General features: G+C 44.7%; 2 long non-coding RNA genes across 5 annotated transcripts; both read right to left on the minus strand.

The window, feature by feature from the left end:
• Positions 1-2,650: 2,650 nt before the first annotated feature.
• On the minus strand, positions 2,651-77,677 carry LOC146180504 (uncharacterized). Of its 3 annotated transcripts, none has more exons than XR_014700370.1 (7): positions 77,535-77,677; positions 56,224-56,346; positions 53,026-53,134; positions 39,226-39,341; positions 37,528-37,572; positions 33,213-33,257; positions 2,651-2,764 (listed from the first exon to the last, which is right to left on the minus strand). It is a non-coding gene; the product is annotated as an uncharacterized LOC146180504 (long non-coding RNA). The 3 variants fall into 3 exon arrangements; XR_014700369.1 differs by lacking the exon at positions 77,535-77,677 and adding an exon at positions 76,806-77,510; XR_014700371.1 differs by lacking the exons at positions 37,528-37,572; positions 77,535-77,677 and adding an exon at positions 76,806-77,510.
• Positions 77,678-97,477: 19,800 nt separating this feature from the next.
• On the minus strand, positions 97,478-103,067 carry LOC146180505 (uncharacterized). Of its 2 annotated transcripts, none has more exons than XR_014700373.1 (3): positions 102,903-103,067; positions 99,860-99,965; positions 97,478-97,684 (listed from the first exon to the last, which is right to left on the minus strand). It is a non-coding gene; the product is annotated as an uncharacterized LOC146180505 (long non-coding RNA). The 2 variants fall into 2 exon arrangements; XR_014700372.1 differs by having other exon boundaries at positions 99,860-99,978.
• Positions 103,068-114,039: the final 10,972 nt, after the last annotated feature.

Consider the following 114,039-nt stretch of genomic DNA (forward strand, 5'->3'; position numbering starts at 1 on the left):
GACTGCCAGAGAGAAATTATACAATATGTTCGAAGCTCGATCCTCATGCTGATGTCTTGCAGGGGAAGAAATATTCTGCGGTGTTTTTATACATTAGCAAAAAGCAAGTAGTTTTACAGAGCAGCACTTAAATTTTTTCTTCCATTATTAGCTAGCAGTATGGAAAACGAAAAAAAAAATGAGTGCCTTCTCCATAAATGGAGACGTCTACATAAAATTGCCACGAGCACTGCTGCGGAAGGCAAGCGCAAGGTATCCTGCAGCTGCAGCTAGGTAGCTAGACGTCTTTGTGCAGTGACTACACGCCAGAGGTTTCCTTACATTTCGTGGTCCACACCAGACAAAATTTCAAACGATATGTTTTGTGCAGACACTAGCTACAGATGGTGTGTACTGAACCAGGTGATGGTTTCAGGCCTCAATACTGCAGGCACTGCTTTGACAAGCTAGCGTCGCTTCGTATTCCTTCATTTACCCACTTTCTTTGAATGAAAAAAAATCCTGTTCATTTCTACGCAGTGGTGTTTAGCTGCGTACATTAACTTTCCGTTTTAAATAAACATCCCTCTTATGTGATAAAACAGAATACATGATATATATTTTTTGTTATTGAAACGTAGTGTTTGAAATCCTCGTTTCTATAACGCATTTTTGCGACGTCTCGCAAGCATAACAAATTTCATATAAAGTTTCTTCGGCTGCGCCGTTCAAAAAGAATATTCATTTTGCCGCTGAGTGTTCCACTGTGGCAAATGATTCAGAGTAACCTCCTGCAGCCGATGATATTTTTAACCAAAATACCTTTAGGTCCATGCGTTTCAGCTAGTCGAGTGTCACTGAAACTAATTATTTCAAACAGAAAAAAGTTGAAACACTTATTCATGGAATAGTCATAGGTGTAAAGATTCATACATACTTCTTAAAATTGAACGCATTGTGGCTGAACACTAAGAAATGAGTATAAAAATAAAGCTGTATTTAAGTAAAATAACTCTTCCTATAGCGATTATGTCTGCAATACACCCTTAGCGAAATGACGCTCACTAAGAAAAAAAGAGCAATTTTTCGTTTTTTGGAGCGCTACCTCAAAAACACCCGAAGAATGGGTCAAGACAGTAGGTACCGAAATTCTGATTTCAGGGAATACAGTTGGAGGTATTTTGAGCACTTATCAGGCACTTCATCCACATCTCTGATAACTCATCATCACCCCTTCTTTCACGTAAACTTCCTCCTATTTTGTGAATCAGTATCATAATCGAACGCTTTGTGTGTTCGTTCCTCGACGCCATTTTTGGCTGTGCTATTAAAGCTCGGTCACCCAGACAGAATCAGGTCTTCGCTACATGAAGAAGCAGACATTTAAAAGTTTTGTCGAAGCGTTCCAGAGGTTGAAGGCGCCAGAATTCTCGTACTGCTCCACCCAATTCTCAGCGTCGTGGCTTGGGAGGCGAGGAAAAACGGGAGTGTCGTCGCGCTGACAGGTGCTAATAATGCCGGTTGGCTGACCTGACGGCGTAGCCTGGCACCCGTGAGTGTGAGAAGTGCAGCAGCTCGGGGAAACCACAACCGGAGGGGATGTTGATCGTGATGTTTTCTACTGGCAGAGTGGCCGATTCGACCGGAGCGTAGCTGCTGAAACGCCATTGAAGACGCCATTGTTTCGACAAACAATGGCGTCGAGGAACGACCACCCAGAGGGTTCAATCATAATGACGATTTACAAATGAAGATGATGTTCACGTGAAATGAAAGGAAATGATGAGTAATCACAGAAGTGAATGAAGTTCACGATAAGTGCTCGCAGTATATACCACGTTTCTAATTCCCCATACCTCCCTCTCATTTAAATAGCAGAAGCATGCTACATGGCAGTCTCAGTGGTATGGCACTAGCGAAGCGCTGTCTGAAGAATATACGCTTTAAATTTTGACACGGAGGGCGCTAAACCTATACGCCAAGTGGAAGGACGTTAGGGATGCCTAAAAGCATATAAGTAAGAGAGATAGTGCGAGTTGTTCCCTGGCACAGCGACATTTGTTGCGAATGCTGTCTTCCAACTCGCCGTCTTGATCGCTTTGGCAATAGCTGTAGTGAAGTCACCTTTGTTGATGGCATGTAGTCTTGATGACATCAAAAAGAGATATTTGCGCAATGGGCTAGTAAGGCTTATGCTCTAAACATTACCTTAAATCATAAAAAAGCGTGTAACAGGAACGACAGACGCAGCACAAGACCGGCGATGCATACGCGGTGTTATTTGTGTGCTCCCTCTGTATTATCCTGTGTCTGTGTTCACTGTTTCCAGCTTTGTAAGCGCCGACATCTGTCAGTTACAAGCAAAAACCTTCGAGGTGACAGAATATGTATCAACAGAAAACATGGTAAACGGGCTGCTTTTGCTTATTTCAGAACAATTTTCTTTTTGCCGTAAACTTAAGAAACCTGTGATATGATAGAAAAAAAACATAAAAACAGCAACAGAATAGAATGTTTCTTTTAGGAAAGCTGACATTAAATCTGTATCTTAAGAAAATTTTCCTGTAGTGTTTGGTTATAATATTTCTTAAACGCACTTTTACACACTGCCACGTTTCACATTTAATGAAAGGCAAATCGCAGTACTTTTGAGCACGTTTATAGGAGCTTACGTTTTGCAGGAGGGCACAGATACTCCTTGCAACATTCCGGAAATCTTGAGTTCTTTTCTCCTCGGCTGATTAAAGTGCATCCAGAGCCCACAAGACTTGCTAAAAGAGGGCACCTGCATTAAAACAGTTCCACAGAACAATTTACGTGCAGATTAGAGGCACATATATCTCACATATCAACATATTAGTCACAAAAACAAATTAACCTTTACACAAGCACTGCTAGGAACACGGGGTTGCGAAAGGCCTCAGTATGTTGCAAAATGTGTTTTGGGAATCGCAGAGCTCAATGTTCAATAAAAATGAAATTATCGACACTTGTGTGCATTGGCAACTTATACTGCAGTCTTTATACTGCGTCTTATGCTAATACTGCGCAACCCCTCTTTGAAGAAGAGGGGTTGCGGAAGGATACTTGAGCTGCAGAGGCATGATCTCGTAGGTCACGTTCGTGAGTTGCCGCAAGAAGGGATAAGGGTCAACGTAACGACGAAGTTCCTCGCACATGTCCACACGTCGGACTGGGAGACAGTGAGTGTGAGGGAGGCAGAAGGGTAGTGGGCATCACGTTGCTGAAGGTAGTAACAGTGCTTTCAGGAGCGCTGAGACTCGCCAAGCCAGACGCGAGCAATACGGTGGGCAGAATCAGCGAGGACGATGGCATCAGAGTGAAGAAAGAATCGGCAAGAGGCAGTAATGTGTGGAAAGGGAATGAACTGTCGCGGCAGAAAAAATGGAAGAGTATCCTGCGGTATCGTGTTGTGAGGAGTTATAGGCGATGGTTATGAAAAGCAACGGTCGCTAAGGGTAACAAATTGGATTACAAGGAAGGAAAGCGTAGTAGGGGGCGACAGAAAATAAGGTGGACGGATGAGATTAAAAAGTTCGCAGGGATGAAGTGAATGCAGCAAGCAGAGGCCCGGGGTATAATTGGAGGAATGTGGGAGAGGTCTTCGCCCTATAGTGCGTATAGATCGGCTGCGAATGATAAGGGATGATGACGTTCGAAAACTTAAGAGACGCCCAAGTCAAGATGTTGGTAGGATACAAGAATTCACATGTCGGTCAGAGCGATTAAAGGGGCAGTGACAACGTCGTTCGATTTGCTGCCGTTTTATACTTCTGTGAACCACGTTCAAGTCCGTGATTCTACTCACAAAGCTTTAGATCCTAGCGCGCGATGCTTATTTGGAAAAACTGGAAAGAAATCGGAATCGGGAAACTCCTCCCACCGAAAATGACTGCCATTTTGAAATGCTCGTATGACGTTCTGCAATGCAGGTGGCAATATAAAAGCACATGTCTCTCTTTCTTTTGCGAACGATTGACATAGGCATCGTCCCCATGCAGAAGTACTTGATGAAAATGTTAGTGTACAAAAGTGACACAGAGTACGGTTTGTTTTCTTAAACATAAGGCAAGGTCACACTCAGCGGGTCACACTCACGACCAACGGTCGCCTACAGCCCTAGTGTGAGGTTTCCGGCCCCGCGACGCCGACGAATCTGATCAGCGAACGGTCGCCCTATCTGAGGCTGAGCGAGAACTTGATAACCGATGACCTAACGGCCTGAGCAGCTGTGCTTGTCTCCAGCTTAACCGTCTTAAAAAAAGGAAAAGAAGCAGCTACACATTATATGTTCTCCTTCTTATTAGCAATGAACTTGGCCAGAAATATCTGTCGACGCCGAACTGCCGACACGTTCCGCGACGCGTAGGCCTAACGCGAGTACTCGGGGTTCGGGTGTAGAGTTTTTGCGATTACGGTGTATACGCATTCACAAACTTTAGTGGCTGCATGTGTGACCGTTGAGTGTAGTTCTAGTACTAGTACTATTCACCCCAAATCGACGACTGTTTAGATCACAATGGATGTGCACATTAAGCGGGAAGCGTCGATGTGACCATGTCTGGCGAGCTAAGCCGGCAGCTTTCGGCGTCGCTTGTAGATACCCGGCGCAGGCAGGGGACGCAACGTCCACGGCGCTTCTTGCAGCGTTTTTGCACTTTGTAAACAAACAAAGGTGCAGCTGATGTGAAAAGAAGAGAATAATTTTGGTATTACAAGCTCAGCTTGCGTTTTATGCCATGCGAACGAGCAGCATACATCCAGTCATATACAAAAGCTATGTAAACAAACACGCTGGGGGCGCAGGCGTCATTTGCGAGTCGGCGTATTCCAGTGGCAGTTTAGCTCTCACACAAAATATTAAACGGTGTATATTCACACTGAAGCACTCATGACTCATTTTCTGGGCAATTACTAAAAAAACTTAAGGTTAATTTCGGGAGTCGGTCGCAGTCGCGCGGCTGCGGGGGAGACGGAGACGGAGACGGCGGCGGATTGAAGGCCCTTGTTTTGGTGCGGTTAGTGAAGCCCATTCGAATTGCGTTGGGTTTTGCGATGACGGAGCTGAAGTGTAGGCGTCGGCGCATGCTTTCTGGCGCTGGCCGTGGCCGGAAACATATTTTTGCAAATATGCTTTACCAGCAGAAAATAACCAATTTTGACTAACACGTGCTTGTAACAGCAAGTCAAGAGGCACCACTTCGTTCAAAAGTTTTGTCTCCTCTTCTGATGTCTCGTCAACGTATGCTTGCTTAGGTCTTCCTCTCAGTTTTTCGACCGAAAGAGCGAAGGGCGATAGCTGAGCAATCAGCAACACAACGTTAATCACTCCCCCCTTTCACGGCGCACACAGCGGAAGGAATCGTTGGACATGTATCTTTTTATATGCGGGAGAGCTTGTTTTAAAACAAGCTCTCTGATGACGTACGGATAATACGAGGTATGACACAAAAGAAACGAGACTAAGTGTGTAGCTTCAAAACAAAAGTAGAATTTCGCAGTGGTGAGACTCTTAATCAACACTACTACATTCAAGTACTAAAAAAACATCGTGAAAAAATTTGGAAAAAAATGTCACAGTTGTGGAGTAATGGATGGCTGTTGCACCAGGATAATGCACCCACGCACACGCCTCGGTCAAGCAGTTTCTGGCCAGCAAAAACATTACTGTGATGACGCATCCTCCTTATTCACTTGATTTGGCTCCATGCTACTTTTTTTTATTTCCTCATTTGAAGAGGTTCTGTCACAAACGGAGACTCTCCTTAAGGGCCTTCCAAAACCCTCGTTCCAAAACTGTTACCGGCAGTGGCAGCACCAGATGCAGAAGTGTGTGAATGCTGAAACCGACTACTTAGAAGATGATATTGTTGCAGAGATATGGTTCTGTAAGTGCAGTAATTTACTTGACCAGTCTCGTCTTTTTTTGTGTCACACATCGTATGCTTCTCGTAGTATGCTTAAATATTACAGCATCAGCCCATCGATTTTGGCTTCCTTCAAATCATCTAGAAGCCCAAAACAAGTCCCAAGATTACTAAGGCCCCATATTAGAGTGAGTGCTTCTCAAAGAAAAAAGAAGAGAATATGCAAATAATTTTTTGTGAACAAAAAAGATCTCAGTGACCACAGTCCACGATGTGTATGCAAGAGGGCAGCCGAAAGAGCGAATGGAAGACGACAAAGGGATGATATGTCGTTGTGATGTCAGCGGCCACTAGTTGCCATTAACCAGAACGGTGCCTTTGAAATAAGAAAAAATTTAATTTCAATACTGGACCGAATGGGATCAAAATTGGAGGAAATATAATCTAAGGTGTGTGGGGTGCAATAAAATAGTCAGTTTTTGCTGAAATGTTATGCCTCCTTTAAGGCGCTCAGTAAGACCGTTCGTTTTTAGATAGGCCGTTGTGGACTTGTGGCGGGTATAGCATGAGCGGACAAGGTCATGAGCCACTTGAGACAAAAAAGCGACCGCGATCGGTGCGCAGCTGACAATTCGCAGTCGAAAAAAACTGCAGAACTGTGTCAAAAATACGACAAAATATCCTGTAGTTCTGTTGTAACCGTCAAATTTTTCTGTAGTTCTGTAATACTTTTCTGTAGTATATTTCTGTTGCTTGTAGTTCTGTAGCGCTTTTCTGTTGTAACTATAGAAATTTCTGATGTTACTATAGAATGTTCTGTTGTCACAACAGGTTTCCCGTCAAAAACCGCACAGAAATTCTGCCGTAACATCAGAAAATTTTCTGTAGTTTTTCCCGACTGGGAAGGAGCGCCACGAAGGAATATGCATGATGGCAATGCAGAAGAAAGTCTGCAACGTCGGAGGGACAGCTGATGAGGATAGCTCTGGTTATGGCATGCCAGGTGTCGTATACGGCCAGCACGGCAATATTTTGGTTCCCGGAAGTCGACGTAGGAAGTGGCTTAAGCGCCCCGAGACAAACGTAAGAAAACGGCTCAGTCGGTACTGCAAGTGGTTGTGGGGCCCATTAGGCTGAACTAATTGGCCCATGATTTTCATCTGGTGGCCGAAGAAGCTGCATTACTTGTCGTTCACTTGAAAACCGACGCAGCGGAAGACGGCCAGGGTCGTAGAAAATCGGTGAAGGTGGTTTGTGAGCTTGGAAGAGAAAAAATTATCTAATTAACATAAACACGCCGTCCACTTGGAGCCAGGGAAGAGCGAGTTCATCACGGGTTTGAAAGTCTCAAGATCGTTACAGAGGCCGAACAGCATGACCTTAATTGATATAGTTCCAGCCAGCCAGCCAGCCAGCCAGCCAGCAGCCAGCCGGCCGGCCACTCGGCCAGCCAGCCGGCCAGACGGCCAGCCAGCCAGGCAGCCGCAGGCAGGCAGGCATGCATGTGGCATTGTGGCGCCATCCTTGCTGAGTGAGCTCGTGAAACTCGTTGCTTATCTGGATGCTGACATTTCGGTGCAAGCATTAAAGATAATTGCTACCCGCAATATTTCTGCCTAAACTGTTTGTCAAGAACAAATAATTTCGTATTTGGCGCAATCTCATTTATTGCATACGACATCAATTACGTACCGAAAATTCTTCACAAGAATGCCTTTCTCCACAAAAAGGTGCTACGCTTGCACCATAATCATCCATTTATCCCTAGATCCTCCCTCGGGACGCATGTAAGATGATTTCAACAACTCTTGATTTCACGTTGATTTTATGCAAACTTGAGAACTTGCTTAAGACGCAGCACAATAATTTAAAGCAATACTTAGCTGTCATTGCGATGTAACAATATGTTCACAATAGTATCTCACAGGTACGTACAATTGTCTCACAAGTGTGACCAAACATTCAGCAATAGACCTTCTATGGCGGACTTAAATACGTTCTTGAAGTGCTGGGCAACGCTTGAGAGAAATATTTCGCTACTGAACAGAAAGGCAGCCTTTTCTCGTCAGCATTAAAAAGAGTCTCACAACACTGGACTGTTGCCACACAATTATTGTCTGATATTTACATCACTTCTTTTTTATGGCGGTCCTAATTACTTGTGCGAATGGAGAAAGATAAAAAGCAAAGCCCTGCAACACGCCTGATGATAAGACACGTTCCGTTGTATGTGATCACAATACAATTAAATTATTTCAAATTGCTTCACATAATTGTTAGACGCCAAAAAAATCAGGTTTTTGTTTTTTCCTTCTCTTTGCATATTTTTGTTGTAGCAAACGGCCGCTCGAAATAGAGTTTGATCATATTATGCTATGGTTCAGCCTGCTCTAGCTGCTGGTTCCTGATATGTGGTTCATATTGGTAGAAGAAGAATGGGGGTAGTACAGTTAGTATTAGAGCCAGGCGCTGAAGTGTTCATGCTTTAAATACTCCGTCATTTACTCTAAGTGCTCAACAAGCTTTTTAAGAAAACATAAAAAGCGGCCGGATATTATAAGATACTTCGTAAGACAAATATGGTTGCAACTCATCAGCTTTTTTTTTTTGTGATATGCAAGTTTAAAACAGAGACTTGTTTCAATATGCGTGCAGTTAGGTCCAACTTTATATTTTTGCCACATAAAAATCGCTCAACTCGCACTCACAGGTCGTACGCATTTCTCGATTGTTCTCAATAAGGCTCGAGGAAAACACAGGTCGGCGCCTCTGCCCTGTTATTTAATAGAGCCTCAAGAGGCACGTGGGTCTTGCCGCCCCTTTCTCTTGTGCGCAATAAAGGTTCGCCGCAGACAATTTTCATGATTGTGTCCCTTTAAGAGTATAACACAACCGCACCAATGGCTCCCGTAAGCGGTTCCCGTTTACGATTTCCGTTCGAGCTAATGCACTTTTCCAATGGCTAATATATACTTTCTTAATTTGTGCGTCTATTACGTCACATACATAATCTCAGGCATGATCTCCCACATGTATTGCTTACGTTCATAAGCTCCCAGATTATGCGAAAAACCATCCAACATAAGTACAATGCCCCACTTTAACCAAGTTATTAGGCGCTGCATGCCTTAGGAGTTCCAAGCCTGACCCAAGATCCAAAACCCCCGTGTTCAATACCCATTTCGCTTTTGCCTCCCATTAGCAGCTGCCAAATTTTGTACAAATCTATTTTATCTCTAACTCTCCATGTCTGTAGCGCACACGACCTTTCATTTTGCAAATTGCAGAGGCAGGCTTGTAATTCTTAGCCCATAATGCGCCGCATGCTCACCGCCGCATCCTCCTATGCCACTTTACAGCTTGCACTTTCAACTTCCCTTCTGCTCCTTTCCTTAACCGCGGAACTCATCCCCTTCGCCGCCTTTAATTTTTGCCTTGCTGTGGGTCGCAAACCCAAGGTCTACCCATAAAATTACCCCCTCTCATTGGCTATCTTTGGCTTCTTGCAATACCACCCCCATGCTGCGCAGTGATCATCCGTAGTCATCACTACCTTCTGCCATGACTGCCCCCCTGTTTGCCCATTGCGCCGATGCCACATTGAGGTGTGCATTCCTTCGATCTTGCCGCTCAGCCCAAGAGTCAGAAACGCCCGTTCCGTCTTACGCTATTCCCTTCTTTCTCCCATAAGTGCTGCGGGAGAGGGGGGGGAGGGGTCATTGAGGAAGGATTTCACCGCCCCATTCAGCGATTTGCCCACCGTTATGTGTGGCGTTTAGCCCTGCTGCCAATTATCACAGGTGGCAGATGGCCTGTTGCGCATGCAGAAAGCGCAGACAGCTCCAGCGAAAAGGGCGTGCCGGCCAGCAACAACCGTCTAGGAACTGCGGTCCCAATTATGCATAAAGCTGCGCTGTCCAACTGAACTCAATTCTTGACACTTTCATGATATGCTTAGGCTCCGAAGACAAATATTAGCCTGCCCGCTATTTTCCGGGCCGTGGTGTGAAGGGTTCTAAATGGTTTAGTAGAGACGTACCATGTCATTACTGCCGTTTTCTTCACCCGGTCGTACTCAATTTTGCAGCATGACGTAGCTTGGGAGTCTGTGGACCTGTTCTCCTCTTTAGAGATAGGGTTTATGCATGACAGTAATGCTGGAAATATGCAAAGACAAAAATTAATTTTTTGACCCTCTTCGTCAGTCTAAGGCTTTCTGTCTAGTGGCCCTGAAGGCTACAGCATGAACCATTATGCATGGACAACAAAGCCTACCAAGCACGAATATTGCTTTGATTAGTGAAGCCAGTTTGCAATAAAGTACGCCAGTGATCAGCTAGTACAAGAATCTATTTCGCAATGATTATGTGCATACTTTACTTGATCAAACTCGCGACTGTTTTTTATATTGTTTACAAAGATACTTTAATTGCTCTTTTAATGTTGAAATTATTTACATTTAGTTAAGACTAAATAAATGAGCGGCCTTCACATACTTGCGCATCCGAAGATGGACAAGGGAGACATGGACAACAGAAGGACTACCTTCCAACTGATAATTTAATGACACAAAGTGCAGATTATATACGCCTTATACCATGACTTCATACGATAAGGGTGCCTACAACACGTGTCCGCGGACAAAAACGTCAATTCTTTGGCCGTCACTGAAACGAGTTTTGTGCACCCGGTTTAAATGCGAAAGCCTTTATTGGCGAATGAGTAGCGTGATCACATTCTGTGCACTGAAAGTGTCCTGCGCACTGGCACTTAAATTTTTTCTCCGCTGGGAACGAACACCTATCATTCTGATCCCCAGCCGAGCGCGCAAACCACTACTACACAGTGGGTTTGTGAGAAACGCATTCTTGTTTTCCCTCTTTAGACTCCATCTTATCCAATGTCCCTGTCTATAGCAAGCCGGCCATCCACGTGGCAACGAAGGGGGAGCGACTGTGCCTCGGGGGAGGGTATAAAAGGGAGACGGACGTGGTAGCTAGTGGACGCGCGACGATGACGGGGGAGTGGAAATCCTGGCCAGCCAAGCCACAGCCGTGCCTAGAGCACTGCCGCACGCCAGGCTGCCGGTGGCTCCAAAGCCCAAGCGACGCAAGTAGTGCGCGCCATCGCGCCAAGCTCTCCTGCTCATTTCGGATTCGGCACCGAAGAAACCGGTCTCCTACCTCGTGTCCTCCGTGGGCGCGATTGGAGCGAACTGAGCTCCTCTTCCGAAGAGAGGAAAACACCCCCTGACAGCGTTTATCGCGAGTAGCGGCCATTGTTTGGGTAGGACCTTCGTACTGAATAAAATGCTTTCCCTCAACTGGGTGAGGAAGGGGGCTTTGCCAGGGGCGTCGGATGGATGATAGTAAGTTGATGTGGTATTTGTGACCTTGGGACGCAGCACTTTTGGGTAAAAATACCTCTTCCTGATAACACCAATAGAGGTAAAGAAATTGTCTCATAGTTTGTCTACAAAGCGTTGTTTCAAATAAACTCTACTGTAAAACTAGCACCGAAGGGGTCTGAAGGGGTCATTATTATAACTGTAATTGCCCGCATTCCTCCTGTTCACTAATAAACTTTTATTCACACATTGGCGAGTTAGACATATAAATGGAACCGCATGAGAGGGGAATATGATACAGTAACCCAGAAGAATTAGCTAAAAATAGACGCCGATGTTTCATCATAGATTTAACTTTTGAGTTAGTCCTTTTGACTATTTTCCCAACTTCTCGGGTACCGAGAGCACCATGCTAACGTTGCTGCGTTTTGAAAATTTTTAAGCTAATCGACGTGTTGCTGAAGTCAATTACCACTGCTCTATTTTCCCCTCCTCTTGATGTCAGCCACCTTCGTCTTCTTGTATAACCACCTTCAAGTTGCACTTCGTTCATCACTTGTAATCACCGTCTCCTTGCTCTGTAGCCAACCTTTCTGTTCTCTGTGCCGGCGCCCCATTCCGGTGTACATCCTATATGAAGAAGCATAGGTGCAAAGCGTTTATTAGAGCCGGCCGAGTTGATTAGCAAAGCGGGTGGATCCTGTGAACACATCACCCGTTTTAATAACGGCCAAGCAATTGAAGTTCTATCTGCTGGCCACGTGATGGTGACATTTCGTTCAGTGTATTTAATGCGCACTTTGTTTCACTGAACAATCAGCTGGAAGCTAGCACTGTTGTTGTCCTCGCGTTTCTTGCCCATGTTCGTGTGCGCTAGTACGTGATTGCAATGCACTGACTCGCCCAACAGTAGACTTCTTCTTTTAACCACATCTGGCAGCACGCGGGCTGCCAGAGGGTGGCTCGAACGTGAGCCAGCGGTTCGCTGTTTCTAGGGTCGCTTCGCCCACTTCCGGTTGCTGCTAGAATGTGTCCATATTTCTCTGGATGAGTGTTTTCGGGCGGCTCGCTGGCTCCCAGACTCGTCAGGACAATTTTGTGTTTACGGCGCTGGCTTCGCTCACGCAGTTAGCAGACGACGGAGAGGTGATATGGGGAACCATGTGCCGCCATTTTTACATGGGCTAGAAGAACCACGGTGCTTCATGCGAAGTTTATTTGACCAGGAAGGTAGCACAGCTCTTCTTTTCGACTTTTCCGCAATGCACTTTATCTCTGATGGTTTTACCAGTCACTGTTTACTTATTTCGCGCGCGTGTGGAAAGGTGCCTCGTCTCGCCATTTTCAACCATATATGTGTTTGTGCTCCATTGATTTCGGATTCGTAAAATATATTTCATCTGTCAAGTTCATAGCCTAGGCGTATTTTGCGACGCTTTTCGAAGACCGCCGAGGTTATGACCGCGTGTTCCACCTTTCAGTACGTGCTCAGACACGCTCAGTAATGCATGCATGCACATAGCTAACGTGTTGGACAAGCAAGAAGCGTCTGCTATTTCATTTCATGCGCAGTGAAATGCGGACGTGCCTTTCAAAATTCTCAGAAATATTTAAAATGTACAAAATGCATGCGCTACCATCTTCCTCTTGATTCATTAACGAAAAAATATTACCAGCGTCGCGCGACGCAAAGCCATATTCTCACGCCTTTCATGCGAGCGCTCGTTCTCCACTTTGAACACGTAGCAGACAGATAGCAGACGCTGTTTTTATACCTGCCTCTTTAGCGTAATGACATAAAATCAGCTGTATGCAGCTAAACTTTTATTGACGGTACAGATGCTTTCACGAGAAAAGTATTCAACTAGCTGGTCTGTTCGTACTGACGTTATTCATGCATTACGGCGGGCGGCAGACGTTTTAAACTTTGGCGTCGGCTCAACATCACACCTCACTTCCCAACTTCACACTTCAACTTCACGTTTCAAATAGAGCTGTCACACACATCAAAACGGTCTGCGTGCTTTCGCGGAGCAGGCAAAATATGTGGTTTAATAGATAACACTGGGAGGGGTTACAGCTGAGTCATAGATCTGCGATAATCCGAGAACACAGAACATCCATTAATTAAATATGTGAGTGAAATTTCTTATATACTTTGCCAAAAGAAATACGTTAAAGCGTGCGCGTATTTTCGAAGACGTCTCAGAGCTAACGTGTGTGCTCCGCAGCCTACCGAAATCCACGCTCTTGCGTCGTCCCGAAGTTCAGCGGTCTTTGGGCGACCATTATAACTTCGCGTTGTTTCATTCACAGCGAGGGAGTCTTTTTTATTTTATTTATTTATTTATTTATTTATTCAATCCTCAAAGGCCCCATTTAAGGGGTATTACATGAGGGGTGGGCTTGAAGTACGGCGGTTACAATAAAAAATGTCTTTCGATGGCAGTCTTGAAATGATGAATGTCGGTTAGTGAGGCAATGTGGTCGGAAGGTCGTTCCAATCCAGGGCGGTGCGGAGAAAAAATGGCTTTTGGAATGTTATCGTATGGGCGCGCTGGGGGTAGACGGCATTGGAGTGGAGATGACGAGATGACCAATGGGCTGGACGGATGAACACGTTGTTAGGTGGCAAGCTGTGATAAAACTTATGATAAAGAGAAAGGCGAGCTAGTTTCCTGCGTAAAGCTAGATTGTGAAGTTCAAGTTTGGATTTTAGTACGGTAACATTGGTGCGATAGGAGTAATCTGAAAGAATGAAACGTGAAGCTCGATTTTGAGTAGATTCCAGTAAATTGATCAGATTAGTTTGGTGAGGATCGAATATAGCTTGAGCGTACTCAGGTTTGGGTCTGACAAGCGAGGTGTAAGCAATTAGTTTGACAGAAGAGGGAGCTAATGAAATGTTGCGGCGTAAGTAGTCAAGAACGCGACAAGCGGAGTTGGTTATATGAGAAATATGACTGGACCAGGATAGGTCACTGGAGATATGAATGCCTAGATATTTGATAGTGTCAGTTTGAGTTATAGGAAAATCGTAAAGATGATAGGTAGAAGGTAAGTAGTTACGCCGACGGTGGAAAGAGACATGAAACGGTTTATTAACATTTAATTTCATAAGCCAGGTGTCGCACCATTCTTGCACGTTAAGCAGATCATTCTGTAGGATAGCGATGTCAGATTGGTTATTTATGGTGCGGTATATTACACAGTCATCAGCAAACAGCCGTATGTTAGATGTTATGCAATTTGGCAGGTCATTAATATAAATTAGAAAAAGTAAAGGGCCAAGTACAGTACCTTGAGGAACGCCTGACCGGACTTCGGAAAGGGTAGATGAATGGGAGTTGGCGACAACAAACTGGAGACGATTTGTTAGAAAATTATGGACCCAATTCAGTACACAAGGGTCTAAATTAAGGGTAGATAGTTTAAGCAGCAAATGGCGATGTGGGACTTTATCGAAGGCTTTTTCGAAATCTAAAAAAAAGGAGTCTGTGGGTATGTTAAGGTCGAGGTTCGTGTGAATATCGTGAAGGAAAAGAGCAAGCTGAGATTCACACGAATAGCCTTGACGGAAGCCGTGTTGATTAGGATGGAAATAGCCAACGGATGAAAGGGATGTTGCAACCTGGGAATAAATAACATGTTCCATAATTTTTGAGCAAACACAGGTGAGGGATATTGGTCTGTAGTTGCTGGGTGACGAGCGATTACCTTTCTTGAAGAGAGGAACGACCTTCCCGATCCTCCAGTCCATGGGAATGGTACCAGTGCTTAGCGACTGCTGAAAAATGAGCGATAAAACAAGGCTACTGACATGTTTAGTGTTCTTAAGCACCTTAGCATTAATGCCGTCGGTTCCCGCCGAGGATGAATTCTTTAGTTTATCAATGATATTAGAAATTCCGTTCGGGACAATAGTTAGAGGATACATTTGTGGATGAGCATGTTCTGGTGGCGAAGGGAGGTCGACAGAAGTCTCTTTAGTGAAAACAGCACAAAAAGTGTTATTCAGCATGTCAGCGACTTCGTGATCTTGTGCATTGCTGCCGTCACTACAAAGCAAAGAAATGTTGGTTGAGACGGAAGGACTGATTGCGTTCCAAAACCTTTTGGGGTCATTACGCAACATAGATGGCAGAGTGTTATCAAAAAAATTTTGTTTAGAGGAGTGTAATTGACTTTTATACTCTTTAGCTGCGCAGAAATACTTATCCCATGCAGAGGCATTGCCTGAACGCTTAGCAGATCGGAAAAGTCTTTTTTTCTTATTGTTTAAACGTTTTAGTGCCGAGTTAAACCATGGCGACTGCGCGCTCTCTATTATTGTGATAGTGGGGATGTACTTTGCGATTAGACGGAGCATTTCGTTTTTAAAAAGTTGCCAGTTAACGTCAACAGGCCTCTCTTGATAAGTGGCTGCAAAAGTGTCGCAAAAAGATTGTAGCTCAGAATTCATTCTTGTGTAGTCACCTTTATCATATAGTGTTAGGTTTTTCTTAGTTTTTTTGTTCCTGACCAAGCTGCAGTGGAGCGAGCCATTGATTACAGCGTGATCGCTAGGGGAGGGAAGAAAAGTAAGCGAAGAACAGATATCGGCATGTGTTGTTAAAATTAGGTCAAGAATATTAGACGAGTGCTGTGTAATACGAGTGGGCTCATTGACAAGCTGCGTTAGACCGAAAGCCATGCACGTGTTCACGAATTCACTTTCACTGTTGCACTTTGACATGGTAGAAACGGGATTGATCCAGTTTATGGAAGGATAATTAAAATCACCAAAAATAACGACGGGGGTATTATGATACATAGTCGTTAACGCTTGCAGTGAGTCATGAAATAAAGATATAAAGGAGTCGTCATTAGATGGAGGGCGGTAACAAACACCAATTAGCAGGCGCGGAAAGGTAGCATTACAACAAATCCAAACCATTTCTGGGGGGGTAGGAACACTGACCGGTGTGCAGCGCAATGATGGGCTAGCTGCGATAAGAACACCGCCGCCCCGTGTATTTCCAGATCTATCTTTGCGAAAAACGTCGAAATGAGGGAATGAAGGCAAAATCTCGAGGTCAGTTATTGATGAATTAAGCCATGTTTCTGTAAGAAGCAGCAAATCACAAGAAGAAGAAGATATGAGGCTGCAAATTTCATCACGTTTTGGTATAATACTGCGGATATTAGTGTACAAAAAATTTATCGGGGAATGACTAACATTGGGAAATTTGCATTGTACTTGCACTTCGCGCTATGATTTTTCAACCACTTTTTGTGCGATATGATCATAAATGAATGTCATGCTGTTCGCGATCAGTTTGTCGTGTCGTAGTTTAATTTTATAGTAGTGATCCTTTGCAAACTGATACAGCTTTTTCCGAGCAAGACGCGTTTCAGGCGAGAAGTCTTCACTGACACTGTAATTCGTTCCCTTAAAATTTTTGCACAAAGAAAATACTTATCTTTGTCCTTGTAATGGACAAACTTGACAATGATCGGCCTGCGTTTGCCATTTGAGTAAGTACCCAATCTGTGAGCACGTTCAATATCACGTGACTGCAAGTCAACGTCAAGAAACTGATGACAGTGGTCAATGATTAGCTTCTCGCTTTCTGAGCAAGATTCATTTGGGCTATCCATCAAACCGTAAAATACTAGATTGTTGCGGCGGGACCTATTTTCAGCATCTACAACGCGGGCGGACAGGGCAGATACCTGGGCCACGCACTCATTTGTTGCCGACTGCATATCGCTCAACTCTGAATTCAAGGACGGTAGAGGCATGAACTCTGTTTCAATTTTCTCTAGTCTGGTTTTCAGGTCTTCGAAGGTTTTATCATGGTCACATAGTTTTGCATTTATGGTTTTAAGCTCGCCAAGTATCTCTGACTGCCCGCTCTGCAGATCTTGTAATACTTTGACCAGTTCAGGGCCCGCTTGCACAAACGATCTTAAGACTGTCTTAGCTAAGTCCAGACTTAACTGGAGTCTTAAGGATAGGCCGCTAGCATGGCTGCTTAAGACTGGAGCCAAGACTGGGCTTCAGTCTTGACTTGAATAAGTCGCTTGCAAGATTACGACTCTAGTGCCGTCTTAGTTAAGACACAAGGACGGCAGGTACCTAAGTAGCGAAATAGGGGAAAGCAGGGATGTGCTGGCCCCGTCCCAGCTTTGAGATGTAAACATTGTCATTCTTGCGTTGTACTAGATCCGTGCCGTTGCTTTTTTGCGACTTAAGATTGTGCCATGAGGTAAATTGACCAACGTGGTTGCTGAGGGTGTTCGTGGAAGCTACTCTGGTGAACACGGGCCGAGCCGAAGTGAGCAACGAAGATTGCAGTCGGGTGTTTTGCTGTTTGGCCTGTGCGCTCACTAGTTCGTTTTTTCCTCTGTCAGCATTCGTTCTCCAGCAGTCTATTTCTTTGCAACTGTTGAAATCACTGGTTCTGCGTTTCGGCATCCGGCTGCAAGCGTACGAAGCATTTGGGCCCCTTTCGCGGCGCAGTAAGGCAGCCAAGCACATCGTGAATCAGTGAGCATTCAGTGAAAAGAAAAACAAAAAATAGAACGTGCGATGAAATCGTCCTTGTGACTAAGTGCGTCTCCGGTGCACGACCTCCTTAGAGGAGGTCGTGCTCCGGTAATGGCCGAAGAGCTTCCGCGTCCAACGCGCATGCTGTGATGTATAATTTTATTCGACGTATGTGTGTGTGCGCGTGTGTGTGTGTGGGCGCGCGCTGTGCACCGTGTGCATACGTCTCGTGGCGAAGTGACGAGTTGTGGGCGTGATAACGCCTGTGTCACGTCTGTGGTCGTCGGTGGCTGTGCTCTCTACATGCCTCCATTTTACTGACTCCGTACTGTAAACGACCCGTGATCAGCACAAACTTTCGTCCTTGGGTCGTGTTTGTGTTCACAAAGCATTTGGGCTGCGATTGGCGCGAATTGCAGTAACATTCGCGCTGCAATTAACGCACAAATGGCAAGAAAGGTTTTATGAAGTTGGATGTGAGGAAAAATCTGGAAGAGACACGCACAGACCACGTTTTCACTAGTTGCTGCTATTGCAGCATTTTATTTTATTACTTTATTTATGCAATGTGCGCCACAGATGTGCTACCATTCCCCCCCCCCCCCCCCCCGCTTTAGTACAGATATGTTCTTTGTATGAAGATTGGGAAATACTCAACCTTGCTATTATATTTGTTTTTTTCTGGCCGTATTTTTACCTTTTGACATAATAGGAATTGAGGTGTGGTGTGTTGCACTGCAGAAAACAGTCTAGTTTGATAGCTAACAAGGGGTATATTCATTACCTGTGTTGCTTGATGTTGATTAAATATAGTAAGCTTGACGGACAGGACTTTTAGTGTGGCACATGTCTTCAAAAAATGGAACAGCTGCCAGACGATTTGGTGATGCTCCACATTTGTGAACAGGGCATACACATGCGTACACATAAAACATCAAGTGCTTAAGCGACTCTTACTGAACGGTGTCAATGACAGGACTTGTTGCCTCTTGGCTGGAATACAAAGCACTCATGGATCAATTGTAGTCGTAACAAGTCATTGCTAGACATTTCGTCATTACAAGTCATTTTATTCATTTATAATCAATTGCAATTACAGGTCCTCGGTACACATGTGGGTCATCACAAGTCATAACCTCTAATAATCAATACCACTATCATTTTTCCTTTCACCTGTTCTCATATGACAGACACTTCCCGGTGACCGGTCCGCCGCTCACCTACTGAAAATTAACAAACCGACTATGTCTTCATTCAAGCACCCATTTAGTGCTGTCTGTACATCCTCTGCTCATACGTTTTGAGAACATGATTTTTTTGTTCACAGGATTTAGCATGTCAAGTTTTAAGCAATGTCACAGTCTGGATGTGCACAAGCTTACTGCGCCTTTTTTAACATACACTGAGATTGCCCAGTGCATGGCCAGCTTTGTGTTTAGTCACCATCTAAACGCAGACACCAAGGCAGAATCAAAGTAGAGTTCTCCAAATCTAACAGTCAAGTTCCATAAACTGGGCCACTGCGTTGTGCTCAGACAACATGAGTACCCATAGGCCGCCGAGCTGCAAGCTGTGATGTGAATGATGTAATTTAGGGCTTAGGAACAGCACAAAGGCTTGGTAATGAGAAATTATTGAGGCTGAAAACAAGGCAACTAAAGAAGGAAACAGTTTATTTTGCAAGAGGGAATTACTGAGAAAAATTATTCTTGAAAAAAAAAAACTCAACATAAGCAACAGGCATGCAAATTCTTGCTGGGCACTGGCCTTATTAGACAGTGACCAACTAGCATGAGCCTCTTGCTGCTGGCTGAAAACATTTTGCATGCACTTGCACAATGACATGGGCATGGCTGAAAAAAGGAATCATGCAGTAGACTGAAATCAGTGAACACAAAGAGCCTTAATAATAACCGTCAACATTTCCAAACAAGGACCACTGAATAGGAATGTTGCATGTTTATGTAATTTTATTTAATATTTAATGTATTTAATAAAATTGCATTGTAATATTCTAAATGTTACACAGGTACCTCTTGAAAGATTCAGTGCACTATGCTTCACATTGTGAAATACAAAACAGCAAGTTAATAATAATAATAATATAATATACTTTATTTTTCCTTTAATACAAGGAAAGGAGCAGCCGCTAAAAAGCTGCTTCGAAGAGCAGCTCGACGGGGCGGCTGCCCCTGTATGTGATGGCATTTAACAGCAGAGAAGTCACGCTTACGCAATGAATAAATAATGAATGGAGAAATAATTAGATTACAAAAAAGCACAAGGTAAATTAGGAAAAATACATGAAAATAATACAGAGACGCTGCAAGATAGAACACTTAATTTAAAAATATGTATTCATAGAAACATTTTGCGGATTAGTTTAATGGGAGGAAGAGAGAAATCTTGACCACTATAAGGAAATTATTGATTTAATATGGTAGGAAGACTGAAGCAAAGCATCTGCTTGACATAGTTCGTCTGGCATGCTGTAACGTGCCAATGCTCCGGGTTACGGGTGTCATATATGTTTATGCTGTCTTGAAGCGCTGCTATGAGTGCTAGTGTGTTGTCCTTTTTATTGATGTCTTGTTTATATAATCACAAAAGCCTGTAGGTATACAAAGATGTTACTTTACCCATTTTTAGCTGCTTAAATATTGGGCCTGTATGTTCAAGGTAAGAAGTTTTTGCAATATTTCTTGTTGCATGTTTTTCTGCTGTTGTTGTTGCCCATACTAGCAAGGAGTAGTTCAGAACTGACGAAAAGAGTGAATTATAAAGCATAATGTTAATGGTGTGTGGAAATACTGGGAAATGTCGGCATACAGAACCTATTGTGTGTAGTAGTTTGTTGACTAAATATTCTATGTGAACATCCCATGTCATGTGCCCTGAAAAGTACACACCTAACGTTTTCACAGAGTGAGCAATTTCTAATTTAGTGCCACTGAGTACTATTGATAAAGCTCGATTGCTTTATTTCTGGGATGGAAGAGAACTGCTTTTGTTTTATTGTCAGTGAGTTTTACACTGTTTTGACGCGCCCAGCATTCAGTTTTTTCGAAGGTTATGTTAGCCCGACTGGATAGCTCTATGCCTGAGTGACAGAGAAAAACAGACTTGTATCATCAGCGTAAATAATGTTTTGCAGATGAATCTATGGAAACAAGATCATTAATGTAGAGAGTAAAAAGAAGGGGGCCTAAAAGACTGCCTTACGGTATTTCTCTGTATACCATATTGGTGGGCATGTTCCCCCCCCCCCCCCCCTTTTTTTTCCTGAAGTTTCGTTTAAACCCAGCCAAACACCCCATTAAAATTGTAGCATCCCATCTACTTTCAATAGGTTAACCATTGTCAATATGAGCTGCTAGTGCACATGCAGTTAAAAAATCACAGTGTTCGGATATTAGCAAGGGCAAAGAACATACTTTCATTAGAAATTAGGTACGAAGGAGAGTGCATAAATACATCAACAACCAATTATTGGTGCTGGGCGTTGTGACCGTGACCTACTTTGTCTGCTGTAATCATTAAAGGTATTGAAAACCTCTGCCTGGAGGCTGGAAACCACTGAAAACCTCATGCCAGGAGGCTTTGTTGGAGGCTTTCACTTAACAGAAAAAGCAAAGATTAAGATGCTAGACAAGTGACGATACTGCACTTATAGAGCTGACGTGACGAACAGTATGCAATTTTGTTCTGCTGTACCACAATCGAGCCATTTCTCTGCCGAAATATTAAAATTTTTGTAAGCAGGAATGTGTTGGAACAAAATGCTTTCAAACTTGGCATATTGCAATCATTACATTCAATTGTTGGCATTTTGTGATTCACACAAATATTTCAATGCTGACCATTTGGAAGTTAAGTGCGGCATAGCACAACCACAAGGAAATGTGTACAAACAATTAATATATTATGATACATAATCTTAGCAAAATAGCCTGTTGTGCACACTGTTTCCATGCACTCAGCCTGCTCAATAACCTAAAGAAAAACTAAGCAATTTAAAAAGATCATGAGCCTTAAAGCATTGAATGTTGAAGGATTGTAGTTTGTCATGTAAAATATTGTGATGCTACTATCTGAAAAAGCCTGAGCCAACGGCAAATAAAGATGAGATGGTTTTCAGCGTTCTGTACATGGCGCAGGCCGAGCGGGAGTACATGAAGTCATGGGTAGTACCAGCACATTGCATAAAAACAATTGCTTTAATATAAAAACATGCAACCGAAAAGCAAAGCCCCCGATGCAATGTACGCTAGCGCCTTATGAAGCACCATTTTGTGAGGGCGATGATAGTGGAAATGAAATATGTTCCCTTATGTATTGTGATTGAAGAGCTTTTCTTCACTTCTGTGGTGTGAGCACAACTCATACTTTTGATCATCGATTCCTTCATCAGAATGAATACCCATGTAAAACTTGGTAACTTTTATGTCCAACCTGTATCGCAATGAATTGTTGTTTACTATGGAATTGTAAGAGTGATTTAGCTATCCTGCTATACAGGTTGTCTTGATGTTATCATAGAGGGGTTCTTGCACAGCTCCTACTCTCACACTGTGTTCACATTCCATTAGGCAATTGTCCTGTGTCTCCCCTATGAGGGAGAGTTCAGTTCAGTAGTTCAGTCGTGTGACTCTTCGGGACCCTATGGACCATATCACGCCACGCTTTCCGGTCTCTCACTATCTTTCTAACATCACGTTACTTCATCTGCAGCGCCTCGAGGATGCCATCTAACCATCGCGTTCGCTGCCTTCTTCGGTGACCCTCAACCTTTCTCAACATCAAATCTTTCTCCAGCGACTCCTCTCTTCTCATCAGATGACCAAAGTAGCTAAGCTTTAACTTTAGAATTTGACCCTCCAATGAGCAGTCAGGGTTTATGGTCGACAATATCAACTGATTTGATCTTCTGGCTGTGACTGGTCATAGGGTTTTCTTGGCAGGAAATACTGGAGTGGGTTGCCATTACCTTCTCCAGTGAATCACATTTTGTCAGAACTCTCTGCCGTGACCTGTCTATCTTGGGTGGCCCTACACAGCAGAGCTCACGACTGAGTTTCGCAAGCCCCTCCGCCACGACAAGGCAGTGATCCATGAAGGGGACGAGGGAGAGTACCACTTGCCAAAAGTGTCAAATACTGCCTGTGTTGTGCGACGTCAGTGCATGCTAAAGAACCCCAAGTGGTCGAAATTTCTGGAGGCCTTCACTACGTCTCTCATAGCTTGAGTCACTGTGGGACACTAAACCCCACGAAGCAAACGAATCATATGTGTGTCATTTACAAGCCCCTCATTTCGGTACACTTTCTTGGCCAACACTGACATTTATTTTTATTTATTTATTTAAAACACTGTAAGTCCTTACGGGCTGTTTCAGGGTAGGAAATAAAGAGAAAACACAGAAGAAAGGCATGAACATTATTACAAGAAATACAATTCTAGTTTTTACTCGAAAGCCTCAGCTGAGCTAGTGTTATAAAAAAAATGTTGGGGGTTCAGGTTGTTAAATTCAACAATGGTTTCCGGAAGGAACGAGTGCTTAAACTGGCCAATTCTAGGTGTGTACGGCATGATGGCAAATGAGTGATTAGTACGGGCTGATAATCTTCCTGGGGTTTGGATATACAAAGTAGAGTCTAAGTTAAACGTATTTTCATGGAGCATATCAAGAAACTTGAGGCGCGCTATTTTTTCTACATGTGGCTTGTTCAGGTAGTTAAGCTTGGATGCGTAGAGCAGTCACTGACTGTTTTTTTGGTAAGCTGAAATTATAGATCTTAAGACTAATCGTTGTACCCTCTCGAGTTTATTGATCTGATACTAGCAATGTGGGTCCCATATAATACTTGCATACTCTAACTTAGGTCAGACCATACTTTTCAATGCTTGAAGTTTAACATCAGGTGTTGAGTGTTTCAGTTTACGTTTTAAGAAGCCAAGGTTTCTTTGAGCTGAACCAAATATCTGATCAATGTGTATGCCCCAGTTTAAAGGTTCAGTAATTGTGATGCCTAAGTATGTTAATTTGTTGTTAATAGTATAGGTAAACAGCAGGGGAGATTTATTGTTGGTTATGGCAACAAATTTCATTGGGTTGATTTGCATATTCCATTTCATACACCAATCATAGACTTTTTTCAGACTAATTCAGCAACATTTGATCATCATCAGTTCTTACGTGGCAAAACAAGAGAAAATTGTGTGCGAACAGCCGCACTTCCACATGACAGTCTATATCTTCAGCAATGTCGTTATGTATATTAAAAATAACACCGGACCTAAAACAGAACCTTGTGATACACCGGATGATACATGAGAGGTGAATGAATGTTCGCTGGCTATTTCGACAAATTGTTTCCTGTCAGAATGGTAAGCGTGTACCCAGTTAATAATCTGCAAATCAATGCCATATGCATGCATTTCTTTAAGCAGTTTATCATGACACACTTTGTCAAATGCTTTACGTAGGTCTAATGTAATAACATCTATCTGTTTCTTTGCTGCAAAGGTACGAACAGATTCAATAAGTTGAGTTACTGTCGATAAGCGATGTCGAAAACCATGTTGCCTGGGGTAAAACAGATTGTTATTTTCGAGAAAGTCCATTAAATGTTTAGCTACAACATGATAGAGTAGTTTGCACAAGTAGATATAATAGATATAAAAGGATAACTTTACCCGATTTATGAACTGGAGTAACCCTCGCAAGCAACCAATCACTCGGAACAGAACATTCACGCAGGGATACAGTAAAAACCTTCACCAAGAACTCTGAGACCCATTCGCAATAATGCCTGAGGAATTCATTAGGTATCATGTCGGGACCTGACGGCTTCTTCGGGTCCATCTTTAGTAACAAAGACAACACTCCTTCTTTCGAGATAATGTTCTGATCCTTATTACAATCAGTGTTGGCCTTATACATTGCTACCGCTGTGCTATCGTCAAGCCTTGGGACAAAGACAGAGCTGAAGAAACTGTTAAACGCGTTAGCAATTATGGATGGAGTAATGCAGATATTTCCATTCACCTCAACACCATTCAAATCAGGTTTAGAGCCGGATTGGTAACGCCAGAACTTATGAGAACTTTGCAAATATGCTTGTAATGTGGTAGAAAAATACAATCTTTTAGCTTTCTGTAGCTCCTCTCGCCCCAGCATACTAAACTTAGCAATAAGAACTGGGTCTATTGGAATTTTTTGCCGTGCACACCCTAGTTTGTTTTCAATGAATTATGTTAAGCATTATCCATGGACTGGGTCTTTCTACTCGTCGGATTTTAGTGGGCGTAAATTGAACCATACAGTCATGAACAACAGTTTTAAAATATGTACAAAAGTGCCTACATCTTTAGTATTGGGGATTCGGTTGAGTGCAAACTCTAAATTGTCAAGTGTTGCGGTATCAACAGCCTGATTAAAGTTATAAGCGGTTACCCTTTTGTTGCGTGTAATGTTGTTATCCAACCAAATGTTTGCCACAACTGTGATCAGAAATTCCGTCCTCTATAGTTACGTCGTACTGGAAAATACCGTCTGGTAGAAGTAAGTCCAGTATTCCGTTGCTCTGACCTTGCATTCGAGTTGCTGGATTAGAACCACCTGATTAGACCATGCTTAGCCATTATTTCTAACATGTAATCGGCATGCAATTTTTCTACTGTTCCTGGGATTCAAAATTCCCTGTCTACACCTGGCAGGTTGAAGTCACCCAACAGTACTATTCTGGTACGCTTATTGGCAATATAATCATCCGTCCTCTGAAAAAGTTCAACAGAGCTACCAGGGGGCCTGTACAATACGCCAATTATCAATGCGGTATCCTTAAGAAATAATGTGCACCATACACTTTCATGGTCATCTATGGGATGAAGATGTTTGTAGGTTAAACTTTTCTTAATTAACAAGGTGACGCCACCACCTCTTGTTTTTGGGTCTTTCCTGAGGACATGATAGTAGGGTGGAAAAAATTCATCGTCCTGTACGTCGTTGTGCAACCAAGTTTCTGTGCCAGCAATTAAGTGCGGTTCGCGCAACACTGACAAAAATTCGAATAGTTCAGGCTTATTAACAATACTGCGGGCATTAACATTTAGCAGATTGAGTTCCTTATTGAATATTTGTCAATGGTCTTTATCGCCGCGAGTGCTGCTCAGCTTGACACGACTGTTAGTTTCCATGTTCCAGGTATAGGCTACACCATTTACTGTCAGTTTGTCACGGATAAGTTTAACTTTTGTGCCTGCGTCTTTAGCGTCTTTTGCTGATTGCCAGTAGCTTTCACAGTAACATAATACATAAATAAATAATACATAAAGGACAAGCCATGGTTCAGAGCTGGATTTTGCTAGAGCACATTTTTATCGTGGTAATGCAGCCTGAGAAAAAGGTCTTCAAGACAGGGGACAGAATATTCAAGGGAGTTGGAAACATCTCTCACATTCTTGGCAAACACATAACGTACCTGCTTGCAGCAACAGGTAGTATCAGTATTCAAAACACATCGCTCACATTGGATACAGGAGTATGAGTATGTGAACTCTGCGGGATAATGAAAGGGTTCCAAAAGTTGCAAATGCAGTGATACATTTTAAACAGTGTATTGACACTTTGCTATAAATGAATGCAATTGCCTTTTTAATTGCATAAACACTTTGCAAACATCTGCATTCTTGTGAATCACACTTTAAAAGCAGGCCGGTCAGGACTCCACCAATTGTCTCCAGAAAAGTGAGTGCTTAAATATGCTGGAGCCTGATACAGCAACCTTTAAGGTTTGCTAGATATGTTAGAAGTCCACCATTGGCAGCTGCAGCTTCACATGTGTTGACACTGAACGTTTCGGCACCACACAAAGCTGACAAGGCTGACACCAACAGCACAGGTGCAACGGGTCTCACTTCTCTAGTGGCACTGTGAACATCCAAGTTGCACACACTGAACACACAGTGCTGACACCAAGCACACATGAGCAATCAAAACAATCTGCAGCTGGTCTCACTTCTGGTGACGCTGTGAAGGGCTCCACACAATAAGCACACAGACACCAAAAGCAGCGGGGACGTATAAATATCCAACCATCAACGGGCTACTTGCGAGCTGCTGCCTGAGATGGCAGAACAAGCGCTGTTTGAACAGCGCTAAATCACTGAAGCACTAATGCGAAGACGATCAGTTGGTTTGTGCACGCTCTCAGATGCAGCCCAGCACTAGGATCTTGAAGAGAGTGCAATGGATGGCGCCCACGACGCGTTGGAAGCCTCCCAAAGCTTTGATGTATTCACGCCAGGCCCATCCTCCGGAGAATGACGGCTGGAAACAAGACGCACGTGCTTCACTTGTGACACATGTTTCAATTGCTCTTGATTTGGAACCTACATGTAGCGGTACGAACGCACGTTTGAGCTGCACGCCCCATTTTACACACTGAGCGGAAAGAAAGAAGCGATTAGCAAGCGAGACTCATGCGAGGTTTGAAACCGGCAGCTCGTGCCGCGTTTAGACGTAGTCACACCACTAAAGGCCCCCGTGGGATATACGGTGCCAGTACACACAACAGGGAAAACGGGAAAAAAAAGAAATATGTGCGTCGCAACAAGTACGACGACAAATACGGCAACCAAGAAATGGCTTTGGAAACACACCATCAATTATTCTGCATCGCCCGGTGTCATAGCACAAACAAAACGGTGATGAAGAGCATCACTACGTTCCGCGTACTATTATTGTTATTTTCTTTGCTGCATTCACCGTTTAATACATGAGAGATGTATCATAGCAAAGCACCCGCGCCAAAGAATAGCGAAAATGTGCAAGCTCACCTCAAGCCGACGAAGCCAGCGCGACTCGCATGGCAGTCCAAAGAGCAACGGAAGAACGTCGACACAAGTTCCCAGTCACTAAACAACTCCGAGAGGACGCCTTCCACTTCTGCATCAACACGAAGGGGTACAGAAAAACTTAGTTGCACGTTTTCCACGATCGAAGGGGTCTATCATGTGCATCCAGCCGTAGCAGCCGCACTGCAGCCATTTTGAATCTTAATAAAGTTTGCAGTTAAGACTGCCTGAACGCTGTCTTTCAGCTCCGTCTTAACCGCAGTCTTAAACGCGCACCGAACGTTTTGTGCAAGCGACTTAAGCCGTAGGGAAATCTAAGCTAAGAACGCTGACCATAGGGACATACAGAGTCAACCGAGATAGACTTGATGCCTTCCCAAAGCCTATGAACGAGCTGGACAGTCACGACGTTTGCCGCAATATTTCACCGAGAGGTGGAAACGCCATAGAAGTAGCGGCTTGGCTTGACGCTCATATACGCGTTTTTGTTTTTGTTTTAACCCCTTGCCTTTCTTGCGTTGTTTTGTCAAATAAGGATGTGCGCGCCGCTTCTCCGCGGCTTTACAAAATAACTGAAACTGCACTAAATCCCGTCGTCGTGTTTTGGGAGGCCGTAAAACTAAACAGATGGTCACTCATTGTGTGTTGATCGGCGTGGTGTGCGTTCGCTCACGTTTTCTCGTTCGTCGAATGCCTGCGGAGCGTCAGTATCGCGTGCTGCCCGTTGCAGATCTCCACTTGTGTCGTGAACGTGCTTTCAGGGACAGGAAATATCCCTGCGAGTTTGAGCTGCAGCTGCGATCTCGCTTCGGCAGGGTCAGCATCCGTTAACCGAGCCCGACTCATCGCAGTCATGCGTTAACTTCATACTGCCTGGTGCTTCTGGCGTTGAAGTTTTTGCTACCGGCGACTTTCTCATAAAGGCTAGTGAATTGTCTTGTATGGCATCCATGGCAGCAATGCTCGGAGGAGCCATGTGGCATAAAAATAAACTGCGAACTACCTGCTCAAAGTGTAACGAGTAATTTTGCCATCAACTTTCAGTGATCACACCTGTATTATTGGCAGTGCTTACATTGCAATTACAGTTGCGACAACTGAAGAGTATATATAGGGCCAGAGAAAACTGTCTTATTATTTGCAGGTACAATATTCAACAGCATTTTGGTTAACCTTGTATTGAATGTTTATAGCCTTTTGTAGCACTCCTCACCCACCGTGATTCAAATCATGTGCATGTTTCGTTGTGTCAAGTTTTTATGTCAACTAAGCTTTTCTGCATTATACTCTTGTAAGTGCTTCAAAATTATTAATTCCACCCTTTGAGACCAATACCTGTAACCCTTACAAACTTGTTTGTTATTTATTCTCTGCTGCTCACTATGTAGCATGACCTGCAGAACAAATATCAGCATGTCTGGTGTGTGTGTAAGGCATCTACAACTGTCATTTTGTACTTTTCTCAAGTATATGTTGTTTAGCTTGTATGCTAATATTTCTTGCCAATGTGGGCCACCATTTCCTCAATTGTATGCTGCGAGAACAGTATGTGCAAATGATTTTGCTCAATGTCGGGCTGGTGCTGGTCACATGCTTGCATTAAATCACCTCAAGGGCTACTGATTTTGCATATCTGTATATGGTTGCAATACCACTCGTAACCTGTGCACATCCAACACCCAGAACAGGCCAGAATTATATGACTGGAAGAAAAGTACCTGGTCGTTTTTGTTTATCTGCAGGAAAAAATGGTGAGAGCAAATGCTGTGGTTGCACAAGTATACCACATTACTGTCATGGTGGCAACTGCTGTAGTCATATGAACAGCTGTATTTGTCAACAATACTGTAACATATTTGTGTTCGTTTGTGTTTCAGAAATTGGGGTGTGGAGTACTGACATTTTGATATACAAATCGAGTACATTTGTGGGGAAGAATGCATTAGAATAAATATTCTACAAACTGGTTCAAAAATAATAAAAAATAATAAAAATACAATTTTGTCATTTCTGCCTAACATTTGCACATGACTGATATTGTGCATAAGCATACACCAGAACTAAAAGTACATTACAAATGTTACACAGCTTTGGACATAGAATTTTTTTTTTCAATAAGGCCCTGCATAAAACTAGTGGGAGCTGTCATATCGTGGCAGAATGCAGTAAACTTCAATATACCTATATCAGCCGTTAAGGATCCAGAAAAATCTGCGCTTTATAAGTAAGCATTATTTATTTAAGGGGCCTGAATAAATTGGCAGAAACCATTTGTACCTGACGTGCACTTGCGCGATTTTGTCTGCTTTTTAAATGAAAGTGTATTGAGAACGACGTTGTTATCGGTTTTCGTAAAGCGCTTTATGGGTACACCATCGCAAAGGCCCTCTTTACAAAACGGCCCCGTAGCGTTTTGAGAATACTTCACTGCATGGTCCACGCGATCACGGTGAAGTGTGGAAGCATTCAAAGTAAGGTGATTGAGAAATTAACGGTATATTTGGTATTTTTACACTATAGTCACAAATTCAAATCAGCTTTTCGGAAGACGGATAGATTAACAAGCATATTTCAATCGTATAGATTTTTTCGCGAAGCCCCTCTAAAACGAAAACCGCATATCTTGATCGTCAACACGTCCCCGTTTTCTATTCAGGGGTGTTGCAGGCATGTGTTCCAACCTGTGCCGCTGCTAAGTGCAAGTTATTCTTTTAGTGCTATTGCGGTCCGTTTTGTATACCGCTGGTAAATAGGTTTACAGGCAACGTTCCGAGCGACGAGCCTTTGCCAGCAGTGGGTAAGGAAACCGTGTCGAAAAAAGGATGTGGTGACGGCTCCAAAAATTGGAATGTGTGAGCGTGGCAGCAAGTGAGGTGTTTTCTAAAAACGAAATGATATTGAATATTGGAATGATATTGGTGAATGAGCGACCCGACAGTCTCGCGTCAAGATAAAATGCATGATTGGTGAATCTTGCGTCGAGATAAAACGCACGATCCGTGAATGAGCGACCTTTAGAGAAGAGGTCGAAATTCTGTGAGCCTTCCAATACGGCATCTTTTGTCACTTCCCGATTTTAGGTCACATTTGCGGCGCACATAACCTCAATTGTAGCTGCAGTGCGTAGAGTGCTCTAAAATTGTGGAATTGTGGGGGACAACTCTCAGCTTTTGATAGCTGTTAGGACAGCGTCTAAATGTAACTGGTCGATTCCTATAATATGCCTCAGTAGCGATTCAACCGGCACTGACGTCAGCACAACACTTGCTTTTGAAGACTGCAGTTATGCGGCCTGTCTGCCCCCCCCCCCCCCCCCACCTCACACAGCAGCACCAGTACGCGCACGTACTTACGCTGCTTACCCAAATGCATATAACCGCTGCCCTAGGAGGCTTTTCGAAGTCATCCCGAAAACGTGTTGTGGAAGGGCGTGGCGCGTTCCTGTAGGCATTTTATGAGAGGAAAAAAAATTATCCAAGCAAAGACGTGGTAATTAATTCAACAAAATGAGGCCAATGCTTGAGAAAAACTAGCGGCTTAACATTTTCATTGTCATTGCTAGAATGAACATTCTTATTGCCAATGAAGCACGCACGACGGCTACGGTTTCTGCTGCTTAAGACATGAACGTCGCGTCATATGCATGCGAAGTTGAGCTCTGTTTTAGGCAGCAATGACTGCAGCACGCGTTAAGGTGCACTCGCATCATGCCCCCTAAGAAATTAGAAATGCATGGAAATTCGACTTTGAAGGCGGCCTTGCTTAGCTGCTCATCGCTAGAGTCCCAACTGGCCCTGGCCAACGGGCAATGGTGATAGCTTTGTCCAGTGGCCGCCCATACTAGGCATTCCACTCATGCAAAGAACCCTTGACCTGCACTCTTCCTTTTTTTTTTCTTCAATAAAGTTTTTCTCCCTCACCACGCCGTGACAGAATGAAAGCACCGTCAGGTGCCACGGCGCGTTCCCTAAGCAGGGGCCAAGAGTTCCCATGTATAGGTACCCGCTGTCCTCAAACTAGGTATCCACTGTCTCTATGGGTATGTTAAGACAGCCCTGAATAACAGTCTTGAAAAAGTCTGGTCTTACTAAAGACACTGTTTAAATCTCGACTTATCTCGGACTTTATCGTGCAAGCGGGCCCAGGACAAAAAGAGTCGCTCGAGTGAAAAGGCCCTGGGTTCGTCTCGACGTCTCCCGCAAGCAAGAGCAAGTTCATAATCACTCGAGCACTGTCAGAAACAACTTTGCGCAAACAGCGTGGGCTCGGCAGCACAACAATACCTCTAAAACTTGTTTTTTTAGCAAAAAGGCAAAGCCGGTTAGATACCTGCATCAAGAAGACGAAAGGCGAGTTAGCTGGAGCCATCGATGTGCTGCCGAACCCACTAAAAGGCAGTTCCGGGTGAATTGGCTTTATATCCTGGTCAGCTGTGACGCCCGTCGCTTGATAACGTTGAGGTAATCGTATCTTCAGATACGGGAATGGGTGTTGGTCGGGTCGGGTAAATCTTGTCGAGAAGCCGTCCAGCAGTGCGCCGAATCCCGCCTTCGCACGCGTTGAAGCGACACACTGTCGCACGAAATGCATCGCGGACCAGAGAGCAGCTCGAGGCGGCCTCGCCGCATTGCACCTTGCCGTCATCGTTATATCGACGTCCACCATGAAAGTGGTTTCTGCCGGCAGGTGGCTTCCGACGACCGCCAACTCATGTCATCACGGCGCTGCTTCCTGTCACAAGTGAACTTCCTGGCAGCCGGTGGGCTGCCTGAGGTTGCATAATCGAAGAAGTCCTGTCTGTCTTTTACTGAACGTTCCCAGTATTTTTTCTTACTCTGAAACTCTCACCAAGAGACCTTAGATACAAAACACACGTGAAAGTGCACAACACAAACAAAAGGGTAATAACCTTGATTCTAAACCGTGGGGCACGCCACACAAAATCGAACGGACACTGAATACAGAGGTGTTTGCTTTATCCTGTCGATTTCTTCCAGAAAATTCCAGACAAACTCTGTAGCTAGATATCTGAGTCGCTATCGATAAAGTATTGATAGAAGTAAATTGTGGCTGACAGTGTAACATACCTTTTAATTTGGATCATACTCCGATTGCAAAGGTTTAAAGCTTTCTACAACCGATATTTTAACCCTGCACGCAAGCGAAACTCGGTGTTTTTGCGAAAGTACTGCTTATTGCATACTAAGACAATCTACTTACAAAGCAAGTAATTTTTTTATTCCTCCTTTCAGAGCACAACGAGCCGTTATTCGACGCTGCATTTGAATATGATCCTTGCAACACAAGTTATATATGGAGGTGATATGAGCCGCTGTGATAAAATCTGGATATGTGACTGTTAGAATGTTGCTTTAACATTTTGTAGCTCGTTCCTAGGATCTTGCAGAATTCATCAGCGATTCTGCATATCAATTTGCATCCCCTTGGTAATTTGGGACATCGTTTTAATCTTATATATTTCCACGCATTTAGCATATCCTTTCTGCAAAAATAGCTTTTTTTATTCTTACCGAATGTATTCGCCCTGTTGGAATGTTTATGTAAATTTCCGTGGGAATGTTTATGTAAATATTTTAGCACAGCGTACCTCTTGTAACACCGACGTAAAAACGCTTCAAAGTTGTTGTCTCACCTGAAAGAGAAAAATGTTACATATTTATTTCTGCAACACAACTGGTTCCATTAATTTACTCACGATAGCAAAAAGGTAGCGCATCCCGCAGAGCCATATGCTCTTTTTATAAAGCGTGTTTCACGTTGAAGGTGAAACAATGCAAAAATGTATCAAATATCTTGAGTAATTTACCCATACCTTTGTTTTCGCCTGCAGCGGCCATGAAGTAAATTTGTGATGTCTTTCAATGGCCGGCGTGTAAGTAAAAGCTCTATTTCAGCTTCTCTTTTGTTGATCCCAGAAAACCTGCCTATGAACCCAGAACAACCATAAAGAGCCCCTCGGCTGTTTGTGAAGACTGAACTGTCATACATATATTTAATTCGGCTGCCTTTTAGGCATATCTAACAGGACTAGGGAAGTAATTGTGGCTGAGGTCGACAAGCATTCCCGTAGACGCGATAAAACATATTTCACGGAGTCTCAATATGTAGACTCCTGCGATATTAGGAATAGGAGGAGCACAGCAGAAAGTGGTGGTGTTGGGGGTGGTAAAACTTTAACCTCCAACAGATACAGGATAGGCCTCAACCTATCCGCCTACACTGCGGTGCGGTGCACATGCAGACTCTGATTTCTGTTGAACTGTACGTACTGAAAACAGCTTCGACTAACTTGTTTAACACGAGGACGAATACTGATTTTATACAGGCGATAATTCCCTTTCGTCGTTCAAATACCTTATTGTTGTATAGAATGTGTTTGAAAAATCCATGGGCTTTTATTGAATGATCCGTTCAACACTAACGCGTGTCTATACTTCGTGGCCGCCGATTCTAGACAAGGGTTATAAGACGGGCCGGAGAGGAGCATGCCTGCGCCTTTGGCATGAGACTCCTTTTTCTTATTTCTTATTTTGCCATGCCCACACGTGAGGACGCGTCCAAGTGCCGGTTAGATGTGTTTCGTTCGCAAAGTAATTACATGAGAAACATTAATTTCCCCTTTTATGTATAAGGCTCCAGTCAGCAGCTTCCGAGCGGTTCTTTGTTCACGGATATGTAGTCTCTACTCCCTCAATTACTAACCCCATAATTTAATCGCGAAATATTTCACATGTTCCTATTACCATACAGCTTACATATGTCAAGTTATCCACCTATCAGTTGTAGATGTCCACTCGACATTAACCGCATTAGCCAAACATCCCGCCGGGGTGGCGCAGTGGTTACGGCACTCGACTGCTGTTCCCTTGGAAGCGGGATCGAATCCCGGCCTCGGCGGCCGCTTTTCGGTGGAGGCGAAAAGCAAAGCGCCGTGTTCTTTGCGATGTCAGTGCACGTTAAAGAATCCCAGGAGGTCGAAATTTCCGGATTCCTCCACTACGGTGTCTCTCATATCCTGAGTCGCTTTGGGACGTTAAACCCCACAAAGCAACAACAAACAAACAGGCATTAGCCAAGCTGTACCTGTTCTAACAGCATTAACGAAGAAGACCAAGCATTACAAAGTTGTACAAATGTGTCAGCATAGACTGGGATTAACGTGGCCGACTTGGCTTCCAAGAGCGTCGATAGATATATATACCTCATGCCAGAAAAATGGCTTGATTTCTCGCTCACGACACGGACTCAACGTCTAAATTTCTTCATATTCGAGCCTCAATAGGTTAAAGGCAGAAAACGACGGGAGGAGTGTGCGTTTGAAGAATGAGGAGGAAAGCGGCGAATGAACAAAATGAAGAGCTGTAAATTAGGAAGTGGTGAAGGAGGCTCCTGCGGTGGCGGTAGGCATTGTGAGCAAATATTCAAGTTGTGAAGAGGAAGAAGTGCACAAGGAACATGCCAGTCAGTGGCACCGTGATCGCTGCGCGTGCTGGATGTGACTGTGTTCGCTGCCGCTGTGTTAGCCGCTGATCTGCTGAATAAACCCCCCATTCTTACAATATATATATATATATATATATATATATTGTAAGAATAGGGGGTGTATTATATATATATATATATATATATATATATATATATATATATATATATATATATATATATATATATATATATATATATATATAGTAAGAATGGGGGGTTTATTCAACAGATCAACAGGACTTGATCAGCAGGACTGAGCAGATCAGCGGCGAACACAGCGGCAGCGAACACAGTCAGATCCAGCACGCGCAGCGATCACGATGCCACTGACTGGCATGTTCCTTGTGCACTTCTTCATCTTCACAAAGTATATGCTTCTGATATGTGGCAGCTTACGGGTCATATGAGTTCCTGGCATAAAGGTTTGATGCAAAAGGCTACTCGAGTTGGCAGCCGCCAAATTGTAAGATGAAAAGGGAGTCGAACAGATCCTTTAGATTAGAGTCTGGCATGGAAACTCTACACTCAAATGCATTGATTAGAGCGAAGCTTATCTATATCTATTGTTTTTTTTTAAACAAGTGGTAGCGGCGCCTTCATAACACGCATGTTTGAAGTTATGTGTCAGATACTTCGGTATGTTTCAAAGAGGCGAATACTAAGGGAACAGGAATTTAGGATTTACTGTCGATGCCGTCGAGCAATAGCCGGCACAATGCGACCGCAAGACTAATGCCACTTAACGTTCCAGCGATCTCCGCCTCAGCCATTCGCGAGTAGAGTTCTGCTTGAATGCCAATGTAAACTCAAAGGGGAATCCCAGAAGCTATTAGCGTGTCGCGTCACACAGTAATGGCGGACGTTATGAAATGCGGAAGTTCTCCATGATGATATATATTTGTGCAGAAGAGATTGCGCACAGTGTCCATGTACCTTTGGGGGAGAAGTCGTCGAAATATGGTGGCGCAGTCTCTTTTATAACAATCAAGAGCTGGGAAAATATTTAGAGGCAGTTAAAGGTGCGTACAGAGGGAAATATACTATAGGTTCTAAGTGCATATATATAGAAACGTGACCCCCAGATTTCTTAGCCCGACGTATCGCAGAAAACAAAACACTTGGCCTGCCTTTCTCAAACTTCGAATTATCAATACCCTGTAATAGCTGACCGGTTATGAAACCTATAATCTATATTGTTAAGCGCATGGTAGCCACCCCAAAATCCATTGGGGCTGAGCTGCCTGCCTTCTACCTTTTTTCTCTCTCTTTTCTATAGAACTTTTAAGAGTCCTTTGACTCAAGACTCCTTATTGCAAACAGCCTACCACTCTTATTCATTTTCTCTATTTTATGGTGGTTTTGGTTTCTCTAAACGCAGCCAGCAGTTTCCTATTTTTTACGTTTTTGTTTTCGTCCGCATTTGCACTGCATTAATCCAGCCCGACATATTTAAAAATAAATTATTCATAACATTTATACTTCTATCGCCTCCGCAGGCCTTAGGCGTTGCTTGAAAATTACGTGAGAGACGTCACGTGCCTTTAACAGTCTTTATATACTGATAATATGCACTACGATGGACAGAGGCACTCGATAGTCACAAGGCACCAGTTACTAAAAGTCACTGGTCAGCGTCTTCATAGCGGGCACGTTTTCTTCAGACGCATAAAAAAAGACACGGCATGCATCCTCACTCACACGGTGCTGCCTGGTAACTCGGCCCTCTTCTTAGCTGCTGTAAAAAGGCATTTGTTCATGCTCGTTGTCCTCCACTGATCTTCTTTCTTTTCTCTTAGGCATCAGGTTTTGCATTACGTGGCCCGTACGAGTTGCACATGGTGAAAATACCAGAGTTATTCGTATCGAGCCGCTGTTAGGCAAGCTTCTACCCTCCGGGATATCCCTCCCAGCAGCCACCTCTCTATGGTAAACCCTTAAGTAGCAAGCTGGGTTCCCCCACTCTACCATTTTCCATACAAATTACTTCTGATCTTTCAAACCCGTAAAGCCTCCTAAAGGGCTCTCTTGCTTCCCCCTCCCTAAAAGGTTTTGTCATGGGCTTGAAGGTTCTAATTAGAAGAAACGCCTTCGTTACAAACAAAATCATCTCAGTAACCCTTTAAGTTGAATCGAACTGCTATCAACGAAATGTCGTATAGGTTTCATTTTGGCTATTTCGCACTTCGTTAAGTTTTGGAGCAAAGCAATGAACTCGATTCTTGCTCGGTTCTTGAGAGACACACCTCGGAGCCTCGGGTATATGGCTACACCTCCACCTTTTAAAATTGTCTCAAAGTTATAACTTTTTATATAAGGAGAATTCATCAAGCCTAAAGTATTTTAAAAGTGGACCTGTCGCACTCAAAGCATATCACTTTACTTCTTGTCTAGGCGAAGAATAAGAATAATGTTCTTACCTCGTGCTTTACCAAAATGATAGGTGCGAGACAGGTACGAAAAAACTGGAAAGAAGCACACGACGAAACAACCTCTTCATTATCAGCGTAAAGACACTACTTCAGCGATAATGGAAACTTGTGAAGGTTCGTAGACAATATTGTGAGGCGAAGACGTAGTATGCCTTCGTAAAAGCACGACCCACGAATTTGCCGCATTCAGGAAAAAGAGTATTTGAAAGTCGGCATGAGGTCATCGGTACACTCACATGGTCGGAATGGTTTGTTTGTTAGTTAAAGTGTGTGTGCGATGTATAAGTGATTATTTCGCTCGTCTTAATCACCACTCTTACTCCGTTATACTTTAGCATTCACAGCGCAATCATTGTAAGTGCACAGCGGGACAGACCTTTATCCATGTTTAACTAGCTTAGATTTTCTTCTCTATTTGCTAAACCAGTGCGGCCAAAACATTGACCATTTGCGGAAATACTGATACGAAATTAGAAATAAATGCAGTTGCGAATTAAAAACTCTATATTATTCCTAGTAATGAGAACGTATAGTGTTAGAGCGCTAGACGCATGGTGACGCAGAAACGGAGGACGCTGATTATTCAGAATCATCATCATCAGCAGCCTGACCATACCCACTACATGGTGAAGGCCTTTCCCGTATTCCTCCAAGGAACCTGGTCCTGTGCTAGCTGCATCCACTTTATCCCTGCGAACTTCTTACCCTCATCCGCCCACCTAACTTTCTGCCGCTCCCTGTTACGCTTACTTTTGGAATCCAGTTTATTACCACAAGAGACCATCGGTTATCCTCTCCAGCTAATATTCCGAGAAACACAATTAATCCAATGGACTATTCAAAAAGCTTTATTCCTATCAAGCATAATTACAGAACCAATATTATTGCGAACAAGGCAAGTGGCAATTGAAGATGTCCTAGAAAGTTGTTTTTATGACGCTACTACCAAGCTTTGTTTACCTATGTATATAGCAGGACGCGTTCAAAAATGGATCCCAAATGCTATGTTAGTCTCATATAAAGCATGCAATAGCGTAAATGGCATTTAACGCTTGCAAAATTAAAACCATGTGAATCTATTCTCTTCATCGAAGGACCCATCTTAACTTAAAGATAGGCGCACTGCGCCGTGATATTAGTAACGTGTTTTATGCATAGGTGCACTTCATGCACCACTGTCACTGCAGCAGTAAGACTCCGATTCAATAATTATTTTAGCCCAATGCCTGGACCATTTTCATACAGTGTATTCGTAAGGCACATCATATCTATATGACGTCTGCCCTCTAAGACCCATTTTTGATAAACATATGAACAATTTTGAGGACACTATTCTTAAGCAGACGGGAAGAAGAGGCGGTAGTAGACGTTCGCTTTGGAGGGCTTCAATTTGAGTTCTTATTTTTCATTACTCTAATTTATTCTTACAAGGCAACCCTCAAATGGCTGCATGCCCTTCATAGTCGACTTTCGCACGTTTTGTGCCACTTCGCAATTTAGTTTCCGCACCATGATACATTGCGTGTATTGGAAACGTGCACAAGGAAAACATCTGTGCATTTAGTGCATATACCCGCTAATTGTGTACGCGATAAAGAGCTCACTTAAGCACAGAAGGCGTGCTCGTTAAATGAGATTATTTCAAAATGCGATGTTCATAAGAAAGACAATCTGCGCAACACTTACACGTGAGGTGCCCTTCTTGTGCGGCTTTACAGCAGTACGGAAACGTTTCGTGGCCAGTCGATGCCAAACTTTCTTCGCGTTCTGGCTGAACTGGGTTCACAGCGGCTTCTAAGCACCTACATATATTGAAACCTTAATTAAGTCTCGCTTCGTGTGTATCTCATAATTGCCTCAGATATTGGATAATATCTGAGTGGTTTCCATCTGCAGAAATACACTGCCCGCATTTTGGACCCATGTAGTTTAAAGAGTGATTTGAAGGAGGGTAAAAGCTGTTTTTTTTTATTTAGTAACTGCCGTAATAAACGCAACCTACAAAACGGATGAAATATACAAATAAATAAAGAAGCCATGAGTCCCCTACAAATGAGAGGGCCCACCCTGGTAGCTCTGCGCTCAAGACGCTCAACTACTAAGCTCAAGGATGCGGGGCAGAATCCCGTCCGGGGCGGCTGCCTTTTGATGAAGCCGGAAAGCAAAGCGCCCATGTGCAGTGACATATTAGCGCACGTTTAAGACTTCCAGGTGGCCGAAATATTTAGGAGCCCTTTCTTACGACGTCCGTCGTAGTCTGAGTCACTTTGGGACATTAAATCCCATAAGCTATAGACCATTAATACACAAGATGGAGCAAAAAAGCTTGTACTTTCAACAATCTTGTACAAAATTTAGGTACATAATAAAAATAAAATAAAAATAAATAATAATAAGTAGAAATAAAAAATACTTTTCGAATGTCTTCGTATATATGCTACCTGAGATGTCCGGGAATATTCATCCAACTGTAGTTCTTTTCTCCCGAATATTGCAAATACTGACAACTACGCGGCTTAGCCAAGCGATCCCGCCACCGAAGAAGGCGTAAATTTAGACGAGCTGAATAAATGCTGAAAAAGATGAAAATATCGCTCCTAAACAAACAGTGAAACCGAAAACGCATGCGGTACTAGGCGTGTACGAGGGCAGCGATGCTAGCAGTAGTTTGGTGCTCTGCGTAGCATTTGGCTGCCTAACAAGCTTAAACGCGCACTGATATCGCATACCACAAGACAGCTATTATGTTATACCAGCGTTAGAAACATGGACAGATAGAAATACAAACACACGTTGCACACATTGTTCGTGTTTCCAGCACTGTTTTAACGTTATATCCAACCAACTCGGCCAACAAGCCACTTTGCACTAGAATGCCTTTTTCGTTTCACATATGTCGACGCAGCCGCCACGCTTGAGAAAGAATGGTGTGAGCATGGGCCGCGCTGAGGAGCCTTGAAGAAATTATGCCAGCGCTTCGCAAGAACGGAGTGCTGCTAACATGCTAATGCATAACTTTTGCTATGTTGCTGTCCAAAACATGCTTAATTAATATACGTTTGCTTGGAAAACAATATCAGTTTCAGAGCCGCAAGGTGCATTGAAAACAGCTGCCACAGCGAAAGTGGTGATCATCATATTCAGAAATGCGTATAACCGTTACACCTGACAGCTCCCAGTCTAGATTTTTCTATACTTCCTCTAACAAAAGGCGATCAGTACTGAAGAGAATGTGTTACCTTTTTCCAGGTCCCTGCCTCTTAAAAATTTTATTACTTCATTTATTGAAAACTTTCGGTGCTGCACAGCCGTTATAGGTATCTTCCAGTATTTCTGGTAGAGCTCATCTACATCATCGTTTCTAAATGTCTGCGTGATGCTTAAGTTAAGACTGGGTTGCTGATATTCCGAGCATTTGTGCATCGACAAGATGAGAGTGTGTGTATATATGTGCTGCCATTTACTTTAGGGGTAGCTGTATGATCCTTATAGGTGATTAATTACAAAGTCCGTAATAGTACGTGCGAATACTTTAGTAAATATATTGTGCGTACAGACAGAAATTTGATCAATTTGTAGTTTTACAAGTCCTTTATCTGTCTTTTCTTAGAAATTAGGGACACACTACCGCTCTTACTTGCTTCCAACACTGTCGACATCATAGGCAATGTATACACTGGTTGGTGAATTCATATGATCCGATGACTTCATCATCATTCAACAAATGACTGGTCAGCCGATCCCCGCTAGAAGCGTTCCCCATTTACAATGCTTCCATAGCGTCCTTTATTCTGTTCTTATTTGCCGGTCGAACGTCCGACTGCTCTGACCTACTGCCACTCACATTATCGCACTAATCTCTCTCTCTCAGCGCATATTTATATTTAACTATGCATAGTTTCCTGTCAATCGCGTTCAGGCTACAACCGTTCTTCCAGGCGCAGCCAATTTTCTCCATAACATAGCCATAGCCCATAGGAAAAACTTTAAGTGCTGGCATCAATCTATATTCGAAAAACAGCGTTGATCGATTGATCGATTATTGCTTTGAGGTTGGTTCCTGACACGAAGGTGCTTCAGGCAGGTTTTCACACCTGCATTGTTCATGCAGCCCACACTACATATTTTACTGGATTGTGAACCTCGAGATTGCTTCCGAACTTTGTTCAGAAAACTCGACGTGAGACACTGATGAGGTAACGTCCAGCCAGAGTCCTTCAATACCTTTAGTGGCCATGAAGCTTCGCCGCCACTCTGTGGGAGAGCTTCGTGTGCAGCCAGCTGCGACCGCAGTACGGCGCTGCGTGTATAGTCTGGGGGTAGAGTTACTGATCCGGCGGTATCTAGGAGGCGAGAACGACTGCAGCCGCTGCTGTCTGTGTGAAGTAGCGTGGTGTGTGCGTTCGGAGAGTTCTGTTTCTGCTTGTGCTGTGTCTCGCAAAATGATCTTTGGGTGTGCCTGAAAGCCGGTAAGGATACCGCGTACTTGCTGCATAGATGGGTGTTGCTCCGGGTAAAGAGGAAATGAAGGTGTCGATCTTCCGCCTACCCAGTGATAGCGACCAGAGTAGAAGGTGGAAGCGCGCCATACCACGCCAAGAAATTTCTGGGTTCAGTTTTGAGTGCCCGCATGTGCGTGAGTGTGAAAAGCACTTCGATGGGAGCGACATTGTGCGTGCATATGAATGGTTGGTTGATGGTGTGGTTGTTACCTCACAGCGTGATGTCCAAAACACTCGCCGGATGCCATTTTTGAAGGAGTTCGTCGGGAGAATATTTTTGCGTGTCCTCAGTGCGAATTCACGTGACCCATAATGACGTAGCCTCTACGTCACGTACACGTACCGCGTGAGCTTTTCTTCCTGGAGAGTGGCGCGCTGCTCAGTCAAAAGGCGCGATGCGGGGAATGCAGAATGAGCACCGATTATGTGCGTTCGACATTAGTCTTTTGCTTTCGTTTTTTTTTTCTTCAAACGGTTTGGCGAAGTGGCTGTGATTCGAAGCGACGAAGGATTGTGGAATTACACAAGTTCCTTACCTTATGGACAGACAATTTTCTGTCACTATAGTTTCACATAAAGGGCCTAACTAAGGTACAAAGCATCATAATGAGCCCTGTACTTAAAGATTTAGTACAATCTATAGTGTTGCCTGCGCTACCGTTCAGGCCAAAGCAGCCCATACTTCACTGCAAGAAAAAAAAGAAAGAAAGCAAGCAACCATGTATACTGTGCGTGCTTTGCCGAGGGCAGCTCCAAGTCGTCGCTGGTTTGAAACTGCACTGTCTACGTTGGCCAGCCTATCCGCTCCTTCTTTCTTTCTTTCCGCACTGCTAGAGAAACAAAGAACAACGCGTGTGTGCAGCTGTGTGCTTTGCTCGGAAGACAACTTTACGCTTCCCCTCCTTCAACACGAAGCCGCGCTCCGATGGCTCCGTTTCCGACGGCCAAGCGCCGCCTTTCATCCTTCCCTCGCATTACACTTGAGAGACGTCTTGTTCCCTCTCGCTCCTTCCAGTAGAATGAAAACGAACAAAAAGCACCAATAGGACACGGAGAGTCTGTCGTAGGCCCTACGACGCTTTTGAGTGATGTGATTGCGCGCCTAGGACCTGCACAAATATCCTCCCGACTTCCTGCGTATTTAACGAATGTAAAAGCCTTTGAGCTCACTCGCATAGACATCCTAAGGGTACCAAGCGTCGCCGGAAATATCACCTGATCTGGAGTGCTCAGACGCTGTCCCGACTGTGAGCACTAGCCCGACGGCCGCAGATAGAGCGGGAAATAGTGCTATGAAGGTGGAAATGAAGGTAGACATGTGGGCCTTGTTGCTTGTGTGCTGATTGCATGTTCGGCCCACTAGAAGTTTGTGAGTGAAATTGTCGCTATTTTTGCGAGCCATCGTTGACAATTTTCAACGATGGCTTGCTGAAGTTGCATCCAAATGTTATATGTTCAACTCGGAAGCCTGGTAACTTGACATCTATAAGTTCGAAAGGCTATCTATAAGCGCATTCAAACCGTTTGCTTAGGGTCCTAAATATTGTAGAAGACCACGTGGAGAAGTTCACAGTAGAGAAAAATACATGCCCTTATCTCTGCATGAATATTATTGAAAGCAATTTTCATAACAATGGAATTTCGTGTGCCAGCCTGGGCCCTCGGTAACATTTTGTACAAATCACGGTAGAAGTGTTTTTTTTTTTTGAAAAGATGGCTGCAGTTCTTTACCAAAAGAAAAAAAGAAATCCAATGAATCTTCGCGGCAGTCTTCTTCGGCAAATGGAGGAAAAGTGTTTAGTTAAACGTCTGTACACGGCTGCGTGTAAAGTATCATTGTCACACCTCTGCAAAATAAAAAATATTTTCATGATTTTTTTTTTGTTCTAAAAATTGATGTCCGGCCGTCATGAACTAAACTTGACCACGCCTTTTCTCCCGCAAGGGCACCTTGTGTAAACTAGGTGTTGGTGCTTGGTGCCACCACGGACCCTGAGCCCCCATACCGAAGCTGTAATCTGTACCGTGGCGATAGGTTGAGAGGTGAAGGGAAGAAACCTTGAACGGTGGCGGTCGAGGCCGTGGTCAAGCCTCGGCCGATGGGCTCCTCGCCTGTCCACCAGGCGAGGGGCTCCGGGACCTTCCTCTGCGTATAAGGGTGAACCAGAGGCGACATATATTAGGACCCCTTAAAATAATCCATACTGCATGGAAAAACTACCTTTAAAAAAACCTGATCGACCCCCGAAAAGGAGTCGCACCGAAGTGACGCAAAAAATCAGTACACCAACTGAGAACTCTCCAAAGTTTCTTGTCTTGCACTCTGTAACCGAATCTCAACCAGTAAATGAACTGTCAGTCTTTCTGATTGCCAACTCTCTGAAGGCCATCATTGGGGCAAACTACAAAGCGAAAAAACTAGGATCTGGTGACCTGCTAATAGAGGTATCAGACAAAAGTCAATCTGACAACCTTCTCATAACAAAAACGTTTGCTCACCTTGACGTTCAGGTATCACCCCACCGCAGTCTTAACAGCTGCCAGGGAGTTGTCTCTGAGCGAGACCTCCTAAACGAAACAGAATCAGATCTCCTTGAGGGCCTACAGAACCAAGGTGTAACAGCAGTACGAAGAATAACAATCAGGCGAAAGAACGAAGAAATAAAAACGAAACATATTGTTCTCACCTTCAACCAGAGCACACTTCCTGAATTTGTCAATGTGGAATTTATCCGATGCAAAGTTAGCCCGTACATACCAAGCCCCCGCAGGTGCTTCAAGTGTCAGCGGTACGGGCATGGTAGCCAGACATGTCGAGGACGCCTTACCTGTGCAAAATGCAGCGCGCATGACCATGCAACCGATAAATGCAGTGCAACTGACTACAAATGTGTGAACTGTGAGGGCACCCACCCTGCATACTCACGGTCCTGTGCAGCCTTTCAGGCTGAAAAAGAAGTAATCAATATACAGATAACTGAGAAGATAACATACGGAGAGGCCCGAAAAAAGCACAGAATGCTTTCCTCAGCTCCCTATGCTAACGCAGCCCGCAGAGGGGCCAGGCCGCGTCTAGTAACGGTGGGCACGCAGTGCAATGCTGCTGACGTGCTCCCACCACGGCTCCTCACTAAGCAGCCACCGGCTGCACCAATCTTTGCAATCCCGGAGGTCACTTTCCCCCAGACGTCCGGGACACCAAAGACATCTGAGAGGGACTTTGTTCCTCTTGAAAAACCTCCTGCCTCCATGCCTTCACCAGAGTCGATGGAGGTGAGCACGGACTCCGCAGCGTCAGCGGCGCCTAGGGAGTCCGCCAATGAGAGGCGGGGCCTGCTGGACCGTCTCGAATCAAAAAAACATACACCAGTTAAGCCCCCTGATAAGGGCGGCGAGTCCTAACCCTACTCTATATTCCTTCCACACCTACCAAAATGGCTACCGAGAGTATCATTTATTGGAACTGTCGAGGACTCCTAAAAAATCTGGATGACGTATATGAAATCCTCACCGAACACCAACCAAACATAGTTTGTCTGCAAGAAACGCATCTGAAACCAACAGACACAAATTTTCTCAAGCAGTATCGTATTTTCAGGAAAGATAGGCTAGGCAGTACTCACCCCTCCGGTGGCGTTGCCATTATAACACAAAAGTCAATCGCTTGTTGAAACATCTCGATTAACACAGACTTAGAGGCAGTGGCAATACAAGCCTTAATATTCGGTAAAATAACAACGGTATGTTCGCTGTATATTCCGCCAGATCATAGGCTATGCAACAAAAATTTTGAAAAGCTGATTGACCAACTCCCAGAACCATGGCTGCTGGTCGGAGACTTTAATGCCCACCACCCATTATGGGGATGTACAAGAACGGACTTCCGAGGTGCACTAATTGAAAAGTTCTTGTTGTCCTCAGGATCATGTTTACTCAACTCTAAACAGCCAACATACTACAGCTCAGCCCATAGTACGTACACAGCCATTGACTTAGCCATTGGCTCTCCGATGCTCTTGGCAGCTACAGAGTGGGTTGTTATTGACAATCGATATGGAAGCGACCATTTTCCCATCTCTGTGAAGTACACAGGCAATAAAAATGTAAATGCATCTAGTCCCAGGAAATTTAAAGAATATGTGGCCAACTGGGAGATGTTCAGGGAGCACTCAGCTCTGCCCTGTTCATCAGTTACTGGCTTAGGCGTTGACGAATCTCAACTCTTGATCACGCTGCACAATATAGATGCTGCAGAAAAACACATTCCACAAACATCAAGTAAGCCACGAAACAAACGAAGGCCGTGGTGGAATGCAGAATGTAAAACTGCCCGTGAAACACAAAACAAGGCATGGTCGAAGTTACGCCGATACCCCACGGCTGAAAACATAATAGAATTTAAGCGCGCAAAGGCAAATGGCAAACGTGTTCGACGCATCTCCAAGCGAGAAAGCTGGTCATCATTCCTTTCTTCTGTGAACTCTTATTCTGATTCTCACAAAGTATACAACAGAATAAGAGCACTCAAAGGAAATAACACTCTCCCAACATCCCTTGTCAGCACTAGTGGTGACTCTCTTGGACACCAAGCAGACTAGGGCAACACTTCGAATATGTATTCAGCTCAGCGCACTATACAGATTCTTTTTTGCGGCACAAGGTAACTGAAGAGAGGAAGCCTATATGTGATAAAAGACCGTGCACAGGAGGGTACAATAGCCCTTTCACCATGCAGGAGCTTAAGATTGCACTTGGCACATGTGGGAACACAGCACCAGGTCCTGACAGGGTCACATATGGAATGCTCAAACACCTGCATACGGGCACGCTTGAAACCCTACTTTGCCTGTATAATAAAATATGGGCCACAGGACGTTTTCCTAAAGCATGGAAGGAAGCGATCATTATCCCGATATTAAAACCCGGAAAAGAACCCACTCTTGCTGCCAGTTATCGGCCTATTGCTCTAACCAGCTGCTTATGCAAGCTTTTTGAAAAAATGGTAAATCGCCGCCTCCTACATTTCCTTGAATACAATGGTCTTCTTCATTCAAACCAAGCTGGTTTTAGAGCTGGGCGGTCAACTGCTGATCAGCTCATTGCATTCGAGTCTTATGCAAGGGATGCTTTTGTACATAAACAGCATTGTTTATCTGTCTTTTTCGATCTCGAAAAAGCATATGATACCACTTGGCGCTATGGTATCATCCGCGACCTCTTCTCTCTTGGCATCACAGGGAACATGTTGAATACAATTCGAAGTTACTTGTCTGAGCGGGCCTTCAAAGTTCGTGTTGGCAATGCATACTCAAAGCAGTACATACAGGAAAATGGTGTCCCTCAAGGTGGTGTTCTCAGCTGCACACTTTTCATAGTCAAAATGAACTCTTTAAAAAGTGTGTTGCCAAAAACCATTTCTTGCTCTGTATATGTTGATGACATCCAGATAAGCTTCAAATCTTGCAACTTGGCCATCTGTGAAAGACAGATTCAGCTAGGTGTTAACAAACTGTCCAGGTGGGCTGATGACAATGGGTTTAAATTTAACTCTGAAAAAAGTGTTTGTGTACTTTTCTCTAAGCAGCGTGGCGTCAGACCTGACCCCAACATTACACTGAATGGTCAGAGCCTTGCCTTTAAAAAGGAACATAAATTTCTTGGCGTAGTTGTTGACGAAAAACTCTCCTTCATTGCTCACATAAAACAGTTGCGACTGAAGTGTCTCAAAGCAATGAATCTGCTAAAAATTCTCTCTCACCGGTCATGGGGTACAGATCGCGACTGCCTTCTGAGCCTTCTGAATAGTGTAGTTCTATCACGCATAGACTATGGCTCGATGGTCTATGGGTCAGCATCATCCTCTGCACTAAAATTACTCGACCCCGTGCACCACCTCGGCCTTCGCCTCGCTACGGGCGCTTTTCGAACTAGCCCAATTGCTAGCCTTTATGTCGAGGCGAACCGATGGTCACTGCAACGAAGGAGAGAATTTTCTTGTGTAACTTATGCTATGAAGGTACTATGCCAACTGAACCATCCATGTCACCGCCTCCTGCTCGACAAAACTAGCACAGCACTCTTCTCAAGAAAACCATCTCTAACACCGCCATATCCAGTCAGAGTTGCCCGCATATTGAACAACTGGACATTCCGATTAACAGCCTTCATACAACTTCACCAAAAGACTTAATTGCCCCTTGGGAAATGCATGCTGTTAATTGTGGCCTGTCGTTTCTTGCAGTGGGGAAGCACGCATCCTCTATTGCCATACAGCGGCACTTCATGTTACTTCAGGCGAAGTACACTTGTGATGAATATTACACCGATGCTTCGAAGTCTGCTCAAGTGTCCTGTGCAGCACATGGACCACACTTTTCACTTTCAAAAACACTGAACAGACATACAAGTATATTTACCGCTGAATGCCATGGAATCCTGCTAGCTGTGAGACACATTATAGAAAAGAAAATACAGATATCGATCATCTACACAGACTCCCTCAGTGTTTTAATGTCCCTATCCTTTCGAAAGTGGCACAATAAGAACCCAGACCTGAATTCCCTTTATAACTCCCTTATGTCTGCCCATAAACTAGAACTTAATATTACACTGTGTTGGGTGCCAGGCCACCGCTGTATACCAGGAAACGAGGCAGCAGATAGGCTTGCTGCATCAGCTGCCCTTCGAAACACTACAGACACTGACAACATATCATATCAGGATCTCAAGCCTCACATCAAAAACACGATCAGACAACAATGGCAAGAGGAGTGGGACATGGCAACGGAGAATAAACTACACACAATAAAACCAAGGATAGGCAGATACACTACAGAAAAACGAAACAGATTCAAAGAAGTAGCTCTGTGCAGGATGAGAATAGGTCACACATACATAACACATTCATATCTTTTAATGAACTCTCCTGCACCACGTTGTTCGAGATGTGGTTGCCGGCTCACAGTACTCCATATTTTAATAGAATGTCAAAGACTGGAACAGCAGAGGAGACGTCACTTCCCTGAATTATACACGAAACAAATACCGCCACATCCATCCATCTTTCTTGGCGACCATCCAATGTTTCCTTTAGAAAGACTTTTTAAATATTTATTAAAAGTAGGCTTTTTATACGGAGTCATTTATCAACATGGGCGTCAGCCCATTTCTTTTAATTAAATGTCTTTCTTTTAAAGAAATTGTTGCTGAGGCAACTTATTCTTTTAACACGTACATTTCACCCTTTCAGTTTTACTCAGACCACTAAACACCTTAACTCAATGTTTTTAGGCCCTATACACCACTGCTTTTAGACTACACACTCCGGAAAAACTTTTAGGCCCTATACACCATCGTATTTAAGTACTTCATTAAATACCTCACCTCGGACATTTTATTAAATTCAGTTGTGACTTCACCTTGTGTTTTGGCGCTCTTTGGCCAAAGATGCCCTTGCGCCATAAAAAATCAGTCCATCATCAACCACGCCTTTTCGCTCTTGACGTCGGAAAAGGTCTGTCATAAAAGTTTACGTTATTTAAGATGGTCTTGGGCATGCAGAACTGCTTTAATGTATGAAAAGTCTGTTCGCAATAAGTACAATAGAGTAATGTAACCGAACCAAGACGAAAAAATAAATTTAAATACAAGCTGCAGTAAAAACCGGAGTAAAGAACAAAGATAGAATGAAAAGTACAAAATATTGTTTGAACGACATGTGGCGCGACGCTGCTGGCAGTAAAAAAAGAAACTCGCAGAGGAAATTTATCTGAAATAGTACCCGGTCTTAATCCCCTATTCCTGAATTTGCGTCTCTGATTCACTCATGCTGATAGTTATTAGGAGGAAAACGTTAATAAACGGGTGAATAAATAATTATATAGTTCATATAGGAGAAGCAGGGGCATGTGTGATCGCGAGGTGTAACCAGTGCACTTACAGGAGGCATTAATGACGGCCCCATTATTTAGTCTGCAGAAATTAGTTCCAATGCTTTAGTGAAAAAAGATGTTCTATGAGCGGTGTATATCGCATAGCAGAAATAGCTTGCTATGGTTGTTATCGTACTTCTAACCCAGGAGCCAGATTTCGCACCAAATCCGCATATTTACTGATTCTCCGAATTCCCTCCAAACAGTGCAAGTAGTGCCCCCAGACCTACACCGTACTCCACGCGCGCAGGCAATGGCCAGCGGTGCCCGTATTCACAAGGCGCCTCGTAACTTAAACCACGAACGGCCGCGCCGAACCCGATCCGTCGAACCAACACCTCGTCATCTCTTCCTCAATACTAGCCAGCACGTACCTTTCAGAAGCCTGCTTGTTTCTTTTGCGTAATCGAGGTTCGTATTAGGCTAGCGAGGCCGGCTGGCGTGCTGCAACCAGCCGGATGCGTACGAGTCCGCTGAGTTTTAGCGAGCTCCCTGGATGCCAGTGCGCTGATAGACATTCTTATACTTTTTGCCCGTGCCTCGTTTTGCCCGTACCCATATCCTTCTCGCTATCAGTCTCAGATATTTATTTGTTTGATTGTTCAACTCCGTTGTGTGCCGTGGGGTGCCAGCGCCGGGATCGCTACGATGCCATCAGAAAGGCGAGGGCACCCCTATCGGCCAGTCTTGTACCTATCTCACATTTTCGGGGAGTTTTATGACCAGTAAAGTATTGCACTGGGATGCAGCTATACAAAAAGTTCTTTACAGGGAAACGTCTTGTCGTAGCCTTGTCCCCTTTTGCTATGTGCGTTTTCTCTATAGTGACGGGTGATTCCTCGAGCAGACTTTGATGGAGGCAAGTCCAAGAGCGTTCTTGTATCCGAAATGACGCTGGAGTGGACGCGAAGCTGTATTCCCCATTTGATGTGGAGAACGTAGAGCGTCAGGTGAAGGCGAATTTGATTTTTCACTCGCAGGTTTTGCCGCATACTTCCGCTTTATAAAGTTGACTGGAATCTGTATGACAGCAGTTCACGTTAAAGATAGTGGCCGGATTTTACTAAAGTGGTTTCGAAGGTTAACATTTTGTAAAGGGAGCGTATTTTTGTACAGTCGTATGCGGCAGTCGACGCCCTGTAACTTTCACTTATTACAGCCTAGGAGAAGCAACCATTAAAGTGAGGTATCTTGATAAACTTGTGCTGTAGCTTTGGCTCGTCGAACACTGCATCATGCTTTAAACTGCAAGGAGATTGGTGCTCCAATGTGACTGTTTAAACCCACCGACATCGACACCCTTCTGGTTTTAGTACACGGCAGTTCACTAGCGTCATCCGGAGTGACGCTTTTCTAGGTTGGCAGTGTACAAAGAATCGGCGGAAATGTGGCGACATAATTTGGCGACATAATTTGGCTAATGCTAACGAATGATAGTTTAGAGTACCAAAGCCCTGCTCTCCTTCAGACTACTCAGGCTTGTCAGGATGTGACGAGAGCTCGCACAATCTTCTTGGTGAGAGCCCGGACATATAATCTTGTTAATTTGGGGATCCGTCAGCCATGGTAGAATACACAGAATTGAACAGCCTCACTTTAGCTCAGTTAGGGGCACCATACGCTATTATCGGAGGTTGTTGGTTTCAATCCCAATAGCGCCATGTTGTTTCTTCATCTAGGTTGTGCTTTATCCTCAAATCACTACAGCGTTCACCTCTATTGACTATAGTGCACGTCACGAGCAGAAATTAAAGAAAAAAGTATGGTGAATAATATAGGCTATTAGGAAACAATAAGGGCAAACAACAAATGTGAACCCATTTCTTTCACTTTTCAATGCATCGAAATCCAGTAAACTATATTTCAAGAAGGCGTTGCTGACAGTCTTCATACTTTTCAGTTCCCGCACCTTGTCGGGAAATCTGTTAAACATTGCAGGCACACAATAAATTCATAATACCATTATAGGGCCCAGTAAATATAACAACTTCGGCCAGGATTCATATGCTGTCAATAAATTTTTAATACTAACAGTTATTATTCTTTGTTGTAAGAATATTGCAATGCCGGGTAACCGGATGGCGTTTGCCATGGGAAGAATATGAAATGTGGGAACAATACGAAAAGATATAGAGCTTATCTTTTTGAAGAGCTTTGTAGAGCAAGTTGAGTGTGCATTTGGTGACCTAGACGATGTATAGCGATGCAAATTTGCGATTGCGCTGACTATGGCGGTATTGAGTACTACCAGATCATATGCGGCATTTTTTGGTCTTTTCTTTAGCTCATTAAATTTTTTCTCCTTTGATAGACACATTCGCAGATACGATGCTTTTATGCACTAAGGTCAGCGCTACTTTAACTTTGTCCTCTTTTTAATCCGAGCATTCAACTGAGTAGGGAAACACGCTTTCGCTTTCCGCATTGCCAGGACAAAACCATTTGCCGTCACTTGTACTAGGCAATAATTTTATTTGGCATCACCTTTCCCGGCCATGCGAGGACAACCAAACAAGACGAAACTGCGGTGAGAGCAGCGCACAAATGATATCAGGAGAAAAATATCAAAAAACGGACCCTGCATGCAGCACGAGTTACAGAGTAGCAGTTCAGAGAGCAAAATTGTATTGGAGTTCAGTGTCGCCAGTTGTCACGAATTATTTACGCCAGTTCTTAGTAGATCACTATGGTCTTACCTGTTTTCTCTTTCAAAGCTTTTCATCTGGTCAGCGGCTTCTTACCGCACCCTTATGAAAGGTAGCAAACATAATTAGGCGCGTCAAACTATTTATGGCAGCGTACGTTAGACTTTTTGTAAAGCGCCAGACCCTGTGTTCTTTCAATGTGTTTGTGTATGTATATGAGGACCATCTTGCCAATAGCTAATTATGATTTCTGCGTTTGTGCTACTTCAGAGAAATGGACCTTTTTCTAGAAGAGTGGTGCGGGCCCAGCTATCGCTTGTTCTAGGCGCGTTGTGGGTGCTACTGGCTCTGTTCACCTTGAAGAGCTTCATGCTACCTAAAAAAAAAAAAAACTCGTAACCTACTCACTCTTCGTAGGTCACTTTCTTTCTTCTGGGATCACATTTTAGTCGATTACATGAACCTGTCATCCGCGTCTCTTTTTTGAAGAAATAGTCATTGTATTGGCAGGTTCCATCTGGAAATATATTTTCATGTTAGCTGAGCAAAAAATACTTTCAATAATGGTTTCATGTAATAAATGTTGTGTTCCTACTTTTAAAACCTTGAAAGCAATAGTGACTGACAGCCATGACTTTTCTTGAAAAATAAAAACTTTCTAATGGGTAATTGCTATTAAGCTTACCCCATCAGTTTGGCCCAAACTGCACATCGTACCTAGAACGCCAGACTTACGTTTTACATACGCATTCGGGAAGAATCGCTGTTGGATCGTATTTTAGTCACATGCGATGTAGACAGATTGCCACTTTTGTCAAAGAGCGAGAGTAAAAGAATGTGATAAGCGGTTACTGCTACCACTCAACATTCATTCTGTCATCTCAAGGCCTCTTGTGAGCAACGTCGGGTGGAAAATCAGTGCCAGCATGAAAACTTTCCTTTTGCATGAACATAGTCGGATAGAGATATCTAATAGGGGAGCAATTACTCATTGACATCCATCCAAACGCGACCATACGGCCACAAAGAAAAGCTATACAGTTCTCTCAGGAACTTCGTAGTTAAGGAAAAATTTGTCCTGGTCCGGGGATCAAACCCGGGACCACCGCCCAGATAAACTGGACGCGGTCTTTATGGGAAGACGATCCGAGTAATTGCACACTAGCGTGAGGGCGAAAAAGAAAGATCTACCCCATATATTTGGCTCTTTGTGCAAGAATGCCTATTCTACTTGATTTCGAACAGGATATTTTTAACAGGCATTTCTTGTCTCGTTTGTTTTGTTCTCTTGCTATGTCTTGAGGTTACATGTAACATTTTTATTTCTGCCGCTATCTGCGTCATAACCAATTTAAGCTCTATCTTTTTCGTCAGCTTTCATGGGCTGGCTACAGTAGTGCGTATGAATAATGTAATGCTAATATAGATTCATAACGCGAGAGCTTTGAACACCCCGCTTTTCTGAAAATCCATCTGTCGGTCGCGAGCTATGTCGGAGCCCGGAAGGGCGCCCGCATTCCGAGCTACAAATTACGGTCATGCCTCTGGCAGGCCAAAAATTTGTTTGTGAGTTTGTTGAGTAACTTCATGAGATCGCTTGATATGATAACATGGCAGGAGCTGCCATCCAGGACACCTTATTTAAAACGCGGGTAGAACATCCCATGTCTGCTGGAAGTTGGACCGTACACACCAATAAGCAACGCATGCAGGTTCGTACGATTTGGGTGTAGTGGGCCTTGGTGCGTATGTAGGTTGTCTCTAGCATAAATAACGTGGTAGCATATGTATGCATGCTAGTTGAGTTTACAGAGGTGGAAAGTGAAACTTGGTTATTATGCGGGTCTCAAAAACGCATACGCTAAACAGGAGAAGCAACAGTCCAGTGGAAGGGATTCCTTGAGGCTGTCTGGCCCTGCGTTCAAAAGGCAGAGCTCAAAAGACCAACAGCCGCTTTTTTGATCAATGCCGATAAACTTCTATCATCTTAAAAATCCTGCCAGATACACTGCGTCACTAAAACTAATGTTGTTAATTTCTAGATAATAAATCAAAAGACTTTTATTTCAGCACAAGGTGAACGAGTGTTCGGGATCAAGATTACTAGGCGCCGTGGGGAAGAATATTTTTACCTTCGTGTCATTAGCATTCGCAGCAATTGCACTTCTCATGATAAATTTTTTTTGCATGAACGAAATAGCATGACAAGTTAGCCTGATTCTAAAAATAAAAGGCTGGCTTGCAGATCTCAAGCGTACTATGCACAGTCAGGCATAGTAGGTGAAGTCTTTTTGCAGGGTTTGTGGTTCTCGTGTAAACATTTAGGGGAAAGTTGTGAGTGACCTATCTCAAACAGAGCGAGCAGGCAGCCTATTCTGGAACCATATGGCACTTACGTTTCCCCGGAGGTTACAAACGCCAGTATTTTTCGGTGCAGTGCAGACGTTTTTGGAATTGTTTGAAAAATGAAAGCAGTTTACACTTTTCACTTTAGAGCAGCGCCCGAATTTCGCAAGTAGATTCGGCTGAGCGCTGTATATTGTGTCCGAGATATTTTCAAGACTCGTTTCTCTTGTTTTTTCTTTGTTGGCGTATTTCCGCAACGGAAGCGCGGCAAACTATATGAGCGTTTTATGCTGCATTAAAAGTCATCTAATTTTTTATATGGTTGCTAGAATGCAACTGTCGCAAAAAATTGTTATTTATTCATTTCCTACCTATTTGAAAGTCACTGTGCGGATATAAACACGATCGCGAATTCCATGGTATCTCACTGCATCGTAAAATTCCATAGAAACGATTCCTTTTGCATCTTTCCCGCACCATCCGCACTTTATGCGTTATTTGTTCCCGCTTGAAACAACGTGGTCACAAATTAACTTGTTAAAGTTTAATTTCGAAATATCGCCACTCAGGCCTCATGCTTCGTGATATTTGAAATAGCTCCAAACGGAAACCGCATGCAATCAGGAAGGTGCAGAACTCGTGGGCGTGAAAAGAGCAGTTCAGTAGCAAGAAAACTTTTTTAAAATCATTGGCATTGACTCGCGCTGCCATATGGATTTCCTAAATACAACGGTTAATAAAACTGTTTTCTTTGCATCCCTCTTGAGCCAAAGAATAAAGCAGCCCTCCACATTCACTTCAAGAACTACACCTCAAAAATAACAGCTCGTTTCCTCTATATAGTTAGATAAAAACTCTACATAAAGAGTGGTAGATGTGAATAGCCTTGCTTTCTGCCTTTGGGGATCAGTTTGCTTCGCGTTTAAGGTGGCATGGTGAGTAAACTTTGTAGATGCTAGCAAAGCCGGCCTTTTTTTTGTAAACAAGTTGTTCTAAATCGGTTGACGCCATACTAAACATTTTTTCGTCAGCTCTGCAACTCGTAAAGGCCGTGTTTCAGTGAAATTGCCCAGTTTTTAGGACACGTTCACAAAAACGACATATTCCAGCTTGATATTCTACTCGTTGTTCCTATCGAATCGTGCCAAAAGATGGTATACTTGATTGTTGTGTTAATATAGGAGCTTTATATCTTACTGGCGTTTTTACTGCAGAGCACCACATTCTTAAGATTGTTTTCAAAAGCGCTGAAAGTATTACCTGGTAACAGTTTTACTGAAAAGTCGTTTGTTGCCGCCCAACAGAGTTGGAGAGCAAAACACCAGATAGGCACTTTCTTCAACACCGAACTCAAGTAGATTCTACGAAGACGCCGTCAAAGGTCTGAAATGAACAATAAATTTTAATAAGCGACGTTTTGGCACGCCTCCGTAGAGATTCACTCAGAAAGCCCGCTAATAGACGATTCTTATTGTCCCCAAATTTTATCAGTGAAAGTTTACGCGCGAACCTATACTTTTATGATTTTAGAGTATAGGCCGTATGGCGAAAGATGCAATGGCACGAAGCATTGAAATATCTACTCTAGGGAAACATGCACAAGGAAGCAAATGCATGGCAGCGTATTTAGCGGCTTTGAAAACACTTCAAATCCCAAAATGACCGCGCAGGGGTCAGACACATTGTATTAATTGATATGCGAAATCCACATTTGAACGCATATTCACTGAGGCAGCAAAGCCCGTTATGACCTGCATCAGGGCTTAGAAAGGCGTTTGTGCTAGGCTTCTGATTACAAAACCACAACTTAGCACATTCGCACAATTGAAGGATATGGAAGTAGGCGAATACAATGAATGAGCAGTAAAAAAACTGATCATCTCCGCCTTTGAGACCGGTCATGCTAAAGAATCAGCTTGCTATAGTCGCTAAAACGATGGCTTGAGGCCACAATTTCAACGCTCCCTTATTATTCATTTCTAGCAAGCAGAAAGCACTCAAGAAGCCGTCTAGACGCACTCTTTGCGTTCCATTTAAACAAAAAAAAAGCAGCGCAACAAATAAGACAACAGAGAAGACGGGACGAGCGCTGACTATCAACTGAAGATTTTATTGAAAAGAACACAGATATATACTCAATTTATAACCAAGAGCATGTATCAGCAGTACTAGCAGCACCGATACCTGATAACTTGAATCATACCGATCAAGATACCGCAGCTGACAGTCATGAACGAGAACTGATGGGGCGCTAACGCATGTGTCGCGGTTTTTGTGAATATGAAGTGCTTCGCTGATTTCGCTGGTTTGTTTACCGTGGTGCTTGTACAGAATCTTAGTATCTTTAAAGAACGGACTACGTGGTTCTGCATTAGAATAAAGAGGGTTACGGTGGCATTCTTCGTAGTGCAAGGCCAAGTTCGAGGAAGGGTGCCCCATGCAAAGAAGTATTGTGCAGCTTTCAAGAGTTGGAATATTTTGAAGAATAGTCTTTGACTGCCTTTGCAAGTGTCGTCCGAAAGAAAAGAGCCCAGGCCCTCGTTCGAACAAGACTTCAACTCCCTAACGAGCCTGTCCTGGTTTACGGTGAGGAGATGGAGCGCTTTTTTCGTCGCGCCGACCCTAACATGACCAAAGATGAGAACGTGAAATTTTTAATGCTAGGCGATAAAGAATCTCTTTGTGTAGAGCTGGTCAGAAATCTGCCAAAAACCGTGGCGGAATTTTAAACGGAAGCGTCTACCATCGAGAAGGCATTGCAAACCAGGATGCGCCACTACTAGCTACCACTTTGCGACTAATTCAATTTGAAATTGAATTTAGACCCTCAAAACGATGATGGACACCAGTATCGACAGCTCAAGCCGGTCTACACAAGCCCCTACAGCAGCGCATCTGCGAGCGGAGTGAGCCTTCGGGACCTCAACTGGCATATCGTGCAAGAATTCCGCCGGTTGGCGCCACCATCCCAACAACCCCACGTGGCGACGCTCGAAGATGTTGTTTATGAAGAAGTCAAGCAGGCACTGGGTGTTCCTCAAGCGACGGCTCCGACTGTTCCAGTGCAAGAAGCAGCAGCCATGAACTATGCTGCAGCTGCGTCGTCCTGCACCCCGACGTGACCTGCCTGGACCTCGTCGCTACCGTCCTGTTCCTAAAACCCGCCCCTTGGCCCCCGCTCGTCAAGCTTACCAATGACCTGCAAGCCCTAAGAAATGCGACGCCTGAAGGACGTCTAATAACCGACCACTATGCTTCCACTTCGGCGAGGCCGCGCACATCCTACGCCCCGGCCCTTAAAGACGCATACGCCTGCGCGGCTTCGCCATTGACGCACCACGACTCCGTCCTGGCGAGCGAGCACAAGAAATCGACGACTTCCTCCGGAGGGGAGAGGACGCGTCGCCAAGTCGTCTGTCACACTCACCCTCACCGTTCAGGGCCCGTTTTGCGTCTCCAGGCCAGAGCTACGTGCTAGGAAGGTCCCTTATCCCGCACAAGGGAAACTAATAGTGCAACCTTTAGAGGTAGGGTTGCTCAACGGCGAAAAGGCGACGATCCTCCGCCGCCAACGACGACTGCTGGAGTGCAAACCGATATCGTCGCCCAGCGAATTACCAAGGGTATGTATGCCCCGGCCGTGACCTTAAGAAACGACGGAGCCGAGATCGAACACGAAGGCCCACGTGCAATGTTAGGACGCGCACAAGCGACCTTGAAGTTGCTGTCGATGGCCGCAGAGTCATTGCCCTAGAAGACACCGGATCTGACTATTCAGTCATCAATGGACTGTTAGCCTCCCAGCTTAGCATTATTACGGCCGCTTGAGATGCACCGCAAGGGTAACCGTAAATGGGCGTACTTACCCCACCAGCGTTGGGGTCCTACAGCAATGTTCCCACGACGTGATTTTAAGCATGGACAGCATGAACATATTGTTACATATATGCCCTGCGTCGCTGAATGTTGATGAAGAGGACGATCAACAGTAGGACGCGAAAGGAAGACGAAGCTGAAGAAACCGTTGAGATTTGCCTGAGTTCGGTATTCAGTGCCTCGGTGTTTGGTGTTTAGTGTACCCACACCGCTTGCCCTCAACCACGATCGGCCAAGTATTGGGTTGCTGGTTCCGGTTTTGTCTTTCCCCTGTGCTTCTTTTGTTCTCTGTTGACTAACGCACGCGGTGACATTGTAAATTTAAGGTAATGTCGACGCAGTCCCCGGCCAAGGGCGCTCCCCTCGGTCGGCTTCCCTCCTGACCGATGATCTGCCCTTGGAAGGTTTTCAGAGCTGCGGTGTCCGCAACATCCCTGTGGCACTCGTACCTAAGGATGGGGGCACCATTAAAATGAACAACCCAGGAGCTGTTCGAGCTGCCCTTCAAGAAATCACTTCCTTCTACGAAGGAATAGCCGAGGTGCGCCAATTTGGTCGCGGCGGGATTCTTTGGCGTTGACCAGACCTGTCATGTTTTGACCTGCTAAAATTCTCTAATTTTGCCTCTCATCAGGTAAGCAGTTTTATCCCTTCACACTTGGCCTGCACAAAAGGTCTAGTCCGAGGTGTAGATTCCTTATTAAGTGCACAAGAAACCCTTGACCTTCATCCGCGGCCGGCGTTGTTGGGGTCTATCGCTGTACCCGGGAGGTCAATAATGTTCGTGTGCCGACAGAATCGGTTATTGCTACATTTGCAGGCGCAGTCTGTCCATCGGAGATTAAAGCGCGGCCTTTAATATTCAGAGTAGATCCCCTACCATCAAAGCCTCTGCAGTGCAACAACTGCTGGCGTTATGGACATACTACAGGCGGTTGCGAATCCACTTTGCGGTGCTGCAAATGCGGTGATGCCCATAAAGCACACTTATGCTCTGATCAAATTGTCAAATGTTGTCTTTGCGGCGGACTTCACTCAGCAAATTCTTTGGAATGTCCTTCTAGAGCGCATGAAATGAAAATTCTGGAGATTATTGACCGCAAACGTTGCTCGAGGTGTGAGGCAATTCAAGAAATTAAAGACAGATCTCATGGGTATGCAGGTGTGTCAGCCCGTTCAGGAGCATCATTAGATTCCACGATGTCTAAAACTATAATAACTGCTGTGGAAGCAACCATGACCAAAGTGGTGGATAGGATTGTGACAATAATCACAGAATGCATATCCAACGTTCTGGCACCTTACATTTCTCAGACTCTGCAAACTGCTATGGTTTCTCCTACGGCACCTGGGCATTCACTATCAGTGCAGACTCATTAGCTGCAATGTCTTGTTCGCAAAATGAGTCTCTTTCGGCATCACCTATGCAAAACTCCCACACGTCAGACGAGGCTCATGATGCAGATATGGGAGAGACAGATACGCGAATTCTAAAATGCAGTGGATCCCCGTTGTCAAACCCGTCATCACCTCGCCCACAAGCAAAATAGAAAAAGCAACAGTTAGGCTCTAAACCGAAGGAAAACATTTTGGGGCAGGCTGTTGCTGCTGCCCGGATTACATAACCATAGGAAAGTTAAAAGTTCTTCAGTGGAACTGTAGATCTCTTCTTTCAGCTACTACAGATTTAGTTTATCTTTCTTTAAAACATAATCCAGTAATAATCGTTTTGCAAGAAACTTGGCTTACAACTGAAAAACATTTTCACTTACAAAATTATCGATCATTCCGACAAGATCGGCAGTCAAGAGGTGGTGGGTTACTAATTCTAGTTTCTTCAAAATTTTGTCATAGGGCTAAGATTTCTTTTCAATATTCTACTTTAGATTCTGAATTATTGGCTTTAGAGTTTGAAATTCCAGGGTTCAATCCATTTACATTAGCGAATGTTTATTTCCCTCATGGTGTTCAGGACACCAGATCTCTAGACCACCTACTAGTTAATTGTCAAAATTCGGTTATTTTGGCTGGAGATTTTAATTCGCACCATGTTTCGTGGGGTTACAAGACGGATCCCTGCGGCAAGCGTCTGTGGGATTGGCTTTCAGACAATAACCTTAACTGCATGAATTCTGGCTTACCAACTTTTGTACGTGCTCACAGTCAATCTGTGATAGATTTAACTTTTTCCAGCACTAGTGTTTCTACAGTAAATTGGTCGACAATTTATGGTGGTACCTCTAGCGACCATATACCTATTGTTTTTGAGGTTAACTGCTGCTTAACTCCGCCGACATCTCAGTTGAGATCATACGTAAATTATAACCAGTTTCACTCATTTTTGATTTCGTCTCTTGAGTCAGTGGTTGAGGCTACGGAAGAGTTAAAATCGCAAACATTATGCCAGGCCATTGCATCCTGTCGTAAGAAGTGCGAATTCTTAGTACGTGCATCTAAAGGCAATACATCAACAAAATGGTGGAATGCCGATTATTCGCGCGATTATAGAAGAAGAAAGGCTGCATGGAAGAAGCTCCTTCACAATCAGTGCCCCAAAAATTGGCATGATTATAATTTTTTTGCAGCCACATTTAACCGCACAGTCGCACAAGCGAAAGATAATTATGATACTGAGTATTTCAACTACCTTTCACAATCTAATAACCGACGTGCACTTTTCAGGTTTTTAAAATCACGGAAAAAGATTCCTGTCTCAGAAAATTTACCCTTATGTGTTTCGACTCCTAAAGAAGCGCTTAAAACAGTGGAAAACATCACTAAAGGTTTAGAATAGCGTTCTTTGTCAACACTTCCCAAATCGCCTATGTTTGTAGGCCCAGTATATACGATTAAGGATGTCCCTAAAATTACATTCTCTCAGCTTTCTTCGATTGTAATGACATTGCCAACTGCTGCGCCTGGCCCTGATGGAGTAACGTCAAAAATGTTACAGATCCTCTTTGAGGTGTCTCCAAATTCCTTTTTAGAATTGGTAAATTACTCAATAATTCATTCTTGGATACCTGGTGACTGGAAACTAGCCAAAGTGATTCCTTTACGGAAACATATTGGTGGTGGCTATACTTTGGACAATATCAGACCAATATCTTTAACATTAAACTTGGTAAAATTAATTGAAAGGGTCGTACTCAAACGGGTTACCGAGTGTGTCGAACAAAAACATATTCTTAGTCCCTGTCAAATCGGATTTCGAGCAAAATTTTCAATATGGAATGCACATACCGATCTTGAGAGTCGAATTCTTCTTGCGCGGCGCAAAAAAATGCATGCTGCACTGGTGACTCTCGATATAGAGAAGGCTTATGATAGTGTAGAGCCCCAAGTTTTATTGCACAGATTAGAATCTCTACATTTTCCACAATACTTAATTGATTGGATATCTACATTCCTACAAAACACACAATTTTACTGTTCATTGAATGGAGTGCATTCTGGCAAATATCAACAAACCAGAGGTGTCCCTCAATGGGCAGTTCTCTCGCCCGTGCTCTTTAACATTTTAATGAGTTCAATTCCCACTCATCAGGAGGTTCGCACGTATGTCTATGCGGATGACATCGCATTCTTTACGGCTGCACCTGACATTCAATCCCTCAACAGGCGCCTGCAATCGTACCTAAGCTCCATTCAAAATTGGTTATGTGACTTAAGATTTACAATAAACGTTACAAAGTGCGCGTTCCTTGTTTCCCAAATTCAGGATCCGCTAAATCTTTCTCTAACATTTAAGCAGGAAATGATTCCTCAGGTTAAGTCTTTGAAATATCTAGGGGTGATTTACGATGACCATCTGGCATGGAGGGATCACATTGAGCATGTTGCAGCGAAGGGGGCACGTGCTGTGGGTATGTTGCGCAGGTTAAGCAATCCAAAATCTGGGATGCGGCGAGACGCACTTTTAATGATTTATGTTATGTATGTCCGCCCAATTATAGAATTTGGATCTGTGTTATTCTCTGGCTCACCTACTTACAAAATTTGTCCGCTTGTTCTTTTAGAGCGGAAAGCGCTTAGATTATGCCTTGGGCTCCCCAAATTTGTGGCTAACAATGTATTATACCTTGAAGCCCGAATACCACCGTTCTTAACTAGATTACAATTCTTGACTGTCCAGACGTATCTAAAAATATATGAATCACAATTCCACCGCTCCATATCAATTTTTTGTTGCGAGCCAGACTCCTTTTTTGGAGTCGGATGGCCTCGGTTTCATACCCCGCAGGTAATTCTAGTGCAAAATCTGTTACAACCTTTGCACGTAGTCCTTTCTAACATCCTTCCAACAAAAGTAAGTGCATTGTCGGTTCAAATTGTCTATGATGACATTTTCTCAAATAATGCAAAACACTTATCACCTCACATTTTAAATGGATGATTAGAAGATCATTTACAAAGTCTTCCCGTTAGCATAAGGATAGCAACGGATGCATCTCAATTTATTGAAAAAGCCGGCGTTGGAATATACTGTCCGCTTTTAGACTGGGCTTTTTCAGTCCGTCTTCCGGATTTTACTCCAATTTTCCAGGCGCAGTTGCTGGCGGTGGTGCTTGCTCTGCGCAAACTAGACCCAACATACTCAACAGTGGCTGTAATTACAGACTCTTATTCCTTGTGCTTGTCGCTTTCTTCGAATATGGATTCGCCAATTTTAAACACCTTTCTTTCATTGCTCCCCTTACATTTGAGCCTCATACATATAGTGTGGGTACCAGGACACAGCAATGTGACAGCCAATGAGGTTGCTGACAGACTAGCTACAAATTCTCTGAATGGCCCTGTATTGCCCATCCTCCCGGCAACAGCGTACATAAAAGCCGCACGATTTCGGCGGCGTGCCTTATTAAGCACGCAGTCTGGATCTGTTTTATCATCGGATGACTACCTGCATCTCAAGTATTCCTGGAATAGGAAATCATGTCAATCAAGACATACTGAGGTCTCTCTAACCAGGCTATGCTGTCGTATTCCGCCCCTAAATTTCTATATGCACAGGTCTGGTTTGGCGCTTTCTCCTGTCTGCGCATTCTGCGGGGAACCGGAAACAATAGATCATTTCTTGATATTTTGCCGCCGTTTTACCATGATGAGAAAACGGTATTCAGAGAAGCCGTTACAACAGCTGGGTCTTAATTTGAGCAGCCAAATTTTATTATCGTTCGGTGCCACCATGCTTGGGTACAGCCACAGACATGTTTTTAACGCCATTCAAAACTTCTTAATAGAAACAAAACGTCTACCTTGCTAATATGCTTTGAAGTTTTATTTTCTACATCTAAATCTTACTATTCTCCTACTAAGTGCGTTAGTATTTACTCTTTTATTTATGGTTTATCATATTTACGGTTCGTTCTCTATTCCCTAGCATTTATTTTTTTTTATTTTTGCGATGTAGTTATACATCTCAAAATCTAATATATCTGCACCCCAATTCTTGGCCGATCCCCCTGTGTGGGTATGTGCCATCACATTAGAGGAGAACAACGACAACAACTTGCTGTGTTCTGCTCTATTGTGGTGTGAACACTTGCCCATCACCTGCTGTGGTTTCCTGTTCTAGTCTTCTGCCCCGTATCATCTTGGTGGAGATGACTAAAGATCCTCGTGCGCACAGATTGCCCCTTGCGCTGCCAAAAGCTGGATTTGCGCAGTGGCCGTCATCTACCTGGACTTTCAGCGACGTCAACAACTACCACTATGACCTCCGAGGCAGCCCCTACCACCGCGGCAACTTCAGCTCAGCCAGTCGTGCTCACAAAAATCCGCCATCCTTCCATATTTAATGGCGAAGACAAGACAGACGTGGAAGATTGGCTGGATGAGTACGAGCACTGCAGCAAGAACAACCACTGGGACGTGAACATTATGCTGGCCAACATCATTTTCTATTTGGCGGGAACAGCTCGCACGTGGTTCCAAAATCACGAACAAGAGCTGGTGACGTGGGCAATCTGTAAGCAAAAGCTTCAGGATCTGTTCGGGAAGCCCATTGGTCGAGCTGTTCAGCAAAAACAGAACTTTAATCTCGCATCCAATCCTCCACGAAGTCCTACCTTGCGTATATTCAAGACGTGTTTGCGTTGTGTCGCAAGGTCAACTGCTCAATGACGGAAAATGACAATGTAGGCCACATCCTTGCAAGGGCTTTGCGGATGATACGTTCAACATCCTGTTCTGCGTGGATTGCTCCACCGTCGACTCATTGCTTCAAGTCTGTCGAAAATTCGAGCAGGCTAAACAATGACGCCTCGTACATCGCTTTGAGCGCCTTCCAAACACCGCAGCTACATCATCCTGCGATGATCTGGCGCCTCTGCAACCGCCTTCACATCCCACGAACATGACTCGTATCGTCCGGAGAGAACTCGAGGCCTTAGCTCTTACACCACTCATGTCTCCGCTACCCGACACCGTGGCCATAATACACGCCGTAGTTCGCCAAGAACTTGCAAACGTCGGCCTCCTCCAGCCCCATGTCGCCCACGCCACCATCCCACTCCGTTCCTGTAGTGGCTGCTGCTACTGCCAGCCCACCTTCCCAATGTCGCTACCTTAGTCGCAATCCTGGAGAGTGGCGCACCTCAGACAACAGGCCAATTTGCTTCATTTGCTGTCGCGCCGGTCACACATCGCGTTATTGCCGTAGCCGTACCTTCTTCGCCCCTCGCTCCTATTACAACGCCGACCGCCGATACTACAAATGACCTCGACGCTTCCCTGCCCAACCAGAGGAGCTCCGCCCCGCCTGCGATGGACCAGGACATTATCTTTCTCAACAAGACGAGACTCGAAACGAAACTGTCCCCCCTGCCCGTCGCACCAGCCGATCTCCATCCCCACTGGCTCGTCGATCCCGTTTACCGGTATCTCGCCGCAACCCCTCCCCATAATACGCCGGTATCTACTCGGGAAACTAGCCAGTGCAGCGCCCTGGAGTGACGCTGCATTCCCGACCCGGACTGTCAACTCGGAACTGACTCCCGCACCTAGACATAACCTCATTGATATCCCTGTGCACGGAGTCTCCGTTTCTGCCCTTATTGACACTGGAGCCCACATTTCTGATCTCAGTTCCTCGCTCCGTCGACGCTTCAACAAAGTCCTCAGACCTACTTCCTCGTCTACTGTTCGTGTTGCTGATGGCAACACAATTACTGTCATTGGTATGTGTACTGCGAGAGTCACCATTGCCGACCGCTACATCCCTGTGCTATTTACAGTCCTCACCAGTTGCCCTCATTAAGTTATATTAGGACTCGACTTTTTAACAGAACACTCCGCTCTCATTGACTGTTCTTCTGGACTGATTCATCTAGACCTGCAGCTCTGCCCTCACAACAAAGCTCCTGAAACTTCAACGCTCCGTCTCCGCTCCGCTACATTTAGTCGCCTACCACCAGAAGCCGCAGTGTATGTGCTGACGTCGCCTTTTTCCTCCGTTCTGGATGGCGACTACATTGTTTGCCCCATAACTGACGTGACACTTGAGCGTAGCAACGCTCTACCTCACAATATAGTGCATGTAGCGAATAGGAGTACTTGTATTCCAGTCCTCAACTTCAGCTCTTTTGTTCAAGTTCTTCCTGAGGGCATTTCTCTCGGCGAACTATTGTCGGTGTTTATTGTGGCTGCTCTTTTATGTGACCCTATTGCCGCAGTGCCGACACGACCTGCACCGTTTCCGTCCCTATATCCGGCATGGTTGCTCCTGACTTGCGCCCTGATCGTGCTAAAGCACTTACGGCCCTACAGACATCATACAGTGATATTTTTGATTTTGGTAACCAACCCTTGGGTCAAACATCCCTCGTTACACAACGCATTGATACCAGAAACACCAGCCCAATTCACAGACGACCTTACCGAGTCGCCATTTCTGACCGTCGCCTCATACAAGATGAAGTCGACAAGATGTTGGCAAGGAACATTATAGAGCCTTCCAGCAGTCCTTGGGCACCACCTGCCGTGCTTATTAAAAAGAAGGACAATACCTGGAGGTTCAGCGTTGATTACCGACATCTCTACAAAATTACAAAGAAGGACGTTTACCCGCTTCCCAGGATAGATGATGCCCTTGACTGCTTGTACAGTGCCAGCTATTTTTCTTCGATTGATCTTCGTTCCAGTTATTGGCAGATCGCTGTTGACGAACGGGACCGAGAGAAGACAGCTTTCGTCACGCCCGATGGCCTGTACCAATTCAAGCTGATGCCTTTTGGTCTGTGTAATGCGCCCGCAACATTCGAGCCCATGATGGATTCTCTTTTGCGCGGTTTCAAATGGACGACGTGTTTATGTTACCTCAATGACGTTATTGTCTTTTCCTCGACCTTCGAGAGGCATCTCCATCGCCTTGAGGCCATTCTTGGAGTCTTCCGAAGAGCTAGCCATCAGCTTAACTCGAAGAAATGTAACTTCGGCCGACGTGAACTCAAGGTGCTCGGTCACGTGGTCGACGCACGTGGCGCTCAACCCGACCCAGACAAAATACCTGCTGTAAGCGCATTTCCTACTCCCCGCTGTACCTGTGACGTGTGTAGTTGTAGGCCTTTGCTCCTATTTTCGGCGGTTTGTCCCCAACTTTGCGGAGACGGCTCGTCCACTCGCCAGTCTTCTAAAGAACGACGCTCCATTTTGCTGGGACCAAGAACAATCTCAAGCATTTTCTGCGCTCATTGCAGCCTTCACCAACCCGCCCGTCCTGGCACACTTCAATCCTTCGGCACCAACGGAGGTACGCACCGACGCCAATGGTCACGGCATTGGTGCCATACTCGCCCAGCAGCAGATGGGTCGCACTCGCGTCATTGCTTATGCCAGTCGCCTCCTTTCTGCGGCTGAGAGTAATTACTCTATCACAGAACGTGAGTGCTTAGCCCTCGTGTCGGCCATTACAAAGTTTCGCCCTTACTTGTTTGGCCGCCCGTTCTCCGTCATGACCGACCACCACGCCTTATGTTGGCTTTCTACCCTGAAGGACCCTACTGGTCGCCTGGGGCGTTGGGCCCTCCGCCTTCAGGAATACACTTTTTCTGTTGTCCACAAGTCCGGCCGGTTGCACGCTGACGCCGACTGCCTCTCCCGCAACCCGGTAGATCCACCACATACAAGCGAGTGTGACGATAACACGTGTGTTGGCCATCTCTTACCTTTTAAACATTTATCATGAACAGCGCTTAGATGCCAAGCATTGCAGCATTATCAATTGCCTCAACACTAATCACCTTGATGCTACCCTTGCTTTGTTCGTGCTCCACAACGGCACCTTATACCGGCGGAATATGCGACCAGATGGCACCGAGTTTCTGCTCGTAGTCCCCAAACACCTGCGTACCACCGTTCTTCAACAGCTGCACGACGCACCTACAGCGGGTCATCTTGGCGTATCGCGTACGTGCGACAGCATCCGCCGCCGCTTCTTTTGGCCAGGCCTCTATCGCTCTGTTCGCAGTTACGTGGCTTCTTGTGACAGGTGTCAGCGACGGAAGAAGCCATCGGTGGTGCCTGCTGGATACCTGCAGCCGATCGGCATTCCAGTAGGCCCGTTTTCCCGAGTTGGCCTTGATCTCCTCGGGCCTTTCCCACTCTCTTTCTTCGGGGAATAAATGGATTGCGGTGGCCACGGATTATACTACGCGCTACGCTATCAACCGAGCAATACCCACCAGCTGTGCAACTGACGTGGCTGCGTTTCTTCTCCAGGACGTCATCCTGCTATGGTGCTCCACGCCAGCTGCTTACTGACCGTGGCCGTTGCTTTCTTGCTCCAGTAGTCGACGAAATTCTCCGGTTCTGCTCCATTAAGCACTATTTCACCACCGCTTACCATCGACAAACGAACGGCCGCACCGAACGCCTCAACCGCATGCTCAAGGAGATGTTGACAATGTTTGTATCGGATGATCACAGTGACTGGGATGTTACTTTGCCGTTTGTAACGTTCGCATATAATTCCTCCCTTCACGACACAATGGGCTACTCACCTTTCTATCTTCTATACGACCGCGACCCTTCCCTTCCGTTTGACAGCGCACTGCCTCCCACCGTTAATGCCAGCTCTTATGTTCGTGACGCCATATCTCGAGCTGACGTCGCCCGGGTTATTGCTCGCCGCCGACTACATTCCTCCCAAAATTCCCAGAAACGCCGCCACGATTCTCGTCACCGCGACGTCCACTACTCTCCGGGCTCTCTCGTCTTGCTCTGGACTCCCGGTCGTAGAGTTTGGCTGTGTAAGAAGCTCTTGCCACGCTACGCAGGACCCTACCGTGTCTTACGGCCAGTCACTCCTGTGACATACGAGATCAACCCTGTTCATCCGCCGCAACAGTCCGCTATGCCACGTACCGAGATCGTTCAACTCGCCCGAATGAAGCCGTACTACACCTGCAGTAGTTCGACATAATGCGCACCGAGACTGTGCTTTTTGTGTGTGTGTAGCGGGGGGGGGGGGGTAATGTTACATATATGCGTCGCTGGATGTTGAAGAAGAGGACGATCAACAGTAGTGACGCGAAAGGAAGACGAAGCTGAAGAAACCGTTGAGGCTTGCCTGAACACTTGCTGTGTTCTGCTCTACTGTGGTGTGAACACTTGCCCATCACCTTCTGTGGATTCATGTGCTAACCTTTTGCCCCGTATCAATATATAGGACTATTATCAACCTGCGACCCAAACTTATCCAGCTCTCTTCAGACAAAGCCATACCTGCTACGACGACTTTGACGCAACAAGTCGATGTAACCGTCCTTGAGGGAGTAATAATTACCTTGCCTTCCCGATCAAGCATCGTAGACTGCGTGGGCAGCGCAGACATAGGAACCGCTGGAGGCATCGTCGAAGAAAATATCCAATTGCTCTCGGAACGAGGTGTTGGCATCGCAAGAGGCATCGCGAAATTCAGGTGTACAAGCTCAAGTGCTGGTAACAAACTTTGCCGAAGAATACCGGCATCTCAACAAGGGTACGACAATTGCATTTTTTGAGGAATTAGCGGACCTCTAACATATATTCGCCCTCCACGACCAACCCCTGGAAGACACACTTCTTCATCAGCCCACATTTGACATCAACCAGGCAATAATCCACAGCAGAAAAGACCAGATTCGCAGTCTTCTTCGAAGCTAAAGTGAGTGCTTCTTGTCATCATCGAAGGTACGACGAACATCACTAGCCAAGCACCGCATTATAACGGACGAATACGTCTGACCTCTGCGTCAAAGCCCCTACCCGTATCGCCGCGATAACGCCAAGCCATTCGCGAGCAAGTCGACAAAATGCTTCGTGGTGACGGTATCCAGCCATCAAAGAGCCCCTGGTCGGTACTAGCTCTTCTGGTGAAGAATAAAGACGGGACACTTCGTTTCTGCATTGATTACCGCCGCCTAAACAGCACAACGAAGAAGGAAGCTCACCCTCTTCCCCGCATTGACGACACACTCGATCGGCTCTGCAATGCGAAATAGTCCTCATCAATGGACCTGAAAAGCGGCTATTGGCAAATTTACGTCGACAGAAGACATCGCGAGAAGAGCGCATTTATCACACCGGACGACCTTTTCGAGTTGAACGTGATGCCATTTGGTCTCTGCACCGCACAAGCAACGTTTCAACGACTAATGGATACTGTGCTGGCGGGCTTGATGTGGCAGATCTGTCTGGGATACGTGGATGATGTCGCTTTCTTCTCTAACTTTGAAGACTACCTAAAAATGCTTTAGATAGTGCTAGAAGCTATCAATTCATCAGGGCTAGCTTTGAAAGTAGAGAATTGGCAGTTTGCCTATGGGGAACTGCAGTTACTGGGTCATATCGTTAGCAAGGATGGTGATCGCCCTGACCCTGGAGGCCATTTGGCTACGAAAAGTAGGAGCCCGATCAGCCGGAGGTGTCAGATCCGGAGCGGTCGGTGCCATCGGAGTAGTCGGAGCCGTCGGATCTTTCGGAGTGCTAGTTGCTGGTTCTCTCGTTCAGTGAACCCTTCCGTCATAGGTGACTGCGAATTCCGCGCCACTTATTAGCGATGCAAGAAAGCAACTTCCTGCCCTTTCTCGCAAGATTTGCAATAATGTCCTCGCCCTCGGCTGTCGTTTGAGTGGAGTGCGCCGTTAATTTGAAGGGCGAGTGAGGTGACTTTTGCTTTCGTTCTATGATGAAAATCTGCTGGATGGATGGAACGGCGGTTCTTTTGAAAAGCCGGTTCTCTCTTGTTCAGTGAGCCTTGCCTGTTGGAGCTGGGTGAGATTTTTCAAACGCCAAAGCGAAAAACCAACTATACCTGCCTTTCTTGTCAGTGTCACAACCAACCCATTGCTTTCGGATCTTCCCGAGGGTACCGCGGGCGCACTGCTGCTGGTGCCCGCACTTTTTTTGTCTTGCAGGTTTGTGGTGTTTATGGGTTGGTCCTATGCCGACTAGTGGAGGGACCGGTACTCGTACTCGTCCGCAGAGCGAAGTGGTTCCATTGTTCCGCGTTCTTTCGTAGCCCCTTCTTCAGTCGTCTCACCAGGCATAAACCGCAACTGCAATCCCAACCGGAAGCAGAAACGGATGCTAAATGCACGTGAGGGCCCAAAATTGAGTTTACTTTTTATGGCTAACAATATATATATATATATATATATATATATATATATATATATATATATATATATATATATATGGCCGATCTTATATATATATATATATATATATATATATATATATATATATATATATATAAGATCCGGCCATTTCTGCGCGACCCAATGTTGAGCGGAACCACCCCGTACCGCTCACTGAAGTAAGCCGTCTTGCCAATCTCTGTGTTGTGTGCTTATTATCGACGATTTGTCAGGATCGTTTCGCTCATTGCCGAGCCGTTGCCGCAACTTACGAAGAGAGTCGTAGCTTTTCGATGGAAAGCGCAGCAAGAACAAGCCTTCGTCGAACTTAAGCGCTGCCTACAGTCCCCTCCTGTCCTAGCCCATTTCGATTCCACCGACGCAAGCAGTTGGGGCCTAGGCGCTGTTCTCGTTCAGAAGAGTGCCGGACAGGAGAAAGCGACGGAGAAAGAATGTATTGCCGTCATTAACATTTCGCCCACATTTGTACGGACGACCATTCAGGGTTGTGAGCGATCATCATGCTCTCTGCTGGCTGGCCAACTTAAAAGATCTCTCTGGCCGCCTTACGCGATAGAACCTGCGTCTTCAAGAATTCGACATCACAGTAGTCTGCAAGTACAGCCGTAAGCACTCCGATGACGACAGCTTGTCACGAGCTCGCGTTTATGAGCCGCCGAAAGAAGACGACGAAGACGCCTTTTTGGGACTGGTAAGCGCCAGCAGTTTCTCAGAATATCAGCGATCAGACCGTGAGCTGAAAGCGATAGCCGATTACTTAGAAGGAAAGACCACTTTCTCTTCCGCTTTGTTCAAGCGTCAGCTGTCCTCCTCCATGTTGGGAAATTACGTCCTTATGCAGAACTTTGCATCCAACAGAACCGCACACATCCTTGTTGTGCTTATAAGCCTCAGAGACAAAATTCTACAAGCGTGTCATAATGAACCAACGGCAGGACATCTCGGCCTTGCACGCATATTGCACCAAATCCAGGAGAAGTATTATTGGCCACGATTAGCTGCCGATGTCGCCCAATACGTCAAAACTTGCAAGACCCCTCAGGCGAGCCCTGTTGGTCTATTGAACCCGATACCACCCTCAACTAAGCCTTTTCAACAAATAGGAAAGAACCTCCTCGAACCCTTTCCAACTTCTTCGACGGGGAACAAGTGGGTCATCGTGGCTACTGATTACATGACCCGTTACGCCGAAACAAAAGCCCTGCCTAACGGTTCCGCAGTGCAAGTCGCCAAGTTTTTCGTCGACCAAATTCTCCTCCGACACGGCGCCCCAGTAGTGCTCATCACGTTCAGGGGAACAGCATTTACGGCAGAACTCACTCCAGCCATCTTGAAGTACAGCCAGACAAGTCATCGGACGACGACCGCTTACCACCCACAGACAAACGGCCATAAAGAGCGTCTCAATAAAACTATTTCGGACATGCTTACTATGTACGTCGACGCCGAACACAAGGCCTGGGATGCAATCTTTCCACATGTAATCTTCGCGCATAACACAGCTATCCAGGAGACGACAAGGGTGACCCCGTTCCAGCTTGTGTATGATAGAAATCCAACGACCACGCTCGATGCAATGCTGCCACACGTAAGAGATGAGAAGAACCTGGACGTCGCCGCCTACCTTCAGCTTGCAGAGAAAGCTCGACGACTTGAACAGCTGCGCAATAAAGACCAAAAACGCACCGATGCCCGGCGATACAACACGCGACGCCGCCACGCCGATTACAAGCCCGGAGACCAAGTATGGGCATGGACACCAATTCACCGTCGTGACTAAGTGAAAAGTTGTTTCGATGCTTTGGGCCGTACAACATCATTCGCCGCGTCGGACAACTGGACTATGAAGTCATTCCCGACGGTACGACAGCATCACAATGGCGACGCGCACGCCCTGAAATCGTATTTGTTGTACGAAGGAAGCCATGTTACGCGCGTTAAAGAATCTGTAGTGTTTAAACTTTGCACTGTTTATGTTTACGTTGGTTTGTTTTGAAACATCGAGGCGATGTTTTTTTTAAGGGGGGAGCAATGCGGCGAAACCTTCAAAACTGTATTTGTTGTTTCTTAGCAGCCGACGGCGCGCGCTATTATTTGTTTATACTCGATGTCACGAGACGCGCCTTTATCAGCTTCTTTGTCGCGCAAGATGCGCCAAGATCAATCTCGAAGATTCCGGCCACTCGCCTATGTTTCTACAATGTCCGAGGTTGTGCTGGTAACAGTTTGCGACTTTATCTAGATGGTTCTTAGCCACCTTTAAATTTAGCTTTGACGTGTGTGACAGCCACACTTTTTTCGACGACCGGCGAGCACGATCGTTGCTATTGCCGCCGCCAAATCGCTTAGTCCTTTTGCGGGCGCAAGTCAGCCCAATAAAGAGTTTCTTCAGTGCACTTGATGACTTTTCATTTGGATCATCGACCTTGTCACCACCACCTGACAATAAAAGCTTCGTTGTTTTAACGCTTTACAAACCTATATTTTAAACCCTAAAACTGAGCTGTTTAAGCTGGTGCATCTTCCAGCAAGGCGGACCTTTTAGATTTTGGTAATAAGGCACATAAGGACGAAAATAACTGATCAACATTGTTTGCTTTTGAGTTTAGGAGGTAATATCTCTCGCATTGTCAGTATCGAAGGTCAGTCGATTCTAGAAAATGCTGCCTCGTGCTGAAAGGCGCTCCCCCAATGCACGGCTATTAAGTACGGCAAGGTAGATCGGGAAGAACGCTACTTTATAACTCGTGGCAATGCCGTGCGCAAGCATGGTATCATCAAACTTCATTAAAATGACTGGGCCTCTAGGACCCAGAGGCGTAGGTGATCCCATGAGCCACGCTTGCTATAGTGCAAATTACCTTGGACTCGGCAGGACAACTCGATAAAGGCAGTGAAAACTAGCTCGAAATATCTCGGTGCACACGAATGGTGAAGCGCCGAACGAGTCAGATGAAAGTAGAAGGAAGTGGTACCTTTCGGGAGGGGTTGAGAGTTTAGCTTGAGTTGCTTGCATGCGAGGAGCAACGATTCTTGTATCTCTCGGAGCCGTTTTGTGTGTTTCATCACTCTATTCGCGCCGTCATCTGTTTTGTGTTGCCGAGTTGAAGCGCTGACTCCCGTTCTGTTCCAATCTTAGCACTGCGTTGTCGCGAGCCTGAAGAGAATGCTTTTTTTTCACAACTGCATCTGATGACCATTGTCAAATGGCGCTTCTTGACGCGGAATAAACGGCTCCATGCATATAGTCGATATGTCATTTGTTAGGCGAGACATTGGCTGCTAGCACGTTCTTTAGGAGGCCGAGGCTCCAAGCAATAAAAGTTATCTTTATGTATGCACTCGTTAGAGCTGTTACGCCAGAGGGACAAGAAGCTATTCAGTTGGGCTGCTCGAAAATAATAAAATCTTATGGTCAGTTGCATTCCGGGCATATTTGTGGTGCCGCTGCGTTACCACGGGCGTGCGGAATGAAGACCGAAAGAGAAAGTAAAATAGTAACTGCGCGTTCGTAATTATCACTTATTATGCTGCCATATAGAAGTCTTTCAGAAAGTGAATAATTTTAATAGATGCAAGCGAAGGACCATACAGTTGAATCGAAAAAATCGCAATGGAGGTCTATAACTTCCTCCTTCAATAATTGGTTTGTTTCCTCCTTCTGCCGTACGATCGAAAACGCTTGGGCAAAAAGTGGAGTGGGACTGAATGCCAAACATTTGCGGATGCATTGTACGCAGCACCAGAGCACGTTACTCTAAATAGAACCCTCGCCCCGAACTGCCTTGCATTTTTGTACACAGTGCATAAGGTGCTGTTATCGACAGCCGAATCGAATAAGCCGGTCGAGGACTTTATCTTCATAAAGACATTCTCGTTGAAAGAAATATGCAAGAGGAACTAGTTGTATACAAGAAACATAGCCTAGTTTAACACCCTTTCAAGTGATTAAGGCATGCGAAATTTTTAAAAATATTTCTATAGTGGGCTGCGATGAAAATATCATCCGGCGTGAAGAAAGTAAAAGCAAGGGGGTTAGGCAAGGACGCACAATCTTCAGAATACTATCGACTGCTTACTCAGAGGAAGTATCAGGAAATATGCACGGGGAGCAGTTAGCTGTAAGGTTTAATAGAGAATACCTACGTATTCTGAGATATTCTGATGCAATTGCCTTGCTAAATAGCTCAGGTAAAGAGTAGCAATAGGTGATAATTGATATAGAGAAGAAAAAAGTACGATAGTTCTAAAATTACTATTCAGGCGACTGAACAAATTTTCGACAACCTCAGACGGCAAGAGATCTTTCTCGATAGGAGAGAATACAAACGGTTTGGCTTCATGGCACCCACTTATGCGGCCGATATGTTAGCTTTAACAAAAAGCTTAACTTAAATTGAGCACCACACGCAGAGCAATGGAACAAAAATAGTAGGCGTAGTATCAAGAGAGATGAAGGTTTTCGCTCGCATGGCCACCGACGAGACATCAAGAATTTTACATTAGTAAAAACGTCCTCCTCCCTAATTATTTGACGCAGAAGCCGTGACAAGGGTCTCGTGAAAATGCTGTATGGTGTGTACAAATTCCCGCAATTCATCCGGGGCTTCCTCCGGCATTTCTATTTGACCTCGCTTAGGACACCAATGTTTTTGTTGTCTGCCCCGGTCTTGTAATGCATCTTGCAACTATCAGCTCCTAGCAGCACAGATCAGCACTAGCAGCAGCCAGACGTGAGTGGAGAAGGACAGATTATGACAAGAGGCTTACTGTCTGTCGCCAAAACAAATCTTCTGTCAAGAAGGTAATCGCGGAATTCAGTAACTCCGATTACCAAGTTTAATGTTTCATGTTCCAATTGTGAATAGTTTTTCTTGGCTTTGGATTGTCGCCGCGAGCGAAATGCGATTCAAAGGTCGACATTTCCCATCTGATGTGAGAGAAGTGTCCCAATATTTGTGCGCGAAGTATCGCATTCTAAGCGCCAAGGTGTGTCGGGTTCTAAGACTGCCAGCACTTTCGCCTGCCGCAGCACTGTCTTAGACATTTAAATTGCCTCGTTCTGCTCCGCGCCCCATACCCATCGACAATCCTAACTTAAACGTCTTACAGTGAAGCGAGTAAAGTAATCATATTTGGCAACAACTTGCTAAGGTATGCCAAACGACTAAGTTAGGAAGAGAGGTCGCTCACATTTTTAAGGTTTCGAGACTGTATGGGCGCATCTATGTTTTTCTCTAGTGGTTGCAGTCATCACGGCAACCCAATTGGGCAAATTTTATGCCCAAACTAATAGACTACGGGGATATAGACACTGCACGTTACCTTCCTCAGCTTGACAGTGAGCTCGCGGAAACACTCTCAAATCGCTTCGAGGCGTTCGCCTTCCTCTTCTCTGTCACAAGGACGTCATCAGGTATGCTTGGTCAGCTAGTACGCCGCTTAGCAGCGTCTCCGTGGTACGCTGAAATATAGCTGGAGCCGTCGATTCTCTGCACGGTAGGCGGTTATAAGAAAACAGTCCTCGATGGTTGTTAACAACTGTCAGTGTCTTAGCCTCTTCTCCAAGAGGAATCTGTTTGATGAAGCGCAGCAAAATATTATTCAATAACAGGCCGCGGATACTGATCTGTTACACATGATGCGTTGATTGTTTGCTTGTAATCGCCGCATATTCAGGCTAATAAATCGTATTTCATGATTTGGACTATTGGTGCTGCCCAATCTGATAGCGCTACCGGTGTCGGCGGAGCAATTTTTCCATACATGCCCAGCTCATCCACCACGTTACCACTCATCAGGCACAAAAGCTGTCTGGTCTTGAAATATTTAGGGACAGATTCCTTCTTCATGTACAGGTGGACTGGACACACTTTCCTACACGGAGAGAACTGCACACAGCTTATGCTCCGCTGCCTGCTTCCCCGAAGCTGCCAAACTCAGAACTGGAGTTCTAGAAGGTCTCCCCGAGAAAGAAAGACTCCGTTCTGGTGAACTACAATCAGTGAAGCAAAATAGTCTTGCCGTCGTAGCATACTGTAAGCGTAAGCTTACCGGCGATGGGCAGGGTCGCAAGTCGTATACGTATGGCAGCTTTAAACTAAGCTCTCCGAGAGCTGCACGGGCTCCATGTTTGTCGTGCTATATTTCACAATGTATCACGCAAAACAGTAAGCCGGTGTCGATCTCCATTCTGATAATAACTCCTCTCCGACAGAAGTTGTCTCGAACGGGGGCAACCAACTTGTCTAGAGCGGCTGACATTTGCTTCAACATGTGCAACTCCGACGTTGTACATTCTTGTTTTTCGTTACCGTCGTTTGAAGAGCTCCCAGTTGACACGATCTTGTTTCGCATCTGTTTGCTCTTTGAGCGGCACACAGCTACTAGGCGCCCTTTTTCCACACTGGAAGGATTTAGCCTTTTTGAAGCTGCAGCTTGCTTGGCTGTGCACGCAGATTCCGGGTCGATAGCATGCTGCTGGCGGAACGCCAAAAAATTTTTGCTGACCACTCATTTTGTGCACGCCAGGCTCTGTCTTTGCCTCAGGAGACTTCACGGGCGCCACTCCTTGTCCTGCAGCTTCTGCCACCAAAACTACATCTTCCGCTTGCTTCCGCGTCACCTCCGGATGTGAGAGTAGTGCTTTGAACCCCAGTATTTCGTATTTCACGCATTTCCCCATATCATGCGGTCAAGCATGCCACTGAGGTTTCAAATATTTGCAACTTTTCGAAGCTCGATAATGCACTGCTGTGCAGGTTAATTTTTGCTTTGGCCTCTGGTGGACAATATGAAGCTTGGCGCTATTTCGTTAGACTTTGATGCATGGAAAATTTCTAACATTTCGAAATTCTTGGAGAGGTCAACTCATGACATTTTTTCGCCACGCAACGCCCAAAGCACACGTCGCTGTCTCTTGAGCCTAGTGCTGAATCAAGGACTGCTCTTTCTTCGCGTCATCTTCGATACTGTTCCCTTCAAGTAGGATTCGATCCAGGGATGTCCGAATATCACTTATAGTTTTCAGCGCCGAACTGTGGATCTTGATAATCCATTGCCGTTGCGATTGAAATCTTCTATAAGTTCATGCTACCATGGTCGCCATTACTATACCACCTACTAGCACCGGCAGAGGTACATATGCACGAAGAAGCAATTGCGAGAGCTGCCGGAAGCCTGAAAGAACTTTTTCTTGGTCAACGTACGCGGAGCACGTATAAAGGATGATATCATGCCTGAGAACGAGGCACTCACATGACTGTCGACGAAGGCGCGGGCGCTTGGCATGAACAAAGCACGGAGCACGCCGCCCACTCCCGAAGGATTGCATTACAGCACGCACAATGGACCAGACACTTCATGCGCTATTGCCAGCGCTCTCAGCTTACGCCGCAGCAGTTTTCGTCGCTTGAAAGATTCAAGTTTAAAGTAACGCAGAAGGTTGTCCGTGACTTATGGCAGTGTGGTGCCTGCAATTAGAGGTTTTTCTCCAGCTAGACAGTGAATGCTACTCCCAGCTCATCATTTGGTATGCATCCTTGAGAGCGAAGATCAACCGAAGTATCGGGATGATAACAATATTGTCAGAGCGGAACCCCTGAAGGGGCTTTGCTGTCCAAACGGGTCAGTATTACGTGGTGACCCATCATGAAGCGCTGTGGGACTTGCAGCAGCGTTTTGCGGTTTGAGTGGCCTGCTCACGTGATGTCTGCTTTCTTGGAGATGTCGTACCGCTTTCGGTAGCATTGTGCGGCCAACTTCAAAACCCTCAAATTCTCGATGGGCGCAGAATAGAAGTATCGGACGTAGAAGTATCGGACCAGGCTTGTGTGGCCGGGTCGTAACGACAATGTATCTCATCGAAAGCATGTTGCGCTGTTGATCGACTCCTACACGGCTGGGCGCCAGTGCAGCCTTAGGCCTAGCGTCGCCGCCACGGTATACGCAACAGAAGACCGGTCCTAGCAAGCTTGAAAATGTACCCACGTGGATGCCAGCGATGCCCAGATGTATCTGAAATTCATAAAAACTTTCGCAGCTGGTTTGACTGGGTTCCTGTCAAAATCCCGTGACCGTGCCAAAAGTTGTCGGAGCCGAAGCACAGAGAGCGCTCCCGAAATACGGCGATTTTTAACGCAATTCACACTGCACAGAACACGGACGCCTCTCCCTTTCGTCTCCGTGGAAACACAGCCGGCGGTGGTCATGTTCGAACCCGCGCACACCTATTCAGTATTCGACCGTCTTCATCACTGGTCCGCCGCTGCGGGCATGTGATGAAGATGACAAAAATGTGACAGAGTATACTCTGCCACATTTTTGTAGCGAAGCTCACTTTTTGCATGCAGAGCTGAAGTTTAATTCAGGCTTTGAAATCACCGCTAAATGGAGGGGCGGCTGCGCCACGACTGCTCGCTTCGCAGTCCCCTTGCCTTGCCAGATAGAAGGAAGGATGAACAAGATGCAGTGCTCCTGTGATTGTACAGACCTCAACCGGCGACCGTCATCATCCTACGGCATCCCAGGGAAAGGCCTCCTGCCCCACAGAAGTGGGGGGAGGGGAATGATCTTTGGGGAGCGGGATTAGTCCAGCCAAGGGCCCATACAATCTGGCTTATCCCGGTAGTGACAGTGTGCCGTGCGTCCGCGCCGCCCCGACGGATCAAATCGTAACTCAAGCAAATGTTCTATTATCCGACTTCGGTCTTTCCATTCGTCATATAAAGTTGTCATAGGGCGTCCCCATTCTTCGTAAAACTTTTTCTTGAAGAGGTGATGTTTTTCGCGCTCAAGGTGAAACCACAACCCCTTCCTGACCTTCACCTCGACGAGAAAGGTTTCTTTGCGCTCAAGGCGGCTTGGAATCTCGCGATCCAGATTTGGTCATTTATCTCGACGAGAGCCAGGACGAAAAACTTTCGCGCTTCGTGGCAGTGGGTTGAGACACCGCACGGTGCAGTATGGGATGGCTGTCAGCTCGAATACCTCTCAGGCGATCATGGAGCAAGGTAAGGAGGATGCCCTCAAAAACTCTATTACCCGGTCTCCCGCACTCCGGATAAAATGCAAGCCTGTGTTAGTCCGGAAGGCTCGGATACAAATCTTCGGCGGCGGATTGGTAAATTTGTGTAGATACGCTCATGTTAATTAAGTGACAAGGTAGATAAATATTTGATGCTATTACGCCTGCAGCAGGTACAATGTAGTGATATTTGGTGAATATTTCAGGCAGTGCGTGTACTGCACAGGTCGTTTCGGTAAAAGATATGTTCGCTCGAATTTTATGGTTGATTACAAGAAATGACCTTCTGTAGTCGCAAAAGCTCTTTTTCAGAAGCCATCCTCAAGGTGTTTTTCCTATTTATTATGAGCATCGGCAATATTGTAAAAAAGCGATGAAATTTTATATTGTGCTTACAATCAAAATATGAGGAACAAAAGCTGCTTACCAAACGAAGAATTCGCCGTCAGTCTGCTTCGATAGCAGTGTGCACCTATTTTGACGGTGCGTCTCTGACACTTTTGTTGATTTGCTATTCTTAACCAAAATGAGCGAATTGGAAACTGCAACTTATTTATTATTGGAAGATGAACGATTTATCACTTCTCCGTGCAGGTTGGCGCTGCGTGTAGGGTCAAAATTTCCATCTTGGAAACCGACATTTAATCTTTGAAGATACCGACAAATCTTCTTGAGCTCAAGCTGTTCATGACAACGCTCGAGAAATGACTCAAATCCAGATACTCGTATGATGCTCGCGTGAAGTTCAAAATGTATGCAGCAATGCGATGCAAGCCGGAGGGGACCGACGTTTGTTCCATAGTACAAAAAGACTTGCTAGCACAGATGTGAAAATGTAGACCTTTATCAACGCCGCGGAAAAAAGACCTGATTCATTTATTTCCCCAAAAACCTTTATTGGCCGCTTCAGAAACTGCATTAGGAGAATGCGATAGAATTCTGCCAATGCAGCTGATGCATTTCACTTCCGTTTTTGTTGAGTTTATTTGTATTTTGTAATATACTTTCTATTTGTTTATTTTTATATTTTATTAGCTTTTAAGGCCCGTTCACACTTGCGACTAGCAGCGGTCGCGCGACCGTTTTGGCCGAAAAGCGACAGTCGCAAATGGTCGCATCGGTCGAAAAGCGACTGCCGCGGGCCGATCGGGGACTGCTGGAATTTCTAGTCGCGCGACTACTAGTCGCAAACCATTTCACCAATCAGCGAGGTCCCGCAGTACTCGATCGAGCACCTTCTCAATGCAATTAAAGAATACCTTTTCAACAAACGGCACCCGGAATTCAAAGGCAGCGAGAAGGATATGGCCTGGGAAGATATTGGAAAGATATTCGGACTATCCGGTAAGTGCCATAAACTTTTGAGAAATAGGTTTTTCACGCAGGCGCAACATTTTATATTGACACCACGGTTATTGACACCGTCTATTCGTCGTCGGCGTTCTCGCCTGAAAAAGCTGAAGTGCCTGGCAAGCGGCTGCTTCGCTGTCATCGCCCTGCAGCTCTCCTACTCCAAATTCGTTTTTCTAGAAGGCGACAGTCGCAAGTGTGAACATCGGTAGTGGCGAGCTCCTCTCCTCTGGTCGCGGGACTACCAGTCGCGCGACCTCATCTAGTCGCAAGTGTGAGTAGACCTTTATTCTTTTTTCAGTCCTTATTTTTTTTAGTCTTTATATTTACCACTACCCTGAATCACCCCCTATTGTGAAAACAAGCCCCGCTCGGTCCGAGCGCCCCAGCGCCATATCTGATAATGGGACGAGTATGGCGCTGGTGGATTTGACATACTAGTGCGCTGCATTGATGGCACTAGTGGCACTGGTGGCACTGGTCTCCAGCTCCAGCATTATATTAAGGCCCCGTATAAAAAGCAAAAATTAAAATGCAATGTATCACTTCAAATACTATAAAAAAAGCTGAACAAAGTCAAAAGGTTCATGACGAGGAGAAAAAGAAGACAGTAAAGCTGGTGCGACTCGAGCTAGGTAACACGTGTTTGAAACCCTCGACACTAAGCACTAAGCCTCGCAGTGGACTGGGGATACGTTAATAGTTTAGCATGTTATGCCGATCTAGGCATTTCTAGCGTTGGGACTTTTGTTTTGAAGTGTACACCAATGCTGCCGTTCTAACGATTACAGCTTCTTCACCGTTGGAACCTGCTGCCTGCTCTCACGATATCCCACTAACATTCTAGAATACCCTGTGCAGTGTATGATTCACTAAAATTATTTTCATATGGGATGTTTCATAGCGCTGGCATTTACATCGCGGCTGTTTTCTTATGCTCTGCAACCACGGACGAAAGTTTCGCTGAAAACAGAGCTCTGCCGCAAAACGTCAAGGAAAAATGTGTAACGAAGCTGAAAAATCAGCAAGCGAAGCAGCAAGAACAATAGTTTATTGTTAACTAAATCACAGTTGTAGGGAAACACTTCAGGAAACGTTACGATGACCAAAGGCTCGGCTGGTTCATACATAGAGAAAGAAGGAGCACGAGAACGGAGAAACACGTAATATATAATACATTACAAGTGCTGACTGATGTTTGTTCAACAGGGTCCCATCGCTCGGTAGCCTACGTTTTTCCTCATTTTAATTATCTCCTTGTGCTGTTCACACTGGGCCACGGTTAGGGCTACCTTAGGTAATGCGTAGATCATTATTAATGCATACGATTCAGCCTGCAGTGATCATTTTCGCTGTAATCTCGTATTAGACGGCCGCCAAGAGTAACTGTGAAGTTCGTTATGCATGGTAGCCCACATTATTGAATTCATGTTTCAGTAGTACATTGATCGTCAGTATGGAATCACACGATTAGAGCTGCGCCGAAAGTTGTTAAGAAACACTCGCGTCCGAAACTCGAAACCGCGCCTTAAGGAAACGTCATTTTATTGCACCCCAATATGCCTCGCTTGCACTGAGGTGGCTTCACTTGTGCGTCCACATTTCTGCCTCACCGACATACAGCATATTAATGTTATAGCACAGAAACTCGAATCAACCGTCTTTCTCGCTCATAATAGGTTAATTTTTATATTAGGCTGGCAATGCTTGGCCCAGAATTGTGGAATAGACTAAGGTGAAAAGAGGAACGTTGATAGCTACTTCTTACTGCAGCGGTCTGCACTATTGAGTGTTTACCTTCACACTAAGTAATGCCCCTTAGTAACAATCCAATATTTCATTCAATGTTTACCTGTAAACATACTACGCGGTCCCTGTGCTTGAATTCGCCAATCACATCGAACCTGAATCCGCAGATTTTTGTGCTACTGTCAAATTTACTATTCTGAAAAATTACACTGCATTATTTCATGCAAAACGCAATTTTCTCGAATTAGTGGCGCTACATAATGTTCACCGCAATTGAACGTAACGGGACGTGTGTTTGCTATACTTTATTTTAGAGCTATCATGTAACCAATGATTTCGTATTTTGAATGAATCGGCACTGTCCGTCTAACGCCTATTGGAAAAACTCTAGAACTGTGAAATGTTTCAATTGGAAATGTGTTTTGAAGCACGAATCAAGAGCGCCATTCTTACTCTCTGTAAGGCATATAAATAATAGAATGTACTAGCATTTCAAATGAAGCGCTAGCTGGAAAGGGTAAGGACACTAAGAAATAAATTATACAGCACGCAGATACTATTTTTAATTGTGTATTTGAATATCTATATTTAAACATTGTGGAAACTGAGGTGATACAGAAGTAATTTCTTTTTTTGCCACTATAATATATTTCATATATGACCCATGACAGCCACTTAACCTGAAATATGACATATGGTGCCTAAAAAAATGTTTAAAATACACTTCAGAAATGCGAACGCCTGAACATTGCTGCTATACAGGGCGCATCACGTTTGTTCTCACCATAACTAAATGCGCCGTCATTATCATTGCTAGTGTCGTCATTGTCGTTATCGCTAACTGCATCATTATTGTCATCGCTACTATTATCCTCATGGTGCAGGAGGAGAAGTATGATGCGCTTTTCAAGATCACGGACCTGATTAAATCGGGCTAAAAGTACTCCATGCAAGAAGGGAAACAAATCCCGGGCGTGGCGTAGTTGGTTAAGGCGTTCGGCTGGGGTTTCGATGATTGGAGTTTAGATTTTCGGTGGAGAGAGGATTTTAATTTTTTTCATGATCTCATGACGTCATTTGATTTACAGCTATAGTATGAACAAATGGACGCCGACAGTTTGAGCCATTAATGGCTTTGTTCTTAATGCAGAGTTCTAGAGCTAAACTGGAATCGGGAGTGGCACCCTGCCGTAATAGCTCTGCCGTGTTAAACTGCGTAATAATGGCAATGATTTGAATGCCTCTTTGGGCGTCATAACATGCAGTGTAATAGATTGTCATGAAATTGCTTCGCACGTTTACACTTGCTCCAATTTCAGATCTTGCGAGGTCACTTTGTTCATAGAGCTGTTGCTCATCACTAGGAGTAATTTATGGCAATCTCATTTGGCCTTAACTTCGGCAGCCCTCTTTATAAGTTGTTCAATCCGAACTCTATTGCTGCAACGGGGACATAGCGCCAACGGTCTGCACTCAGTTTAGAGCATTACAATCGTTCGCAGAAAATCTGAAGAATCCATGTTCTCTGGCTGCTGCCTCCCTATGTCCCAGGAACAGAAAATTGCGCCTTGATAATTTATACACTTTGCTTTGTCATTATGTGAGGAGTGAAGAGAGAAACAGGTGCAGGGAAGGCAAGGTTGTCCGTTACTCGAGATTTCTTAGTCGCGCCAGTAGCTCTTAGGAAACAAAATAGCGCCTTGCAGGCGTTGAGAGCAGTTGACTGATGCGGCCACGGACCCATGGTCTTATGCACTGTATTAAATGAAGATCTAAAGCGTCTAGAGCACAAGACGGCGTTAGTAGTTCGCTAGACAAAGTAGCCCACACACATAAGAGATCAATGACTGTTTAATCGCAACGCCAGCTTTCCCCAACAGGGCTGTAGGCCATCGTCATGCGCTTAGCGTTAGTGCTGCTTAGCGCTCTGTGTTTCGTGGAAGGCGAAGGCGCTGTCCAGGGCTGAATTGCTTCAGGAAGCGGTGAATAACCTTTCAAAACTTTTCGCGTGTTTAACGCGGAGCGTTAGAGCTCTCTGTTCCCCGTGCAACTTGATAACTCACTCCTATTTGTAGACATGTGACCTATGGGGCTGAAACGTGGAGGCTAACCAAGAGGGTTCTACTTAGGTTGAGGACAACCCAGAGGGCTATGGAACGAAAAATGTTAGGGGTAATATTAAGAGATATGAAGCGTGCAGAGTGGGTCAGAGAAATAACTCAAGTTACCTACATTCTAGCGGAAATTAAGAAGAAATGGTCATGGGCAGGACATGTAGTGCGAAGAGAGGATAACCGATGGTCGCTTAGGGTAACAAACTGGATTCCAAGGGAAGGAAAGCGTAGCAGGGGGCGGGTTGAAAGTTAGGTGGACGGATGAGGTTAAGAAGTTCGTAGGGGTAAAGCTAGCACAGAACCGGGTTAATTGGAGAAATATGGGAGAGGCCTTCGCCCTGCAGTGGGTCACAGTCAGGTTGATGATGATGTGCGGTGACTAGTGTGAATACGGAAGATCTAATTTCATTTTTTTTTCTGAGCAACTTGAGGTATATGAGCCTTCTGAATAACTCCAGGAAGGAAAAAGTGAACCGAAGGTTCATGCTGATTCCGGGTACTTGAGCACGGTTTCGAAGCAGCTCTGAACTGCGAAGGAAGAGAGACACCGTCAGCTTCAGTCATTTTGGCGAGTGTAGTAGATGGCCTAGTTGCTGAAAGAGCTGCGAGAGAATGACAGGGAAGCCGTATGGTATATAGCCTGGAAAATATGGTTGGTTGGTTTGTGGGGTTGAACCTGGAAAATATGTCTTGTAGTGGTTTCAACACCAATGTATGCAGTGGTCGGATGATGCCGGGCGAGAAGAACAGTTTACTGCTGAGGCACATTTAGGCAGCCCAAAGCAGGTTTATTTCGCACGCCGTAGAAATGAGAAGTCTACGAAAGATTCCTGTTGATGACAACAGCAAGGAAGCGATGGCTTTCCTAACTTTAAATGGCTTTGGTATTGATACGTAGCGTATAAGATGACACGGGTTTGCGTGTGAGTACCACGAGCGAACAATTCTCGGTCGAAATAGTTAGGTCCTGCAGAGGAAGGTAAGACGTCAATATTGATTCCGGATTTTAAAACCTCGCATTAACTTTGCGATGAGTGACACCTGATGCCGAAATACAGATAGCATCTACATATATGAATATCTGGGCGGATTAGGGCAGTACGTCGACTAGGCCAGCGAGAAAATAGTTGAAATGAGTTCGTCTGAACGCACCCTACTGTAGGACTCCGCGTGAATTTCGATATAAAGTTGTCCCGCCCCAATCTAGACACAAAAAACTGATAAATAGCTTCGTATCTTGACGAACATGCTGCCTTCGATCTTAGTAGTTTCCATTTTGTTCAAAACTTGCCTGAAGCGTTATATTGTCACAGGAGCCCCTGATATCAAAATCGAATGCCAAGAGCAATGTTTCAATTTTTTGGTGCTTGACGGACGTTACCAGGTCAACCACATTATAGATAGTATACCGGATATATATATATATATATATATATATATATATATATATATATATATATATATATATATATATATATATATATATATATATATATATATATATATATATATATATTATAGTGTCACACCATAAGTCGGCAGGATGCCTCTTTTTTTCTCCCGGGGATAATTGTAGTGTCCCACCAACGCTCGGTGATTGTCGACGGTGAAAAAGACGACGAGCGTAAGTCGAAAGGCGCGTGCTAAAAAAGAAGACGGCAGACAAAAGACGAAGACGCAAGAGACTGACGCGCTAGTTAAACGGTCGACCTGAACACCGACCTGAGCTTCAACGCACCCTTACAATATATATATATATATATATATATGCATGCTTCATACTGATTCTGGTATTAGTTGTATAGTTTAGTCGACGTTTCGGCTGGAGCCGTACTATTTTGAAGACTGAATGTTCATTGTTGTGCCTGCCTGCATCTAGCACTGACAACTGAAGGAGGCACAAATACAAATAGATAATGCATACGTAGATACAAACAGACAGCGCATGCAAAGTGCATACATATCTGCGCACACAGAGCAGGTCAGGCGCAGTTAAGAAGCAAGCCTAGCGCCAACCGCGAATCAGGCGTAAACTGTAAAAACAATGGCAAGGCTACATTAATTGCAGTCAATGGCTCTTGACGCATTCCGCATGTTGAAAAAAGTAAGAGTGTGTGAGGGGGGACTGGGGAGGACAAGAAAAAAAAAGGTACAAATGTGGTGGTTGGGAAGCGGTGATTGTTGCAATTAAGGTTGGTAAAGGCACTTCTCCTCGGCCCCTGCTGACAAAGTACCTGGTTCCAGAAGAGGCCTAGCAGCCTTCACTTCCATCACAGAGACAAACGTGAGTGTCGACTTCCTAGAATGGTACCAATTCCGAACATAACGGACACCGTGAGATGACACACCGTGACATGGGCACACAGTGACATGAACATAATTTTAGTGCGTTATACCACCAGTTTGCCCTCACACGGCCGAATTAGGCGGTGTGAGTACCAGGTTAAAAAACTTGAAGAGGGTCCTAAACCCCTCACCGCCCCTCCTCGCCGAACCTTCTGTCGTGTGTGAGACTTAACGCAGTTTAGAAATTCCTACAGACAACAAACATCATTTTACTCTAGGAATTTGCAGAATGTCTACAAACATCGCACGTGCATATATTTTCTGCAGAGCATACTGACAGACCAGCACGTGGACTTAACTATTTCAGGAAATGGTAAGACACAAAACATCCTCCCTCAAAAATAGAGTGCGCACTCATGAAAACAATAATCGCATGGGTATTTCCTAGGCTAATTCAATAGCGCAGGACGATTGGCTGAGAGTGTACAAAGTGTAAGTCGGCCTTGTTAAGCTGTTAGCAAATTCTTACACGCCTAAGGGAGTGTTACTGCCGAAACTGCGATAGTATGCTCTCTATTGTGAGGCACAACACTGTAAATAATGTTTATTCATCGAAACGGTGTCTTAAGGCGGGAGGGAAATGATTACGAAATGGTGCTGCCTGTACGAAATGAGATCGCCACTGAACTGGAAGAAAAATGAAAGTTTTAGCACATTCTAATACCTAGTTTATACTTGCTATTACACAAATCGTCCACATATGCAACGTAAATATATGTAAATATTGCACACTACTCACAGGTTTTAAACAAAAAAAAAAGAGCTGTTGCATGTATCGCACATCTTTTCTGCTTTAAATTTACAGTATAAATTTACATTTTACGAGATACCCTATGCAGCCCACTTCCCCGAGTAACCGCCGCCGCAGTATATGGCGGTCGGAAAAAATAGGGTGGGCACTGAAAATAGAGTGGTCACTTAGCTCCATCGTTGAGGGTGTTATATGTCCGCACATATATGGAACCTCTTTGTCGCCTCCCCTTACCGATTCTCGTTCGCGTACATGCACGTTCTTTTACAACATGGTAAAAACATTCTCCATGCTGTAGCTTCTACACGAAAGCTCAAGCGTGCTCCTATTCTTTACAGAAACAGTACACGTTTGCACAATGAAAACAATAAAAGTTGAAATATTTTACATGAATTCCACTTTTAAATGGGGCGTGTATTCGCATAACATGTCTCATTTTTTCATTGAATGAAGCACACTAGCAACTGGTATGCCATCAATCTTCTATTCAACACAAATATTTGTAAGCTACGTTCATATGCACCGAACATATGGGCGATGATGCTCCTGTTCTTCCCCTCAACTGAACCCATGCCTGCGTGCACAAAAAAAGCAAACAAGAAAACAAGTCGTGACCTTCCCCACCACGGCCGGTCCCGCTCGAATCACTTGAGAGCGTCCAATGAGGGGGCAGCTCCGGTGAATTAAATGGGGAAGCTTGCATGCAGCGATGTGTCACCCAAATCGGCTGCGAGCGGCCGCAAATACCAGTGTTTAAAAATTATTTGCAAACTATTGGCTCCACATAAAGCTTTCAAATCTGAATCTAACACTCACAACGGCCGCCCCTATGCATTTCTCGCATTAGAAGTGCAGAGTAGCACTTCAGGGGTCCTTTAAGCGATTTTCCTACAGGCGTTTCCGAACATTTTACTGAGATAATTTCTCGAAATATTTAAGCGAATCTCGCGTCTCTACTCCTAACAGCTACAAATTTCTAAGGCGGCTGTCAGCGATGGGTAGTCCTGATCTCTAACTTGATGGTTCCTAAGTTCTAATTTTAATCAGAAAGTTCAACTTCATGATTTGACCAATTTTTAGACAAAACCTAGAAGTCCGCAATTTTTGTTTTAGCTCTCGGGGTGCCCTGAGAAAGGTGGGCCTGCTTCATTTGAACTTTGAATCTGGCCCTGAACTCAGGCGCTAGACATCGTGTGTTTGAGTACCTCTGTGAAGCTTTAAAATAAACTACATTATCTGGACAGGGTTTTTAATTTGTGGTGGCGCGAACAAATCACATTTGAAAGCCACTCCATTGCAGAACTAGGCCCTCGTCACAACCGAATACCTCCGCACGCGGCTCCCTGCCTCTCTCGTGCTCAGTATTTCCTGCCCTCGTCCCACGGCTGTGGCCCACCGCGAAGCTACGAATCGCATATATTATATCCACCTGCTCTGGCAGGCGGTATATAAAGACGGGGAATACCGTTTTCTAAATAATGCCTAAGCCACGATAGTTGTCGAACTAATGTAATGGCCCAACACAGGAAAAGCTGCCTTTGAACCGATTGCGATGCTAGAAAAATTGTTCGGGCAAATAAAACGCCTGTATGACGACTCACGCGTTGAGGAGCCCAAGCTTTCGAAACGCAGCATGCGCTATCGCACCTACTTCGGATTCGTCCAATTGCGATAAATCAGCTCCTATTTTTCTCTACGTCCTTTACATTTTCACTATATTAACGGTTTAATACCCAAGTGCGAATTCAGTCGGGGAGAAAATAACAGCTGCTCGTGTAAAAAAAGCATCCCCATCAGTGTGAGATGACCTTCTTGGCTCAGAACAGCGTTGTGAAATGTAGCTAAAGCGATATGATAAATTAATTTAATAAGAGGACTTGGCAAGTCATACAACGCACTCGCCTGAGTGCACGGCAAACACAACTAACATCTGTTGTCTGTCGACGCCCCGCGCAGCTTTTTTCATAGCCGCGTAGCCGGCGAAGTTAAATTTATGTCGGCTCTGAGTAGAACGTCGGCGTGCTATTATTACTAATCTAAACCCCAAAATACAGGAAGTAAAAAAAAAAGGCTGGAGACAGTTATTCACTCGTCTTTGTCTTTTTAGAGTTCCACATAATGTTCTAGAAACAAGTGAGCAATGATAGATACCGCAGTGAGCTCTAGGCAGAGCGTCAATGCTAGTTACACTACTGCGTCATGTGACACTAATACACTGAGTCTGTAGCAGTGAAGGTAAACTGACTACCTCAGAAAACTGAAATAACAATTCATGAACCATCATTCGTGTTCCCCTCACGCCCACTACTTAGAGGAGTGGTCGTCAAGATGAATTTAGGAGTCCTCGCAAACAAAGCCCAGAACGCTTACAAAACGCACGAACAAAAACAATGAATCCGGGTGCTATGGCCACAGGATGATGCACTGTTTTCATGCCAGACCTTGAACACTGCAATTTGTTGAGATAACCCTCCTTTCCCATCCGTTCTGCCCCTCCATTTTGAAGTCCTTTTGCTCCTATTGTACCTGTTCGACGCGGTGTAACGTAGAAACCGTATACCTCTGGTGACCCTTACTGTTAAAACACCTCTAAATTGGGCTGGGCGAATAAGCACTCCCTAGCGCAAGTAATGATCATTCAACGCCCGCTGGTCAGGAACATACTCGTTAGATTTTGTTGACGTGTCGCGGAACCAATGCATCCATAAGAACAGGAGTGAAAACTGGAATTAAGGACTGCTAAGATTTCATCTTTCGTTTGACAAAAAAGAAGTACTAAAGCCTTTTCAGGCTTATGAGTAAATTTGTAGCCTTAACAACCATCGTTTCCCGTCTTTCAGCATCGTCATATACCACACGAAAAGTAAAAAAAAAAAGCCTTCGCATTTATGCCACTTTTTTTTTTTTTTTACGACACAGATCATAAGATAGCACAAAGGGCGAAGGTCACGTGAAGAAAAAATGCCGGCGCACATTATCGCAGAACATCTGCTTGATGATTTACAAAAAGAGCAGCCCAGTAACTACAAAAATGCTGCTAAAATATTTTATCCAAAGATGGGTGATCTTTGAGGTTTTAGTTTATAGGGTTCATTATATCGAAACGACTCAGGCTGAGGGAAGAAGGTATATTCGAATACTGCAGGCTTTATTGCCCAGTAGCTAGGACCCGGACTCAACTTTATCTCTCCACAAGCTCCAAGGCGATACCTCATTTACATCACCTGTACAGCAGCACTGCGCGCATTGCGGCTCCTGAACAAGGAACGGAGTGAAACTAAGGCATTAGAGGGCAACGCTCAGAGCGAAAGCAGCATGTGGTCCCTTTTGCTTGTTTATGGCAATGTTGCAATGGAGCCTACTGTCACGCAAGAAGATCGGTGACTTGAAAACAGATACAGTTGATGGAGGAAACATTAGGACGAGAGCTCGCAAAGATAATTTGTTATCGGAAAATATATTTCGTAGAAAACGGCGAAGTGCATCCGCATTGGCATTTTCATTAGCACACGTTGAGGTACTAGAATAGGTAGCAACCGAGGTGATACCTTCCTCACTAACTTCAGAACGAGGCGCACGTAACGTAGCTAGCAGAAGATACTGCAGCTATGGTATTAGAATGGTCTGTTTGACTAAGGGGTAATGAGGAGATAAGAAGCGACCGATACAGTTATATCTGTCAGCAAATAATATGACGTGAGGCAACGGCTTCAGTATGCGATCCCGCCGAAAGCAAACCTGCTTGATCGGCAAATACATATTTCTAGCTTTGTCTGCCGGCCATACGGAGCATTGCGAAGCTGTTCGACAATATGCGTTGTTTGTCTGAAATTGGGCATAACGGGATTCAGTAAACGCTAATTTCGCTCTATCGTAAGTATGCATACCCATCAGTGATTGGCACCTGTAAAAGTATTTCAAATGTGCGTCAAATGCGCACTCCAGTGATATTTCAAATTTTTAGAAGATGACTGTAGATGCGCATGCTTTCCATCAAACGCTTTAGGTGTACAAGGTCTCCCCACATAAATACGTGTTTGGAAAGGTGGGTATAGCAAACCTGGCCGCAGGTAGTGCTCATTCGTACGGGCCCTTTATAAAAACAACTGCTGAAGAAGTTTCGGCACTGGCGAGTGAGCACAGCAGCGTACGCACTAGCACGTGCGTGCAAGAGTGATCCCTGTCTCGACGGAGACATTTTAGTCTGCGTTGTTTCGATTACATTCTGCGAAGCAAACGGAATATGTTACTGCTGCAAGTTTAATTGAACGAGGAATGAGCGCGCAGAAAAAAACATAAGCTTCGTCGAAATTCACGTCCTCCGGTCGCATCAAATATCGTGTCCGAACCTACCAACTAGCCCTACTTGTCACGTTAGTGTAAGATGAGTCAAGGTACTAGAGGCGGGTTTCTCTACCCTTTGATGCCAAGCGAAAGGGTCGCACGCAGGTGTACTGCAAGAGCCCTCTTATCTGAGACACGCGTGAGACTGCAAACCTTTAAACCTTATTGTATGTACGCATTTTAAAGTGATAAATGAGTGTAATTTGGAGCGAGGAATCCGATGCGCAGCATCAGGAGCAGTCGATTGTGAAATACCAATGTAATTACACCTATGTTTAGCCACTAATTAATTAGAGCACAGACTCAAGACTACGCGTACATAATACGAGAAAATTCATTTCTTCACGGGAACACGACAGCGCTTTAACATAGTGTACTATGTAATGTGCCTGTACTTCCGCGATCAGATTGCCACGTAGCATTAGCATCTTTTTTTTTTGTTGGCTTTTATTAGCGGCCAGTATGCGTCCTTATCGTTGTGATTGTAGGGCACCGAACGATTTTGTACACTTTGTTCGTTTATGCTTGTTGTCGCGAGACGCGGCTCTATCATTTTTGTTTTAGCGTGGAAGAGCTGAGATGCATCTATCAAATGATTTCATGCATTCGCGTCCTTTTCCACAGTGTTCCAGGTTTCTCTGGCTCCTATTGAGTCTTTATCTAAATCCTTCTTCGCAGACTTTAAGTTGAGCGCTGACGAGGGCAATGTGCATAATTACTTCGACACCCAACGAGCGTGTTTCCTGCTGTCGCCGCCATTAGTTTTGCTTAATTGTTTTGCTGGCTCAAGTTAGCCCAACAAGGAATTCATTTAAGTGAAGGTATAGTCTCCCTGCTTACATTTGTCGGCATCGCCGAAGCCAAATGACAATATTCTGCTTGAAAGTCCTTAAAAGTTGTGTCTTGAGAGAAGCTACATTACATTATTGTGTGCCGTTCCGCACAAGCGAATATATTAAATATCAGAAAAAAATTCTTGGACGCCTTTCTACGGTTCAGGAACAGAGCAGATGGCTATGGAAGGAAAAAATGATGTGGTTACGGTTAAGAGATATTAAGCGCGCAGAGTGGGTCGGAGAAATAACTCAAGTTACTGACATCATAGTGTAAATCAAGAATAAGAATAGGATATGGGCAGGACGTGTAGTGCGAAGAGAGGATAACCGGTGGTCGCTTAGGGTAACAAATTCGATTCCAACAGAAGGAGAGCGTAGCTGGGGCGGCAAAAATTAGGTGGGCGAAGAGGTTAAGAAGTTTGCAATAATCAAGTGAATGTAGCTAGCACAGGACCTGATTAATTGGAGGAATATGGGGGAGGCCTTCGCTCTGCAGTGGGTATAGTGCTGACGATGATGCTATTGAATGCTGTTTTGAGCCTTTGAGCACACGATTGCTGGCCATTACGATACGACTGATTCGGGGCGGTAATCAAGCGAACTGAACGCTTCTTTGTTCTCCCCAATAAATATAAACGCAGGCGTATATTGACGTGTATTTCTGCAGAATAAGGTGCGTTGCAGAGGTCCTGTTATTTGTTTTCGTCACATGAACAGGTAGAACTACTCATAAGGAGGAAAATTAAGGAGGTTAAAGTAGCAAACCACTGGAATGGAAAGAGAAAGCTGCGGAGCTGGTGGAATAAGGAAATCAGTGAAGCCATCGAACAACGACGAGCTGCTTCAAGGGAATACCGAGAGGCAAAGAAAGTACAGGTATCTCAGGAGGAAATCGACCAAAAATAGGAATTATATCGACAAAAGAAACGTGAAGTACAGGTCCTCAGTCCTCATCCAAAGTAAAATAAAGCAGTCCACCGATCACTGGATGGCTGACATACATGGTGCCTCAAGAGGCGGACCAAGAAAATTCTGGAACCATATAAGCTGGCTAGATAAAAAAAAAATCAAAGAAAGCAGGACCGGATTCAAGATAACAAGGGGAAATGTTTAAAGGGAGACAACGCAGTGATCTACGTTAAATCGGGTATAGACGAGTCATTTAAGAGCGACCATAGGGTGATCTACGCAAATGAGGAAGCAACACAAGATAGCAGAATACAAAGCAACTTAGATCTGACCAATCTAAACTGGAAAGGGGCAGAAAAAATATTCCTAAAAACACATCTACAGGAATAGATGAAATTCCAATCAAGCTGATTAATGAACTCGGTCCAAAAAGTAAGGAAAGGTTGTTAAAAGCTTTGGAAACAGTCATAACGAATAAGCAAATTACGGACATCTGGCGGCAGAGTAAAATGAATTTGATTTATAAAGGGAAAGGAGACAGGATGCGCATAAAATCCTACAGGCCGATTACCATAACATCTGTTATGTACAGGTTAGCCATGCAGGCGGTGAAATTAAAGGTGCAAGCATGGGTTGAAAGTAACAAGATACTTGGAGAACATCAGAACGGCTTTAGAAATGGTAGGCGCTTAGATGATAGCCTGTTCGTGCTTACCCAATGCATCGAAATATCTAGAGTGGAAAATAGACCTTTGTATTTGGCCTTCCTGGACATAAACGGGGCGTACGACAACGTAAGCAGGGAACTAGTGTGGAACATATTAAAAGAAGCAGGTATCGGTTATGAGATAATAGAGTTCCTACAGGAAATATACCTGGATAACAAAGTAGAAATTACGTGGGAAGGGATAAGAAGTACAGAAGATGTCAAAGTATGCAAAGGATTAAGACAAGGCTGTCCTCTATCACCGGTGCTGTTCATGCTTTATATGATAAACCTGGAACGGAGGATGCAAGACAGTAACCTAGGTTTTAACCTGTCATATAGATTAGATGGAAAGGAGGTAGAGCAGTGCCTCCCCAGATTGATGTATGCAGGCGATATTGTGCTGCTAGTTGATAGTCAGGAAGAATTGCAAACTCTAGTTAAGTATTGCGGAGATGAAGGGGGCGCTCCAGGCTTCAGTTTTGGTGCAAATAAGTCGGGATTGATAATTTTCAACGGCTCAACTGATCACGGTCTTAAAATACAAGGCCATGGAATACTCAGAGTAACGAAATATAAATATTCGGGCTATGGGTAAACGAAGATATAGGGAGAAAATTGAGCATGATAGTTACTGCTACCACCCCGTTTCAAAGGGGACGCCCCTATAATCCATCCATTCATCCATTGACGGGTGCTCTTTTCACTCTAGCCGTTTTCTTTACAAGGATTTCTTTGGTTGCGACTGTGTATCGACGGCGCCGAGCCCAGTCTGACGGTCCCAAAGATATTGCTGGTCATGCAAAGTATACAGAAAAGGATGCAAAATGCAAGCGCGTCAGTCTTGCTGCCGAGACGTCAAAAGAACGAAGGCGGCATGCCTGTCGAAGTAAAACTTCAGCCGAACCAATTTGTGCCTTCACACGCACACACTCATTACAAGACAGTCTTAAGCTAGTAACTAAAGTGATTACAAACCCACGTACAGATAGCAACCTCACTTCAAAGAACCTCTAAAACCGTGCCTGAATGGACCAGAGGCCGCATTTCTGACTCATGGCAAGCATCCTGTAAGATTCAAATATATCTCACCCTCCGGTCTCAATCAAGCATTCGGATTGGGAGCTCTTGTCAACTCAGCCATGTGGTGCGGTCTCATGATCTCATTTTATCCGCCGACCGATCAGTGGCCGCCCAAGTCACCTCCACACTGAAAACTTCCAGACACTTACAATGCTGACTGTGACAAAGTCGACGCCAGATTTCAGGATAAAGTTGCGCTTAACACTGTAAATTTAATAATTCATTACAGCGCGAAATATTCGCCTGCCTTTTGACATGCTATATCCTTTGCTTCATTCGACACCCATTCTCATACTCATACTTATACACTCATACTCAGACCCATACATATGGAACAAGGTGACGATTCTCCTAAATCAGACCCAGTGAAACCTGAAAGGAATGATGCAAGTGTACACGTCAAAAGTAAACGGAGATGTTAAGCTACTGTCCCTGAATCATAAACAGTTCAGAAAGCGAAGGCCATACCAAAACACCCTATAGATGACTTCACAGTATCCAGGCTCTGTTTTAGATTGCTAACGCGAATTTGCGCACGAATCGTTGTTCATTGGAAAAAAACCTTCTACTTTTGACAGTAGACGTTTTTCAAGTTTTATGCAATGTTTCTGCGCCTTAGTGCATCTGATCTACCTTCCCGAAGAAGGAAACTAGTTGTGGGGTGATGTATAGGACCGTCTAGATTGCGAGTTAGCTGATGGCTCACCGATGCAAACAAACAGGTGGAAAATTAAAAGAATTCCTTACATTTACGTCCCAGCAAAAAAGAACACCACGCAAAATAGAACGTTCGGCATTGCACTAGTGCTCTTTTATTATCTCTCTATTTCTATCACACGAGTGCGACATCATTCATTGCTGAGGATTGACGCATCAGGTCTCACTGCTTGGACAGTGCTCGCAATAATAGACCGGACAACAGTCCGGAAAATTATGTCCTGTTCCATTGACACTTCGGCAGAAAGGGTCATTCAGTTGAATTTTCTGACACCTGTAAGAAAACAAGATGGCACTGAATTTAGCTATAAAATGTTTCGTAAAACTAGATTTCGCAAAAGCAAACTAAGTGTCAGCATACCACTTTAGTAGCCTTTTAGTTCTGGTATATACAGGAACCATAATTAAAGTAGGCGGGCGCGTATGAAGTTTGCTTGGGGATATAATTTTGCAAACGGCCGATGTAGTCGCCGAAGAATGGCTCTTCTACCACGCAGTAATCTACCGAAATGAGAGATCTTGGATTTTTTAGATAGAAATGTTAGCGTTTTAAAAATACGCAATAGACACAAATGCGTTTCTTGTAGTTTGCACCCAAAACGATGCATCAACTGTGGAACAGTTGTATAATTTGTATAATTGTATAATTTCATTCTGGTTAATATATGAGATGGCGAAACAATAAAGATGCATCGTCTCAACGTCCAAGTAGTTTACGTTCACAGCGAGAGCATATCTGAAATATTACGCAGTTATGAATAAAATAAATGTATGGCGATATGCCTGCAGTAGATTCTGTTAACGGATTGATATTTTGTTTTTCGAATGTTACTTAGAGTTGATGAAAACCTAAAGGAAATGTTATTGCAGTGAGAATTTAAACTGAGTGTATAAAAGCAAAAAAAAAAAAAAATCACTCTGAAGAAATGCATTACAATGTTTAGACTGTGTACTAAATGTGAGGCATCTTTCGGCCTTAAAATCGTCCGTTAATTATTGCCGTATCGCACTTTATACCAAATGTACAGTACCCTGCAAGCTCTTGTTTTAAAGAAGAGAAACAAAAGTGGTGCAAACGATCGATACATCGTTTACCATCGACGTTGTGAAAACTATATGTGGCGGTGTCAGTGTCTTGACTATGTCTTAGTAGTAAAAATCAATAAAAATGCCGATTACTCTTCGGGGTCAGGCACGTTCACGTTCTTTGCTGCAATATTCTTATGACGTCCGAATATTGTCCCATTATCGCATTGTATATTTAACTGAGCCTGGAGATGTTCAAAAGAGTATCAAGTAAGCAAAGTCTTGTTGATTAAAATGCCAGTTCCCTGTTTCTCTCACACAAAAGTTTTCAAGGCAGCTCTTGTCTTCGTGGGCACAAGCGCGCTAATTTTTTATCTCAGTGTGACCGCTTTCGGTCACCCTATTTCGTTCTTACAAATTAACACAGCGCAAAGAAACCGGTCACCAGAAGAAGATAAGATACAAGATATGACGGTCACCAGCCCCGTCTTGTGTGTTGTTTTCTTCTCGTGTCCAGTTTCTTTGCGCTGTTTTAATTAAAAAAACAAAAACAATGAGCCAGCAAGCCAAGAGATAGCGAAGCCTATGTTTGGCGTGAATCACAGAGCTCTTGCATCCATGCTGGTACACCGATAAATCACTCTAACAGTCACCCTCGTTGTATGTTTGCGGCAGTAGAACCTGATACACTGTATACTGGTCACACGTTACGAAAAACACACAAAAGAACAGCCAGCTTTTTGTCTCCCCGAGAAACTGCATTGTGTACCAGGTCTACGTTTAATCAATTTGGTATACTTCTTAGTTCTATCAGCCTGTTTTGTTGTCGTTCATAATTCAGTACAACATGGACTTTTAGCTGTAGGTGGCGAACTCTTCGCAAAGTCGACGGCATGTGCGCACTGTTTACATTCAATATATTCTGCACTTATTTATTTTTTCTTTATACATTTAGGGTGTGTTCTGTTTTCGTTTATTGTGTATATCAATGGCTCAAAATATCAGCACCAATACAGTTCCCATCATTAAGACTACACTGTAGATACATACGAGACTTGAGAAGTACATGTGTGAGAGAACATGGAAGAATAAAAGGACCACGCAAAGTATTTTGTTCAGAAAAATCAGCAGGAGGCCCTTCGAGGCCAGCTTTGTAGCGAACATAGAGCATGCGAATTGCTGGTCTAAAGTTGCCGTGCTTACTGCAGCTCTGCTCCAGTTAAGCACTGCAGACATGACCAATATTTCGAGCTTTGGTAATCTCTAGACTGCGGTAAGTGAAATAATTTAAGGAAAAACAATATTTTATGTGGTCGTATGCTGTTGAATATGTCTCTGAGCGTTTACAAAAGAGATAAGGACTTATACTATAAATAAATGCCATTTCATCGGCTGCTTCCCGCAGCTTGGCGTGAATACTTACTCTTCCCGCTCTATTCTTCCCCGGTGGCATGATATTTTGACGCAGGTCTCGTTCAGGGTTATAGATGCGCCACTCAACAGTTCTCTTCCCTCGTAATTGCAATTATCTGAAATAATAGACTAAAAAAATTAAGCATGTTTATTACAGAGCACTAACTTATTGAAATGTATCAACGTACGACTGGATATTGTGAAGACGGCACAGCACAATGCGTGAAGACGACAGAGTGAGTTCTCTGCCGACGTCTAAACGCAGATGGGTCGCAAACGCAGAAAGGACGCAGAACAAACCGCCAGAGTCGTTTATTCCATATCCTTGAAGTGTGGAAGTGTGGGAAGGAATATGTGGGATGGATGGGCAGACGCACTAATGATGGGCTCAAGAAACACAAAAATAACGTCGATCAAGCAAGCAGGCATTTGGGAATCCATGTTCGAGATTGGCTGTCGAAAACTTGCTCCGTGGAATTCACGCCATGTAAAGAGCTCGGAAAACATAATTAGGAGCTGATTCCTGAAATACTTGAGGCCGCCGAGATAGCCAAACTGCGGGAAAGATGTGCAAGCGAACTGCCCCTACTGTTAACAGTAAAGGAACTGAGCTTCTAAAGGTACGATGATTTCGATGAGCATGCAGTAGTGAGTGTGCCACGTTGTGCGATAGAGACATTTATGTAGCAAGTGTGGTGCATTGATGACTGTGCAGATGTGTGCAAGTCACTTGTAGGTGACATGCATGGTGCAAGGATATGAAAAGTTGTGTTTTTTTGTTTTTCAAAATAAACTTCTTTGAAAGTCAGCGCTCATGTCGTCTTCTCGTCTTGTGCTCCTACCATGATTTTGCGCTGTTACCTGGAGAGAAAAAAACCAACAAGCCAAAGCCACTCTTCTGGCTGCATTGTGTGTCGTTGCGTTCGCTTTGAGAGCAGAGACGTTTAGAAATAAGAAGAAAATTCCAGGTGTGCGCCTATGTCTGTGTAGGTGCAGTAATGCAAAAGAATCTCTGCGTCAGCATTTTTTTATTTTTTTTTATATATTGTAAATATTTGTTTATTTTAAATTTGCTTTTAATTATCTATTCTTTTTTATTTCTTTTATTTTAGATGTTTTACTTTATTTCATTGCTTCAACGCTCTCCAGCGTCCATGCGCTAGACAAGGACAATTAGGGACATGTTCAAATTGAGACGGTATAAGTTCCCATTAAATCAGTTTGTGCGGTCACACGCCGATGACAGGCTGTTTCTACAGATTTCTGCCGACGTATTCTGCGGTGGGCACTAATGAGATAAGAACTGAAAATAAAAGTGGCAAGCGGTGACATAAATTTAGCCTCTTTATTTTGAGACGTAAATCTTTTTACGTTTATTTAAAAAGCTTTAAGGCTTTCTTCCTATCCTATCATAACTGGCAACAAGATTTGAGCCTACGATAACTGCTGAGAGCGCTTCAGCAAGCGAAATGTATTTGTACTCTACATCTCGAGGAAATGATTTTACTTCAAACTGGATAAGTGTTGAAGAGCATATCATTTTCAGAATAATACCGTTCGGCTTTAGATAAAAATATACAGCACAGCGTTTGCTTTTAATAGCGGTCGTGTGACCATTCTACCATTTAAAAGCTAAATTTTGGAAATGTTCGTGGACATATGTTAAGCTGCTGCATTCTCCTGGTATGCGTTGTAGAGGGAGGTAATGAAAAAATACAGCGAAGCGCTCAAAATCACAAGGACGAGGAGGGAACAGGACAATTGCGCTCTTGTCCTGTTCCCTCCTCGTCCTTGTGATTTTGAGCGCTTCGCTGTATTGACGATGAACCAACACGCCCAAACATTTTCCCTAATGAAAAAATAGCTGTCATTGCTGTTTCGCACATCCTCACAACTTTTAATAAAAATAGTCTAGTAAAATAACTACAGAATCTTTGAAAATATTGCTATAAAATACTTCAAATTACTTGATTGCTATGGAAAGAAAGCGCTTTTTTTTTTTTTTGCAGATACGCTGAGTCTCTGAGGTTACTCCATAACGACATAGCATAACATAGTTTGTGAACAAGGCTGGCAGCATTTGTACAATAAAATACATGGACAAGTAGTAAAGGAAAGTATGAATGAGTTAAAAAAAATAAAGATATTGCAAATCAATACCTCAAATGGGCTTCCGAACGTGCTCAAGCGTTTCAAAAGCAGGCGCATAAACATGCATTCAGAGGATATTGCGTGCCTTTCAGAAGCTTGGTTCAACTTTCGAGTTACTGAGCATACCCGAGCTCCGCTACAGGAGAGCATTTCTTTCTCCCTTCTCGCGAATAATGGAAACCTCCTATTCAGATACTCCAGCAATCCTCACTAGTTTGGCGGATAGTTGCCCAGCACTAAAATATTAACATGTATTTTTTTGTCATCATATTATGCCCCGTAGAGCTATACACAAACTCTCTCGTTGACTAAACGACACTCACTTTATAGAAGCATTGCAGTGACATCACGGGTGACATATTGTGGTGCTCCACACAGCTTCAGCACGAAACACATAACGATAAGCAGATCAGATATTCATGCTGCCTTTCATTGCACTTCATGCGGCACAAAATGACCACAACTCTGACGTAGATGCATACTCCCTGTTGCCATTGGTTCTTGCGCATGAGCGCGAAATAAGGCGACGGGGCGCTGGTGGTCTTATTTCAAAACTGCGGCCTCAAAGGCCTATAATTTCCTTAACGTGTACATATTTTTATTATTTTTTAGTATTCAGCAAAGTCCGACATTTCGTTATAACAGCTATTGCTGAGTTGAACTATGGTGTTCAGCTATGTCGATCAGCTCAGGGCGCATCAAGACCGCGTCTTTCGTTCACTCGCGACAGAGGATCCAGGCAGCGCCACAGGCCGAGTTCAGCTACTAAAATGCTCCAGGTAACCTATGACGGCTTTACAATATGCACTTGCTTTTGTGAGTTTCGTTTAAAAAGCTTATTTCTCTGAGTTGCAAATATAAAGCATCTTACAGTTACCGAGCCCTCCTGCTAATCCACTTACTTGTTTCGAATGTGAGCTCCGGCATTCCAACACTGGTCTCGCAGTATAGTATGGCAAAAACCATACACACAGCAACCGTCACTACAAGGAAATGCATTTTCTTGCGAATGGTCGTCTGTGAGTCGTCTCGTGGCTACTACGATGGGAATCCACAAGATCCTTGTTTTTATAGTTCTTAGAGAAGTGATGATTAGCCAGAAAACCAAGTAACTAAAAAGATTGCAGTATGTTTCTCATCGTGTTTGCCTTGAAGGCTAAGTTTTCACTGATAGCAGCTGACGACCAACGTTCTTAATATAGACAGTTGGATAACTGTGCTTTCGCGCCGCACGGCAACGTGGGCACAAACAATCTCTGGTCCGGCGGGAGTTGATTGCAAAGCAACAGCAGCGCCTCTCTCCCCCGCTGCGGCAGATGGGTGAGGCCATTGAGCTAATACAAAGGCGGAAATTTTAAAATACTACAAACCATCTTTGTTCAGAATTCAACAGTAAATAAAATTGCTTTTGGGTTTTTAACACACTTTTTTACGCAGATGAAAGCCACCACGTCTACTTAGGAGTCTGAAGCAGGAAGATTGCAGATGAGGCTCAAGCATGTCGTCTGCTACATGCCAGCTTGAGATACGTCTTCAAACGTGGTGGCGTTTCATTCGTACAAGTATGTGTTTAAAAAACGTAAATGCAATTTTATTTTCTGTTGCATTGATGAAAGAAGTTAAAAGTTCCGCCTGGGTATTAGCTTAATGACCTCACCCATCTACCGCAGAAGGGGAGAGGGGCGCTGCTGCCGCTTTGCGATCAACTCACGCCCTAACGGCGATTGTTTTGGCCACGGAGGAAAGAAAAAAACTTAGGAGAGGCTCTGACATCACTTTTTCGAAGCCAGCATGGCCGCGCGGCCGCGCCTCAAACAGACGCTGCAATGTCTCTCCTCTTCCTTTACCCTCCGCATTTTCTTTCTCGGATCCGCGACGCTCACGTACCTCGGGCCCTTATCAACGCTGTTGCTAGTGGCCCGAGTTTTCATAGCAACAGCGATGCCGTTGCTAACGGCCCAACTTGTCTAAAACTACCTTTTGACGTCACTTCCGCCACACTATCTAATGCATTGGGAATAGCAAGAGCCTCTCCTTATAGTTCTTTCCTTCCTCCAAGGTTTTGGCCCACTTCTTACCGCGCAGTTTTCCAACTGTCGCTAACTAATAACATTGCTGACGACTTAGTTTGTATTGATGACTTATGTCGCAATGCAGCCAATATGCACTCTTCGTGCACGCGAGCGCCGCGCACGCGCGCGTGTGCGTGTGCGTGTGTGTGTGTGTGTGTGTGTGTGTGTGTGTGTGTGTGTGTGTGTGTGTGTGTGTGTGTGTGTGTGTGTGTGTGTGTGTGTGTGTGTGTGTGTGCGTGTGTGTGTGTGTGTGTGTGTGCGCGTGTGTGTGTGCGTGTGTGTGTGTGTGTGTGTGTGTGTGTGTGTGTGTGTGTGTGTGTGTGTGTGTGCGCGTGCGTGCGCGCGCGCGGAGCGACGAACAAGTGCAAAATATTAGGGGGACCGCCAAAAGATTTTACTGATCAATCACTGAACACAGAAAGCATATTTTTCGTGCCGTTCAATACCTGACGATTTTGACCTTTTCATCAAAACGATAGACCTGAATTACCAATGAAACAGCAGCCTTTCTGGATATTCAACTGTAGTTTAGGCTGCGAACGCTGAGTTTATGCTATAAAAAGGCGCTCATTCACCGGCTTCATGATTCATGATATCATCCCGTACATCCGTTAGAAGCAAACACCAAGGTGGGAGCTGTTTAGCTTTATACAACAGTTATTCTATTTATTCGAGGTGTTTTGACCGCGAAATCGCTTATGTTATTTCCAACCGCGTTGGCAACGTCAAAGTCCTTAGTTTATCTTTCGCGGAGTGCAGCCGGCCCACAATCTGTTGACCGAATCAAATAACCACCTCCAGTTTTGTGCCCTTAACTCCGAGGCTATGTCTCTTCACAAGAGAAATAGACCAGCTGCATCATGGAGGAAGGAAAGAACTTAGGAGAGGCCCTGACGACATTTTTGTGAAGCCGGTGCGGCCGCGCCGAGACCAGACGCTGCAACGTCTCTCCTCCTTTATCATCCGCATTCTCTTTCTCCGCGACGCTCACGTGCCTAGGGCCCTTAGCAACGCTGTTGCTAGTGGCCCGAGTTTTCATAGCAACAGCGTCGCCGTTGCTAATGGCCCGACTTGTCTAAAACTAACTTTTTACGTCACTTCCGCCCCACTTCCTCCAATGCATTGGGCATTGTTCCTAAGTTGTTTCCTTCCTCCATGAGCTACATACTGAACGCCACTGAGACATTGTGCCACGCAAAGCAGAGTCCAAAATGGCCCTTGTACGCGCTGTACGTAGCACTGAAAGGAGAAAGCTAGCTACATAATTGGAGTTGTCTTCAAAACGACGTCTGCAAAACGGTCTGCAAACAATTTTATTTTATTAACGGCAATTGCCTGTGCGGATTCATGAATTAATCCGCCGTAGTTTTTCATTTTCTACATAGCAAATGTCTAGCTTTCGGTTTTTGCTTTGCTTCATAGCACACATTTGTTACTCGCTTGCCTGGTCTTTCCTCTTAGGTTAACAGGCCGTGCTTTGTCTCGTAAATGCCTCTTGTAATAAGCATTGCTAGAGAGCACGACAGCATATAATGTGGCTCGCTGCAAAATGGGCTCGTGGGAGAATTTCAGTGCCTTGGCGCCGCATACCTAAAAGGCAAATTGCAGCACCTTGGGTTGCATGCACAGAGTGCAGAGTATCATGTGATATATGTAGTCACCCAGCGTATGTTTCCTGTTCATTCTGTTCATTTTACAGTTCATTTTGCAAAGTGGAATAACAAGCCGCGGACTCTGTGCCCTGATCCTGGTGGCTGAATTGTTCCGGTGTTCATATTCAGATTTCGTAGTCACAGGGATCGATACGAGGGCTTGGCGATCAAATGTCTGCTGAGGAGCCATTGAAACACCTTCCTCTACATTGTGGAGTAACTGCAAGTTGAAGAACGACAGGCGGCCGAAATGACTCCACGCTAGTCACAGGGACGTAATTTCGTTATATTCTATGTGCGCAGCAAAATGACGCCAGTTTAGTTGCGATACTGTGAAGCCAGGCATATATCCCTTTAAATGTCTTTAAATTCCATCGCCCTGAAAATAGTGCTTGCTTCCTTTCATGTCACAAGTTACGAAAACAAACACAAAAGAACAGACTGGTTTTCTCTCTCCGAGAAACTGCATTGTGTACCATGTCAACAGTTAATCTGTTCGGTATAATTCTATAGATCTATCTGAACACATTTTTCTATTGTCCAAACTTCATTAAAATGTGGACTTTCAGCTGAGTTGTCGATATCTTCAAAAAGCCGACGGCATGTTCGCACTTTTTACCTTCTTAATGTTCTGCACATATTTATTTTTTCCTTGCACAACTACTGTGCGATCTTTTTTCATTTTTGTTTATGTCAATGGTTCAAAATATCAGCACTGATACAGCTCCCGTCATTAAGATCAATGCTGGCTCATCAGCTAAATTTACGAGTTGCTTAAGTAGGCAGCCACAATCTCTAATCTAACAATGCTCTGTATTCGTAACCAGGTGAATAAACAGGACAAGAAGAAAGCATAACGAATGCGGCCACCAAACCAATGGCTTAAAGTTTGCGGTAAATTTAACGCAAAATGAAATTGTAAATTTTTGCTTTAAATTCGGTTGCATTAAACGACAACGCCATTTTTTCTTCGTAGCATTTCTTTCCAAACGGTCGACGAGTTAAAAATATGCCGGCGAACGACGGACGCTGTTGGTGTCTATCATTTGATTGCGGTCATTTCTAGCTGAAGTGTTTCTTGCACATTACACCTATGTTTGCCTCCTCTTCTGCGCTTTTCAACGTTCCTTAAAAGAAGAGAAAAGGAAAATGTCTGTCGTTCTTGGTACATTAAACCTTTATTTGCGCAGCGAAGAAAACCCTAACGTTGTAAATGACTCATGGCTTAGTATTTCTTTCACGAATAATTTTCCAGATGACGTAAGGAGTGAGCCTCTTCAAGTCAAAGGTATCTCTCTTGGATAGAGGCATGCATCAATTAACCTATTGAATGGCATACTGATTCAGTGGCTAAGAAAAGAATTATTCGCAGTGTTCAGCCTTTCCCTTCCAATCAACCGTGCTAAAGCCGTAATACTGAACTAACTTATTTAGCTTCTGAGTAAATGGAGGTTGTGCATATTGTCACAATAATTAGTTTTTGGATTTCAAAGTATACATAAAAAACTATTTCAAAAACAGTAAATAGTCTCCACAGTTAAGTTAACATTGAAGGGGCGAGAGCGAATAGTGTTTAGTAGCGAGGCCTGCCGAAGTGGATTTAATTGGCTGTAGGCCAATTCTGATATTGTAAGCGCGGTAATAGTTGTCCTAGAGCACACGCTAGAAAAACAGACAATAGACTTTCGATGGCGAGATGTATGTAGTTTTGAATGGCACACATTCTGATTATTATTTTTGTTGGTGCGCCTGGAGTAGGCAAAACAAGCTTTTCTTTTTTTTTTACTTTCATGCATCAAAAGCGGCTTGAAAAAACAAATTGCGCTGATAAATATGACCAAATATAGAAAACATTATGCGTATAAACGCACTGCAGCTTCTTGTTCTGTAGGAAAATGCGAAATATTTAACAAATTGTTTCAGATCGTTTGTAAATGTTGTACGCACGTTACATTAGAAGAACAGAGATTTAAGGCAAGTTGCCTCTGTCCGGCGGTAAACGAGGCAAAAAACGTTAACGGCTAAACACATAAGTGAAAGCACCGTACAGGCGCTACTGAATTTGTGGTGTTAGTCATATTTCAGCAGGATTAAAAACAATTGAAAGAACAATGTGTATCCACTTTTTTTTAAATGCCACATTAAGTAATTTTACGTCTCAAGAGCAAGACACACTACTGAATTGCTCCTAAAAGGCGTTTGTGCTTTGAAATTCATTTTTGTTTTTTGCTACTTAATGGTCATTATAGGTGCGAAAAGTGCTTCAAAAAAAATCAAAAGAATAAGCATTTGTTTGGATGAATGCATTGTTAGGAAATTTACCTCTATCAATCGATGCGTTTAGACACCCTTCAAGACAACTGGAAACACACTGACGTTGAATTATTAAAAAGCCACTGATGAGAGTAACAAATTTTAAACAATCTAACCCAAACCTTGTACAAGCTATCATGAGATAGCCACCTAGTCAGCCCTTATACATAGCATTCATTGATTACGAAAAAGCATTTGACTCAGTTGAAACCTCGGCGGTGATGCAGGCATTGCGAAATCAGGGGGTAGACGAGCCGTACGGGAAAGTGCTGGAAGATATATATAGTGGCTGCACAGCAACCATAGTTCTGCATAAAGAAAGTAACAAAATTCCCATAAAGAAAGGTGTTAGGCAAGGAGACACAATCTCCCCAGTACTATTCACAGCTTGTTTAGAGGAAGTATTCAGAGGCTTGGAATGGGAGCAGTAGGGATAAGGGTAGATGGAGAATACCTCAGTAATCTGCGATTTGCTGATGATATTGCCTTGCTAAGCAACTCGGGGGATGAACTGCAAATAATGATTGATGACCTAGACAGCAAAAGTAGAAAGGTAGGCTTGAAAATCAATATGCAAAAGACTAAGGTAATGTTCAACAACCTCGGGAAGGAACAGCAGTTTACATTAGGTAGCGAAATACTGGAAGTAGTAGGCGAATATGTCTACTTAGGACAGGTAGTAACCGCAGATCCGGACCACGAAAAGGAAATAACAAGAAGAATACGATTGGGATGGAGCGCATTTGGCAAACACTCGCAGATTATGACTAGCAGCTTACCGGTATCGCTCAAGAGGAAAGTATACAACAGTTGCATCTTGCCTGTACTCACCTATGGGGCTGGAACGTGAAGGCTAACCAAGAGAGTTCTACTTAGGTTGAGGACAACCCAGAGGGCTATGGAACGAAAAATGGTAGGGGTAACATTAAGAGATAGAAAGAGTGCAGAGTGGGTCAGAGAAATAACTCAAGTTACCGACATTCTAGTAGAAATTAAGAAGAAGAAATGGACATGGGCAGGACATGTAGTGCGAAGAGAGGATAACCGATGGTCGCTGAGGGTAACAAATTGAATTCCAAGGGAAGGAAAGCGTAGCAGGGGGCGGCAGAAAGTTAGGTTGGCGGATGAGATTAAGAAGTTCGCAGGGGTCAAGTTGATGCAGCTAGCACAGAACCGGGTTAAGTGGAGAAATATGGGAGAGGCCTTCGCCCTGCAGGGGGTATAATCAGGATGATGATGATGATGATGAAGGCCATTTGTCTGAGATTGGTAGTACGTAGATTGACAGTATTAAGAGCCACAGATTCGGAAAAATTATTCTACGATATCTGCAGTTTATCAGGCCCAGTTCCAGCATCTTACAAGGGCACAATGGGATCGCCTTGAAGCCGTAAATCGAGAAGCTATGAGGACCATAACATGCCTTCCACGAATCACACCGGTCGTAGCGTTACAGGAGAATGCGCAGCTCAACACCATCGATGAACTGGTGCAGCAGCGCCGTGATGCTCGCAGACTCAAGGCCACTTTGTCACATTCCACGCAAGCACTGAGGGCGTATGCAACGTCACACATTATTCTTCAGCCACCTGCGCCAGTTCTCCCTCCCTGGAAACTTATACAGTTAGGAGACAACAAGCCAACTGACATCCGCAGACCGACGTCTGCCAACTCTGCATCGTTGCTACGCCAGAGATTTGAAGAGGAAGATACTAACCTGCCTCAAGATTCCATAGTAGTGTACGTAGATGGAAGCCTGCAAGGCTGTGAAGCCAAAACGGCAATCCACTGTCCACGGAGACCTAGCCTGAATCAGACAACTACGTTTCAGCTTTCGGAACCACTTACATCTTTCTGCGCTGAGCTTGTGGCAGTTCAGGAGGCACTCTGCTCCGTGACTTCTATAACCATGCTCCCTACAGCCCACATTGTCATCCGCACTGACGCACTTCAAGCAGTACGTCTGCTCCGACGTGTCAGCCGCTGCCCTAAAATTTGCCAGGACATCCACCAGCTTGCGGCGCGCATCCCACAATCAATACGCATTGAGTGGGTCCCATAGGATCTCCTGCCTTCCCAAAGTCAAGCTGATTTTGCAACCCGCCTCGTGAACCAAGACGCATCAATCCCACGGCTTCTCGAAGTCGACGACGCTACCCTCCTTTTGTCAAGAAAGGAGCACCTCCGGCGCCGCACACGTGCACTTATCCCTCCGTGTGCGATATCCCTTCCCCGCGGTCTCACCCGTGCAGAGGAGGTTGCGCTTAGGAGGATCCGGGTCGGTGTTGCCCTTACACCAGCTGTAACTAGGACGTGGTCATACTTCCAACACTTATATCCTCGCCCAGGATATCCGATCTGTAACAACGAAGATGTCGAGGCCGACATCCACCACTTGCTGTGGGACTGCCCAGCACTCAAGCCAACACGAATCCGGCACCTGAGAATAGCTGGCCTTTCAGCAACCAATCCTGCCTCATACGTCACTTGGACGCAGGGACCTCATCATTGCTCACTTCTGGACTTCATAAAATCAGCCAACCTTTTTCCATTCATTTAATCATTTATTCATCCTTCATCTCATAACCTACTGATGCCCTGAGGCAATAAATATCGACTAAAAAAAAAAAATCTGCAGTAAACCGCCGACCGCGCCATTGTACAATGATTACTCGGGCAAAATACTTCAGGTTAGCATAGGTGACTCTGAGCAGCTCTGAAATGGTTTCACTGGAATAGGGATTGCCGCATACATATTTATACCACATATTGTGAGCCTTCCGTGGATGTTCTTTAAATTGTTCATTCCATGATCTTCCTCTTTCATTTGTACATACCATCATCATCGTCCCGTGGCGCCGGCTCCGGCACGCGCCTGGGTTTTTGTCATCGGATTAAAATGCTAGACAAGGCATCGCTGGCCTTGCCGTCACGACCTTGCCGTCTTAACCTAGCCTTCTTTCACAAGTGGTTCAGGTCAAATTCGATCCCCTTGCTGCCTTGGGCCCTGCCTCTCGCTGGAGCTACGTTCCGGTCGCCGTTTGGCAACTTCCATCATAATCATGTCCACCGAGAGCAATCCCGACCAGGCCGGACCCTCTACCTCGGCTGCACCGACACCTCCGACTCTGCCCCACGTCAACGTGACCCGCCGCTGTTCGCTGGTCGTCGTGACGAAGACGTCGATGACTGGCTCGACACATATGAACGCTGCAGTGCCTATAACTGGTGGGACGACGCTTTAAAATTCCTCAATGTTTCGTTCTATCTCATTGAGGTCGCCAGAAACTGGTTCATTAATCGCGAACCCCACACTACTAACTGGACCACTTTCAAGCAGTTCCGACAATACTTCGCCGACCCGGCAGTTCGGACTGAGATCGCCAGAAACAAGCTCGCTTCCTGCCTTCAAGGTCCTGATGAATCATATGCGTCTGACATAGAGGCTGTTCTTGCACTTTGTCGGCGCATTAGTCCCACCATGACAGAACCTGAACGTGTGCACCACGTCTTAAAAGGGATCAATTCTATGGCTTATCATACCTTAGTTGCCCAGAATCCTTCAAGTGTTGATTCAATTATAACGACCTGTCAACGCCTCGACCAGCTGCAGTCCTTTCGATTACAGCCCAGCATCGCAACTGGTCCGACCTCTGCTGACCTTGATCCGCGGGCAATGATTCGAGCAATCATCCGCGAGGAGCTCCAAGCCCTCAATCCTTTTTGTCGACATGGGTGCGATCATTCTTCCGCACCTTCTAATGACGCCGTCTCCGCAACATGATTAAAGAAGAGTTACCAACTATCAGCCACCCCATGACATCCGAACCTTCTGCAAACCGTCCAGCGCCGACCTACGCGCACGTCGCTGCATCCCCCCCTTCTTTGGTTACCCCGCCCCGACCTGCACCAACTTACAATCACGTCAGTGCAATGGCGATGGATCAACCTACACAAACCTATTACGCATCTTGGCGTCCCTCCCAACCAGTCTGCTATTACTGTGGTATTAGAGGACATATATCCCGCTTCTGTCGTCGCCGCCTTCAGAACGAGCGCCGTGGTTACACCTTCGAAACTCACATGCCTTCAACCTCATATTATCAACGCCGGTCTATTCCAAGCCCACCTCGACGATCCTCCCCACCTCCAGTATCTTCCTCTGAGCCTCGTGGGAACCATGTATCCCGACGCCGGTCCACATCCCCATACCGCCGCTCATTTTCCCCTCTCCGCCCCGCAACCATTCTCCCTGTCCGCCACCCCACACCACTAACTGGACCACGTTCAAGCAGCAGTTCCGCCAATATTTTGCGGACCCAGCAGTTCGGACTGAGTTCGCGAAGAATAAGCTCGCCTCTCGTCTCCAAGGTCCCGATGAGTCGTACGCGTCTTACATAGAGGTCATACTTGCACTTTGCCGGCGTATTAGTCCCACCATGCCGGAACCTGAACGCGTACACCACATCTTGAAAGGAAATAATTCAGTGGCATATAACACCCTGATTGCCCAGAATCCTACTACTGTTCACGCCGTTATTGCGACCTGCCAACGTATCGACCAGCTGCAGTCCTCCCGATTGCAGCCCGGCATTGCTACTGGCCCGACGTCTACTGACATGGATCTGCGGGCACTGATTCGAGCCATCATCCGGGAGGAGCTCCAAGCCCTCAAGCCTGTCTGTCGACACAGGTGCGATCATTCTTCGGTACCTTCTAATGACGCCGGTCTTCGCAACATCATTAAAGATGAGCTGGCAACAATCACCCGACCTATGGCGTCCGACCCTCCTGCACCCCGCCCAGCATCGACTTACGCACACGTCGCAGCATCACCCCCTTCTTTTGTTCCGCTGCCCCAGCTGGCACCGCCCTACAACCACATCAACGCCGTGACGACGACTCAGCCTACGCAAACCTATTACGCACCTTGGCGCCCCTCTCGCCCAGTGTGCTACTACTGTGGAATCCGAGGGCATATATCCCGCTTCTGTCGTCGACACATTCAGAACGAGCGGCGTGGTTACGACGCCTTCGAAAGTGACGTACCCGCATATTATCATCGACGACCTATTCCCAGCCCACCTCGTCGATCCTCTCCACCACCGGTATCCTCGTCTGAACCAAGTGGCGCCCATGTATCTCGACGCCGGTCCCTTTCCCCATACCGCCGCTCAGTTTCCCCTCTCCGCCCCGCAACCGCTCTCCCTGTCCGCCATCCGGAAAACTAAGTGTTGCAGTTTCCGGAGGTCAAACTGCACTCTGCGAACTTACTAAAAGTCCTCCTGATCACCCGTATAATGTGATTGCTGTTATCGCTGAAGGTTTACCGGTCGAAGCTTTGATTGATACAGGGGCTTCAATTTCTGTCATTCACGCTGATTTGTGCTACCGTTTGCGAAAAGTGACAACACCATATGATGGGCCTGAACTTCGTGGAGCCAATGACATCCCTTTGCGCCCTTCAGCGAAGTGCACCGTACGAGCTGTTATCGACGGCATCCGCCATCATGTGCAGTTTGCTGTGCTCTCACCTTACGGAAAGTTGAGCTAGTTGGTACATGATTGCAAATTACGAGCGCTGCGACGGAGAACAACAACGAGAGAGTAATGAGAGAGTTAGCGCCTGTCCTTGTCATTACTCTCTCGTTGTTGTTCTCCGTCGCAGCGCTCGCATTTTGCTCTCACCTTGTGCGCACCTGATGATTTTTGGATGGAATTTTTTGTTAACCGCTTCAGCGTTAATTTCTTGTGGAGACCGTGTTATCCATACGACAGACAGCGATTTTTCATCTGACTTTTCTGAACGACATCATCCCCTCGTTGCCGCCGCTGATACTGTTTTGCCTCCTCAGTGCGAAAAACTGCTTACTGTTGTTTCTGACCACATCACTGACGGGGACGTACTCATAGCACCATCATATAGTCATCTTGCACGCGGCATCGCTTTCCCGTCAAGTTTTGTCCGGTTCCACAACGGCTCAGCGACATTAGTGGCCACT

The sequence above is a fragment of the Amblyomma maculatum genome, chromosome 8, assembly GCF_055883805.1.
Source record: "Amblyomma maculatum isolate TAMU_Amacu chromosome 8, ASM5588380v1, whole genome shotgun sequence".
Classification (NCBI taxonomy): domain Eukaryota; kingdom Metazoa; phylum Arthropoda; class Arachnida; order Ixodida; family Ixodidae; genus Amblyomma; species Amblyomma maculatum.